A 143324-nucleotide genomic window follows, 5' to 3' on the forward strand; every position below is an offset into this window, starting at 1 on the left:
AGAATTGAATCTGATAATGGGACACATTTCAAAAATTCTCTTATAAATACTTGGGCCAAAGATCATGGCATTGAGTGGATTTATCATATTCCCTACCATGCACCAGCTTCTGGTAAAACTGAACGATATAATGGGTTGTTGAAAACTATGTTGAAAGCAATGGGTGGTGGAACATTTAAGCACTGGGAGAAGAATCTGGCAGAAGCCACTTGGTTGGTGAATACTAGAGGATCTGTCAATCGTGATGGTCCTAGTCAATCTAGCCCCCTACACACTGTAGAAGGAGATAAGGTCCCTGTTATACATGTAAAGAACATGTTGGGAAAAGCTGTTTGGGTCCTTCCAGCTTCTGGAAAGGGCAAACCTATCCGTGGAACTGTCTTTGCCCAGGGACCTGGGTGCACTTGGTGGGTAATGCAGAAGGATGGGGATGTTCAATGTGTGCCACAAGGGAATTTGATGCTGGGGGAGTGCAGTCAATAATTTTATGTATCTATATATATATATATGTTTGCATGTGTAGTGTATTTTAGTTATTATAGTTGTACATTTAGTTATGTTACATGCAATTCTACTATTTAGCTATCACAATTTTACATACGTGTATATATATGTATATATATGTATATATTAACCATGATGTAATAATGTAGAATAAGGGGTGGAATGTCATGGTTTTGTAATTTTGTAATTTTGTAATTTTGCTATCAGTATTCCACATCATAACATCATGTCAAGTATGGATACTTCTGTTGAATGTGCAGTCCACAGAAGAAGACTACATATCCCAGAGAACAACAGGAGTAACAATAAGTCACGAGACCAGGACTCTATATAATCTCGTTCCCAGGCTGGAGTGCCCTCCTTCTTCTCTCGAACTTCTCGGAGAGTGGGAAGCGTTCCAGCTGTGTCGCCTAGAGTTCACAGTCGGCCTCTCGGTTTTCGGAGACTCTCTCTCTCTCTGTTTCGTTCAATTTGTTAGCCTTAATTATATTATATTGTGTTATCTTGTATTTCGATATCATATTTAGTAAAATAAGTTTTTCCTCCTTAGATTGTCGCTGTTTTATCCCACTCCCCTTTTCCCCCTCCTTTCCGGGCCCCGGGGGGGGGGCCGTGGGGTGGCTTCCCCTGTCACGGGCATAGGTAAATCTAAGTAACCCGTGACACTATATTACAACTACCACCAAATTCTGAAGTTGATGAGCTCCTGACTGCTCTTAAGGATTGGATCTCAGACGAGCACCTGAGCAAACTCCGAAGAGGAGAAGAAAGCAAGGACGGTCAGAAGCCTCAGTCTGCTGGAAGAACCCACATCCAGGAGAAGGTAGAGGGACTGGAATTTGCTCTGCTTCATGTGTTTTCAGATTCACGTATGTATTGATTGATTTTGAGAATGGGAAAAGTCAGCCTGTTTAGTGTAGACTTTGGATAGAGCAATGAAAGCCAAACAACAGTTACTAATGCAGTACTAATCCCAGCAGTCAAATGCAATGGCTGATTTGCCACTTGTAAAATAGAGCCATCATTTTGAAGGGAAAGTGTCATGTCCAGTTTCAGCTTGCAAGTTTCAGCCTTTTATTACCTGTATGTGTAACACTGTTGTATTTTATGTGTAACACTGTGCATAACTGATTATTTTATTATTTTTTTTTCTACAGAGATGCACAAACCCAATTGAAAATACTTTAATGTCTCTGTTGGATCTTGAAGTTTCAGTGAATGACTTATGACAGATCATACTATGTGATACTGAAAGCCTTTCCTTCCATCTCTCCAGGGGCACCAAGGCATGGAAATCAATGCGGTGTTCAGGAGTTCTACTTGTACTGCTTTCCTTCATTCTCTGAAGGGTTTGTAGGCACTGGTGTTGGTCTTGGTGGTTGAGCTCACACGATGAATCTCCGCTTTGCATGCAAACCTGTGTAAAGCTTAAAAATCTGCCTAGGGTGTGATAATTCTTTGACCTCTAAAGGACCTGATGAGTGAGTGTTTGCAAATACAGTCTGACAAAGTTGCGTGTTTTGTATGTGAAGTACAAATACAAAGGGGATATTTTCAGGGTGTACATAGGATGGAAGCTCGGCTGTCTTTGCAAAATTCATAATGCAGAGATGGAAAAATACAGCAAGAAGAAACCACTTCTCATGAGCTGAACTTTCCCAAGATCATGTTTGATGTTTTTGCACTGTGTATCAAAACACACTTTTACACACACATGCGATTGCTGTTGCAGCAGTGTCTGAGCATCTCAGGAAATATGTTTACATCAGCGTGTTTAGCAGACTATGAGGTAGGGAAGGAAACAGGTTTTTGTTCACTGTATGTGTGAGGTGAGCTGAGATTGATGGCAAAGTGTGACAAAGCAGCATGGGGATTTTGGCTTTGTGCTCTGCCAAATGTCTCACAGACTCAATTGCTGTTCCTCTTGCCAGTGAGGAGCTATTTGAAATGATCACGCTGTAAAGTTTGGTTCTGAAGTAATATTTCTGTACAGTTTATGATGAAAATGAGCATTGCTGGACCTCACCTGAATGGAGATCTGAAGGTTCAAGTTGAGATCTGTAAATGCTTTTGCTGCACGTGACTTCGGGCATCTGCACAGGACAGTGTAGGCAGCACTGACTGAAATGGGGTTTCCTCTAGAACCAGAGGCAGCTCCATATACTGTCAGAGTATCATGAGCCCTCACTTCCCAGTCTCTTTGTGCAGTCAGTGTTGATAAGGCCCTGTGCTGATGTTGTTCACTCTCTTTTGTAACACAAGTAGTATCCTCTGTACAGAGTCTGCTGTGATACGCGGTCAAACCATTTGCTGCTTCACATTTAATCCTTAGGGGAACGGAGCTGACTGGAGTTCCATGTGTTTTCATGTTTACCCTCAACGTGCACGTCATTTCATACAGGACCCAACAATGGCAGAAACAATGACGAGACTTGCTGAAGGTGTTTTGGAAGGCATAAGGAGCAATGGAGAGAGATGTGCACAGTTCTTCTGGACGCTGTGCAAAGAGCAAATCAAAACCAGCGCTTGTTTTCTTGACCAGTCCCTTGATGCCTATGAGGCTTCTGTCACACATGGTTGTGCTTACAGCAGAGACACGAGGTAAGTTTTGGTTCTTATTGAATCTTTTCGTTGTGATTCTGTAATTGTTTTTTGATCTTTTCATTTTTCTTTCTCTGTTGTATTTTAATCAGAGAGATGGCCTGCGTGATAAAGGAGACCAGAGGTGATGGTAATTCTTTCCAGCCATTGCTTTAGCAGTAGCCAAGGTCTTTGCTGCATGTAATGATACAGCACTCCCTCTGGTGTCAAGTGAAAGAAGTAGCAAATTCCAGGGCTGTTCTGTGGCCACATACTGGTCAGGAATGGATTTCAAGTAAGACCCATAGTCATAACGTGGTGTTGTTGGGTGACCTGCAGTAAGCATTGTTACTGCTAGAAATGACCTGCAGGCTCAAGGAAAGGTAAAGAAACCCATGCTAGGAATTACACTGAAAAGCATCAGTGCAAAGGGCTTGATGATAGATTTATTTTGCGGCCACATCTAACAGATATTAGATGGGTCCCATGGCTCGTTTCCCACTCGGTTAGGAATTTGGAAGCACCATGGAGGAGTTACATGCAAATCACAATCAGTTGGACTAAAAAGGGGTGACAGAAGGGGTCAGAAGGGATGGTGTCACTGTGCAGGGAGCACCAGAAAGCCAGGATGAGCTGTGAAAACTCTGAACCCAACTGTGAAGTCTAACAGATCCAAGGACTGATATCAGTCACAACACACAACCACAACAAACCATTTAGATGTTCTGCTTCTGCCTTTGTAGCTCTATGGACAGACAGACCGCACAGATGTGTGGTGCTCATGGGTACGTCTCAGCAAACCAGTGGTGGAGGAGCACATTTGGCTGCAACATCCATCCTGCTTCCCTCGAGATGTCGGTCTCCAGCAGGTGACGCTGTGATTCAACTTTTGCCACCCGAGGAACTTTTTCCTGTGCGCTTTAATTTCCTCTGCTCCAGGTGATCAGTGCTATTGCAAGAGACTGAGAGAGATTTCTCATCAGGAAATTAAGGACATTAGATTGGTTCCCTTGATCTACATTCTTTGCAGTGCAGAACTAATGAATGGCTGCATGAAATAGACGCAGTGAAAGCTAAATGACAGCTTTGGATGGAGAAGAACGGGAGTGGCTGCTGTCCTGAAAGTCATGGCTCTTATTCAGGTGCATGAGCCCTTTCCTCCTCTAATAACAGAGGCTTCCCAGGTGCTGAAGCCTGCATGGTCTGAAACGACCCAGTTCGTAACTTCTTTACTTTCTGAAGGAAGATACCAGAAAGGTTTTGTATTTTCTTTGGTGTGGAAGACCTTCCTTTTGGGATGCCAGTGTGTGTCCCTCTTGTTTAGTCACCTAAATATATCCAGTAAGGGCCTGTTTTCTGGTGCTCCTGATGGATTCTATCAGATGAGCACAGAATCTGGTACACTGGGATACAGTTTTATTTTAAACAGAGATATCAAGTTGTGCTGAAAACAAGTGAGGCAAACAGAAATACCAAACACAAGGCAGTGTGATTCTTCTCTAGGAATGCCCTAATCTGTCACCAGCATTCATTTGTATTGTGTCAGCAACCCCAGCACTGAGTTACAAGATGTGAATGGCAGAAACAGTTACTTGGAGTTCTTTTCTTCCTTCCAACTTCTTTTTCTGACCATACGGTTAGCATGGTTTTACTCCTTGCAGAGTAGGCACAGTAATTAGGAAACAGACAACTCTGCACAGGAAACCTCAGCAGGACTGATGGTATCGGGCATGGCTTGGAAGAAGAATTCCACTCCCGGTGCATTGAGCAGTAGTCATTTTGAAATGCTAGATGCCTTGGTTTGAAAGTGTTGTTAAGGCAGAATTCTGGAAGTCCAAATGCACATTGTCTGTCACTCAACTGTAAATGTATTTGGCTTGAATCACCCTGTGGAACCCTCACTGGCTTGCACAAAACCGAGTGTCACCAGCCAAGCAGGACAGTGAAAAGGCACATGCACAGCTCATCAGTTTCCCTTCCCAGCAGATGCTGGTTCAGTGCAGAGCTCACAGAGTGACCTCAGCCTGCAGCTCAGCAGTTCTCACCTACATCAATGCTCTCAGTTCACTGGGCTCACCTGAGCTGAGAACTGACAACTCACCTGACAGTGCAGCTGACTTGCGGAATCAAACTCCATAACCACCAAGTAGTTATAAAGCAGGTATGTTTAATGAATGATGCGCACACACCCTGGTGCAAGGGGGAGAGCTCCACCTCACTTGCACACGGTCAGGAGAAAGCGTGCTACAGATGTAGGCTGAACTAATACATCATCAGTAGTTGGCAGGAATTGGGATACATATTCATGACATTCCTCAGACCCCATTAGCACACATTCAACCCTGCAGGAGGGCCTCCCCCCAAAACTGGTTCCACTTTGCCCTGTGGACATCCAGTCACCTCACTGTACTTGGGCTGTTGCATCCTTATCTTTATGGCCTTCATCCCCCTTGTTATTCCACACCCAGTGTCTGCACTCCCCATTCTTCTTTTACCAGACTACCCTTCCTCCCCACCCCCCCGTCCCAGTTTCTGTGAGTTTCTTTCTCTCCCTCACTGTGGGGCCCTTCTCTCATCCTTCACATCAGGTAGATCAAGCAGCAAGATTTGAGGTGATTCAAATAGATTTGGACTGGCAGAACAAGGTTGAATTGTTTCTTTCCCGATGGGCCAATGAGACCTCAGGCCATCAAGGAAGAGGCATGACATGTAAGTTTGGTGGAGACCGAGGGGTGGACTGAACTATGGACGCTATTGCACAGGTTATTCGTGACTGACACATGTGTGCCATGTTTAAGCAAGAGGATGAAACCTCTCTGGGGGGAAGGGTGATGGCAGAAGGACAAATATGGGGAGGCGTGGCAGGTTGATTATATCACCTCGCCACAATCTCACAATGGTGTTATGCGCTTGCCATGGTGGCTTGAAATACACGCAGTACCCCATGCTACCGCCCAAAACATCATAGTGGGTCTTGAGAAACAAGTCCTGTGTCGACATGGCACCCCAGAAAGAATTGAATCTCATAATGGGTCTCCTTTTAAACATTCCCTTATAAATACTTGGGCCAAAGATCATGGCATTGAGTGGGTTTATCGTATCCCCTACCATGCACCAGCCTCTGGTAAGGTTGAATGATACCATGGGTTGTTGAAAGCTATGTTGAAAGCAGTGGATGGTGGAACATTGAAGCACTGAGAGAAGCATTGGGCAGAAGCCACTTGGTTGGTCAATACTAGAGGATCTGTCAATCGTGATGGTCCTAGCCAATCCATCCCCCTGCATACTGCAGAGGGAGATGAGGTCCCTGTAGTGCATGTAAAGAACATGTTGGGAAAAGCAGTCTGGGTCTTTCCAGCCTCTGGAAAGGGCAAACCTCTCCGTGGAACTGCTTTTCCCCAGGGAGCTGGGTGCACTCGGTGGGTGCTGGAGAAACACAGGGACGTCCAGTGTGTACCACAAGGGAATTTGATGCTGGGGGAGTGCCGTCAGTGATTTCATGTATATATACGTATATAGGTGTGTGTATATGTAACACATGTTAATTATTGTTTCTTCCTATACAGCTAACCAGTTGAGGTAAAAGAAGCTCAACAACTCCTCTCTTTGGATCGTGGCATCTCCTTTAAAATAAGGGGCTTTGGAAGCTGATCTGTGACCCCAAATCCCCCCAAATGACCTCAAAAGACCCCAAATGACCCCAAATGACCCATAAATGACCCTAAAGCCATGACCATGGTGAAGCTGAGAAAACCAACACAGGAATGTGACACGCCAATGGGTTCTATTCCCTTTATTGCAGGGCTGGGTGCATGGGGATCGCTGCATCAACCCACACACCCAGACAAGCAGTGACTACCCACTGGTAGGCATAGCCTATCCGTGGTCATTCATTCCATTGATAGGCATAGCCTATCCGTGGTCATTCATTCCATTGATAGGCATAGCCTATCCGTGGTCATTCATTCCATTGATAGGCATAGCCTATCCGTGGTCATTCATTCCACTGATAGGCATAGCCTATCAATAGGCTACCATTGATACCATTGATAGGCATAGCCTATCTGTGGTCATACATTCCATTGATAGGCATAGCCTTTCTGTGGTCATTCATTCCAAGAACATGGGCAGAAATTCCAAGCATTAATTAACATTTCTGATGGTGGTGGGATGAATGCTAATAGCCATTCTTGCTGTAAATGCCCAACCCTTTAAAGGAGGCTGCCCAGGGCGGTTCCCGCTGATGTTACATCCACCTGAGGCATCTGTTCTGCCATCTTATCTTCAACACCAGCACATTTCTACTTTCTAATCTTCCCTTGACAGCAAACTCTGTGGCCACCTCCCAGTTCTGTTCCTGAGCTGACATTAATGCCAGCCCTTTGTCCTTCAGGCTGTATCTGCCCAAGTTGTGCAAGAGGCTATCCGCAAAACATAAAACAGCTGCTCTCATGATTCACAACCCTAAACCTGACCCAAACGCTATCCCAAACACTAGACCAAACCCTAACCCTAATCGAACGCCTAAGCCTAAAACAAACCCAACATAGACACAAATCCAAACCCCAAACCTAAAACCAACCCTAAAGAACCCAAACCCAACAGAGACACAAACCCAAACCCCAAACCTAAACCAACCCTCAAGAACCCAAACCCAACAGAGACACAAACCCAAACCCCAAACCTAAAAACAACCCTCAAGAACCCAAACCCAAACCCACGAAAACAAAATCCAAACCCCAAACATAAAAACCTTAAAGAACCCAAACCCAACAGAGACCTAAACCCAAACCCCAAACCTAAAACCAACCCTAAAGAACCCAAACCCAACAGAGACACAAACCTAAACCCCAAACCAAAAACCAACCCTACCCCAAACCCAACATAGACACAAACCCAAACCCCAAACCTAAAACCAACCTAAAGAACCCAAACCCAACAGAGACAAAAACCCAAACCCCAAACCTAAAACAAACCTCAAGAACCCAAACACAACAGAGACACAAACCCAAACCCCAAACCTAAACCAACCCTCAAGAACCCAAACCCAACAGAGACACAAACCCAAACCCCAAACCTAAAACAAACCTCAAGAACCCAAACACAACAGAGACACAAACCCAAACCCCAAACCTAAACCAACCCTCAAGAACCCAAACCCAACAGAGACACAAACCCAAACCCCAAACCTAAAAGTAACCCTAAATGACCCAAACCCAACAGAGACACAAACCCAAACTCCAAACCTAAAACCAACCCTCAAGAACCCAAACCCAACAGAGACACAAACCCAAACCCCAAACCTAAAAACAACCTAAAGAACCCAAACTCAACATAGACACAAACCCAAACCCCAAACCTAAAAACAACCTAAAGAACCCAAACCCAACATAGACACAAACCCAAACCCCAAACCTAAAACCAACCCTCAAGAACCCAAACCAACAGAGACACAAACACAGGCCCCAAACCTAAAAGTAACCCTAAATGACCCAAACCCAACAGAGACACAAACCCAAACTCCAAACCTAAAAACAACCCTCAAGAACCCAAACCCAACAGAGACACAAACCCAAACTCCAAACCTAAAAACAACCCTCAAGAACACTAAGAACCACTTCATGCTTCTTTGATCCTCCAGAACCCTTCCAATCCAACCTGTTCTGTATTTCCTCAGATCTCCACGGACTCTTCCAACACAAACCCTCCTTGCAGTGCTAAGATTGTCAAGGATCCTCCCCCACAAACCCTTCTATACTTCCATTTTCATTAAGGAACACCTCCATCCACACCATCCTACAGTCCTGTGACCTTCCAGGACCCTTCCAACACAAGCTGGTTCTTTGATCCTCAAGGAGCCTCCATCCCAAACACAAACCATTCTCTGGTTCTTAATGACCTTCAGGGACTCTTCCAGCACAAACCATGCTCTGTTTCTGTGACATTCAAGGTGACATCACAATGACACGCTGACCTCATAGAAGCCCCGCTGGGGTGGGGCAGGTGCAGTGGGTCAGCACCGAACCTGCCGGCCTCATTCTGCAGGCGGTGCAGGTCCTGCAAGGAGCTGTGCGAGTGGTGCAGCAATGCGGGCCCAGTTTGCCAGTGGAACATTAACAGCGCTGCAGCGCGTGGAGCTACTGCAGGAGCTGGAGCAGGTGAGCACTGAATGGACGGGCACAGAAGGGCCAAGCTGCCGGCTGGAGGGCACCCTGCCCATGGCATGGCAGCAAAGGGCCGGGGAACAACGCTGCTCCTTTCCCCTCCCACAGGCTCATGAGCGGATCATGGAGAACCGCACGGCCACAGCCAGGGAGTCTTTGTTGAAGGTGAGGAGATGCTGCTGTGTGGTGTGGGGTGGGAGAAGTCCTCTCATGTGGGTCTGCAGCTCCAGCCCTGCTTGCCCCGATGGAGGAGGCAGGAGGGGACGGAGCCCCATGGGAGCACCGGTGCCCTGACAGCCGCTGCTCTTCTCCTTTCCCACAGAATGCCCAGCAAATAAGGGCTGAAAGAACGGCTGCCCGTAAAGAGGAGCTGGAGCAGGTAGGGGGCAGTGAGGGCTCGTCCTCACAGCTCAGCATCCTCACGCCTCTGGCTGTGCAGGAGGACCTCGGTCCCAATCCCTCGGGTCCATGGGACCCAACGCAGCCACCCCTCATGGCACACGCGTTGTCTTGCAGGAGAAGCAGCTCATTGCCCAGCTGGAAGAGCAGCTGAAGGCTCAGACAATGGAGATCGAGGTAGGGTGGTGGGTTGAGGGGAGGGGTGGGGTCTGCCCACCCCCATGTTGTGGACCTGGAGCTCATGTTTTTGTCTTCCAGGTGCTGCGCAGGGAGAAACAGCGCCTGCGAGAGGAGCGGGAGGAGCTGGAGCTGGAGGGTGCCTGGTGAGTGGGATCCTGCACCCCACACCTGCACACAGGGGTCTCTGACACACCTGGGGCAGCAATGGGACTGCAGTGCTGCTGGAGATGGGGCTCTGGTTCCTGCACGGTGTGGCAGAGCAGCCCCATCCCAGCCCTGGGGGGAGGGCACACAGTGTTTGGGAGCCCCCTGTGGTGATAGACTCCAACCAAGCCTTGTTGCCCACAGGCAGCAGCATCAGATGGAGATGGAGGTGGAGCGTGAGCCTGGGGCTGTGCTGCCGGAGCTCGTGGAAGTACAGCTGGTAAGGAGCAGAACACACAGCACCCTCACCCCATCCAACAGGGGTGTCCCCATCCAACACTGGTCTCCCCATGCAATGGGGTCTCCTTGAGGACAGGGCTCCTTACAGCACTGTTGTGCTGCTGGGCTCCCGAGTCCTGCATGATCCCCCTGCTGTGCAGCAGACCCTGACCTCCATCTCTGCCCCATCTTCACCTACAGGAGAAGAAGGAGCGGGCGAGGAGACGTGGGTTCTCCTTCTGGATGCAGTGAGTATCCCGTCATTGCTCTTTGCCAACAGCAGCTGGGTTCCCATCAATGTGCTGATGGCCTGGACCCCTCTGCAGCCCCTTTGGCACCATATGGGGCTGTGCTGCCATGGGGCACAGACGCCTCATTCCCGACCCTCTTTCACCCCACAGGACCATCTGCCTCATCTTCGTCTGCCTCCAGCTGCTGCTCATCGCTGTGCTGGGCTCTGCCCTATTTTACGCCCAGCACTATGACCAGGAGCTGCTCTATCGGCTCCTGCTGCGGGTGCTGCCCCAGCCAATGTACGCTTCCGTGGCGTACTTTGCAAGCAGGACCCTGCGTGTGGTCTGTGATGGGCTGCTGCCCATCTGACCACCCAGCTCAGTAACCCCTCCCAGCTCGGGGCTGCGTGCTGGGGCACGGGACAGGGCTCTGTCCCCACGGAAGGGGCCTCTCCTGTGCTCCTGCCCCCAGGCACAGCAGTGGGGCAGTGCTGGCAGGCGGCTGAGTGCCACCACGTTGGATTTGTTGGAAATCAGTCTGGACTGTCATCGGGAGTCGCTGTCAAACAACAAATCTCTGATGGCCCATCAGACTGAAGATCCGCACCCGACAGCAGGATGTGAATGGATCTACCAGCGCTGAACCGCCTCGCTTTGCTGCCTCTCTGTCCCTCCTTCCCTTTCTTCTGTCTTTACTCTTGGTCGTCTTTCATTCTATGGCTCATCAGAGCAGCCATGGCCTATAAGAACGGCCTCTAATTGTAATTAGCCCATATTAACCCATTAGCCAATGTTACCCCCAATTGGTTGTTGTTAGTTGTTAAGAAAGCCCTCAATAAAATCCATATCTATTATTCCCCTCACTTTGGAGTTTGGGACCCTTTGCTTTGGAGATGGGGAAAGATTCCCCCCTTGAAAAGCACAGAGTGAGAGCAGACATAGATAGGAAGAGAGATGGGATGGGCAGCATCCATTCTGCACTCAGATGCTGCTTGGTCTGCATGCTTCTCTTCTCCTTTTATATGAAGTTCATACATGAAGATTATATATGAAGTTTATATATGAAGGCTGCAGCAAAGTGTCTCTGCTATGGAGCCCTGGAGGGGGATAGAGATGGAAAACGGGGGAGAAAGGGCAACTAAAAGCAGAACCCTGATGCCAAATGGGTCAGAAAAGTGTATAACCCCAAGGAATCAAAGGGTGAACCCCTCTCAAAGGCCTGAACCCAAGAACCGAAGATTGAAGCCCTTTTAGATGCACCCCAATGCCCAATGAGGCATCCCTGTCACCAAACCCTGAGCCCCAGGGCTGGTAGTTGTGGCTTTAAGGCTCCTTCCAGCAGTGTATGGGGAGAGCAGCTTCAGGGAAGCAAAGGCTGCAGTGGGTAAGGGATGTGAAGGGAAAATGGGGGACAAAAAGGCTCTTGATGGGTTCTCTGCTCTCTGACTTGGCTGTCTGGGATGGGGAGCAGAGCAAACCCCCACGATTCAAGAGGAAACAGAGTCCTGCTGTTCCACCTGGAGCACCACGAGTCCATGGGGCCGGATGGGATCCATCCATGAGTGCTGGGGGAGGTGACAGCTGAGGCTGTTGGTGTCTGTTGGTCTGCACTGACTTCAGCAAAGCCTTCCACACCATCCGCCATGGGTTTCTCCTGCGGAAGCTGCAGCCCATTTGGGGGCACTTATGGAATCATTTTACGGTCATTTTAGGGTCACTTGGGGGGATTTCGGATCATTTGGGGTCATTGGCATGCATTGGTGCACTCTGTGCTGGGTGAGGAACTGACTGGAGGATGGGCCCAGACAGTGGTGGTTGAATGGAGCAAGAGCCAGCCAGCAAACAGCCATCAGACAACACCAAGTGGGGGCATGGATTGATCTGCTATGGGGTAGTGAGGGTCTTATTGCTCCCTATAATTCACAAAGGGAGGCTGTGGTGAGCTGGGGGTCAGTCATTGGGAGGACACTGGGGTGATGTCGGGAGTGATGCTGTTGGGGTGACATTGGGGTGACGTAGGGATGACATTGGGGTGACATTGGGGTGGTATTGGGGTGACATTGGGGCTGTGTTGGGGTGACACTGGTGTGATGCTGTTGGGATAACGTTGGAGTAATGTTGGGGAGCGATGTTAGGAGCGATGTTGGGGTATCACTGGGGTTGCTATCAGGGAGGGCATTGACCGGGAGGACGGGGGGGGGGTGGGGGGGGGGAGCGAGAGGGGTGCAGGGTGAGCCTTAATTCTGCTCCCCCCGACCCCAACCGCACCGAGCGGCCCTGAGCCCCCCCCCACCTGCAGCAGCAGCGCCAGGACGTGGAGGCGATGAGGGGGGGTCGCGTCGTCGGGCTCCAAACGGAGGCAAAGCAGTAACCCCCACCCCGGGGCTCCCCATCGTGCCAAAGCCCTCCTGTAACCACTGGGATCCCGGGGGCACCGAAAGGGGGCGGAGCGGCAGGGGGGGGGGGGTCGGGGAAGTGATGGAGGCGGAAAGGAGGGGGGACAGAGCAGAGGCTGAGAGCCGACCCCCCCCTTCCGTGCTTACCCGAGGTGGGGGAAGTCGCAGCGGGGGGGCGGCCAACACGGTGCCCAGCTTGGGGGGACCCAAAGCGGTCGTTAAAGCGGCGTGAAGCGCAGCCCGGTTGCCGACGTCGATGTCGCCCCCCCCGACGCTGTGTGGGCTTCACGGAGGAGCTCCGTGGGGCAGCAGGGGGGAGGCAGCGCTCAGCACCCCCTGCCTCAAAGCGGCGCCCAGAGCCTCCCCCAACCCCCCGAACCCCCCCGCGGCCTCTAAGATCTGGGGTGCGAAATGGGGACAGCGCAGCAGCAAAGAGGTGGCGGCTGTAACCAACTCGATGGGGGGTCCCGCTGCCCCCCAAGTGTTTAGATAAGGCCACCAGAGCCCGGCAGAAAACACCGGGAGGACCCCCCCAAGCTGCCAACCCCACCACCAAAGCCCGGAGCCAACAACTGCCCCACTGCCCTTCATCCCCTCCCCCAGAACAAGCAGCGGCTGCCAGCCCTAAGGGGGACAGGAGAAGCTCGGGGGGGTTCGGAGAACATGGGGAAGAGGCTGGCGGCCAAATGGGGGGGTAAGGGGGGCGAGGGGGGGGTCCCGAGGCAGAGGAGGAAGAAGAGGCGCAGGGAGGGGGGCAGAGCTGGGTGCTGGGCTAAGAAAGCCAAGTGGTGTTGGAAGGACGCAGGAATGGGGCAAAGACCCCCCTGGGACCCCCAGAGAGCAGCATGGAGCAATGCCAACTCTGCAGAGGGCAGCAGTTGGGTTAGAATAGGGGAAGAGCTCGGGGGGGCTTCTCGGAGTCCCTCAGCACCCACAGCAGCTGGGCCTGGGCTGCGGAGTCAGGAGGAAGGAGTTAGCAAGGAGGTGGCGTGGAAGTGGGGGGAGGGGATCCACCGAGGGGCTGCTACAGGGGTCCCCCCTGGGATCCTGAGGTGCTCCATCATTGGGAGCCCTGGAAGTTGTGCCATGGGGGGGATCCTTGGGGTCTGGATCCCACAGTGCTGTGCCAAGGGGATCCTTGGGATCCAGCACTGCTTTGCCAGGGGGTCCTTTGGGATCCAGCAGTGCGATGCGGAGCGGATCCCCAGCATCCAGTGATGTGACAACACCGGGACCCCTGGGGTCTGTAAGGGCTGCATGGCAGGGAGGTGCATTAGAAGGGTAAGGGGTGCACTGGGATCCAGAGGAGCTCAGCCCCACGGTGACACGAGGCTGCCCAGGGCTGTTGGGACCCAGTGGATCACAGTGTGAGGCCGGGATCTGGCAGCAGGTTGTGGAAGGAGTCACCTGCAGACATAGGAGAAGCTCCAGGATCTGGTCCATCAGCACGGCAGGATTCAACAGGATCTGATGAGAAAGAAAAGAGATGGGGGGTGAGATCCTCCATCCATACAAAGATCCCCTGGATTCCCCCCCACCCCCATAATGGGATTCCAATGGATCCCTTGATCCCTTCCAGTACCAACGTGATGATCCCTGGGATTCCATCACCCAAATTCAGCCCCCAGACCCTCCCCAGTACCAATGCAGAGCCCTCCCCCCCCCCAAGATTCATCCCCCCCCAAAGCTTCTCACCTTCCACCAGCAGCAGCACCAGGGGCTGAATGGCAGAGGCTACAGCCAAGCGACCCAGCAGGGACCTCCGAGCCCCACAAAGCAACATCCTGGGGGGGTCCCCCGGCCCCTCAGCAGCTCCCGCAGACACTCAGCTGCTGCCTCCGGGCCCCCCCCTGCTTCACCCCCTCGGCTTCCTGCAGCAGGAGGGTCACAAAGGGGGCAACGACACCCACGGACCCCCCTGTGCCGGTGGCCAATAGGACGGTGACGGTGGCCAGAAGGAGCAGAGCCCGGGGGTGACCCGGAGGGTTGTGGGGCAGAGTCAGCAGCTCCAGTAGAGCCTCGTATACCGCCGGGACCCCCCCGGGACCCCGCATGCTTCACGGGGGTACTCGAGCAGCAGCAGCAGCAGCTCCACCTGTAGGGGGGGGGGACACAGCCCTCCGTGGAGACACAGCTGACACGTCCCCACCCCTCTCCCTCCCCGGGATCGCCTTCCTCCGGCTCTGTAGGCCGTAGGAACCAAAGCGAGGGCGGAACGCCAGTGAAGCGGATCGCGTTTCCCAGGGGGAGCGGGTTACGGCACGGACCCATTGCGGATAATGGGGGGAAGGGGGAATGGAAACCGGAGCGGCCTCAGCTGGTGGCGTGGGGCGGAGGGGGGGGAACGGCAGAGGGAGCGGAGCGAAGCGCCGGGGGAGCGGAAGAGGTTTGTGGGCTGAGGGCCGCCAACAGCCGCCCCCAAGGCCCCAACATGGCGCTGCGGGCCGCACCCGAAGTGGAGCCAAAAGCCTGGAGGCAGAGCCTGAGCCGGCCCCGGCCGTGTCGGTGTGCGTTGTTGTTCCGGGGCTGTGAATGAGGACTCCCCGCTGGAATTGGTGCCGATGGATCCGCACGCCTCGGTGCCGTGTTGGGCTGGGGCAGTGGGTGTGGATGAAGGTTTGTACGGATGGAGTGGGTCTGGATTGCAGTGAGCGGGACGAGTCCGGGCTGCGGTTTGGCGTGGTTGTGTTGGTTGCTTTGAAGGGCTGCCGTAACAGGGCGGACGGAGGGAGAGGGAGAGGGAGGGAGCTTTGAACAGTGCGGGCAGTCAGGAGCACGTCGCGTTTCTGCCTGCTGTGTTGGCGCTGCCGTAAGTCTTTGGGTTGACTTGCGGAATCAAACTCTATAATGCAGAGATGGGTTATAAAGCAGGTGTGTTTATTCCAGCGTTGCGCAGCGCCGGGTGCAAGGGGGATAGCTCCTCCAAAGCTGCACAGCGTAAGGAGAAAAGTGTGTTACAGATATAGGTTAAGCTAATACATAACCAATAGTGTCCTCCTCAGTTTGATTACATATTCATTACATTCCCTATGACCCCATTCCCCACAACCCCATTCCCTCATTCCCTCTGACCCCATTCCCCGCGACCCTTGCCGTTGTTTTGGGGTGAAATTCTTCTTCTGTTTTCTTCTTGGTGTTATCTGCTGTTATCGATCTCCCATGTCAGCATCATCTTGCCTGGGGGTATCTAATCCTTCTTCTTGTCAGAGGTCTCCGGACAATTTCTTCTTATCTTTAGTGCCCTCTTCTCTGGTTTTATTTTGACTAAGTGTCTGTAATTCCCCCTATCCCTGCACTTTTAAATGTAAACTATCTGCAGTTACCCTTTGTCTTGGTTTCTGTGAAGTTCTCCTTTCCCTTTCTATAGCAGAGTGTTACCTTGCCTCCATTCTGGGGCTTTGCTCACTCTTCAATTCCCCCCTTTTCATTAATCTAGCAGACTTTTACCTGCTAGATTCTTAATGGGTCTCAAAATAGGCTCCACTCTCTACCTTTTGTCTCAGCTCATGTCTCTTCCAAACCCCATATTCCCTTCTGGTATCCTGGCACAGACACAAAAAGCATCTTATAACAACACAAGTAAAACACACCAAGAGTAGCAAGGTGATGCAGACTAAGAAAAACTGTTTTAGTCATCCTAAATTTGGCAACTAGTAAGTTTATCCCAAGGTTCAGAGAAAACTATTCCCCAATCGGTGTTATCCCTGCCTACTCCATGTTGCCATGCAACTTTGGATAAACAGGATACCTCCTCTTGGATTGTCCATCAGGCACCTGCAGCAGCATCCTCAATTGTTTCTAAGGTTACAGAAATTTTCATACAGCGATACCCCCCCTTTTCTTGGGAGTTCTGTGAAATCAGTTTGCCACTGTTGCCCTGGAAGGCCCTTTCCCGTGAGGCCCACTTGTGCCCTGTTCCTGGCACTGGGACTGTACTTTGTAGTGTTGGTTTGCCCAATATATTCTCTTATCTTCCCTTATAACCGGTTTCCATAAAATACTAAAGGGCATAACAGTGTGTCCATTTGGGCATGCACCCATCTGTCAGCTTGCTCTCTTCCTTTCTAAATCATTAATTGGACTCCTGACCTCTTTAGAGTATTTTACAGGTTTTGACTTGGCTTCAGAGATTTTAAGTTTACCGTCTGGAATTGAAGCCCTCTTCAACTGCCTGTTCTGCCATCTGATCTATCAGCTTATTTTCTGTTTCCTGTACAGTGTTACATTTCTGATGTCCTTTACAACATATAATAGCCATCGATAGATTTACATCAGGCTGTTTTCCTTGTGTGTGAGCAATCCTTGCTCTTTTCAGATGGTACTATGAGCGTGTGGCACCCAAACGCATATTTAGCATCTGTCCGTATGATTAAAGCTCTTGTCAAGGCAGTTATTTCATGCTTCTGAGGGGAAGTCCCCACAGCTGGTGGTTGTGCTTCGGTCACCTGGTCAGTAGCAGTTACTGCATGTCCTGCCTTACAGTCTCCTTGTCTCATAAAACTGCGGCTGCTGGTAAACCAGGCGTCTTCTGCATCTTCTAAGGGTTCGTCCTTCAAGTTCGACTGACCGGCTGGAATGTGCAGCTTCAGTTGATTCAAAGCAGTCATGTAATCCTGGTTCTCCGGGAGTTCCACTAAGGAAAGATACTGGGTTGACAATATTAGTCACAATTATTTCTACATCACCCTACTCTACCAGGATGGCCTGGTATTTCAGGAATCTTTGGGGTGAGAACCAATGAACCGATGTCCCCCTTTTTGTCACCAATACGGTAAACAATGTATGAGATATTAAAACTGGTATCCTTTGGCCCAGTGTAGATTTATGGGCTTCTTGAATATTGAGCACTAGTGCAGCCACTGTCCTCAGGCACCCTGGCCATCCCTTACTCACTTCAAGCTGTTTGAGGTTTACCATCAGTCCGTAGCTGTGTATCCATGGTCAGCACCCTCCTGTCATTCCTGGGAACGTATGGAGTTCCTTGACAGTTTGCAGCTCAGGGGTTTAGCAGATGGCTTCTTTCTTGGCAGTCCTTAAGGTTCAAAGTCCAGCTGTAATTTCTGAGTTATTTCTGCTTTCTGTAAACCAAGAAACTCAGCAAACTCTCAGTCTATTATACACAGCCCTTTTGTTGCTGTGGCATCCACATGCTCCAGTAAAGTTCCACCCTAGGATGGAGGATCCCAGGTCTCACGCTCACGAGTTGACCGGTTCTCAGATATCATTAAGCTGTTCTCACAACCCTGGGTAACACTGTCCAGGTTAACTGAGTCTAAGTTTTTTTTTCAAGTGTTGGTTGCTTTGAAGGGCTGCCTTCATAGGGCGGAGGGAGGGAGAGGGAGAGGGAGGGAGCTTTGAACAGTGCGGGCAGTCAGGAGCACGTCGCGTTTCTGCCTGCTGTGTTGGCGCTGCCGTAAGTCTTTGGGTCCCCAGGAGGCTCTCCCTGGGGGTGTCCCGATTCGAAGGCAGGATTCAATCCCACCACAGCCCGTCCATGGCAGGCAAACGCTTTTCTCATCTTCTCTTGGGACTCAGCAGTGCCAGGGGTTTCATAGCGCGCGTGTTGCAGTGACTGGCAGCCTCCGTGTGTTTTTCTGTTGCATACAGGATCCCATGGTGGAGCCGCGTTAGAAGCACACGTTGGTGTCTTGTGGCAGGAGCAAGGGCAGTGGAAGCGCTGCCCAGGGCAGGGCGGTGGTGACTGCCATGAGAGCGGAGGTCTGATGCCATCTGCGAGGGATGGGATTTGCATCCGGTGGCTTTTCCATTGCAGAATGTCCAGCAGCAGAGCGTGAGTGGCCGTGAAATGAAGCTGGGCCCCAGGAGAGCAGTCTTGAGCTGCATCACGAGCTTCGTGCGTGGCCAGCGCAAGGTAGGTGTGCCTTACTGTAAGCGTGCGCTGAAGCAGTGTTGGTTAAGTACAGCTCACTCCTCTGTCTGCAACAGATGGGCTTTCTGCGCGCTTTATTGCTGTGGCCGTAGAATTCCCTCTTTCTTACCATCTGATCTGTAAAGGCTTTTGTGTGGGAAGGGTTTGAGGAATGAGGGAGTAGAAATTGCTTTAGTCACGAGTCATCTGGAAAGGTTTCACAGAAACAGCGACATTTGCAGAAGGAACGTATTGGCATTGGCTGTTGTGCAAAATACTCACTGGGATAGAGAGGAGGGAGTACCTGCAGAAGATCGTTCTCTTCTTGTTTTGAGGAAGCCGGGGAGGGCTCAGATTGCAGCTTAAGCAATGTTCTTTTGTCACACTCTGTGTCTTGTGTTGCGTTCCCCAGAGTTTCATCTCTGCTTTCGATTCCAGTTCTCCTGACAGGTTAGGCTTGAATTCAGCATAATATCTGCTTCTCCCTGGGTTCAGGTTCTTTGGGTCTCCTGCCTGCTTTTCTTCCTTTTCTTAATGGAGAGTGGAGTTTCTACCACAGAGCAAAGTTTCGTGATTAACAGAAACAAATATGGAACATATTAGATGAATACAGCTCTGCATTTTTTTCTTCCTCCGGCTAGCAAGGGACTCCTGTGCTCTCATTAATATCATCAGTGAGTAGATGCTGCCTTCTGCTGGAGCCTAAAATGCTTTCCATAGTTGAGTGGTTGGAAACATAGGGTTTTAACTTAAAATTGTTTGTGCAGGATGAAGGTTGGGAACACAATTAGAATACAGTTACACACTGCTCTATCCCCAGAACTTTCCAGCATTTTTCTTAACACAGCTTACAGTTCATTTCAAAACAAACTAACAAAGATGAACTTGGGTTAGCGTAGCCCATTTTAAATGATCCTTCTGTGTCTTTTCCAGGCTGGTAGCAGAATGGAGACTTTCCTGAGGCGCTGAGGAACAGACACAAGCTTCTTTTGAAGGCTTCAATGAAATTCTGCCGCAGCAGTATCTGCGGTCCTTTGATGCTAAGGAGCTGGAGGTAAAAGATTCTTTGACTATTGTCAGATCCAGGCTGCTACACGTAATACTTGAATTTCAGTCAGTGTCTGAAGAGCAGAGTTCATTAAGGCTGGTGGTTCTGTTTTCAGGATGTGTGAGAGAAGCCTTATGTATCAGGTAGTATTTGGTTACTGTGTTGTTCTTCACTTTCTTCTTTGCAACCAACTTAGACACATTTCTAATGTTAAGATTCTGCCAGCATAAATTTTTTGGTTGACAGTGTTTTTGTAGTCCTTGACAATGTGATTTGCGTGTGTCTAAAGAGTGAGTGACTGGAAAGCAAGGGAGATAAGAACCAAATATCAGCGGATGGTCAAATTACAGAGTGGAGCATGTTTTAGCTGCTTTTGGTCTCTCCAAGTTATGCTCTACAGCAAAACATCGTATTTCTAGCACAGAATGGTACGGTTAGGTAAAGACAAAGTACATTGTTAGTTTGAATGTCTAAATACAAAGATTTTAATGACTGGTTTTTCTCTTTTGTGGCCTCTCCACATTTTCTTTGTGAGCGGATGTTATTATTTGCTGTGAAAGTTTGAGAGTTTAATATTAACCCCATCACAGGGCCTGAGAGTAACGATGCCTCTTTTTACCCCCTTACAGCAGGCAGCCTCTGTGAGAGCAGTGGAGCAGCAGCTGTCTTCGCTATGGCTGCTGAACTGCATTTCTGGCCACCTGAGATCCCTGAGCCCATGCTAATGGAGAACATGCTGCGCCACGGACTCTTCTACGGAGCCGTTTTGCAGTTTGTGTGTGTGCTGGCCATCATGCTGCCAGTTTCCAAGTCCCCAGAGGCAGTAAGTGGTGCTCTCATGGGCTGAGAGAAAGGCACAGGCAACTGGCTTGGGGGGAGCTGTCAAATTCAAGATATGAAATACTAAAATATTGATGCTACAGATAATGCTCAGTTTGCATTTTTGTTAGAGTCTGTGACAACAAGTATAATGTCACTGAAGAAATGGCTTTTTTGGGCATTAAAAGACAAAACGCAATCTTTTGATTTGCATGAAGCAGTAAAAACAACACCGAATCGATTTTCTTTATCTTTTGACAGCGTCTCTGGGTCTTTAATGTCCCTTCCCACCCAAACCATTCCGCAATTCTATATTTCCACAATGTAAATGTGAAAATATCTGCCATGGTCTCCTGCTGCTCTACATGACTGGGAAGCCTCAGCCACAGGGACAGCGTCCATAGGAAGCCCAGGGGGAGCCTGGTCCTTGTGGTGGAACAGATCTGCCCAGCGGGACACGCTCCCAGTAATTCTTCCGCAGCAGCCTGGCACTCACCCACTAAGGGGTGCCACAAGCACCCACTCTATGCATCCCTGCTGCACAGGAGGAGCAGCCCGTGAGGAGGCCCAGCCTGCAGCCTGGGGATGTGAGGTCACTATGCCCTGCCGCATAGCTGCCTTGTCACAATGAGGTCACAATGCCCAGCTGCGTGCCTTAGGAGTTCTGTGCCCCAGTAGCAGCACTCGTCGTGGCTGTAGCGGTGGTGGTAGCAGCATGGCACGAGTTCTGGGGGCCTCGGCCCCCACCTGCCTTGCCTTCCTCCTCGTACTGATAGCCATGTGTTGTCAGGAGGCTTGTGCTGCTCCGTGGCGAGCAGCAGAAGCAGGTGGGTGGGCAGAGTTGGGTAAAAAATGAGCAGAACTGAGGGTGAGAAGCCCAGGTTCTGGTTGCAGTGGCTCTGTGCCGTGTTGCCCTAGGGCTGCCTTCGATGGGGGGTGTGTTGGAGAGGGGAGACAGGCAGCACCACAGGAGCTGGGCAAGGGCATGAGGAAGCCCTGTGCTCCCACGGCTCTGCCGCTGGATGGCTGGAGCATGCTCTTCATCCTGGGGGTGTCCTAGGGGAGAACTCGTAAGATGTGTGCTGGGAAAAGCATGAGCATTTCTGCTCCAGCTGCCTGATGCTCCCCATAGAAAAATCCCGTTTCCCAACAGAGACCCCCAGCTGTAGCCCAGATGGGTTCAGGCACCTTTTCTTTGTATGCTCTTCCACATGGTCCCAGAGGGGTGCTGCATGTGGCCAGGAGGGAGCATTTGTAAAGCTGCTGAGTGCCAGGCTCCAGGTCACCGTGGCACCTCTATAGCTTTGGCAATCACGGCCTGAGTCTCCCATCCCGTTACCTGGCCCCTTCCTTGTCACTAAGGGAGAGGAAGATCACAACATGCAATGGGAACATCCCTCTTCTGTTCTTTATTCTAGATGATGACATTGGTACTGCTCCAGACGACTGGATGGAGACTGCTTTTGTGCCTCAGAGGAAACTCCGAGGTAAGTTGTAAGTGTCTGTTTCTTCGGAGGTAGAAAAATTAGTGCTGTAATAGCTTATTTGGGTACATAAGGACCTCCAAAGGTCTTTCAAGTCTCTTTGTGCTCTGAAGGTCATACACAGATCAGTCATGAGTATTTCTTTACTTGGAGAATTGTCACATTTCAGTGGGAAGGCAGCCCTTGCCAGTCTTTGCTCCTATTCCTTTGCTGTTTGGGCCATGTCATTCCCTGACCTGCAGCCAGTCCTCACATGTCACTGCAGGAAAAAAAAACAAAGCAGACCCCTGTGCGCAGTGGAAGCTCTCCTCACCTGTGTCTGATCACTCTTGTGCCTGCAGGCCCCTTTGATGCTTTTCCAAAGCAAAGTCGTGTCCCTGAGCCTGGGGTGGATGCCAGAGGTAAGTCACCAGTCTTCATCTCATGATCTTTGCTCATATTTGGCTGTGGAAGTTCAGGGGGGGGTTCATCTTTTCACTGCCTGGTGATTTCTTCCCCATGATAAGCTTGGGTAGTCACTGTTTCTTGGGTGCTGCATGCTCCCAGCATCCCGTTGACTTTGTCTCCGTACATCAGAGATCTCCCCACTAAGAAAAACTTGAGGGGCCAAATGTTCTTCTGTGCCTTCTCTGAAGATTGTTTTACGTGGCCTGGAGAGAGTATCTGGAAAGCTGCTGAGTGCCAGCCAACTGTCCACCTGGCCTCTCTGCAGCTTTGCAACTTTTGACCCAGGTCTGGGTGCCATGTCATCACCTGAGCCCCTTCCAGTCACTGCCGGTCCCTAAGGAAGAGAGAAATCACAGCATACCATGGCACCCAAACAGCAGCACCCTGGCACATGAGTGGCAGGCCTGGCTGCCCCCAGGCATCAACACCAGGAGATGTTTCTCATCGATGCTGTGCCTATAAGCAATGCCTTGCCAAAGCCTCAGCACAACCCAGCCTGTGAGCCTCAGGGCAATCCCACAGGAAAGGGCCTTTAGATCTTGCCCTTCCTCTTCCACCCCCTTCCCTTCTCCAGGCAGTTCTGCACACGGCTCCTTTTTGGACTGTCACGGTACCACTGCAGGCACCCAACAACTATTTGCCAGATGCTTCTGTGTGTCAGGGAGAGGAGAGTGCTGTGGAGCAGTGCTGTCATTCCAGTCTAAACAGGTGTCTGACAGGAGCTGCTCTGTCTGTGTTTGTTGACAGCTCCTAGTGGAGTTGAATGGCATCCAGTTTCCCAGCTGAGCTCCAGGACAGAAGCCCCAGCGATTCGAATGGGTACGTCATGAGATTTTAGTTCCTTTGAGAGATGCCAGCTCACAGTCCTAATGTCAGCCAGGCATGTCTGCAGGTGTGAGTGAGAATGCACACCTGTGTGTGTGTGTCCTGCCCTCGCACAATGCCCTGGTCCCATTCAGTGATGCTGTTATGCGTTTATGTATGTTGTAGTGTGTGGTGAAAAGTTCTCATTCTTTGGTTGCGGAAGTGCCTCCAGGGAAGGCCGTGCTAAATCCTTAGTTGTGCTGGAACCCCACAGGCATCCCAGGGGTGGCTGTTGTCGTTACTGGCTGCACTGAAAAGACCATTCAGTTTAATACCTTGTTTGTCTGAAAGTTATCTTAATGCTTTCTGTTTAGGTCCTGAGAAACAGAAAGAGGCCCTGGAAAGAGGAAAATATTTGAAGACACTGCCCTCTCTGCTAATGAAAATCAAGAAAGACAAAGCACGTGGTAGGTGTATTTCCGTCTGTTCCCTGAAAGACTTGTGAAACTGAATTTCTAGAAATACATGTGGAGAAACTGTACCATCTTCCTGATGAGAAGCAGTTACTTACAGTCCCACTCCCTTACCTCCTTTCTAAAGAGACAGGTGGAGCACCTATGCGCTGGATTGCATTTCAAAACGGCAGAGTTCGCACACTGACTGTCCCCCTGAGAGTAAAAGAGGCCATGCAGACAACAACTGTCACTCCAGGTAAGGGCCGCTCATAGTGGCTTTGTGGTTAGAGGTTGCTCCCCTCCCACTGCAGCCAGTTCCCAGGGACTTAGGAACTTTGTCCTGTTGGGAACTAGGCCACCAGAACCACATTCAGTAGATAAGGAGAGGAAACAGGACCCTCCATAGTACCTCCTGTGCACAGACCCCGCATTCCAGAGCTTGCTGTGCTTCCCCTGAGCCACCAGGCACAACAGCAGCCCGGAGCGGGATCCTTCCTGTGGTTGTTCTTGTCCATGTCACTCAAAGCAGCAGCTGGTGAAACAGATCCACATTGTTTTTCCAGGTGCGGATGGTGAGGAACATGCAAATGCCGCAGTAGATAATTTTATCAAGAAGTACTGCCTGGGATTCGGTGCGGTTATCTTCGTTACCACGCCGATGGCAATGTTTTCATGCTATCGTCTTATCAAGCAACGGAGGCAGATAAACCAGTGAGTTCTTGTTCACCTCCAACCCCATCCTGCCCCCCTCTTTACTATAGGGCTCCTGTGAGCCAGGAGGCATTTCTAGGTAAAGCAGCATAGAGAAGCCAGTTAGTTGTTGCCTAACACTGTCTGAGATTGATGCTGTCAGATGTTTTAACTGGCTGAGCCATTCCTGCTGCATGTTCTTACTGCTGGGCCTGAGACAGGCCGGGAGCTGAGGGTGGCTCTACCATGCACTGTGAGGAAGGAGAGCAGGGGGTTCTCCTGTGCCCTCAGCATGTTTCTTTCTCTACAGGCGCCTTGCTGCAGCTGCTGCAGACGAGAATACTGCCTGCAGGAAGTGGTACTTGGAAAGATGGCTTGCTCACCTCAACGAACAGCTTCCTTGCCTCAAGGCGCTGGACAGAAAGACAGGGCACCAACAACAACCAGCCCAGCAGCCGCAGAGCACCACCAGAGCGGCCCCTGCCAGGCCTGACGGCTGTCGGGCTCAACTGCCCCCACTGCGGCCCCTGTAGCCCACCAGCCCAGGCTCCGTGGCCCCCAGGAAGTACATCAGGCCCAGCAGCCCCTATCCACCCTGGGCATCAACACCTCTTTCAGGGGACAGGAGGGACCCACCTGGTTTGGAAGCTTGCAGTCATCGGCTGGCACCCAAACAGCAGCACCCTGGCAGATGAGTGGCAGGCCCAGCTGCCCCCAGGCATCAACACCACCCTCCTGTCCCCCACCACCATCCTTCAGGGGTTGGCAGTGGCTCCCTCAGAGCATCACCTGGGGGCAGCCACCGCCTGGGGGAAGCTTGAGAGGCCCGTCAGCCCCCAGCACCATCTCTGCCCTCACCCTCCCCTCCACCATCCATTAGGGGATGGAAGAGACCACAGCAGAGTATAGACCTGGGGACATCATCCAACAGACGGACGACCATTGTCTGGGACAAGCCAACTGGCCCAGCAGTCCCCTGCACCCCCCAGGAACTGTCACCAACCTCCCACTTCCCTCCACCATCCTTCAGGAGGTTGGAGCAGCCCCCGCAGGGTGTCAGTTTGAGGGCATCATCCGACACCCAGAAAACTACAGCCAGGGGAAAGCATACCAGGCCCCACAGCTCCCAGCCCCCCACAGCACCAACTCTGCCCTCCCGCTCCTCTCCACCATCCTTCAGGATGTGGGAGTGCCCCCCCCCCCACGGGGTCAGCTTGGGGGCATCATGCAACACCTGTAAAACCTCTGCCTGGAAGAAGTATGACAGGCCCAGCAGCCCCAAGATCCCCCCAGCACCACCTCTCTCTTCATGCTCCTCTCCACCATTGGTCAGGGGGTGGGAGCATCATCACTGGTCAACACAACAGGGGGTTTTTTCTTTAACATCCTTATTCCACCTTCTGTACTGAGTATAGCTTTTCTATAAAAAATCTCAGCACCACACATGATCATATTCAAAACATCTATAACTATACGGAATATAGATATTGTAAATTAATTCAATAAAATTCAACAACAAAACAAAATAACCAAGAAGCTGCTTCCTTCAAAAGACAGAGTATTCTGACGAGGAGAAAACAGCAATACTAACATCACGTCATGGCATTGCCATCAGGGCTCAAGCTAAGGCAGCCAGCTGACCAGGGCAGAACTTGTGTTAGACGCTGCTCAGTGACAACACCCAGAACAAAGTAGCAAGGATGTGAAGTGCAGGAGACTACTTGCGCTTATCACATTCTGTCTGCTGTAACAGCACTACTCAAAGATTTCTAATCAGGCCAAGATCTTTGTGAAGCAGCAGTTTGTTCATTACTGCCATCATGGCCGCACACCCCTACTGACTGTTGGGCAGGGCTGCAGTGGGGAATGCCCTCCACACGCAGTCCTGGGCAGGCAAGGGCTGTCGGTGCACAGTGCCACACGCTCCTTGCCATCTGCACACACGTGGGCTGGCTTTGCACTGCCAGGCACATCGTGTCGCCTGGGCACTGCAGGCCCTCGCTTGGTGGTATGCAGAGACAGCGGGGCCAACAGATGAAGTAATCTGTGTTGTATGCAATACTTGTATGACTTGGGAGCTGACAATCCTTGTGGGTCTCTGTCCTGCTCCAATTTATAGGAAGGAGAGGAGGTCCATACATGTATGCCTGGGCATGGTTCAAATGTTGGAGGATGGACGCTATTACGATTTAGGGTGATTAGGAAGGGAAGGCGGGCAATAGAAAAGATAGGAAATAGAATCAAGGAGTCTTCATAGGAAGCAAGAGGGAGAGAGAGTCACCACCATGGATCTGGCGTGTTTTGTAGTTCAGTCATTGATCTTCAGTAGTGGTGGGTCATCAGGAGTTGTTGTTCCGCTAACGATGACTGTGACCACGGCAACAGTTTCCAATGATAGTATAAACTTACAAATAAGTCCAACGTGGTTCAGTCAGCTCTCCTTGGTGTGACAGCTCAAATCCAAAATGGTTGAGTCAGCTCTCCTTGGAATGGCAGCTTCTGGCTCTGGGATCTCATCTTCTGGGCCTTGCCAGCAGACAAGAGGGAGCAGGGATGCCCACCTGCTTCCTGTTCTTCACAGGACACGATGGTATCATTCCCCAGTTTTCCCATACCAAGCTGGAGCCAGATCTTCTGCCAGTAAACACTTCTGAGCACCCTCTTCTGGAGGTGAACAGCTCTGGAGGAAGGTGCTTTCAAATGTCCACAAAGTGATGTTGATTGTCACACAGTAGCACCCATCACTTGCCTCCTCCATAAATCAGTTACAGTCTTGTTGGTGAACCTGAAGACAAAAGGTCAGCGCGCTGGGACAAACAGCCACACACCAGTATCACAGAATCACAGAATGACCCGGGTTGGAAGGGACCTCAAGGATCATGAAGAACCAACCCCCCTGCCTGGCAGGGCTACCAAACATACACCTTTAGTAGATCAGGTTGCCCAGGGCCCTGTCCAGCCTGGCCCTGAACACCTCCAAGGACGGGGCACCCACAACCTCCCTGGGCAGCCTGTTCCAGGGCCTAACCACTCTCCTAGTAAACAACCTTTCCCCCTAATATCCAACCTAAATCTTCCCTCTTTCAACTTAAATCAGTTTCCCCTTGTCCTGCTATTACCAGCCCCCTCCTCATCCTATGTGGAACACCAGTGCCAGCAGTGCGGCCGCCATTTTAGAACCCTCACCACGTCACCTTGGTCACCGCTGCCGTGCGCAACGCAGTCGCCTCTGACAGTTGTGGCAGTTAACAGCCATGTCAGCTGCAAAGAGGGCGAGGGTGGAAGTTTCCCCTGTTTCATGCGGGAGGATGGAGCTGGGGGCCCTAGGACTGAGAAGGAGAAGGGGGCCCACCATGACCACCAGGCAGAGGAGGGGTAAGAGAGCCCAGTTCCATCGCGCCTGCACCAGCCTGGTGAAGAGCAGCCATGTGCAGCCCATGGAGGTGGATCCACCTCCAGAGGCATAGCTGCCTTGTCACAATGAGGTCACAATGCCCAGCTGCGTGCCTTAGGAGTTCTGTGCCCCAGTTGCAGCACTCATTGTGGCTGTAGCGGTGGTGGTAGCAGCATGGCACGAGTTCTGGGGGCCTCGGCCCCCACCTGCCTTGCCTTCCTCCTCGTACTGATAGCCATGTGTTGTCAGGAGGCTTGTGCTGCTCCGTGGCGAGCAGCAGAAGCAGGTGGGTGGGCAGAGTTGGGTAAAAAATGAGCAGAACTGAGGCTGAGAAGCCCAGGTTCTGGTTGCAGTGGCTCTCTGCCGTGTTGCCCTAGGGCTGCCTTCGATGGGGGGTGTGTTGGAGAGGGGAGACAGGCAGCACCACAGGAGCTGGGCAAGGGCATGAGGAAGCCCTGTGCTCCCACGGCTCTGCCGCTGGATGGCTGGAGCATGCTCTTCATCCTGGGGGTGTCCTAGGGGAGAACTCGTAAGATGTGTGCTGGGAAAAGCATGAGCATTTCTGCTCCAGCTGCCTGATGCTCCCCATAGAAAAATCCCGGTTCCCAACAGAGACCCCCAGCTGTAGCCCAGTGTGTTTCAGGCACCTTTTCTTTGTATGCTCTTCCACGCGGTCCCGGAGGGGTGCTGCACGTGGCCAGGAGGGAGCATTTGTAAAGCTGCTGAGTGCCAGGCTCCAGGTCACCGTGGCACCTCTATAGCTTTGGCAATCACGGCCTGAGTCTCCCATCCCGTTACCTGGCCCCTTCCTTGTCACTAAGGGAGAGGAAGATCACAACAAGATCACCTTGGTCACCGCTGCCATGCGCAACGCAGTTGCCTCTGACAGTTGTGGCAGTTAACAGCCATGTCAGCTGCAAAGAGGGCGAGGGTGGAAGTTTCCCCTGTTTCATGCGGGAGGATGGAGCTGGGGGCCCTAGGACTGAGAAGGAGGAGGGGGCCCGCCATGACCACCAGGCAGAGGAGGGGTAAGAGAGCCCAGTTCCATCGCGCCTGCACCAGCCTGGTGACGAGCAACCATGTGGAGCCCATGGAGGTGGATCCACCTCCAGAGGAGCCCATGGAGGTGGATCCACCTCCAGAGGAGCCCATGGAGGTGAATCCACCTCCAGAGGAGCCCATGGAGGTGGATGCGCCCGCAGCATAGCTGGCCTGGCACCACACCACCGTGCCAGGCCCCGCGTTGGCACCATTGCAGCTCCACCGTGGCTGGTCCAGGCACTGAGCTCCTTACCCGCTGCTCGGCCCCTGCCCCCGGCATTAGCTGGGTGGCATTTTTTGTAACATCTGCTCCTCCTTTGGGCTTCTTCTGCAGCCACGTCCTGTGGGCCCCCAGTCCCATCTTTACCCAGTTATTCTTGTTGTTTTTTTTGGTTAAGTTTAGTTTTAGAGTTAGGTGTAGGTTGTTGTCCATGTTTTCGAGTTAGGCATAAGTTTTTGTTCATGTTTTACTGTTAGGAGTAGGCTTAGGAGTAGGTTTAGTGTTAGGAGTTGTTGTTTTCCTGTTCGGAGTAGGTTCCTGTTCTTGCTGTAGTGTTAGGAGCAGATTGTTGTTCCCATAGTAGAGTTAGGCATAGGTTACTGTTGGTACTGTAGGGTTAGGCGTGGGTTCCTACCAGCAGTTGGCAGCAAACAGCGCTCGCTCGGTAAGCACACGTCTGCTTTCTCCCCCGGAGCTGTGAATGTGACTGCCATGAGAGCAGAGGTCTGATGCCATCTGCGAGGGATGGGATTTGCATCCGGTGGCTTTTCCATTGCAGAATGTCCAGCAGCAGAGTGTGAGTGGCCGTGAAATGAAGCTGGGCCTCAGGAGAGCAGTCTGGAGCTGCGTCACGAACATCCTGCATGACCAGCGCAAGGTAGGTGTGCCTTACTGTAAGCGTGCGCTGAAGCAGTTTTGGTTAAGCACGGCTCACTCCTCTGTCTGCAACAGATGGGCTTTCTGCGCGCTTTATTGCTGTGGCCATAGAATTCCCTCTTTCTTACCATCTGATCTGTGAAGGCTTTTGTGTGGGAAGGGTTTGAGGAATGAGGGAGTAGAAATTGCTTTAGTCACGAGACATCTGGAAAGGTTTCACAGAAACGGCGACATTTGCAGTTCCGTATTTGCAATATTTGCAATACGTTCCGTATTGGCATTGGCTGTTGTGCAAAATACTCATTGGGATAGAGAGGAGGGAGTACCTGCAGAAGATCGTTCTCTTCTTGTTTTGAGGAAGCCAGGGAGGGCTCAGATTGCAGCTTAAGCAGTGTTAAGCAGCAAGAAGGAAGTATTGGTTCTTTTCAGAGACAGCCTTGGCTCTTCCGCTGCTGCCAGTGGGGAACATCAGCAGAGAGCATCTCTAAAGCAGAGAGAAGCACATGCATGAGAATGAAAGAAAATTACATAGATTATTCTATGTAGTATTTGAATGAAGAGGTGAGAAAGAAGATGGCAGTGTCAAGCATGAGCTGATGAGAAGGATTAATTCTCATTCAGTAATATAAAAATGCAGCAGACACTGATGATGCTGTTGGATCAGGGAGCAATGGAAGAGCTGCATAATTTGATAGTCAGGCTTGATTTGCCATTTGAAAGTTAGGTGGAAGATACTACTTTACTCCAGAAAGGATGTAATACAGAAGACTATAAGGCTACAACTCTTCTAAAGTCTGGAAACTAGAGAAGCAACTTGGAATTAGAATTTGATCTTACAATTCAGGATCTAGGGAACTGAACCGTGCATGTTCCTCTTTTTATGTTTTAATAAAAAGAGGAAATATTTAATAAAAATAAAAGTTTTGTTAATTATCTATAAAATATATTTTTTATGCAGTCCAAGACAGTTGCGCTTCACTCAGCATGGCCCAGGCAAGCCAAAAGGTTGGACACCTACGAAAGATGCATGATGGGAATGAAACAGACCAAAAATGAACATTCAAAACAATCCAGTAGTCCAAGTAAAAGAGAAAAATAAACCAACAGTATTTGTATGGTTGGCAGTGATTCAACAAAATAGAGAAAGCTGCCTGAGCAAGAAATCAGAGCAAATAAACTCATTGGGATTACCTTATTTCTTGCATATCAAATACAGGTCACTGCGAAAGTAATTTCATCTCTTTACAAAACACAAACAGAAGGGTTGGGGAATGGTTAGAATATACTCTGAAATGTTTACTCCAGACTGGAACACTTCAAACAGTAGATAAACATTCATGGATATTAGAATTCCCCCCAAATGTATTTGGCTTATTTTTCTAAGTTTATTAATTTAAAGCTGAATTCACACAAGTGAGGGAAAGCATCTTTCTTCCACACAGAGGAATTGGCACCATCTTCTCTCCAAAGAAAATTCTTTAAAAAGATCCAAAAATTAAGTATACACAAATGTATATTCAATACGTTTGATTTAATACACAAATGTGTATTCATGCTCTTCTCTCCCCCGGATTTCTGCTAAGTACACCAGTCACGTGAAAAAAGCAAGCCAGGCCATCCTGAACAAGTACAGTTATTACTGCACAATGGGTAAATAGCAATCAGTCCCAGAGATACTGTTCCTATACAGGGGAGGCAAGACAAAAATAAATAAACTCTTAACCACAATAAAATCCAAACCCAGTTTAAGAAAGCTTGTATTTATTTCAGCCTCAATGGAGTCAGTTTGAAACTGTCAGAGAGACACTGTACACCTATATACAAATTTAAGAACACAACAGAGTAACTGTTACTGTTTATTAACAACCAGTTTTAATAATATGATAAAAGTATGTCCTGAGAAAGGGGAACAAACATGCTTCTTCAAGGTTTTTTAGCTGCTCTGGATGTCAGCCGTCGCTTGATGATCAGATGATCACTTTCCTTCTTTTGTTCCTCAGATTCCTGAAGAAAACATTTCAAAAGTTACTCATCTTTTCACACAAGACTGACAAGCTCTTCTTGACCCACGCAAACATATTTCTTCCCCTAAATGGATTTCAGAATGGCATATGCTTATTATATTTTATTCAGAAAACTATGGGATACCGAGATCATTTTAATGCAGCTTAATCACAAGGAACAAATATGGAGAATGTACAAAATCCTGTACTGTAAGCCAGCCAAACAAAGAGATCTTTGAGGACACAATAAAACAGAACAGCAGGAAGACCAACAAGAATGACTTGGTAGAATAAAGAAATACCTCAGTACTTTCAACCTCCTCCTGCAAATAGATGAAACCTCCAGTCTGTTTGGACTCCTTAGTAGTTTATTTTAAGCCAAGACTACAGTATAATCGCTTACCGAAGAAGCAGGTATTTCTAGAGGGCCAGAAACGACAGTGGAATACAGCTTCCTTTTGCATCGTTTTGGCTTGGTCTCTCCTTCTTCGAGACTTTCAGGTTCATTTGATTTAGGAGAACTTACTGCTGACATCAGCTTCTTGGCTAGAAGAAATTTGTTTTGATACATAAACCAATCAACTTACTGGTTTTGTGAGTCTTTAAATCAATGAATGCAAAAAAAGCTTCGTAACAAACTTGGTTTATAAATGACACGTAAAATTTAAGTGAAAATACTCAGAAACTGTATTTGTTCGTCGAGGTTCTTTATTGCTTCTATAGCTGAAACAGTTTATAGCTTCAGGTACGGCAGCTTAAAGCACGCATTAAAATGGAGTATGAAAGACAATCATGGCTCAGAAGTCGCTGGAAGTCAGAAACTTCAGCAGGAGTTAAACAACAGGCCTAACTTTCGTGCTGACAGAAGCACAAGACAGAACCAACTTTCTCTGTATACTTGTAGGTTTTCACAAATGTAATAATGAATCTCTGAAGAGACAAATAAATGCATCTACTTCATAAATCAAAGGACAACTTAACATGGCAGACAAGTCTAAGAACACATACATTAATAGCCTACAGCAGAAACAAGCCATTCTACAATGTCTAGAAAACATGGAATAAAACTTATTCTACACCAACCTTTAGAGTGTATAATAGAAGGAGAGCTTTGAATAAAATCTCCAACTTTTTGCAGTGTTTCATCCTTCTTTTTAGTCAGTCTTGAAGCATGTACTCGCTTTCTCAGGAAGTAGTCTTTTCTGGATTTCTGTTCAACAGAGATGTGAACATGTGAAACAAGAGCATTGTTTAAACTTCATTTTAGTTCAACGTTATTTGAAGTTGACATTTTGAGCTTTACTACTGACACCTCTGTTCATTATGCTGATGATACCACAACGGCAAGTAATGTAGACAATTTTATACCCTTTAGGGAGTTGTCAAAATCTCAGCTATTTCAAGGCATACGTTTCTTAAAGTTTCTTAATAAGGCAGTAGTTTCTTTAAAAGTAGCTCCCAAGCTGTGGAGTTGTTTCTTACATAAGCTGTTCTAATTACATAAAATAAACAAACATACAAAACAGAAGACAACAGATGGGAAAAATCTACTACTCATACTCTGACCATGCCAAGGATACTGCTATCACATGTGAACATCTGTTTTTAAAAACTGCCATGCATATTAATGATATGAACCTTAGTTTAATACAAGGGCTTCACTTACAAAAGCACACGATAATACACTAAAGCTTCTCTTCCCAACTATTCAGTGTGCAATATCCTTCCCTCCAAATCATTACACAGTACAGCCATTACACGCTCTGGGGACAGACTGACTTGCCCTTTGGTTAGCTTATGGAATTTAATAGGAAGAGCTCATAAGCATGTAAGATTCCCATTCAGGTATACACATAAGGATAAGACACTGCTTCTTTCGTGTGACCACACAATTACAGGAAGTCCCAAGCTAGCTTCAAAACTAGAACAAAAACCAACCATTTTCTCGTCACTTGCAGAGGGTGAATTAAAAGCCATGACAGATTTTGTATTTTTCGTGTTCTCACTTTTCACAAAATCCTGGGAAAATAAGACAAGTTTCAGCCATGATTCTTTTGGAAAGAACAATTGATGTCACAAAAGTGAACACTTTAAACATTTTTGCTAATAGTAGGGAAGTATCTGCTAGTGGTAACTATTCCACTGTAAATCAAATAATAAATAAGCATTCAATTATAAAAACAGGACATGAAGATATCAGTAATAGACATCTCATGATGTCTAAAAAGCTGATTTATGTCTACAGGTTTCAAAGAAAATACACAATGAAGTTAAGAGAAATTCCCTTCTCTTAAACCATTATCACTGAGCTTGGCTATTAGTTTTGTTCATTAAAGCAGTTCATTAATTAAATTCTTCAACTACTTTACTGAGGTAGAAATAGCATTTTTTAATGCTTGTTTTTAATGCTTTTTTTAATTGTAGAAAGACAAAAAGTAGTCAGAGCCACTTTATCAGGCTCTGCTAAGAATCTGAATGGAGTATCACCACCCACTGTATTTCCAAGAATTAAGTTGGTTAATAAATACTTCTTTTTAAAAATATATGTAACTGCTATTTTTTGAAAGTTAGCAATTAAAAACTTATATAGGAATGATTAACATCATCTGCTAACAAAACAATGTCCAGAAATCCTGCAGAGGAAGAAAATAAGTTCAATTTGCTGTGCCCGTTTCAGTGGCTCCATGAATTTTTTCCAAGTAACTTATCTAATCATGAGCCACTTCATAAGCATTAACATGAGGAGAGTTTTCAACAGCACCTGACAAAAATTCATCACACAATTGTTTCAACAGCTTTTATTCCTATCAAAGGCTATAAAAACAGGTGATCTGATCACCTTGAAAGGGATAAATTAAAACTTGGGAATTGTTTAGAGAACATGAGATCTTTTCCTACTCATTCCTTATCAAAAGCAATACAATCACAACATTTTCAGATCTGAAGTTTCATACTAACCTCAGATTCATTTAATGAAGTGAGGCTCCTAGTACATCGACATGACAAATAATTGTCTTCAGCTTTGCATCTTAATGGAATACTTTCTCCAGTTTTAGTTTTGCTTTGTTGTTTCCTAGGCTGTAAATATTTAAAAGGAGTAAAGATTAGGCTATGCATTAGACCTCCAAAATATCTCGAGTTTTCTAAAGTTACAGTGTAAAACCTGAAGCTCAGACGCCACATGAACACGTAAGCTGAAACACAGCACAAGTGTGGGAAGGTAGTAACATCTATTCATTGTGTGATCTTCAGATACACCCTACTGGGTCTCACTAACAGTCTCAGGCAGTATTCTGCCTCCAAAAGAGAGAAAGCGAGACATTATTTAGGGACAAAATCTGTAACGCTGGTCGTTTTGTCATCCATTCCCCCCATACTCTGCACGCTCACAGCTGCTATGTTAGAACACCAAAGGCTAAACCTCTGCCTAATCTTCAGCATCCACATACGAATACATGGAACACTGCATGGAAAAGTTCCATAATGTACACAGAGAGATGGTGTTCTAGTAAATAAAATATTTTTGAGAAGATGAGAGCTCATGTTTGAGTGGAAGACAAAAAGAACCAACAAGTACTCATCACTGAATATGTAGTTAAAGGACTGTATGCTAAGAAAAATGATTCCAGCTCCAGTATCTCCTAGGAAAACAGAAGAACAAAAAGGGGTTAACAAGATGTTAAGTACTGACTTTCTATAAATATAATCATACCTTTTCATTTACAGAGTCATTCCTTCTACTTTGTCTTTCTTCAAGTAAAGGTATTTCTGGCAAACACTGAGGGCTACTGTGGTTAATGCGTTGTTTTAATTCCTTTATAAAGTCATCTTTGTCAGCCAGTTCTTTTCTTAACTCTTCTATCACAGTTGCATTATCCTAATAAACAGTAAAAACTGCTGAGTTGTGGGATTGGCAAAAGGAATTAACACACACAAGCAGTATTGCAATTACTTAGTAGCATCAGTTTTAGAATTGCAGGCTAGAACACTTAACTATTCAAGAACAGTAACATTTCACGGATTTGTACGGTCACTGTTACAAGTGCAGTAGTCACAGAATTGCCTGGGAAGTTGTAATACAATATATTTTGATTCTTCTATTTTACTTATGTGCTCCAGCCTTCATCTCTCTTAAGGTATAATAACCCGAGCTTTTATTTGTTCCCAAATCCTCGGTACTGTGAGAAAGTCGGCAGTTGTAGGGGAAGTTTTGCTATGAGAACATCTTTCTTCTCAGAGAAAGTGAATCCAAACATTCTCAAAAGAGCACAACTCATTTAGTCTTCTGTTTAGCTTCTGAAATTCTATGCTACGGCTTAGGTTGGCTATCCTGATTAAAAGCTGGATGTTGAAATAAGAAATGCAACTTCCAGAGATCATCCCCCCTCTGCTTTTTGATGCTTCCCTTAATCTCTCTCCACGTCCCCTTCTGTCTTTTCATGCCATTGTAGATACTACCTCAGAGAAAGCAAAGAAAGTAAGAAACCTGAGACAGAACTACTGTCTGAGTATTGAGCCTAGCTTGGGATCCGGAAATGCTGTGAATTATCAGAAAAAGCTACAGATGTCCAGTATGATTGTAGGATCATAAGCATCAAACTGACATCTGCTTATCTGAACTACTGAAAAAATTGAAATTTTAGTAATTAACAGAAATTCTGTTTCTGAAGAACAAAAATAAAAGCTGGTGCTTTTTTTGGTTAGTTGCACATGATGTCAATATGACAGTGTTCAAGAACAGAACCACACCCAGAATACAAAGAGCAGGTACAGGAGTTTTACAGAATTTATGGTAGCTAATCAGGTAGGAGGAAAGGAGAGCTGACCTTGCTTGAATCCTTTAAGGCAGATTGTCTCAGTTCTGCTATTTCTGTCTCTTTTTGTATGGCATTAGAAGCCAAAGTTTTGAGCTGTTTTTCCAAAGTTTCTACTAACTGATCTCTCTCCTCACGCCACTTTTGAAGATTATGGTCCTTTTCCTCCAGCTCCTATATTTCATGATGGAAGAAAAGCATACACAGTAGAAACAAGCAGAATTTTTAAGACAGCCTAGAATTAATAAGTTTTTCATATAGCATAAATAAGGACTCAAGCTGATAAAAAGAGTTTATGGTAAGACATTTCAATTAACATATTGTGATGTCACTCAACAAGATCAGGTTATATGCATGTATTACATATGTATTTACTATGCAGATTATTGTATTTAAAGCAATCTGCCAGTGCTCTGTAGTGACTAATTATTTGAATATCTTTCATGGTCTACCACTAATTTCAGTTGGCCACTTTCATTTTGCTCCAATTTTTGTTTTTTTTTACCTTTTTCCTGTTGCTTGGAAAACCTGCATCATTCATTTAATAAAAGTTAAGAGCAAGAAAAATACCTGTTTAAGTTGTTGGATAGTATAGTCTTTATAATCCAGCTCATCCTTAAACTGGTTATTAATCCTTTCAAGTTCTTCCATCTTGTTCCTGAGGGATTCCTCCACAGAACGCATCGTGGACACCTGTAATGTAAGCACAGCTCACGGTTCATTAAAAGACTTCTGTAATCCAACCTGGCCAAATACTTCTTTGTTAAATAAAGAGGAATTCACAAACAAGTGCTGAGTAGGAAAACGACAGCAAGTGCAAGGTTACCAAGGAAGACATGAATTCATTTTTAAGCTTCAATTTTCCACCCCAAGCACACCCAATAAACTTTCAGACTAAGATCCTGCAAAATGGGTTTTAAGATATCTTCTTGTTTAATAATTAAATTTTAACTATTAACATCACTGAAGCTGAAATTGAAGAAAAAAAATATACATGCTTATATTAAAGAGCCTCTGGAAATTAGTCTATTTCTCTTCAAGTAAATAGCATTCTTCTTCCCAGTTATCAGCGTTTTTTCACAAGACTTAGGTTTTAAGCTTTGGAGTTACCACGGATACCAATGGCAAGTCACCAGTAACGTAGAGATAATAACAAGTCCCCTCCAGAGGCAATTAGCTATTCTTTTCACAAACCTTATTCCAGACTACCAACCAACTTTACTTTCCTCTGTTCATTATCTATGTGAAACCATGTTTTAACTTCTGGTCCCCTCTAGAGCTTCAATGGCAACTTTACCTAAGATTTGCTGCTAGCCACACTAGTGTGAAATTTCCAGCTTCATAGTTAAAGTTTGAGAAGTTTTAACAGCAGAACGCCAAGCATAATCTTACAGAAAAAAATAGCTCAGTTGACTACAAACCTCACTTTGTAGTTGCTGAATTTGTTTCTCGGCATCAGAATGTTTGTCTTTTCGATCTGCATACTCTTCTTCTTTCCTCTGCAAATCTTTTTTCAAATTCAGTACAAGGGCAGAACTCTCAGAAAGAATATTTTCTAGCCTTATGTTAAAAATAAAGACACAAAGAACATTACTGTTACACATCTCATGGAAACAGCAATTACAGCTTAATCCATGCCCTGCTTGTTGGTTTCTCTTTGTAAATAGACTCTTAAATCTATCTAGACCAGTGACAAGATTTAAACAATTACTTTTGAATTTCAGCTTGCTTCTCATAATCAGATGCTGAAGCAATAAATTATTCAGATGCTATTCTGAGGGATGTACAACAAAACCACCTGAAATCCCCATATTATTCTTCATTTCCTTGCACACTCCTGTTTTCCCTTGGAACTCAAGTAGCATACCAAAGCATCCTAAAGTAGTAGTTTGGCCATTGATAAGCATGCAAATGCATTAAGTCGAAGGGATGTTCCCATTAACTATTTTTAACTCTAGTTCATTCTCAAAGGGCTCTAAGTTAACTCAGTGGTTACTTACGATTCTATACGTTGCACTTTCTCCATTTCACTCTTTTCCTTTTCCCGAAGAGAATGTTTCATCTGCTCCAAGCTGTTTTTCAGCTGCATAACTTCTTGAATCAGATTTGCTTCTTTGCTACTTAAGTCTTCAAACTTTTTGTCTGCATTTGCAGACTTCTCCTGCAGAGTTGCTGTAACTGTCTCCAGATTCACAATAATAGATTCTTTTTCTTTAAGTAATTCATTGAGTTTTGACACATTGTCTTCCATTGTCTTGTAAGCCTCCAGGCGATATTCAAGCTCTTTTATTTTTACCTCACAGTTGGCAACTTCCTCCTGAAATTGTGCAATCACTCTCTGATCTTCTGCAGTCTTTTCTTCAAAGTCCTGAGTTTTCTTTTCTATTTGCTCATGTAACTGATTCACAAGATCATCTTCCTGACTAGTCTGAGTTGTAATCTCACATAGCTTCATTACAAGTTGACAATTATGATTTTCAGTATTATTCAGTCCCGCCTTTAGGTTTTCATTGTCTTGAAGCAGTGCTTTGATGTGCTGACTTTTTTGTGAGGAAACATCAACAATACTTCTGCATACTTCCCAAATCCTTTCAAGACTATAGTTAAAGGAGAGGTCCTGCACAAGATCTGAGATGGAAGAAGTCTGTGACTGAATGCATGCAGAACTAATTTGAGATGTCCCTGTCTCATCCTTTTCAGAGTCTGAGGAATCCTTTACACTGACAAAGTCAGTACCGATGGCGTGAAACTCTGACATTTGTATAATTCATCTAATTTGGTCCGCATTTCTTTTACTTGTGACACTTTATCAATTATATATTCTTTGGCAACTTCTATGTTGTTAGTTAGTTGGGCATTTTTGTCTTCTAGTGTCATATTTATAGATTTCTGTTCATCCAGTTCAGAAGCAATTTCCCGATAGTCAGCTTGACCCTGCAGAATTTGTTCACGGAGGACATTAGCTGTTTCTTCAGAAAAAGAAAGCTCAATATGCAGGCTTGTACCCTGCTTACTGAAATCTTCTTTTTTATTTTTTTCTCTTCTGCATTGTTCTTCAAGCACAGTTAAATGATGTTCCAAGATTTCAGTTCTTTCCCTCAGTGCTAGTACTTCCTTTCGGTACGCGGAGCACTTTTGTTTCATGTGTTCAATTGTCCTTTGCTCTACAGTGTTCTTTTTCTTTCTCTCATTTACAACTACTGTAAAACAAACAAACAAACAAACGGGAAAAGGAATGTAGCTCAGATTGATTAAAATCATTATTACATAGCAGTTCACAACACCAAGTAGCAATTTCTAATTGAAAAACTGTCGTAATATGCAAGCCATGCCCTCACATCACATAGTATTTGACACTAGTGAAGGAATTAAAGTCCTCTGAACACGTAATCAGGTGCCTCAGATTTCTATACAGAATTAACAGCAAAAGGTTTTCAGTCTGGAAGAACACTTTTACCATGGCACTACTCAAACCTTCCACTCCACACCAGTAGAAAATCTTATTAGATCTAAGAAACATGGGAACGAGATAATTCACAGCTATATTCTTTCTATCTTCCGTGCTTCAGCAATCCCTATAAGGCAGCCAGGAATCACTCCATCTACATCTAAATGGTAGATAAACAGTTCTCTAAGAAATTTCATTCCAACTCACAGTCCTCTTACTTTCAAAAGAAAGATAAAACCCTGGACAAGTTGATCACTTAAGTGTTGATATCTGTCTCTCTTATTCAGTTGATCTCTAAACAAAATATGAGGATTCCTACTTCTGTCCACACTTACTCTTTTGCATATAAAGTTCACTCATAAAGTTGTACAAATTTGCAGATTCAAGTTTCCATAAATATTCCATTAGCTTGGGGCTGTTTTTTTCTTTAACTGGTGAGCAATTAGCTAAAATCACATGCATTTTCTTTCTATCAAAAGCGACTTCTCCTGTATTTCATCATTGCTTTAGAATCCAGTTATGTCCATTCCATAATATGCATACTTTAAGTATTAGAAAAATAAATATAAGTCAAGACTTACTAGGGATTGGGTCACCACAACAATATATTCCATGGTGATTCTTGTACAGTCCTTTTATTACTACAACTACAGAAATGCAGAATTTTATAGCGCCTACGTGCAGCCTGCATTACATACAGATTCACATGTACTGCATGGAAACAGCCTCTTAACTCATCTAAGGAGTTTTATATACAGCCCTCAACTGATTTAGAAGTCATACTGAAGAAACAGCAGTGGCATATTCCACCCCAAACCAGGTTTTGGTTTTGATTGCTGCTCCCAGCAACACTAGTGAGGGGAATATGATTTATAAGTAATCTAAACACTTTATGCTGAAAACAACAAGCAAGCACTAAGCAAGATAAATAAGACTAGGGAGAAGATGTGTAATGTTCAGTCTAGAAGCTCCTTACACAGGAAGTAGGGAAAAAGCATTATTACAGAGCATAGGAAACAAGACCTAAAAGCTCAGAGAATGGTGTAAATACACTGAACTTGAAGCTCAGATAACCTAGCATCTCCTAAAACACTTTTGCTCGTGCTACTTATATAACTAATTCTACAAAAGAACCAGCACAACATACCTGTGCTCATTGTTCTACTGTGTATATTTAACATAGCTAAAGAATATATATTAAGCAGTTTTTGAAATTGGACGCTATTAATACTCACAAATAGAAGAAAATTTTAACATGATTGAATACTCAGTACTTCTTAACAGAAAACTTCATGCTGACATTGTGACTATCAGCTACCCATTTTAATTCCTATGTGGAGCATTGCTGTCATTAATTGTTAAATGAGAGCTTTGGTCATATGATTAGAACAAACCCACTACTATTTGGAGTATGGAGGAGTCCACATCCCTCCCTCAGTCTCTGGTAAGATGCTTATATGTGATGCCATTCAGTGGTCACATTAGGATTCAATATTTATGCCAAATAAAGGCAGCAGGGACAAATCATCCAAGAACAGCATCTCATCCAAAGAAGGCCTTGACTTTCTCCCTTGCACATATTTTCCAAGAGGATTACAAGAAAGGAAGGGACTACAGCTAAGTTTTAGATTTTCCCTTCTACATTGTATATGCTTTCCATAATTCTAGGAACACTGATGCTCAGCTGTGCCCAGAAGTGAAGTTAAATGCATCAGAGCTTATCCAAACCATTTTGCTCAAATATTGCCCATGAGTGAGCAATTAGCAGGTCGTCAACAATTTTGATAGTTGCTTCAGGAAAAACAAAACAAACAAAAAAAAAAGCACTTGAGCAGCTGATGCTACTCAGAAGATCAGCAACAGCAGTTGAAACAATCCTAAAGAAACTGCTTTAAAACTATTACCAAATCTGCAAGTGCATCAACAGATGAGGAAAAAGCAGCAAAAAGGAAAAAAATAGTGCAAAAAACTTTTATTCTTAAGCATTCAAAAATGAACAGCATAGGACCTTCTGAAAAAGGGATATTTACATAACAGTTACTTCTATTTACAGTTTAACACAGTGGCTTTTCTCCTTATACCATAAGGTACGCGCTTCACAGCCTTTTGCTTCCTATCCGGAATAGGAAGCAATTTATTGTTTTGGAAGACACCCTGTTCAAGGATGGAAGAAACTGTACCTTTCTTTGGAGGTGGCTCTTCCACAGTAGGCTTATCTTCATCAGTACTGCGCTTTCTTCCCACTTCCAACTCAGTTTTCTCTTGTTTCAGTGCTTTAACTGAAAGCACTGAAAATTGGCTGCTTTCAGTTCCTTTATTAGTGTTCTCTTCTGCCGGTTCTGCTTTAATGGTAGTTAAATGGTAGGTAGTCTTTTCCTGTATTGATATAAGATCAGTTACATTGAAGCTTAACAAAAGGAGCATTTAAGTCTCAGTAATCTTCTGTAGGCAAATATTTACACAAAACCATACAGCTAAAATATTTACCCGGTGACTCAATAGACATCAGTTACAAATCTCAATAGCAGACAGAACAAGTACACCTTCAGATAATGACAAGTGCAATACTTGGTAGAGTATACAAGGGAAAGCAAGAGCCTAGCAGGTTACAAAGTAAAAGACTTGCACACAATCAAGAGTTTACCAGTTTATCAAAGAATTTCCTGTTTCCAAGAAGTCAACAAAATTACAAACATGGTCAAAGAGCAAATGGTCAGCTCTCATACAAGTTCATCACATCACACTTCTGCTAAGCTGCTAAAATCACTTTCATCGTGACAGATATAATCCAACCTTAAAGCTTAGTCAGCTCTGTCACAAATATTTTAGATTGTGTCCTTGACCACAAGTGAAGCTTCCTTACTTACAAGATGACGATTGTTAAGCCATGCTGGCACTGCCAAGGACTGATTATTCATCTTTAGTAACTTATGAAAAGAAAAGCCTCAGAAGTGTTCAGGCCACACAATCTCACAGATAGAGTTGGAGCCTTGTTCTTGGAAGAAGTAATAGGTGAGGACATGACTACTCATCACAGTCAGCTTTAACACCATGGAAATACTAAGTTGCAGTGATACAGACAGTCAAAGACTAAGAAGGGTCAAGTTGCTAAGCTTACAAGGTTAGAGATCTGAGTGACAGAATTAACTATAAATGTTTTCAGAGCTACTTCAGGCTACCAAACATCAAAAAATGAACAAAAACCACCAGAAGTGGTATGCACACATACTTAATCAAGCTAGTCTTCACATATTCAGTAGCTCGCAGTACATTAGTCAGGATAAAGTTTTACGGACTGCATAGAACGTGGAGATATCCTGACCATTCATACTCGTACTTCCAACTCTACTCAACATACTTTTACTGTTGCTCTTCCTCTGATGTAGGAGTGTGAGGCAGGAGTTAGTGGAACACGCTGATATTTTTGTTGTTTGTGTTAACAACAACTACCTTCAGATAAATTTGAATTGTTTACAATTTAAAGGGAGTACCAGCTACATACAGAAAATCAGTTTTCCAAAAATGTGTTGATTACAAGCATAGAATTAGTGTTTTCCTTTTTTTGTATAAGGATATGGAGATGTGTAAAACTCACATAATCTTTTACTTTTTCCTCTAAATGAGATTTTAAGTCTCGTAGCTCTGTAATAATGTCATCTTTCTGCACCACGATGTCCATTAGCTCTCGAATCCTTTCATTTTGTGCATTCATTTTCTTAGAAATAAAAAATAAAAAAAATTCAGTCATCAGTTTCTAATGTAGTGTTAAGTAGCTGAATTGCACAATGCATTAAAGGCAAATTCAGTTAAGCTAAGCTCGGTAAGAAATCTATTAATTGAGCCTACTGGAATAGCATTTTAAGCTACCACAAGTTGGTATTAAAACAATTTTACACAACATCTTCTTGATAAAGTTACCTCAGTTGCTTCTTTAAGTTGCTCATCAGACTCATCCAATTTAATCATCTGCATTTCAAAGTCTGTAACACACAGAAAAGGTTGTATTACATAAGTAGCCAATAGATAGTTTATTAAGTAATCAATTTTTCCAGATATTCTAATGTTTAGGTAGCTTTTGAACAGATTAATTAATTTGCATGTGGTCTTCACTTATTGGGAGTGATTCAAAAGTTTTCTATATTTCTTGGAACGAAAACATTGCATCAACAAGACATAAAGAAGAGTAGAGATTACAATATAAAAGTAAAAATCAAGATATAGATATATAAGATATATTTAACCCCATACTTATGAAAGCGTAAAGCTGCTAGTTGCAGTTTAAAGGAGAGGGGGGAAAAAAGAAAAGAAATAACCAAAAACCGTGGAATTGCTGAACCTGAATATACACAAGGAACAAACTATCACTTATCTACAGGCTATGGTTCCAAAGGTAGAACATCTCCTCTAATTCCTACTCAAACTGGTTATTTCTCTTTTAGATTAATGAACTATTTCTGTCTTCTACCTTTCACATCGCATAACTCACCTTTGTTCTTCTGCATCAGCTCTTCTTCAGTTTTAAGTAGTTTGGTGTTTTTCTCTGTTAGCTCTTCTTTGGTCTCCATCAGTTCAAAGTTAGTTTTCTCCAGCTGCTTTTCAAACCAGCCAGTATCTTCCTTCAGGTCCCCCAGGGATACAATGGAACTATGTGCTGCCTCAGCTTGCTCTTTAATATCCATGACATCATAATGCATAGAATCAAGAATGCCCTCAGGATCAACACAGGTGTCAGGCACTATGCTATGTTCTCCACCCTGAAACGTAATTTATAATCAGTTAAAACTGGTGAATAGCTGACTACATAATAGCTGTTATTTCTACAGATAGTCTGGATAGCCACTATGAAGACAGCCATACAAGAAGTTTTTAATTTCAGCTTCAAAACCCACCTCACAAATTCACATACAACACGACAGTGATTCGTATGGGGGGAAGATAAGTGGCATTCTAGTAACAGCTAATATATTTTATAGTATTTGATGACCACGCTCCCTTTTTTTTTTTTTTTTTTTTTTAAATATTACCCCAGATTGATCTCCTTCAAATTTAACGTACAAGTTCGGACTCCCCTTTTCTTTGTATACAGCGTAAATTTTCATTTTGTGTTGCAGAAACAAGGAAAATGCCAAAATTCCCAAAGCTTTCTGAAACTGTTCTTAAGGCTCAGCAACTATTCCTGCTAGATGAAGAATAGATGTATCTTGCTCATCATACAGCAACACAGCATGCACTTCTTTGTAAACAGCCTTGTGTTTCTACAAGATGTGCCCATAACATTTAAATAGTAAAAAGGAAAATATTTAAGAAAAAAAAAAAGAAAAATACCAGGGTGTCATGGTTTAATAATTTTGTAATTTTGCTATCAGTATTCCACATCATAACGTCATATAAAGCATGAATAATTTTACTGCTCCCGAACACTTGCAGTATATTGATGATATTGTCGTGTGGGGCCATACAGCAGCAGAGATTTTCAAGAAAAGAAAACAGATAATCCAAATTCTTTTGCAAGCTGGTTTTGCCATTAAGCGCAGCAAGGTGAAGGGGTCTGCCCAGGAAATCCAGTTCTTAAGTGTAAAATGGCAAGATGGGCATCGACACATCCCAGCAGATGTGATTGAAAAAATCACTGCTATGTCTCCTCCCACAAATAAAACAGAGACCCAATCTTTTCTGGGAGTAGTGGGCTTTTGGAGAATGCATGTCCCAAACTACAGCCACATAGTGAGCCCCCTCTATCAGGTAACACGGAAGAAGAATAATTTCTCATGGGGTCCTGAGCAGCAGCAGGCTTTTGAGCAGAGAAAACAAGAGATAGCCCGTGCCGTGGCCTTGGGGCCAGTACGGACAGGACAGGATGTAAAGAACATCCTCTACACTGCTGCTGGAGAGAAAGGTCCCACTTGGAGTTTGTGGCAAAGAGCTTTAGGAGAAACCCAAGGCCAACCCCCAGGACTTTGGAGTCGAGCATATAAAGGGTCTGAGGAGTGCTGAGGGGGTTTGGGCTGCTTCTGAAGTAGCTGGGACAGAGGTTAAGCTCCTTCTAGCACCTCACTTGCCTGTGGCCCCCCTGTCACGGACACAGGTAGATTTTTGTTTAAACCGTGACAACTACCCAGAATGCAGCATAAGGGAATTTTTGCCTAGAACTCTGGAGGACTATTTTTAACTCAGAAAGGTCAGAGATAGAAAGTTCACACTGATTTCTGGGTCACCAGCCTCACCGTACATCAGCATTTTTGGTTTTTAAATGATACATAAAGTTCTCGATGGCACTGCTCTAGTCGGTAGTTCTTTCCCTTTCCGTGCAGCTTGCTCTGTGCATGGCTTGTGAACCGCTATTCAGGCCAGACAGCTGCAGCCCCAAAGACCTGCCATAAATGTACAAATTCTACCAGGATAATGTCTTGGGAGTGGAGAAACAGGATGCACAGTCATATGGCTCTCACACATACCTTGTACAACCAGCTTGGCTCTGGACTGGGCATCACCAATGTCACAGGTGTACACGTCACTGTCACTTTTCTCCAGATTTTTTATGCTCAGCTGCAGGTCTCGTCCTTTCTGTGCCATCTCGTATTTCCTGCCAGGCCTGAGCTCAGCAATGCCTTTCCTCCATATGACGAAGGATGCGGCTTTCTCGCTCTGACATGTAAAAAGTGCACTTCCACTTCCTTCAATTTTCACATCTGAAAGTTTCTTGATAAAGTAATTAGGTTTTTCTGGAAGGAAAAAAAAAAAAAGGATGAGGGTGTAGGACAAAGGGATTTGTTACCCCAACAAATCCCAAGCATACAGAGGTGTCCTGAATCTCCTTTGCCCTCATTTCAGAATAGCACATAGAGATGCAAAGAGTCTAAGACCACCACAGAGTCCACCCATTTACATAGGTTTGATAATTCCAGTAGATATCTGGAAAGTTCAATACCATTATACATGCGCTGGGAGGATCTCATCTGATAAACTGCATATAGTTCGGATTACACATATTCAATATAGACTAATTCAGATTGCCATCTTTTCTTGGCTCACTAACAACCAAGATCATAGAACCATAGAATGATCACAGAATCATAGAGTGGCCTGAGTAGGAAAGGACCTCAAAGAGCATCTAGTTTTAAACCCCCTGTCAAGGGGCCACCAACCACCAGACCAGGCTGCCCAGATCCACATCACACTGGAGAATCATTCGGTTTCCAGATTATTTTAAGGAAAAGATTTTAATCCATCGTATTTTCTGAAAACTAAGAATTGATCCCGCTCAAGGAAACAGAAGAGAAAAACATCACCCACAGGCTGCAGATATTTACCTCGACTTCTCTACATGCCATCCCCAGTGTGCTTTTCAACTCACCTTGCACAGTGACCCTGGCTTTTGTTATGGAGTCCTCTGTCTCACAGGGGTACTCCCCACTGTCCTTGGCAGTAGAGTCATGGATGATCAGAATGGCCCCACTTCCCTCCTGCTGCAAGTCGTACTTCTGGCTTTTTCTGATTGCTTTGCCATCCTTGTACCACCTGATGTTCAAATCCGGTTTTGACAGCTCACAGCTCAGGCTGATGTCCTGCCCTGCTGCTGCTGCTGTCTTATCTTCCAGCTGTTTTGAAACCTCAGTAGGTTTTCCTGGAAGAAAACATGCTTTTTGAGTAACATACACTTAGGGTAGGATGCCTCTCTCAAAATACATGCATCTACATGCTGGAGATAAGTTAGAGAGGCACTTGCAACAGACGCCATCCTACAGCCAGCAGTAATCTGCAAAGTACAGACAATAGAATTCCAGGCAGCATTTATTCTCTCTTAAATCTACCCCACTGAGGATGATGAACCATGTCTGAAAACTGCCTCTTTCTTCTCTCCACTCATCACACTGGGAGCCTCGGATGATGCTCTCAGATGCACATGCTCTAGATAGGAATTTGTTGTACAGCTAGATGATGTGAAGGCCATCCCTTCAGCTTATACTTAGAGGATATTTGCTCCCACAGTTCCCTCAAAAGAGCATTCCTGATTTACTGGTAATGGAACAAGCTGTAGTGAGATGCCCATTTCCAACACTACCCCAGTGCTTTGGGTAGTTCTCACATTTGTGTAAAATGTTTTGTCCTTTTACTTATTTTTAAGAGAAATTCTCAGTGCTTCGATGTTCAAGTAGAAGGTTGCTATTCACTTTAACCATATTATGAGTTAGCTCTCACGACAATCTTATCAGAAGACAGTTGAAGGAATCAGACCCCAGAATCTCTCCCATCTCATTACCTTTCACAGACAGAGAGGCTTTGGAGGTTAGACCACGGGCAGTAAAAACGACTTACCCAGCGTCAGTAGGAGTCACACTTTTGATAAGGAGAGTATATTTCCAACTCACGTTAGAAGCTTTAAATCGCCCACCACTTTCCACTCTGCTTCCATTCAGTGTCCAGTTGAACTCATCAATGCTTTCATGGGACAGAATGCATTCAAAAATACAATCTTCTCCCTCCTGGATTTCAGTGGTTTTCAGCCGTTTGCTAATGCCAATATTCAGCTCTGGAAGGTAAGAGATAGGTTAGTATGAGGTTTATATGGAGAAAAGGCATTTGTGACTGACATGAGTAGCAGTACTGGTGTTTGAACTCAGGATTTGCAGATCATGGCTGCGTTCCTCACTGATGTATTCTCTAAGACATTCTCCTCTCAGAATTACCAGAAAGCTATAAAAAAAAAGAGACGTGAATCTCTTGGCTTTGCTCTGGAAGAACTACAAGGAGAGCAGCTCAGTCCATGGAGCACAATGAAGATTCAATGAGCTACAGAGGGAACAACCTAACAGAGAGGACAACTCTAGGATGCTGCGTGAGAAAAAGGGTTTTGCCTATGACAAGAAATTAAATGTTTCTATTAGCTAATTTGTTACCATCCTATCCCTACTGGTATTCAAACCATTTCTCCATTTTAGGGATGTTTAGAAAGGAAATATTTCCAGGACATTCTTGATGTGTTTGGTGATTTTCATGGCAAAATGAGATACATTTACATCAAAAGCAATGGGAATTTTCCAGACATCACTGTGCTAAATTGCAGTAATACACTTCTATTGTAGAAACTATTAAGGCTCGTGCGGGAATAGGTGTAAGACATAGTGACCACACTGAATGTGCTTTCAGCACTCCTTTACTTTCCACAGTACTTACCCTGAATGCCGACCTTTGATTTGGCAACATCACTGCCAATATCACAGGTATAGAAACCTGCATCTGACATCTCGAGGTCATGGATAAGGGGACATAGGGTCTTCCCAGACTGTACCAGCTCATACTTGTTGCCAGAAGGGAGCACAACACCGTCCTTCTTCCACACTGGTTTGACCTTCTCTTTAGAGACTTCGCATTCCAATTTAATCACACCCCGCTCCTCACCATAAACATCATCCAAGGACTTCACGAAGACAGCAGGCTTCTCTGCAATTAAAAGGGCAAAACAGAACAATGTGATACAGAAGTTGAGACATTTCCAGTTGCTTTCAGATTTTTAAAGAGGGATAAATAAATCTTTACCAGCACTGACGACACCAATATAGAACATAAAGCGGTTTCATGTGTGTTGACTGATTGCACTTTATGGAATTCTGAACTAATCAGTAGGAGAATACAGGGAACAGGAGGGACAGCCTGCATTGCCTTGGGTGGGACTGATATCATATGAAGTAATTGGGATGCAGCTCTTCTAAAGCTGGAGAGCTGGCATTGCCCTCACATGGAGCAGAGCTCATACAGCAGGCCACAGGATTAAGAGGATAAGCTGCTGAACACTTTTGATTTTCCTGTTTTATTGACTCCTTTTATCTATCTTCTATTTCACACATCAGATGTTTATACTGGGGAAAAAACTTCCACCAAATGCAAAAGAAAGGAGAAAGAGGAAATCCTTCAAACTCTGAGCGCATAGAGTAAAAGAGCTTAATTGCTGGGGAGAGCAGATTAGAATCACAGTACCCTTAGAATTGGAAGAGACCCTTAAAGGCCATCTAGCCCAGCTCCCCTGCAATAAAAAGGGACATTCACAGCTAGATCAGGTTGCTCACAGCCTGGTCATTAGTCATCCCAGAGGCAAAACACACACTGAATGATCTCTCCCTGCAGTCATAAATCCTTGGAGACAACAGCATTGACACTGCATGTTACTGAAGCAGTAAAAGAAACTGCTCTTGTAACTCTCCTTGTGCTAAATAAAATGATGATAAAAAGCAATGGAATGCTTTGGCAGGACACCAAAACCATCCTCCTTCATTGATATCGGCTGCAATGGAACCTTCCACTGGAAGAAAGCCTCTGATGACTTTTCACCCCAGAGAGGTCAGCTTTAGAAGCAGGATTGCTGCACAATAGAATGAACTGGGGCTCCTTAGCATCTCTTACATCCAGGAGGGGTGTGATCAGACCCACCTATCACCTTCAGGTGCGCTTTCTGACACCTTGTCTGACTTCACTGTCACTGTGCCAGCATCCTCAGGCTTAACCTGCTTCATTGTCAGTGTGCAGCAATTGCCAACGTTCTTGATGTCATTGTAATTGTTGGTGTAAAGGAGGTTGCCATTCAGGAACCATTCCACGTCCTCGTCATTATGGGACAGCTCGCAGGAGAAGACAGCAGAGCTCTCTTCTTCAATTTCCACATCCTGCAGGTGCTTCGTTACTTCTACATTGCGGGCTGTGGGGAAACAAGGTGAACTGTTACCACTGTTACTATAAATCATACTGGGATGTGGTAGAATGGTTGGACTAGATGATCTTTGTGTAATCTTCTCAGTGAAGATTATACATTTATAAAGTTAGCAGGAGAGAACGGCAGAAATCAACCCCAAGAAGAGAAATCTGAGGTGAAATAGGACATGGAAGAGGCCACCCTCCATGCTCATACCTTCAGCTGTCAGCGTGGCCTCAGTCTCTGCAATTCCTGCCTTGCACTTGTACACACCAGCATCATCGGGCTTCAGCTTCAGAATCTTGAGCTCTGCTGAATGCTTATCCCTCTTGATCTTGTACTTCTCAGAGGGCTTGATGAGTGTGTGGCCTTTGAACCATTTCACAACCTTTGGAGAAGGCCTGAAGTCACAGGACAGGATGACAGAATGATGTTCCAAAGCTGTCTTGTCCTCCAACTTCCTGGTGATTTGTAAATGGTAATCTGCAAAGCAGGGGTGGAAGAGAAGAAAGGATGAGGACAATTGGAAGAAGAGGAAAGTCTCTTGCGTGTATTCCATTCCAATTAATTCCATGTTCACAATTGTTCTTTGAACCACTCTAAAGATAAAACAAACGATTGCCTATAGGGAATGCCATTGACTACATTTCTATGAAGTAATACTGTATATTATCTACCAAATGCAAGGTCCAGCTCTTGTTCTATGCTTATTAAATTGCTCCCAATTGTTGAGGCTTTTATTCAAATAAGAGTGAGTTGAAAATATAACAAGTACTTTAGGGTGTGAATGGAGACTCTTATGCTGGGGACAACAGCAGATAAAAAGCCTGCAAGTTTCTTTCAGATGAAATCAATGACAAACTGCATCAAATTTAGGTGCTACCAAACTTAAACTTGTCTAGTTCAGAAATACAATTAATTTCACCTGATTTGACTTCTTTGCTATAGCCAAGGACAAAACCTCAGCTCTGTAGATCTGAATAGTAAGCACATCACAGCTATTCAAACAGATCTTTTACTGAGATGCAGCTGTCTCATTTAGTGTCCAACGACTTTGAACTGGAAATGGAGCAGACCCTCCAGACACACACACAATATTTCAAAGACCCCAGTGAAGGAAGGCTGTACGTTAATTAATTCTTCATCTTCATGATGTAAACCAAGCCTGGATATGTTACCTCTGACAAGCAGATTGGCTGTGGATTTGGATTTGCCAATTGAGAACTGAATGGTGCTTGTCATATCAGTGGTGGTTTTCGCTATGGTCAGCTGGTGGATGGTGCCTTCTTGCTGCATAATCAAGTTTCTGCCAGCCTGTAAGACTTCCCCACGTAGGAATACCACTTGGGAGGTTTCACAGAAGGAATGAATATCTCGCATTCAAATTTGGCTTTTTCAGGCTCAGTCACATAGTCATCACACAGCTCCTTTACTAGATTAATGGATTGCTCTTTAAGAAGGATGGAACAAGAGAAAGCAGAGATTTAGAAGGAATGTAAAAAACCCTTACATTATCACCCCACTTACTCACGTCAGCATTACTGCACATGAACACTACACCTATCAGCTCAGAATGCCTTGAAACATCATTAAAAAATAATAGAAAGAAAAGAATGTTGTTAAGAAGTCAGACAATAAGACTGACAATCTGAAAAGAGCCCAGATCTTCTGATTCCCAGTCCAACATCTAAATCAAACCATGACCTTCCCATCCCAATATCAAACTCCTCGCATTACGAAATGGAAAAGAGGTTCATTGAAACACGGACATTGATAATTACTTTGGTTAAATACAGCAACTTAGCTCAGAACAACAAGTTTTCACCTAGTAAAGGTCTCTGTAGGTCCAATGTAATGACTCTACTTAGGAGAAATTCATTTTCCAGGAAGTTCTTGCCCTTATAATTGTAACAGTGGCAAAGCTGGGGACTGAACTCTTGAGTAGTGTGCTAACTCAAATGTCTCCCTTTTCTTTATCACGCTTAACATCATATATATACCCTAACATTGTATATATTAAAAAGAACAAAATCCCTGTGTTCTTTTCAAATAGACAGAGAAAATGAAGAAAAAGTCAAGCTATGTTTTTTATCCCTCAACATTCAAACACAAATCTGAAGTCTAAACGTAGAAAATCAACCTCCTAAGAAAATAATCCATCTTACTTTGCAAAAGTAAATTCCAAAAGAGAAGCTGGATATTTTGTGGGCAGAAAGGTAGGTAGGTAGGAGTTTTTATTTCTGTGAAAGGCCCTGGTGGTGTTTAACTTCCTTGACATTAAAGCAAAGGATGTTAGCTCGTTTATAACATAAGATAATTTAATCAAAATCGTCATCAGAAGCATAATTACCTTTAACTGTAAGATGGGCACGAGATTCTGCCTTTTCTGCTACAGATTTGATTTCTGCTGCATCCTTGACTTGGACACGTGTGTAAGTCAGCGAGGAGCTCTTTCCTGAAGCAGAGAACCACAGAGTCACTAAGGCTGGAAAAGACCACTAAGGTCATCTAGTCCAGCCACCAACTCATCCCTACCAAACTGTGCTCTTGAGAGCAAACCCACAACTACACTTGGCTTCCTTGAGCAAAGAGCTCTGAGGCACATGGCCAGGCTGAGCATCATCCATCTGGTTTCACAGCATCACTGCCTGTTCTCTCAAGTCAATGAAACCACCCATTCCCCCATGTCCAAATCCCACCAAAGCGTAATCTAAACATGGCTTCTACAAGGACTGACTGAAAGTGGCTCTCGTCACCTTCAAAGTACCTGATACAGAAGGATCACACTCACTGTCAGACAAAACCTCTTTGGAGAGGTGAACTGACTGCCCTGTTCACCCCCACTTTGGAAATAACTGCACTGATTTCCTACCTGCTCCCAGCAGTGTGGGATGGTGGGATAGCATCACATTTCCCACACTAAGCATCCCACCATGTCACTTGTTCCACCTAAACCTCAGTCCCAAAACAAAAGGGGAACTCGCTTCTGAACCCTCTTCATTTCAGATGTCTTATATGCTTGATCTCCAACCCACCCCCCACTCAGGAGAAAGATCCCCCTCTTACACCCTACCATCTTGCTGCATTCTAATGTTGTCATTAGCCTTCAGCTTGTTGTCCTCTTTGTACCACTGGGTCTGAACCTCATCGTGTGAAATCTCACAGACAAAAGATGCACTCCCATATTCATTCACTTCCACATCTTCCAGTGCTTTAACAATCTTGATATCTCCAGCTGTGAAGCACTAGAGATATATTTGTCAGGGTATTTCCAGAACTGAGTGCAGCATCTTTTCCTTACACATATTTGCATAGAAAATAAGTAGGATTATGTTTTATTCTAAACCATCATCCATTCCTGAGTCATTTCCCTTTTCAACACAGTCAATGCATTACTGCCCTTGAACTTAAAGATAGACTTACTAGCTACAATGGAGCTCCCTGCAAACAGTTTTCATGGAAACCAGAATCTCATTTATTCTAAAACCTTTCAAGCAAAATTAAGGGTAGAAAAACAATAGAACTGACTGAATCTTTAAGGTCATTTAGTTCCAGTCCCCCTGCTATAGGCAGGGACACCTCCCTCCACACCAACTCTTCTCCTCAGGGTCAAGGCTTCTCTCAAATCATTCTCCTCTAAGCCTGTGCTTGGGATTGCCCTGACCCAGGTGCAGGGCCTTGTACTTGACCACACTCAAGTTCATGAGGCTGCCAAGGGCCCACCTCTCCAGCCTGTACAGGTCCCTCTGAGTAGTATCCCTTCCCTCTAGCACATCAACAGCACCGCTCAGCTTGGTGTCATCTGCAAACTTGCTGAGGGTTCATTTGATTCCACTGTCCATGTTGCCTACAAAAATGTTAAATAACACTGGTCCCAACACCACCCTCCATCTGGACACTGAGCTATTGACTGCAGCTCTCTGAGTGTGACCATCCAGACAGTTCCCTATCCTGCAACTGGTCCATCCATCAAAACCATTTTTCTCCAGTTTGGTGACCAGGATGTCATGCAGGACAGGATCAAATGCTCTGCACAGGTCCATGTAGATGATGTCAGTTGCTCTCCCATTATCCACTGATGCTGTTACTCCATCATGAAAGGCCACCAAGTTTGTCAGGCATGGCTTGACCTTGATGAAGCCATATTGGTTACCACCATCACCTCATCTTTATTTTCCAAACTATGCCAAGGAGAACTAGACAGAACTCTACAATGTCGTGTCACTACAAACCTGTCTGAATCATTGGCTTCTCTGCATGCTCATCACTAGTCTCTCCTTAGCTTGTGTGCCCACAATGTATGGGGAATGTCAGCCACAAATCTTACCTAGGGGACATCTTTGCTTCAAAGTCCCTTGAACATCACACAATCCCTTTTAACTCTCCAGGTCTGCACTTATTTATGTCAGAATCAGACCATATTTCTATATGGTCTTGGATATTTCATATCCTAGAAGGGAAAATATCAAGTCAAATCTACATTAGTCCTTCCATCTCTGCACTGGGCAAAGGCAGCCTTCAGATCTATGCTTAATTCACCCAATTCCCTAGAATTAATGGAACTGTACTTAATGAAACATATGCTGAAGCTTAAGCACAGTGCAGTGTTTTCAACATGTAGGAATGACTATAGAACATGCATAAATTCAGGCTGACATATGACAGCTTAAAGCACTGCGGAGGACTGTTAACAAGCCCGTTTGGACATCACCTTGAATAAATGACGTTATCCCCAAGTAAGGGAAGGAACAGCTGAGCACCGGGGAGGTACACAAAGGGCCAGAGCAAATTCTCACACTGTCAGGTGCAAAGAAAACTGAGATTTCACCCTAAAACCCAGTTCACAACAAGGCTACAAAATCCTGGCTGAGAATTTCTGAATGCTCACCAGTTGTTTCCAGCTCGAAGGTCATCTTCTGGCCAGCAGCCTCGCAGATGTATTCTCCAGCATCTTTCTTCTCCAGCTGCTCCACAACCAGATGCCGTGTTTTGCCCACAGATTCCAGTTTGAACTTTCTGGAGGAGGCAAGCAGTCTTCCATCCTTGAACCATTTTACTCCAGTTGGATCCTGTGCTACTTCACAGCTGAGGGAGGTACTTGCTGCTAGGGCAGCACTCAGCTCTTTCTGCACCTGCTCCTGGTTTATAAACACAGGTTTTGGCTCTGAGGGAAGAAGAGAAAAACAGAAGGACTGAAATGAGACCATCTTGCAGGTTTGTATGTACAGGTTGGAACAGGTTTAGGTTACCACTTGTGCCCAAACTAATAGCCTTCATAGAGAATATCAGCTCTTCTGTCGAAACAAAGTGTCAAAACTAGGCAAGAAAGAACCTGGGAACTGAAGGAACCAAAAGGGTCGTTGAACACCAGTCCCATGGTTGCAAGTCACTATGCAAACATATTGAACCCAAAAGAACATCTGTCCTGCAGGCAACCAAAACCTGAGTTCCTTTTGCTTAAGACCCACTGTGAAACATCAAAACACATAAACATGTGATAGTCAAACCACTGGCTGCCTTTTCATGACCCAGAACAGTACTCCTGGCTTCCTGAACAGACTCCTCATGGCCTCTACCATTGCCACAACTGTGACTGTCAAAGGCACAAAGGAAATATGCTCACCAACGCAGTCCTTTGTTCTTTGTGTGTGATTTCCAGATATCTATTTTACTTTGAGCTCTGGGAATTGTCAGCTCTACCAGGTCTCTTACTGGGAGTAGCAGACTCACCTATCCAGATGCAGCCTCCAACATAAAGGCATAGTAAAAAGGCAGTGTACTACTAGGAGAAGTTCCTGCTTCTCCTGCCATGAAAGGCTGCACGTACAACATGCACTCCAGCCTCACTGCACATACTTAGCTTAGTCAAATGTTTCGGTGAACAGGAATTACAGTTTGGGACCTCAGGCACAGGAGAGATTTGAATAATATCTTGAATATTGCTTCCATTGTACATATATCAGTAATTATTATTCTACAGACAGACTGAAACAGCACTTTGTGCGAGACTAAAACCAAATACTTTCTACAAACCCAGGCAATCAAGTCTAGGGAAAAAAACTCAGCACAGACTACTGCAACTGGATCACTGTATAATAGAAACTAGATTTTACTTTACTGATCTCTGCTGCATTTCAGACAACACCTGTCTTACCTGTGACATGAATCTTGAAGGTGAGTTTCTGGCCAGCAGCCTCGCAGCTGTACTCCCCTGCATCTTTCTTCTCCACCTGGCTCACCACCAGCCGACGCTGTTCGCCCTCTGACTCCACCCTGAACTTCTTGCTCGAGGTGATCAGTTTCCCCTCCTTGTACCACTTCACCTCCGTCTTCTCCTGGGCCACCTCGCAGCTCAGCGTGGCATTTTCTGTTGGTGCAGCCTTCACCTCCTTCTGCACCTTCTCCTTGTTGATAAAAGCATCTTCTGCTTCTGGAATTGAAGGCAAATGGGCACATTTAAGACATGAATCTTTTCTACACAGCCTTCCCCAAATGCCCAAATTAGTCTTTGGACTGTACCGTTGAGGACAGCTTTCCCACTCACATTTCCTGACAGTGCTATGAACTTGTATTGGCAGTAACTATGCTGGTACTAACAAGGATAGCAATTACAAGCAAAATGGTAGAAATACAGAAGATATAAGGAAAAGGGAACTCACCAGAGCTGAGGCAATCCTCCCTGGCGAGTGATCTCCAAGAGATGCTGCCTCAGTGAGGGTCAGCCCTTAAATGAGGTCTCAGAGGAGGTGGAGTTGAACTCCACCCCTCCAGGGAGCACAGCTACATAACTTTCACCTGTGCTCCCACAGCTGACCCCACACTTGCCTCAGCTGATCAATCAGTGGTTCACATTGTGATCTCCCATACAGAACTGAATGCCAACATCTGAACTATATCAATTGCCAGTGAAGAACTTCCTCCCTGCCAGACCAAAACAGCTTAGATAGCCCGAAACTTGTTTTCATTTCCACCAGTATCATGTTCCAAAATCTTCAAAAATTAAAAAACACCCCTTTCCCCACTGTCCAGCAGCACACCAGCATACGCAGTCATTGAAAAGTCTGTTTCATACAAGGGGACAGGCATTAAATTGTCCAAACAAGCTGACAGCTGTAAGTTGCTTTGCCAGCAAAAGCCAGGTGAGGGTCAAGGTTAAATTCTGTTTGTGATTAAGTCATAGTGAGGAAATGTATTTTTCTCACCTACTTATTTCTGAAAACAATTCTAATATCTCCTGAGTTTTCAGAGGCAGTAATAAAATGGTTTCCCCTATGGAATCATAGAACGGTTTGGGTATAGAAGGAAGCTTTAAAGATCATCCAGTCCAACCTCTTGCCGTGGTCAGGGACATCATTCACTAAATGAGGCTGCCCAGGGTCCCCATCCAGCCTGGCCTTGGACACTCCAATGATGAGTCACCCACAACCTTCACTGGACAATCTGTTCCAGTGTATCACCACCCTCATCATAAAGAACTTTTCTCATGTCCAAACTGAGTCTACCCTCTTCACTTTTGAAACCATTGCCCCTTCTTATGTTGCTACAGACCCTGGTAAAAAGCCTTTTTCCACTTTCTTATCAGACTCTCTTCATAAATAGAACGCCTGTCTTCCTCCATTTTGGAATGAAAAGCACCAGCTTGAAGCCTTTCTATTTTTAAGCATTTCTTTTGTACCTGCTATAGAGAAGAAAACAAAAGAAAATACTGGAAAACCTTTTTAGTTGCAGGTTTCTTTAATTTAATAGAAACCACCAATGCCGCCGTCTAGCATTGTGACCAAATGCTGTCTCTGAGACTATTTAGGAAGAAGCATTTGCAGGGGTGTGCTTGTGCCCTGAAGATATCTTTAATATTCTTTAATTTCCCCTGAAATTATTGACTTCTCATTTTGCTATCATTGCATCTACTTGAGATCCCCAGGGAAATTCCCAAATTATTTCCAGCCTGTCTTAAGCTGAGGCTACCCAAGTCCTCTGCGTTCATAGCTTCAGAAGGCAAACAGAAAACTATATGAATTAAACAGAATTTAAGCACCGTCTACATCACTGAATGCTGGGGTTAAATGTGTCAAACCACTTAACTTTCCCCTCCTTCTTTGTTGGGGGGTTCAATACAGTCGAAACAATTTCTCTCATCTGTGACATGAATCTTGAAGGTGAGTTTCTGGCCAGCAGCCTCGCAGCTGTACTCCCCTGCATCTTTCTTCTCCACCTGGCTCACCACCAGCCGACGCTGTTTGCCCTCTGACTCCACCCTGAACTTCTTGCACCAGGTGATCAGTTTCCCCTCCTTGTACCACTTCACCTCCGTCTTCTCCTGGGCCACCTCGCAGCTCAGCGTGGCATTTTCTGTTGGTGCAGCCTTCACCTCCTTCTGCACCTTCTGCTTGTTGATAAAAGCATCCTCTGCTTCTGGAACTGGAAAACATTGGGTAAAATATACATTAGATATGAGCAACTTGTGACTGGAAGACATTAAAAGTTGCTTCTATGTTGTATTGGACCATTTCCTGGAGCAACTCTGCTTCACAGTGTTTATCACACATTATAATGCATCCTCAGCACAGTCCCTATGGTCATCCCATCCCTCTGGGTAGTCATTACTATCAGCTTGGACTCCTAATTTTCAGATTTCTTCTAATGAAGACAATGACAGATCTTCTTCTGTCTGTCTTTTTGATATTGCTCCACTCTGCACTGGATATCAGCCAAGTACAGCTCAATTATGAAGACCTCAAAATCAGGAAACCATAGAAATTTAAGAGCAGAAAACCATCTTTTGACTCTACCCTTTGGTAATGATATAGCCCTTAATATGGTGAATATTTGGCCTACATTAGATTTTGTAGCTCAGTTTTATGCATAAATCATGGTTTTCTACTCACAGCAACCCCTGATTCTTCAGAGAACTGACTGAGGTCATCTCCTCTTAATACCTAACACATATAGAAGAAAGTGTTTAAAGCCCACCTTACCCTTTGTGTCAACAAATGGAGTTAGCATCAGAAAGATATCAAGTTAGGCATACACACTTCAGTTAAGGTGATTCAGTTAATCACTTTGCTAAGTGGGATCGATTGATACATTGAATCTGTTATTGATTACTTTAATGACTGTTTTATCTGATTCTCCTTTTACCAACAACTGGTTGCTGAGAGCGTTCATGCTAGTTCCTATTTGAGGCGTGGGAGAACAGATAAACCCTAAATAAATGGGCTTCCATTTCTATTCCATGGTTTGCCCTACAAAAGGCTGTAGAGTGCAGAATATTTCTGAAGTACTTACATCATGGACTTCTCTAGTGCTAGCCAGCTTCTAACAGCAGAGCAATTTTGAATAAGCTTCCTATGCTTGTTTGGGTCCCAGGAAAGATCCCAGGGTCCTGATGCTGATACCAAGACAGAGGCTCCAAGCATGAATGCAGGACTAGCAGGTGTGAGGGGGATTGACATTGCCGTTTATTTGCAGTGGAGACATGGAAGACCACTCATTCAGATCATTCATGCAAGCATATTCAGGCATACCCAGCTCAGGTGACCAGGAAGGCTCCTGCTCCCCAGCAGTCATGGCAAACCCTTCCATGACCTGTCCCCTATCTCCTTCCTCCCCGCTGTCACTCTGTGAAGCCTTCTGCTGCCATCCCTTTCCCTTCCTTCATGGCTTTCTCCTCTGCATGCTGTCTGAATTCTGAGTGGCAGCAGCTGCCCAGGAGGGTAAGTTCAGGTCAAGTTCCTGTGCTGCTGACCATTGCAGTACGTGCAATCCCAGGATTCACACCACAGCTCTACCACCAGCACTGCAGTCCACTGAAGGCGAGGGAGCAGGGCAGCAAGCCAATGCAAGAATGCAGTTGATACACTCTACATTTGATCTCCCTGCTTGTATTGACTGCAGAAGCATCATTCTCTCCGCACATCTTCAACAGCCCCTGTTCTGACTGATGATTTTCAGGGGAGGTTCAAGTTGGATGTTAAGAAAAACTTCTTCTGAAGAGGAATGGTGATGTGGTGGCACAGCTTTGCAGGGAGGTGGTGGGGTCACCATCCCTGGGAGTGTTCAATAACCGTGGAGATGTGGCACTGAGGGACGTGGGCAGTGTGCATGGTGGGATGGGGTGAGGCTGGATGTGGGGATCTTTGTGGTCTTTTCCAACCGCAATGATTTGATGAAGATCAGAAGGCTTGCTTATTAGCAAGACAACAAACATGTCCTAGACCAACCAGGTGATACAAAACTTCTCACAAATGCAATGGAGCTTTGGCCCACTTCAAATAAGGATTTCAGCATGCACCACAAATACTGAGATAATGAGATGGCAGAATCAGCCCTCTTTTTACTCTAGTTTTCTATAGGTTTCCAAGGTGTGCAGCACTTGTTTCTTTTAAGCAAGAAGGTCTAATCTGCATCCCGTAATGCTCAACACTCAGCACCTAACATTCAACATGTCCTTAAAATGGGATTGTTCTGTGCTACCAGTGGAACCCTGGGGTAGAGGAACCCTGAAAAGCTTTCTGAGTGCAATGGTAAGAGGAGAAATTAAGACTCAGAAAGCCATTGCACTTTGGGAGAAGCTAGTAAGATGAGGATTTCTGTAGTGAAAGAGCCAACCACTCCAAGAGTACTCATAATCCCTCCTGACTTTCACACCACATCATTTTGCAGTGAGGGCTGGACTTGCACGTCATGTTACAGTGGTACACATGAGAAATACAGCAACAGTAGCTAGGCAAGCACTCTCCACGTATGGCAGAGGAGGAGGTATTACATTACCCTGTGCAGCCATAAGCTCATCCGGTCTGAAAGAGAACAGAAAACCTTTGGTTTCTGAGGCAAACAGCTAATAATAGCCCTCAGCTAGCAAAATTCAAGTGTAAAAGCACTACATTGCTGTGTTTTCTCCCTACACCTCTGCAATAAGACATGGGCTGGCTTTGGCTGCTGAGGATTAACTTGGTTGATTCCAGCTGTTGCCATAGTCTTTCTGTCATTGTTCATATTTCATTTTCTCTGACAGATACCTCCCAAATCTACCCTTTCTGTAATCCACTATTTGCTGAAACTGCCAGTTTCCTGAGCCAAAAGCATGAGCTACACAACTCACGGAACAGATCCAAAGGCCCCAGAATCACATCCACGTGGTGTGGGAACAGTAAGAGCTGATAGTTTAGAGTCTACACCGCAGGCAGCAGCAAAACTGTCTACTACAGGAGCAGAGATATATTGCACACCAGGGACTGAAGGAGCAGAATGCCCCAAGATGGAGAGAGCAAAGACTGCAACCTTTACAAGGGAACAGAACGCAAGCTATGCCCTGCAAGGACACCAGGTCTGTGTGAGCAGAAAGGCAGTAGACTCCCAGTACAGTTGCTCCTCCACATAGCTGACCAAATGCCAAACCTTGACCAGGATTAAGCTCCAATGTGTTCACTGTCATAAGAAAGAAGAGGAGAAAACAGATTCCCTGTCCTGATCCGCTCAGAATACAAGACAAGAACTGTAAAGTTAACAGAGAACAAGCTGACTTACGAGCAAAAACCAGCAGAGTGCAGCTACAAATAAAACAGAAGACAAACCCTCGTCATCAGCCAGCTCACTAATGGTCACTCAGAATGCAGCTGATGTGCCCATGGCTATCTGGAGTCTAAGTTAAAATTTACCAGATCTTGTGCAAAATATACTGACACCAGAGCAATCTCTACTGCAGCTGGAGTGAGAGATCTGCCTCCATGCTAAACTCTGAGACTAATGAGAAACGTACAATTAGAAAGGTATCAATGGATTCATGACTGGTCATTACATTTACAGAACATGGAACGAATGGTCGTCAACGTGGGATTCAACAAGCCAAAGGCAAGTGCAATGCCTCTGACTAAAAGTTCTTAGGACACCAACAACCAAACCTCAGTGCAGCCACAGTAGAGATCTGTAACTACTACTGTTGAAATATCAACTGGTAGAGCAGTGTTGCACATTGTACAAATCACAGTTGGACATCCATGGACAGCTCATTATAAAAGTAGTCGTAGGGGAAGAGCTGGATGAAACACTGTTAAAAACAAATAATCATTCTAGCTGCACGTTTGTAAGCATTTCTTTTCATCCTTCTCAAAACAGTTTCATGGCAGAATAAAGAGGACACGTTCACACAGACATTTCCACAGCCAGACTAGGGAATAATCAAAGAATATCAACCAAAACGTGTTTCCTACCAGTTACATGAATCTTGAAGGTGAGTTTCTAGCCAGCAGCCTCGCAGCTGTACTCCCCTTTGTTGCAGTAATTCATTCCTGGATGTAAATCACATGTAGAAAAGTGTTGCTATGATACTAGATGACCAAGAAAGTCCTATAGCCAAAATGTTTTGCACCAGAGAGGCTGTCAGTTGATCCTCCAAATGCAAGACACACCAAATGAAGCGTTCCTTTATCTCTGGGATTCCAAGCATTTTCTCACCTCTGACTTTCACTTGGAATGTTGCTTTGTCATCTTTTGTTTCACAGCTGTAGCTCCCTTGGTCTTTCAGGGTCACATTTTTGACCATGAGCTTGCGGTGCGTCCCCTTGGAGATGATGGTTGTCCTCTGGTCCTGCTTCACCTCTGTTTGATCTTTCTTCCATACGACAGCTCCGCTTGCAGCTGACACCTCACACACCAGCTCCAGGTCTTCAGAAGGACTGACTGATATTTCTGGAGTTGTTTTGGGCTTGTTGACAAAATTAATGGTTTCATCTGAAGAAAAAAAGAGAAAGTGGTTTACATCCTGACTCAGGCTTATTCAGCACAGCATGAAGATACAGTTAGAACTGATTGTAATGTCTCTGCTCATTACATTTGGGTGATTGAGTTTCACCTCTGGAGGTACTCACATACAAACGTGTGCTTGATTCTCCTGTGTAAGGAAAGAGTAAGTTCTATGCAGACAGTTCTTATTTCTTTTAATCATTTCTGTATTCTGCACACGTTCTTCTGAAGCTAAAATGAAGGCAGATAAGTAACGTGTTTGCAATGCATGAACAAACCTATTCAACACTTTGTCTCTAAGCTAACAAGCAGCGTTTGAAGAGCACATAAGTATTTCATGCCCTTCATTCCATCCAGACAGAACCTGCCTGAGGAGCAAGCTGATGGCTGTCAGCTACAGGCAGACCTAGCTTAGCATTGCATTTCTTAGAGCAACAACTGTTGCTTTCAGTCACTGAATATACCAAGGCCAATTGCTATGCCAGGCACATTTATGGCATCAGTGAACAAATAATGAGTTAAAAATTGTAATAGACAGGAGTCATCTATTCTTGTAAAACTAGGTGACCAAAGAAGGACAGTCCCTCTAGAGTCAAATTGTTTAGAACTAATAGCATCAATCAGTATCACATAGATAGATTACTTCCCTGCCCTAAGACCATCTTGTGACCATTTGGTGCTCCTAATTAAGCCCTCTTGATGGCATTTTGTCTGAGCCATGTGACATTTTGTGATAGGAGTTACTGCTAGTGTTCCCTTCACCCTACACCAAAGTAGGAGATATCCATTCTCAGGGAATCATGCAGGCTTCCTCTGTATTTGATGCTCAGAGACAGCCCCAGAACTTTTTAAATCTTAGCTTAGCTCTCATCCAATAATGTTCATCAAACAGTGCAACTTGTCCTTTGGGGATGCCTTTGTTCTGCATCAACCAGTTCCAACGGAGTCTTCTCGGCTTGTTTTAGATCAGTTTTTTAACAGATAAAGAAAGGGGCTTTGAATTACAAAGTGAAATTGCAGAATGCATGATTCTCAACCAAACAGAACGGGAGGTGGGATGCAGGGTGAATACCTGAGCCAACACCACCTGCAAGCAATCCTTCAATATCTTAGGAATCTCTAGCCATCCCAAATCCAGTGTTGTGCTTGATCTATCATCTCTGCTGAGTTTTTAGCTAGCTGATGGTGAGCATCATGGTGGTGATGGGTGAGCAGTCGGACTAGAGGGTCTTAATCAACCTTAAGGATCCTGTGATCAGAGGAACGTGAATGTGCTGTTAAGAGGTCACAAGCGCTGCACTGCAGCATGAGCATACACAGCGAAAGGCTTTCAGTAGAGCTTCAGTTCATAAATGAGGACTGGGTTATGGAAAAGAGGTTCAAGATATAAACCAGAAAACAGATCTTAATGCCAGGTTCCGTGAATGCAGCCAGCTGAATTTCACAGATATTGAATATCAATGACAATTTCTTGTGTTATTTTACCCTCCAGCTCCACCCTGAACAGGAACATGTCAGTGACAAGCATTACTCCTCCAGGCTTGACCTGACAGTGCTTTACTTGTACTATGAGCTAATGCCAGGAAGAGAAGGAAAACAGTTACATCCACGTGCCTTCTCCTTCCTTAGTAAAACCAGTGTGAAACTGCAGCCACATCAGGCTGAAGGAGACGTCTCAGATGTCCTGCCTGGATGCAGGAGGTCACGTGTCAGAGGATGTCTGGCACGTCAAGTCTCATGGCAGTGCAGTGCATGACAAACTGCAACAACACTTTCCTGTGGGCTCCTTTGGGCACGAGGCCCAGCGGGTGACACACCTCTGGCTGCAGCTCTTCAGAGCCTCCCAGCAGCCACGTGATGCCCATGGGAGAGACACAGCTGACCCGCACAGCAGATGATTTACCAGCTAGCTCTGGTTTACAGCAAGAGAAGATACAAGTGGCGATGCTGAATGGTGAAATACTGCGAGTGTGTGGCATGGGTATAAGATTGGTGAGCCTGAGGATGTTCAAAGTCAGGCTGGACAGGGCTCAGAGCACCTGATGGAGCTGCGGTGCCCCTGTTCATTGCGGGGGGAGTCCAACTAGCTGACCCTTAAAGGTCTCTTCCCTATCTATGAGATACACGAAAGCTGATTCTGCAGTAACCAAGCTACCAACAGCAGTTGTTTGTCTTACAGTTTGCCAGCACAGATTTTAAAATAACAGCATTGATTACTCATTTGATAGTCACATTACAGTGCAAAGCACATGGAAACATCCATCAGCGAATTCAATTAATTCTGGGGGCAGACCTGCCAGTATGAAATATTACGCTAACATGACAAAGAGAGAGAAGAAAAGCAAAATTAAGACTAGCTGACAAGCCTTGGCAGGAAGTTCTGCTCTCCATCGATTTAGTCCCATTATTCAATTCTGTTGAGAGCTGTCTCCATGTCTCTCTGGAGTTTGTTCTTTGAGAAGAAGCAATTAAGTAAGCTCTCCAATGCCAAAGTGCATACACTACTCTAGGGCTTTGTTGTTTCTCCATGGACCAACAAGGGTGACAAGACAGCAGAATATGATGAAGAGCCTCATGCATACTCAGTGTAAAAAAAAAAAAGGCAATTGTTGCTGGGAAGAAGGTGCATTTGCATTTGTGTCATCTGCAGAGGGTACTGCAGAAATGGAAAGTCTTCCACTGGAGCAAACAAAGGGTTCTCATTTATTGCAATCAAGGCCCAGCGTGTGGATCTCAGAGATCAGACCTACACCCTGCAGCAAAACAGAGACCTGCGTGGGAAAGTTAACTTTCTCTCTACATCTGTGTAAGAAAAAGTCCACCATGGAATGACAGCTAAGTAAACATCCCTGTGACTCTTCACAGGTCTCTTCCACATTTTGGATCACTGCTACAAAAAGAGCTGTTGACATCATCTCTCGTGGCCACCCTGACAGAAGAGCAGGAAGGCTGGGATGCTCTTTTTCCTATCTTTCCCTTGATTTCCTCTATATCTTAGGGACGAATCACAGCACAGAACACAGAAATCAAATGGCTCTACAAAGCAGATTGGCCAGTTCAAGTCAAAACAGCCACTGAAAACACCCCAGATGCTGTCTGACAACAGCTGGACTGTCGGGGAGTCAGGTGAATGCAGTCTGCTGGCCCTGGGCAGGAAGAGGACAGCCCAGACTGTCACATACCTTTCACTGAAAGCTGATAGAGCATTTTATCCCCCTCACAGATGCACTGACAACTTCCAGCATCATCCATTGAGACACTGTGAATTTTCAGGGTGTGTTTCTTCCCCACAATGTGCAGTTCATATTTTTCACTGGCCTTGAGCTCCTTCCCATCCTTCATCCACTCCACAGTAGTGCCTGTGTCTGAAAGCTCAGCCTGCAGTTTGGCTTCCTCACGCAGCCGAGCGGAGATCTTTTCTACATCTTTGCTCTTATTGGCAAATCTCACTGCAGCACCTGTCAGGAGCAAAGGCCTCATTATTTCAATTTATATCAGGCTAACGTGGTCAATGTTTGCTGCAACATCTCTGAAAAAGTATCACCTTCTGTTCCTGCACTCATTACTGTGTCAGTGCTGAGCAATTCAAGATATTTAATTTGGTATTCTTGCCGGATTTACTAAGTAAAAATCAACCAAACATCTCCTTCTACTGATTAATAATGCTCTAAACATGCTTCTGCAGAGGTTTCCACCCAATGACAAACAGCTCCTCCCATAATGAATGTTTATTTGTTCTATTTTGTCATGCAACGCTGATTGATAGAGATATTATTGGAATGATTGCTCCCCTACTTCTAAACTATTCCAGTGCAATCAGAAAGGCTGTCTGAACCTGGAGCTGAAAGTACTGCTCTATGGTGATGCAGTGTTAAACATGGTGAATGAATGCACTGGCCAATAGCTGTGAACTGCTATTCACAGACATTCATCAGCTGGCATGAAGCAATCTGGTTCAGATACCAAGCAGCTGGGTAGATTGGCTTACCCTACACTCAGTGCTATCATGTTTAGGTCATTACCAGGACTCACGTCAGTCCATGGGATGCAGTTTCAGGTATTTGGTACAGTCAGTGAATGCCTGCAGCCCCAGTTCTAATCATCAGATCACAGCAACTCTGCCTTGACTGTAAGAGGAAAGGAGAAGGATCAAAGCAAATACCTCTCACTCTCATCTTGCTGCTGACATCAACATTTTTGGCAACAAATTTCCCTTCTGCTCCATCATCATTCTTGGTGACGTTCTTTATGATTAGGCTGTGAGTAGTTTGGGTTCTCTTGATGATGCAGGTCTCGCTTTCCTGTAAGACTTTACCACTGAGGTACCAAGTGCCGCAACACGTTTTTGTAAGGTCAATAGTAAACATGGCATCCCCTCCAGGTACAGCTTCACCAGTTGTTAGGGGGGATTTCACAGCCAGGGCTGGGTCTGAGGAAGAACATGTATGTCTTAATGCTCTTTAGATGCAAGTCTGGTATCTCATTTAGAGATGGAAGATTACATCATAGGTACATTTCTACTTCTCCCTTTGCATGAGTGCTGGAAGAAGCACTTCTGTGCTTAAGATCTGTTACAGAAAGTTCTGCCTCTTGCACATGTGAGATATCAAAAGATAAGGATATTCATGTCTCTGTCACAGAAACATAACTCGTATCACTTTAGTGGTAGCTGGAGGTTGATAGGAGATAGGAGAACTAGGAATAAAGGAAAGCCTTTGGTGTGTTAATGAACTACTATCCTTAAAGTCAAAAGAAACATCTTTAGGGAACCAACACAGCTGCTCAGCACACACTGACCCATTTCCATTGGGGTTTTTGTGCTTACCAAGGTGCACGCTCCCTGGGAATTCCAGAGACGGGCTCTGTCCATGCGCATTGACTGCAGACACTCGGAACTGATCATCAGCCTCTTCAGACAGATTGCTCACCGTGAACTCTGGGACGGGGACATGAGACTTGTGGCACCTCACCCACGTGAAGCCAGTTAGTTTCTTGCGTTCCACAATGTAGCCATCGATTGGAATGGGGCAGTGCATCTTCGGAGGGGACCATGCCAGCGTCACTGAGGTTTCTGTTTTATTTTTCACCACGGGGTCAGCTGGGGGCTGGGTGGGAGGTTTTCTGGGAGCTGAACAGAAATAAATTTCAGAAATATTAGCATAAGGTCATGTAGGCTGGAAAAGACCTTCAAGATCAGCAGACTCAACTTTCAGCATGACCTACTGAGTCCCACCATTAACTACTGTGGTACCTGAGGACATACATGGCAAGCTTATTCCTGCAGGTATTTGCACAGTGAATATATTCACCCTCTGGTTGCTTTGGAACATTTTAGAGGTTAAAATCCCATTGGACTTTTTCACTGTGTGCAGCCACTGATACAGGCAGGAGGCTGGGAATTACCTGATGGGCTCTAGTTACAGACTACTGACACAGTAAAGGATTGATTTCATTTAATTTTGGCCATTAGAAAGTTTGGTGTCTGGTTTCAGTCACCCATCTAGACTCCAATTATAATCATATGGAGAACAGCGCATTTAGGAGAACTCATCTCAATAAACCTGAATGAAATCACAGAATCAGAGGATCACGGGAGGGCTTGGGTTGGAAGAAACCTTCAAGATCATTAAGTTCTAAACACCTTGCCATGGGCTGGCTGCCCACTAACCAGCTCAGGCTGCCCATAACCCATCCAACCTCGCCTTCAACACCAAGGACAGGCACCCACAGCTTCTCTGGGCAGCCTGAAATGGAAGCAATGAGACACATGTTGAAGATACTCAAACATTCATGACTGTAGAGAGAGCCAAATACTCTATACATATTGCCTGCCTGGTAAATGGTATTAAAATGCCAACAACAGACTCATCCAGCTGATTGAAAATGGTGTGAACATGGCGTACAGGATTCTTCCAGCAGCTAGTTAGATCTGCAAAGAGTAAAAATAGGAAATCTCAATGCAATACAATTTTCCCTCATAACATAAATAGACACATAACTGTTTTGGGGTGCACTATTACCAGCCTGTCAGTTGCTGCTGGTCAGTGCTAGATGCCAAAGGTCCCACTAACATAGCATGAAGCTGAAAGCTAGACGCTGGAATCAGATCTCCTGACCTTACCATCAGAAATTGAGATGTCATATTTTGCTCAGAGGTGCCTGCTTGTAGGAGGGACAGCTTCCGAGCTTTTTCTGCTCCAGGAACCAGCTCCAGCTTCAGAATTTAAACAGCGGTCAGAAATTAAACTGAGCTTTGTCACCTCCATCAAACAGAAGGAGTAGTTGGGTGGTACAGCTTTCCAAATAACTTAGAAACTGTCACAACAATCAGATGCCTACCTTTTCTTTTTGAACTTGTTAATACATAGAGCTTAATAGCATCAGAATGCTGCAAGCACTTCAGATAACACAACAGCTGTAAACCCTTCTTTAAGGATTTCTTTGTTTAACCACTGAGTAACTGTAATTCAGTGGTGCTGGTGGGAGAAGGGAAGTCCTAATCTTCCCAGATGGTGAATGGAGTTGATGTTCACATGCAGACTGGTGCTGCAGCAGAGCCAGAAACCACTCATTTGGGAAACACAGCACCAAGAAAATCATGTGAATAGCTTCATAAAATCAGGCAGCTTCACCCAAATTTCATGGCAGGTCCATTATTCTTCCTATTTTCAGGAAGAAATGTTTTCCCTTATTCTTGTAGTTTTATTTTCTTTTCCTTTCCAGCAAGCAGCTTTGTAGCTTACAAATTGTTTTCTAATCACCTCCTGGTGTGGACAAATCACACAGGTTTGACTCCATGTTTTACATAGTTAGCATTTTATATTTGTTCCAGTATGGAACTGTACAGTCATAGAATGGCCAGGGTTGAAAAGGATCTCAAAGATCACAGAATCACACAGAATCACAGAATCCTTCTGCAAAAGAAAACACAAAAGCTACAGGGACTTGGAACTACTTTGTATATCGAGATCAGAAGGAACTGAGAAGTTATCAAGTACAAAGAACTTACTTTTCCAGATTGCCTTTTCCAGACTGCTGTTCCAGCAGTGACAACAAGCGCAGGCAGCCCGGAGGACATCGCAGACATTGATGATCAGCTGGCATGGATCAGCGAGGATGAGTTTGGGCACAGCACAGCTGGCAAGGGATGCTGGGGTGGCTGCAGCAAGACAAGAGCTCCTCCAGCCTGAAGATATCCATCACCAGAAGAGAAAGGACAGGGTGAAAGTAAGGAAGATGCGCAGACGAGAAGAGCAGAAAGGGAGATGAGGAGGGAACTTGGTGGGGTGGCAATTCTGGGGGAGAAATTGTACTCTGATAATGTTACACTCTGAAATTCAGTGCTGCAATTTGGAGGAAGGAATTATTGGGGTGGGAATCTGGGGGGCCGTTGTAATACCAGAAGTATTTTACAGAGCAGCAGCCATGCATCAAGAGAAGGGCTTCACAGAGCAGCAGCTGTGGAGGGAGAAACAGCATGAGAACCAAGGACACCTCTAGGAAAAGAATGAATGAGTAGCTCGCGGGTTTCAAGGGGGGTCTTTGACCAGGGGTTGTTATTGTGGTAGCTTTCCTCCAATTGGTGTCTGTGGTTTTTAAACGCCCTCGTCTGTCTGCTATAAAAGCATGGCTTTTCGGGCAGTCGATGGACGCAGCCATATTTAACCATACTGCTGTCTGGCTGTTTGTCCTAGCGCGCTGACCTTTTGCCTTCAGGTTTGCCAACTACTGTCTCAGGAATGAGAGTTATTAGGCATTATCCAGGTTATCTTGTGCTTCTACTATGTTAATAGATTGGATGTGAATCCAATGGGGTCTGATATTACCAATGGTGCTGGAATCTGCGGGAATAATCATTGAATGTATTAGTAATGCTCGGTTATGATGCTATTACCTCTCTTATATCCAACTAATTTGGATTTTTCAAATATGACCACGCATCACTTGAGAGGAAGGCACACGCTCATAGAACTGAATGGGAGAGTTGATTTCATTTTCCAAGCAGGTGTTCCACTTGGGCTCTGTATCACGCACTGGCCATGCGGATATGGAGTACAACTGGAAGAAATCCCTCAGACCCTGAATGCAGGAGAGAATGTGTGGTGGGTGAGAGAGGAAAGGTGCACTTTGAAGCAGGGGACGCCCTGCTGGCACTGCCTGTCGCATCCACCACCAACACGGTTTGCTGTTTATCCTGCTCCACAGCTGCTGCTCTGTCAAGTCCTTCTCTTGATCCATGGCTGCTGCCATTCTTCTTGGATTACAACAGGGGGCTGGGAGGTTTTTGGCAGAGGGAGGGAAGTCGACTGGGGGTGGGAGTTTGAGGGGGTGGGATCAGAACGGATTGATAGGGTGGGAAATGGTTGGGAATACTGTCATTTCTTGACTGTTTGCTACGTTCAATAATTAATTGTCTTTGCCATATTTCTGCCTGCCTGCGGCCGTTCCTTCAGTTACAAAGCCCACCTCCCCAGGCCCCCGGGCCCACCTTCAGGGCAATGTGAAAGGGCAGCAGAAAGGGCAGTGTCCCAGATCTGCCACCACCATTGGACCCATCCCTCCCCTCCTCAGTCAGTTCTGCGTGGGAATGGAGGGATGAGAAAGGGGGATGGACGGGAATTCTGGGAGAGCTGAGTGGCTCAGCCTGGAGTGGAGGAGGCTCACTGCCATCCCAGACACAGCCATCAGTCCCCAGGTGCAGAGAGGACTGAGCCAGGCTGCACCCTGCAGCACCCAGCAGCAGGATCCGAGTCTGAGGCCTGCCTAGGTCGTGTGGCTGCGCTGCAGGCTGAGCTATGGAGAAAGCCCCACTTGGAGATTTCTTCGCTCCCTGAATGTTCCCCCCTTTCTCCATCTTGCTCTGCTCCATCCCCAGCCGCAGCCCGGCGTCCCCGACATGTTGCTGTGCTTGCAGAGCTGGACTTGGCCCTTGACCTGTACAGGCCCCTGTCCCCACCTGTCGGATATCCACCTTGCCATCTCACCCCTCTCTCTAGATCCAGTTCATGCCCCATCTATCTCACCTCCATGTCCCACCTACGTCCTCTCTACGTCTTTTGGTCTCCCCCAAACCACCCTCACGGTGCCTTACCTCCTGGCAGGCTCAGGGAAGGAGCACCCGGTGCCCTGAGCCCACAGGCCCAGCCCTGCACAGCACTGCACACAGCACTGTCATGGCGGCGCCCGGTGCTGCCGCACAGCATCCTGGGAGTGGTAGTTCCTGCGGGGCCTGCAGCTCCCAGCAGGCCCTGCAGCTCCCAGCAGGCCCGGGCGAGGGCAGAGGGGAGCAGTGCTGTCAGCCGGGAGCTCGCCCAGAGAGCCCGATGTTCGGAGCACTTCACACCAGGAACTTTGGACTCGGCTGCTTCTGTCCACAACGTCCCTGAGCTGCTCAGGAAGCACAACTGTCTCACCCTCTGAGAGCTGGGCTGTGCAAAGGAGGCTGCAGTTGCAGGCTCAGCTCTGCCCTGTTCCAGCAATGCACTTCCTTACAACTGGAGCACTGTCACGCTTGCTCCTTGCTTCAACGGAGCAATCGCCCACCACTTTGCACAACTCTGTGCTCGTGCAAATGGCCACCACCCCATCCCTGCACACACACACACACACACACACACACACACACGTACCACCCCATCCCTGCACACACACACACACACACACACACACGTACCACCCCATCCCTGCACACACACACACACACACACACACACACACACGCACACACACGTACCACCTCGTCCTTGCACACCCTCCCACATGCGTGCACAAATCTCTGCAGTGCATGGACACACCTGTGCACACCCACGTGTGTGCAGCCCCAGCACTGCCCACAGCTCCGTGCACGCTCATTTGTGCATGAAGAGGAACATCTCAGTGGAAGCGTGGCTGTTCCTCCCCTCTGACGGGGCTGGTGTGGGACAGAAGAGGAAAGCAGAATGCGGCCATATTTTCCTCGTGGCTCCTAGTTCCTGTCTTACCATGGGAAACAAGATGAGCAACTCTCCCTCTCTGTGATGCTTAGCTCTGTACCTCTGCCATCATCTCTATACTCAGATGCTCCTGCATGTATTGCTGCACACAGTGAATCTGCAGGTCCCAAAGGAATCCTTGGCTGCTCTCCCTCACCTGGAGGTTGCAGGGTGCTGGGCCTCCTGCCTGTACCTCCTTCCAGGTGTCATTTGCCAGACCCTGTATGTCCAGCTGGTTGGAACTGCAGTCAACTAACACAAACAAGGTGTATGAAAGTAGTCTTTCCCTTTCCCAGGCATTCATCTTTATAAAAACACATTGTGCTGTGAAGCACAGCAGGAAGCAACTCAACTGTGCAACAAATACTTGGAGCCTTGTTTCATCCCTCCCTAACCTCATTGAAAGGTTGACTGACACCTGCTTGCCAGCGGTGACTGTAGGTCTTTCCTCAGAGTCCAGAGCACATTAATCTCTTTTGAAACTCACACTCATTCGTGTTTCTTTTGTAGTTGCTGTTGCATTCATCAGGAAGGAAATGCACTGCACTTATTCTGCTGCATGTGCAGGCTCACTCTGCAGTGCCCAAGATGCCTTCATGAGGAGGAAAGGCAGCAAAGCCCTCTGCGAGCAGGGCCATGGAATCGTATGTCTACAGCATCATATCTCGGCAGAGCACTCACTGCGCCTGCTCCTCCCTGCTGAAATACATGGCCATCTCCACAAAGCTTGAGTCTCCTGCAAGCAAGCAAGAAACTCCAGTGCCAGTGGCTTTTCTGTCCCCGGCACACAAATGATGGCTGAGAGTATCTCGCTGTCACCCTGCGCTCCCGTCTCTTGCCCCTTGCCTTCTCCAAAACCTTCCCTGGAGAACCAGGTTGATCAAGTCCATGCTCATCAGCAGCTCCCACAGGTACTGTTCCAGCTCTTGCTGTCTTTTTGGCCTTCTCATCCACCGGCATCCCTCTGTCTGAGCCTCACCAGCTTTGTCACCAGAAGAGATTTCAACACTCGAGAATGAAGAACGCACATCTGGCTCCACGGAATGTAACTGTCCTATCTCCCAGAGATCCACGCCCTATGTGTGCCATCTCACCTGGTCGTGAGCGTCCCTAACAGCCAGCCAGAAAAGCAAGCAGAGGCTGAGACCAAGGAACCCCTCCCTGATGTGCAGCTCTCTGACAGCTTCTCTTTACACAGAGTGCTGGCCGCAGCCGTGTGCATTATCAAACACACTTGTATGGGCAGTTGGTGTCTAGATGTGAAGGAGACTTGCTAAGTGCTCTGCTGAGATGTAGGGACAGAAAGAAAATTTGAATGGGGAGCTGGAGCATGTATATAAAGGATGTACGGACCTACAGTTAAGGATGTGGATTTGCATCTGAGTCCGTGCCTGCAGACGATGCAAGCGCTATGCATTGTCACACAATGGAAATGATCAAACAGCTGCTTTGGGACAGACTGTCTGTAGGGCTCAGGAAGTGTGGCCTTCCAAGGTACTTCAGGTGTCCCAAAGAACAGAGGCAAGCAGTGATGATTCCTTTCTCTCTTGATTCTAATACTTGTAGGTAGAGCACTTGAGAAAGACTTTGGAGGCTTTCCTCAGCCTCTACCTTTCCTTGTACCTTTACAAGAGCAGACTGTCTAAAAACAAGAAGACTGGACACAGATTTTGGGTTTGGTTATTTTTATTAGTTTTTTTTAAAATATTATAATATATATAATATAATATTATTTATTATTTTATTTATTATATTATATATATTATGTATATAATGTATATAATGTATATTATAATATATATTATATAATCATATATTATAATATATATAATATATAAATAATATATAAATTTTTTTAAGTTGTTTTGGTGTTTTTGGTGGTTTTTGTTCTTTTAGTCCAGTCCAATGTAATAAATTTTCAGTCTTACAAGGGATGAATTTTTAAGGCCTTCCTGCTGATGGACCACACTCCACTTGAACGTCAAGTGGAGCATGAGGTAGCCTTCATCCAGAAAGGTGGAATCTTGATGGGATGTTGCTGTCTTATGGAGAGGAATCTCGGCGTCCCCCAGGCTGAGCCAACACACGGACACAGATTTCTGGATGGTGACCATCACTTTCTGCCCCTGCTCCTGCTGCCTGGTCTCTCTTCCTCATCGGTATCCAGCAGGAGATCACGAAGCCCTGGAGGCACGGTGGTATCCAGGTCATCATCTGAAACTTCTTCCACCAGATTGGAAGGGACCAGTCCTCTTGTGCCGTCCGTCAGCTCTCCCAGAAACCAGCCATCCTCATCCATGTCTCCACAGATGTAAACGTATTGTCCAGCTGTCAGTGGAAGCTCGTTTTCTGGGTCCTCATTAGGGCCCTCATAAGGATTTTGTAGCTGTGACGAGCTAAGAATCTTCGTTTTGGTGGTGATGGTCTGCGAAAATGTAGATGCAGACTGCCACTGGCCACTCTTTTGACTCCCCCGGCTTTTCCTGGGGATTGGGGCATTCCTGTTTGGGATTTCTGTGCGGCCTCAGCTTTTTCCCCATCTCCTGGAGCTGTGTGCATTTTTCCTCCAGACGCTTGCTGAGCGCTCCAAGCTTGATGTCAGCCTGCTGGAGGTCTCTCAGCAGGTGGTTCTGGGCCTTCAGGGCCTGGCAGTGACTCTCCAGGTTGCTCAGGGCTTGTTGGAGGTAGCTGCACTGCTCCAGCAGCTTGCTGCTTGTGCTGCCTCGGAACCCCGGGTCTTCCTTGGCCGTCTCATTCTCCTTTTCCAGTTGCTGTCCCTGCAGCTGGTTGATGTCCTCTGCCTTCTCTGTGGCCTCTTTGGATGTGGAAGAGGCCTCCTTGAGCTGCCGGACTCTTTCCAACAGCTGCTGGGTACGGAGGCAGAGCGTACGCATCTTGTCCTTGAGCCGCTCTACCTTCTCCCACATCTGCTGAGAGCTTCTGCTCCTCAGCTGGCAGCACTTCTCTCCAAGGAGGCTGCACTGTCTATGCAGCTCCTTCAGCGTACTCAGCAGGTGGGTGTTCTGCTCCTGCTGCTCTCTGTGCTCAGGTGGGGAGGCCTCTTGTTGCTCTGCAGCCTCCTTTTCCAAATGCTGTCCCTGCAGATGGTTGACCTCCTCTGCCTTCTCTGTGGTGTCTTTGGATGCGGAAGAGGCCTCCTTGAGCTGCCAGACTATTTCCAGCAGCTGCTGGGTACGGAGGCAGAGCGTACGCATCTTGTCCTTGAGCCACTCCACCTCCTCCCACATCTGCTGAGAGCTTCTGCTCTTCTCTTCAAGGAGGCTGCACCGTCTCTGCAGCTCCTTCAACTTACTCAGCAGATGGGTGTTCTGCTCCTGCTGCTCCCTGCGCTCAGGTGGGCAGGCCTCTTGTTGCTCTGTAGCCTGAACACCCACCTCTGCTACAGCCCGATGGCAGGCCCTGGCCCTGTTGAAGAAGACGCGTGGCTGTCCCTCCACGTGCTCCAGGATGTACTGCAGGAAGCGTCTTCTCTGCTCCTGCAGCTCACACTGGAGGCGCTTGCTCTCCACGGCCTGTTCTGCACGGGACTTCCAGCAGAGCTGCCGCTGGACTTCCTGCTGCATTCTGCGGTCCGCTCTGCTGCTGTCGCACCTCAGCAGCGCCTCCACCAGTTGCCGCTGCAGTTGCCATGCCTGGCGGATGGTGTCATTGCGCTGCTTCTGCAGCAGCTCCTGCATCTGGTGCAGCTGGGCCTCCTTCTCCTGCAGCAGTTGGCAGATCTCTGCTTGCCACTGCCTCAGGCTCTGCTCCCGCAGGCACTGCAGCTTTGACACCCGCACCCGCTCCCACTTGGAGCGCAGTTTGTCGGCCAGCAGCTGCCGCTCCCGCTCTGCCGCCTCCTGCCGCTCACGTCTCTCAGCAGCGCAGCGGCGCTGCAGCTCCTGGGAGCGGAGCCGCTCGACCTCCAGCTGGGCCTGCAGTGCCTTCAGCTCCTGCCTCTTCTCCTCCCGCTGTGCAGGGCAGGTGGGGGGCTGTGCCGGGCCCCAGCGGGGAGAGGGCCGGCTGCCCGGGAGCCCCAGGTCTTCCTTGGCTGTCTCTGGCACCTAGAACCAGAAAATCATAGAATAACAGAATGGTTTGTGTAGGAAGGGGTCTTCAAGACTCTCCCGTTCCAAGCCCATGCCAAGGGCAGGGACAACTTCCACTAGGTCAGGTTGCCCAAAGGTGTATCCAGCCTGGCCTGGGGCACTGCCAGGCGTGTGGCAACCACAGCCTCTCTGGGCAGCCTGTGGCAGCACCTCTGCCCCCTCATGGTGTCCCGTCTTCTTATATTTCATCCAGATCTCCCCTCTTCTACTTTCAGGGTGTTGTCCTTTTTTGTATCACTACCCTCCCTTACAACCAGTACATCTCCAGCTTTCCCCAGTTCTCCTTCAGGCACTGGAGGGCCGCACTGTGGTGTCCCCAGAGCCCCCCCTCCCCAGGCTGAACAATCCCCACTCTCTCAGTGTGTCATCTTACCTGGACCTGAGCGTCCTTCATGGCCGGTTGACTGGAGCCCTGCTCTGCACGGTGGCGGCGCAGAGCTCCCATTCCGTCCTGGGAGCAGGACATTGCGTTACGGAGCACGTCTGCCCAGCTCCCCACGATGTAAAAGGTGAAGAGCCTCCTCTCCAGCTCCAGCTGACGCTGGAGGTGGCGGATGCAGGCGGGCTGCTCCCCATCCATCTCCCAGCGCAGCTTGCTGAGGACGTCCTGCAGCTGGACATGGGCCGCCTCGCTGCTGGGGGGGTTCCTCAGCACCTTGGCCAGCTGCTGCTGCAGCTCCTGAGCCTGGCGCAGGGCTGCATCGCAATCACGCTGCAGCTGCTCCTTTGTCGCGCACAGCTCGGCCTCCTTCCAGAGCAGCAGCTGCCGGGTCCCCGTCACCCGCTGCCGCTGCACCCACTCCTTCAGCTGCTGCTCTTCCTGGGCCTGCTGCTTCTCCCAGGCACAGCGCAGTTGGTCGGTCAGCAGCTGCTGCTCCCGCTCTGCCGCCTTCTGCAGTTCACATCTCTCGGCAGCCCAGCGGCGCTGCAGCTCCTGGCAATGGAGCCGCTCGCCCTCCAGCTGGGCCTGCAGCACCTCCAGCTCCCAGCTGTTCTCCTGCTGCACAGCGCAGGCTGGGGGCTGTGCCGGGCCCCGGCGGGGAGAGGGCCGGCTGCACTTGGCTTGTCCCCGTCCCGCAATGCCTCGCAGCACAGCCATGGGAATCTGAATAGACCTTCGGCTTCCAAAAGCTGTAGCCAAAGGCCACCAACAATCACTCTCACTCGTGGGATCTGCAAGGACAGATGCCCCTGACCCCGTAGCGCCCACTGCCTCTCGTCCCTGTCGCAAGGGTGTGCAGACAGTGAATGCCTTGGGGGTGCTGCGCCAGCACCTTCTGTGCTGTGTGCTGGCCCAGCTCATAATGGAGGGCGGGGCAGTGACCTTCAGTGCTATTGGACAGTGGGGCCTTCTGGCCCAGCTCATAATGGAGGGTGGGGCAGTGGCCTTGAACGCTATGGGGCAGTGAGACCCTGTGCCCCCAGCACGTCATGGAGGGTGGGGCAGTGGCCTTCTGCGCTGTGGGGCAGTGCGGCCTTCTGGCCCCAGCACAAAATGGAGGCTGGGCAAAGTGGATTGAAGCGGTGTTGGGAGGAACCGCCTCCCACAGTGCTGGGCTACGTGGATTTCTCTGGCACTGGAGAAGAACAGCAGCAAGCCACCCGTCTCATTGTGATTTCCATTTAGATGGCAATAAAGGAAACATCTCACCATACCTACGAGCTAGTTAAGTTAAAAGAACCTGGTTGCCGGTGTACCCTGCTCAAGGAGCTGCTCGAGCAGATGGCCAGGCTGCTGCAAGAAATCAGCAGCCTGAGGAGCTTTTGGGAATCTGTGAAGGAGACAGGTAGGGGGAGGTGTGAGCCTACTTCCACCGCAGACAAACAGCCTCATCCTAAGTCCCCGCGAGTGGGAGGAGCCAATCCAGCTGCTCAGCTGCAGGTCAGAGACCTAGACAGCCCACGAAAGGAAGGGGGCTGGGCCCTCATATCTGCTCAGAACAGAAGGAAGCGTCTGCCCCCAAGCTCCACACAATACTGCCAACCTGTGCAGCGTCCCCTACAGCGTCCCTGAGTAATAGATTCCAGGTGTGAGAGGTAGGTTGTGTTTTTGCAGCATAAATTGTCAGTATTTCTGTATGTAGCATAGGAAAAGTTGCCTTTCACAAAGAAAGCTTCCGAACAGAGTAAACTTGAGACTAGGGCATTCTGACCACAGTAAAATTGGCATAGGCACCAGGTGAGGTAATTATGTAGGGCAGGGACAAAAAGACAAAAAATGGACACAAAATGTACACAAATCGGACAAAGGATTAGACAAAAAATAGAGAAAATAATTGTATTAAGAAAGTAAAAAGGAAAAGAATTGGACAAAAAAATTGGAATAAGAAACTTAAAAGGACAAAGAATTGGACAAAAATGGGAGAAAGAACTTGAAAGGAAGAGAACTGGACCTGCAGCTTCATCACAGAATCACAGAATCGTAGGGGTTGGAAGGGACCTCTAGAGATCATCGAGTCCAACCCCCCTGCCAAAGCAGGCTCCCTACACCATGTTGCACAGCTCGGCGTCCAGGCGGGTCTTGAATAGCTCCAGAGAAGGAGACTCCACCACCTCCCTGGCAGCCTGTTCCAGTGCTCCGTCACCCTCACCGTAAAGAAGTTCTTGCACACATTAATGCGGAACTTCCTCTGCTGAAGTTTCAGCCCGTTACTCCTAGTCCTGTCCCCACGCACTACTGAAAAGAGACCAGACTCACCACTATGGCTCCCACACTTCAGGTATTTATAAACCTGGATCAAGTCCCTCTCAGCCTTCTATTTTCAAGGCTAAACAGACCCAGTTCACTTAGTCTCTCCTCATAGGGGAGATGCTCCAGGCCCTTCACCATCTTTGTGGCCCTCTGCTGGACTCTTTCCAAGAGATCCCTGTCTTTTTTGTACTGGGGAGCCCAGAACTGGACACAGTATTCCAGATGAGGCCTCACCAGGGCAGAGTAGAGGGGGAGGATCACCTCTCTTGACCTGCTGGACATGCTGTTTTTAATACACTCCAGTATGCCATTGGCCTTTTTGGCTACAAGGGCACACTGCTGGCTCATGGTCAATCTGTCGTCCACCAGGACGCCCAGGTCCCTCTCAGCAGAGCTCCTCTCCAGCAGCAACTCCCCCAGCCTGTACTGGTGCATGCAATTATTTCTACCCAGGTGCAAGACTATACACTTGCTTTTGTTAAACCTCATCCGGTTTCTTACTGCCCAGCTCTCCAGCCTGTCCAGGTCTCGCTGAATGGCATCACAGCCTTCAGGTGTGTCAGCCAATCCTCCCAACTTCGTGTCATCAGCAAACTTGCTGAGGGTGGTCATTGATGAAGATGTTGAACAAGACCGGACCCAGCACAGACCCCTGGGGGACGCCGCTAGTTACAGCCCTGCAGCCAGACACTGCACCACCAACGACAACCCTCTGCACTCTGCCAGTCAGCCAATTCTCGACCCACTTCACTGTCCACTCACCTATCCCATACTTCCTCAGCTTTGGTATAAGTATGTCATGGGAGACTATATCAGTTATAGAGGTTATAGAGTTCAATTCCTGCAGTCAATTTGGCGGCCCAGGTGGGACCAGCTCTGTTCGCTGCAGGACCAGCTGAGAGGGAGATACTTTTGGCGCACCCTGAGATTTCTCTGAAGGACTCCCTTCCTCACCTGATCACTGCAGGGACAGACAAGGACCACCCATAGGTGGACCAGGTATGTGTATGGTAAGTGGAGCCCATATGTCTTGAGGAGACATCCTACACAGTTTACAGCCATACGTGCTGCTCCCAGGGAGGTGAGCTCATGGCTTTGGTTGCCAGCTGGGGTAGGAAGACTCCTTGGGTGAGTTCCTATGAAAGGGAACTGTATGTCATATGAATGGAAACAAGAACAAATACTCTCTCCCAGGTGGTTGGCAATAGGAGGGACCTAGGTTGGTGTCTCCTACGGGTATGGGATATAGTGGATAGCCTGTCAAATGGTAGCTAATGGAGTATGAGTGTTATTAAGATTCCAGCTAGAAAACGTTGTCAGCATTGTGTAGTATGAATAAACCATGGTTTTTGATCTAAATGTCAGAGTGAGTGTGGTGTGAGTGAGACACAGAACAGCTGCAGGGTGAGTGCCGAGTCCCGACCCGTGTTTCCTTCCTCCTGTGAGGGAAATGGCCAGACACGGACAAAGTGAAAGACTGTGTTGTCTGTCCACTCATATGCAGTTTCTGCTTGTATGTAAGAAGACGGAAGTTTGTACTCTGTAGATTAGTAAGATTGTCCTGAGGAGAGGTGTACATTCCACCCGACCAATGAGTGTCAACCCATTTATGTAATACTATGTACTGCTTGTGAGGAAGTGTGTGAGGGAGGTGGTTCAATCAGTGCTGGTTCTGTGGCACAGTGTTTATAAATGAAGAATACAGACTATATTAAGGGAGTTTATGTGAACTGAAGAACTGTACTGTTTGACAAACTGTTTTGATGGTATAAGAAAGTGTAATTGTTAATGATATATGGAAGTGTACTTGAGGGAATGTGGAAGTGTATCTGAGCATAGAAATAGAGGGAGCATTTACGGAGGTAAAAGGGATAAAGCGAGTTTACCTGCACTGACATGAGAGCAACACCCTGCACCGCTGCCCTGTGAGCTGAGCAGAGAATAGTGGAGACACAGTCCCCATGTATCAGGTAGTGGTATTCTGCTTACCAAATGAATGAGTTCACTACAGAAGAGGCAAATCTTCCCCTCTGCTGCATTTGTGGCATACTCTGGAGTTCAAGGCATTGCAATGCTATGGCACATCTGCTTTCTTTCAATGATGACACCTTAGTATGCTCTGGACTCTCATTTCAATTGCATCTAAAGAAGTCTAGGGTCATGCCAGCTGACAGCAAGCTGGCAAACGTTGTCTCATTGTAAGGAAGAGCAAGAAAGATGACATGGGCAATTATGGACCTGTCAGTCCAGAGCCTGGTAAAATTATGGAGAAAATGATGGTGGGAGTTATGGAAAAACAGCTGAAGGACAATTCTGTCATTGGTCGCAGCCAACCCAAGTTTGTGAGGCAAAGGTCCTGTTTAATTTAAGCTCATTTTGTGACACAGTTATCTGTTTAGTTGACCAAGGGAAGCCAGTTGATGTAATCCTTGAGGATTTCAGTGGAGATTTTGACACTGTTTCTCACAACAACCTTCTGGACAGAATGTTCTGCATATGGCTAGACAGAAACACAATGTGGTGGGTGAGCAGTTGGCCAGTAGGTCAGTCCCAAAGGATTATAGTCAGTTTTTTTCATCAGGCTGGTAGATGGTCACTGTCGGGGTCCCCAGGGTTCCATTTTGGGGCCACTTTCCTTTCATGTTTATGCAGATGACTTGCATGAAGACTAGAAGACGTTCTGAGCAAGTTTGATGATAAGACCAGATGAGGAGGTGCTGTTGCCTCCACTGAGGGTGGAGAGGACTTGCAGAGAGATGTGGACAAGTCAGAGAAGTGGGTACCAATTGGTACTAAGCACCAAGTGCATAAAGTATAACAAGAACAAGTGCCTGATTGTGCACCTGGGTAGGGGCAATGCTGGACATACACACTGACTGGATATGGGACACTGGAGAGGAGTCTGACTGGAAAGGGTTGGGGTGCTGGTCAGCATCACATTGAATGTGAGTCAGCAGTGTGCCAAGGCAGCCAGGAAAGCCAACAGTCCCCTGGAGTGCATGAAGCAACTTATTGCCAGCTGGGTGAGGGAAAGGATCGTCCCTCTGCTCTACATTGCTACTGCCTCACTAGCAGCACTAGGTGCACTTCTGGGCACTGCAGAACATAAAGTACATCAAACTCTGGGAGAATGTGCAAAGGAGGGCACTGGAACTGAGAGATATGAAGTTCAGAGTTTCACAGGGATTGACTGCTTGTTCAGACTGGGCCCTTCTCACATCCCACATCCTGCAATGAAACATAGGTCTCATATGGGACATGAACCTCACAGCGTCCTTGCACCACATGTAGAGCCTGGGATCTTCTGTCCCCACGTCTTTCATTTAACATCATACACACTTCCAACTCACTGCCCCAGGAAGGATCCTTAGTCAGCATGAGGTCCTCCCTGCCAAGGGTCTGGGGATCAGGGCTTGTCCTGTTTGCTTCATAAAACAAAGGAGAGGTTTCTTAGCATCAGAGCCACCATGCCAGTACCTCTTCCTGCCTGTAGTCTTGGCTTCCAATTATCTGCTCTAACAAGTCCCTTGGGAAGCTTACTTGATAATGGTCCTCAGTGGGCCCATTAATGCTCCAAGAAACTTCACTGTTACTTCTGACTTTGTCTTGTTGAGCACTCTGTGCAAACTTCTCTCTGCACTGGAGGTTGATCGACTCAGCATCAAATGTGCCCTGTGGCCCATTATAACCTAAAGAATCTCCTGTGCCTTATGCCATCTTGTTATCTTCTTCAGGTTATCAGAACTTGTTCAGCAAAAAGGAGGGATATCTGGAGAGAGATTAAAGAGGTAGAATCCATTATAAATTTATTTTCTATTTATTTATAGTTGGGTTTAAAGAAAACATTAAAGCAGCACTGTGCAACTGATACCAATCCAGGATGTCCCAATGAGTTCTGTACTGTTACTGTGTTGACAAAGGTCCTTCTCAACCTCCCCACCCAATTTCTGCTCACAATGGACCTATGGGACTTGCATCACTTTTCTTCACATCACTCTTCTCCTCTGCATTCATCCACTCAGTGTTAAAACTGCTTTGCACCAACTCCCACTGGCTTTCCTCAGAGAACCAGCTGCACATGGACAAGGAAAGATTTCTCTTTTTTATCTGGTCAGCAAACAGAAGGAAAGGTGATGCAATTGAATGAACAGTAAAACACAGAGATCAACGGCATGCCATGTTCAAGCTGCATCTATTGAAGTTTGTCTTTCATATGGAATATTTTTAAAAGAAGTGATTTAGGCTGAGGTAGCATAGGATAGATTGAATCACAGTGAAGGAGCTGACAACAGAGGCCATCAGACTCTGGGATATGGAGTAAATTCCTGTAATCTCCTTGGGATAGATAAGCCAGGTAGTTGAGAGGTATCAACTTAAAACTGAACAGGACTTGTGAGTATTTCACACATTGAGAATGCTTAACACATTCTCATTGATTTATATCTTTGTCTTCAACTCTTTTTTTCACTTTTACTGACATTAATGAACATCTTTTAGACATTGTGCTTTAAAAAAAAAGAAAAACAATAAGAAAAAGAAAAAAGAAGAAAAAGAAAAAGGAAAAGAAAAAGAAAGAGAAAAAGAAATGAAAAAGGAAAAGAAAAAGAAAAAGGAAAAGAAAAAGAAAAAGAAAAAGAAAAAGAAAAAGAAAAAGAAAAAGAAAAAGAAAAAGAAAAAGAAAAAGAAAAAGAAAAAGAAAAAGAAAAAGAAAGAGAAAGAGAAAGAGAAAGAGAAAGAGAAAAAGAAAAAGAAAAAGAAAAAGAAAAAGAAAAAGAAAAAGAAAAAGAAAAAGAAAAAGAAAAAGAAAAAGAAAAAGAGAAAGAGAAAGAGAAAAAGAAAAGATAGGAAGGGATAGATAGAATTATGGTGAAGGATCTGACAACGCAGTCAATCAGACTTTGGAGGGATGGAGCAAATTCAAGTAATCTCCTTGAAAGTCAGAAATCAGACAGATAATTGGGAGGTATCTGGCTGAACAAAGATGGGGAAATATGGCAGGCAGTGGGAGGCGTGTGTCCAAATGGTCTGCTGAAAACATGCCCTTAACCACGGCCATTTAATTAGGACAGCTGGAGACATCTGAAAAATGAGGGACATCAAATAGGCAGCAGGGAAGAGCAGCGGCAGACACCAGGCTTTAGTCGCAGGGCAACGGCAATGGCACCACTGTCTGTGTCTCTGTACCTGAAGGCATTTAAATGGAACAAGACTCATGAGAATTTCTCATGATGTGAAGGGTTAACACATTTTCACTGATTTCTATCTTTGTCTTCAATTCTTTGTTTCAGTTTTATTGACATATATGTTCTTCTTTTAAGCTTATATCCTCAAAACAAACAAACAAACAAACAAATAAATAAAATTAGATCCATTTGTCTTTTGTACGTGGCCTGATGCCCCTCTCACCTTCATAATTCCCACCAGACCTTCATTGATGGAGAGTATGAGATCCAGCAGAGCACCTCTCCTCTTTGGTTCCTCCATGGCTTGGTCAAGAAGCTGCCATCTGTGCTCTCCATGGATCTGCTGGATGGCACATGCCCTGCTGTGCTGTCCCTGCCGCAGATAATGGAGTGACAAAGGCTCCAAAAGGGGACAATGGCCAGACAACATGAGACTCCCATCTGTCTGCAGAGGGCACCTTCCACTTGCTCTCCATGATCAAGAAACCAGGAACAGACACTGATGGTCTCCTCTGTTGGCCATTTCCATTAGCTCTGACCTGGCTACTCTTCTATCCCCAGGCAGAGCTCAGTGCACTCTCACAGAGGGCAGTCGCCCTTCCTTGTCCCCTCGCCCATCCATCCTAAAGACTCAGTATCCCCCTTACGCTACAATGAAGTTGTGGAAGCCATTCAACTGTGCCACTGTGGTCCAAACAAGAGCTCAGGCCTGCAGCTCTACAAAGATTTCTATCTCCTCAAGTCTTGTTCTCATTAGTGCAAAAATATAGAAGTAAACATCCTCATTGGAAAGCATCACTGGACATAGCCTGACTGGATAGCTCATCTATGGTATTACTGTGAAGAAGGTGGCACACAGACATTAGATCCATTGTGGGTCTTGGAGTTGACACAGCAGCACAGACACACCATGGGCATGGCTTTCCTAAAGGCCCTGTGCTGCATTTGCAGCTGCATGTGAGTGTGTGGGAGAGCCCAGAGACACTAGGCTGCTTCTGAAGCCATTCACTTGAGAGCGCACCGAAAACTGAGGTTATATCTGTTGAAGAATAAAGATGTATGTTTTCTTTGTATTGCCTTGAGCTCCAGAATATGCCGCAGATAAAGAACAGAGAAAGATCTGGCTCTTCTTTTGTGAGCTCATCCATTTAGTCAGCTGTGTAACTCTGCATTCTCAGTGGAGTTGGAGACAAAGGCACCATGAAGTGCCCTAAACGCTGGGGTCTGTTGTCATTCAGGATGGTCGATAATACCTCTGTTCCCTCTCTGCCCCGCAGCTGATGTTCAGGAAAGAGGTTTCTGTCCCAGGGATTTCCCACACATTTTATAAGCACTGGCACACATCAGGAGCAGCCCAGGTACCTTGGGCATCACCCAGTGTCTGTGTGTGAGCAGCTGCCTCCCTGCTGAAGGACCGAGGACTCAGAGCAGGAGCTCACATGCAGGCAACTCCTTGTGTACATCGGAGCTGAACCTGAGTAATCCCAATGATACTGTGTGTCCATGGGGAGTTTAATCCCATTTCAGCCCCAGGGTTTCCCATTAGGGATGAGACTCCTACACTGCCTCAACTAAATCATTGCCCTGCACAGGGGAAGTCCACCTCTCTCTGTCCTTGCCTGTATGCCCATTTTGTTTCATCACAGGATCTCAGTTATCAGGTCTGGAATCAGTCACTGACCACAGTACATTTGGTATTTAATTCATCAGATTTCAAAGTACAATCATGATGCTGTTGTTTTTCAAGATCTGATGGCCAAGAGGATGCAGGGACATCTCAGGGGAGACGAGTGGGAAGGATAAAAATGACATCCTCTGCTGCTGAGCTGGGTCAGGCTCCTGGGACACAGGGAGCTCATAAAGGTGGGCAGTGCTACAGAGAGACAGCTGTGCGCAGGAGCAGCTCTTGTACACAGCACAGCCTGCAGGTGACAGAAGGAGAGGAGAGAAAGGGGAGAGAGTTTCCAGGATGTGTACAGTGTGAGCAGGCTGTGAGCACACAGCAGGAGCATTACACACAAACCGTGACAAGGTAAGTCTCACTGCAGACCATGCAGCTGCTTTTCATAGAGGGTTAACCAAACCAGGGACATCCCATAGCAGATCTGGCTGCAGGCACTGTGGAAAAAGCCTTCTATTCCAGCTGAGGGCTTCCATACTGCAGTGTCAGAGCACAGCCCTGAGTGTCAGCACTCAGCCTGCCTGCAGAGCTGCCCAGGGCGCTGTGGGGAGTTGTGTGGGGGGAAGGATCCCACCGGCAGGGCTTGTGCTGCCACAGCTGCTGCCTGGGGCAGGGGATCACAGCTCCACAGCACAACTGAATGTTTGTGAAGGCCCTTTGCAAGAGGAGAGCCAAGGAAGGGTTTTTCCATATCTTGTTCTTAGGGAAAGAAACAGGATTGGAGGCGGAAATCTAATAGGGGCTGTAAAATTTAAAACACAGCTATGTTACTCCCAAATATTTCTTCAATCAATTGCTTGTTTTGTGAACAGCCACACAGGTTGTGCTTTCAGCCTCTCGTTTCTAAAAGGAAAGAATCAGTTTTAGTTTTTGTTGTTTTCTGCAGATTTTAATAGTGCACTTATCCTGCAAACAGGCATATTTGACTAAAACATATTGAAGTGCAAAGAGGCTGGGGTTGGGGGCACTAAGAACAGTTGGAGTGAAGATACAAGACATGTAAACAGTTACCAAGAGGAAAATATTCAGGAGTCTGGGATATGATTATGAAATGAGAAAAAAGTAAGAGCTCCTTAATCTTCTATTTCTTTAGGGATGGTGAAGCTCATGAATATAAATTCAAGTTATGGAGTTAAATGAAAATTACCCAAAGGTAAATGAAAACATTTCACAGTACAGCAGGAGGAGTGTGTCTGAGAATGGTCTGGACTTGTCATTATCTTCTGCACTCTGAGCAGGACTCCAAGCCCAACAACAGCAGATGCCCAACAGCAGCTCCATCAGCGAGTTCCTCCTGCTGCCGTTGGCAGACACGCGGCAGCTGCAGCTCCTGCACTTCTGGCTCTTCCTGGGCATCTACCTGGCTGCCCTCCTGGGCAACGGTCTCATCAGCACAGCCGTAGCCTGCGACCACCGCCTGCACACCCCCATGTACTTCTTCCTCCTCAACCTGGCCCTCCTCGACCTGGGCTGCATCTCCACCACTCTCCCCAAAGCCATGGCCAACGCCCTCTGGGACACCAGGGCCATCTCCTACACAGGATGTGCTGCACAGCTCTTTTTCTTTTCCTTCTTCCTCTCAGCAGAGTATTCCCTTCTCACCATCATGTCCTCTGACCGCTACGTTGCCATCTGCAAGCCCCTGCACTACGGGACCTTGATGGACAGCAGAGCTTGTGCCACCATGGCAGCAGCTGCCTGGGGCACTGGGGTTCTCTTTTCCCTGCTGCACACTGTCAATACGTTTTCACTGCCTCTCTGCCAAGGCAATGTAGTGAACCAGTTTTTCTGTGAAATCCCCCAAATCCTCAAACTCTCCTGCTCAGAATCAAATCTCAGGGAAGTTGTGTTTCTCTTTTTTGGTGCCAGTTTAGTCTTTGGGTGCTTTGTTTTCATATTTGTGTCCTATGTGCAAATCTTCATGGCCGTGCTGCGGATGCCCTCTGAGCAGGGAAGGCACAAAGCCTTCTCCACGTGCCTCCCTCACCTGGCTGTGGTCTCCCTACTTACCATCACTGGGTTTTATGCCTACCTGAAGCCACCCTCTGTCTCCTCTCCATCCATGGACCTGATGGTGGCAGTTCTGTACTCAGCTGTGCCACCAGCAGTAAACCCCCTCATCTACAGCATGAGGAACAGGGAGGTCAAGGATGCTGTGAGGAAAGTGATTACCAGATGTTTTTCAAATGCAGTGAATTGCCTGTCTTTTGGAATTTATGACTTGTAATGCAGCTTTTTACAGAATCACTCTCTCTCTCATTGTTTGTTTGTTTCATGCCACTTAGTATGTGTAATTTATTCTGCTTATTATTATGTTTTAAATACTGTAATGTTTTTCACTAAAACTTCATTATTAAAACCAATTCTTATTCAGCGTTTACCTTTGTATTGTAGCCCAAATACACTGTGCATAATGAACCAGGCTCTCTGTGAACCTTAAAAGAATAAAGGACGTGCAGTTACTCTGTCTGTCTTCCTTCTTGTGAGACATTTCTGGAGCTGTTGGGGTCGGATGTTCTCAGAAACCCACAATCCAGCAGGAAGCGCACAGCTGTTCATCAAATTGTGTGGTGACTTCAGCCTGCAACAGTTTCCAGCTGGTCCCTTGCCCAGTGTTCCCCATAACGCTGACAATGGAGTTTCAAAATATTCTTTTCTTATCTGATCTGACATCCTGCTTACCCAAGCCCCTCTGCAATAGTTGAGCCTTAGATTGTCCCCTTGTTCAAACTCAATCCCCCTTTTCTTAGACTTTGCAAATACTTTTGCTAGATTGCTACATTCCGGGAAAGGGAAGTTTTCAAATAACTTCCGCTCTCCACTTTCTGTCTTAGCTTGTGCTTTTTCTATTCTTCACAGCTATTCCCACTGGTTTTACACTGCCGTAATGCACACCTCATTTCAACGTACATTAAAACAAGCAAGATGACTGCAGTAATACAAAGCAACAAAGAGCTGCTTCAGCCATGCAAACTGTGGTAGCCAAGCAGTAAGTTTTTCACACAATTTGGTAAATCCAAATAAAGTATCATCTATCGATACTTGATGAAGTAGTTTAGTATGTTCCCATATTGCCTGGAGACCAGATTCTCTCTTTTGTTGTTTTAAGAGATGTAGTTAATCCAGTCCACATTGTTGTTAATTGTCACCCACCAGAACAGTGATTCAAACCCTGCAGCAATTGGATTTCTTGCCTTAAATTTATCACAGAAACCTCTGAGCATTCCCATCAAATCTATATCTATATACAGCATTATCAAATGAGAACCCTAAGCTCCTTTTGTTCCTTCTGGGGGTGTGTGACATCCCCTTCGTGAATGCCAGGGTGAATGGTAGAGCTCATTGAGCAAGCACACAGGTACCTCCCCAGTAAGATGGGAGAGTGGACTGTAAGATCTTCCCACAGGCCGCAACAGCACCAGAGATCTGCTCTACAGATTCCCAATCTCAAATAGTTTCCTGCTGAATCTTCCATGACATTCAAGGTCTCACTGCATAGGGAGAAATTCCCTGTAGTCCTGGTAGCTCTTACACCCTGTCTTGAGAGGCAGACTGTATGGTTACCCGAGGCCATGGGGAATGCAGGAGGGGTTTTGGCATCCACCTCAGGCATTGGAGAGAGCAGTAAAGATAGCGATTTACAGGCTCTGTTTCCCTAAGTGGCTTTCTCCTGATACAGGAGACAAATGGTGGCAGATGAGCAGAAGGTGGATTGCCAAATGGTTTAAGACCCCATCACTTGTGCATGGAACCCACTCTATATTGTAGTGGTCAGGACAACAGGGGGAGATGTCTGGGGGAGATGAGCTGTGCAAAAGGAGGTGAGCTTGAACATAGAGCTGCATCTCCCATGGGAATGGTTCCATGGCAGGCTGGGAGCAGGGTGCGGTGGGCGGCACATTGCTGAGTGGCTGCTGACAGAGTACTGCACTGAGATGGGGGCACCTGATGTCTCCTTTCTTGTCAGGAAGAACTAAAAACTCATTGGGGAATGCATTCTGTCCATCTGGCGTAATAGGAAAGTGCAGCATTGTCACATCCACAGGCAGCAGGACACCAGCATCCACAGTTTCTTTCTGACTGACAGCTGAGAATTTGACAGCCTCTACGACCTCATCACCCACCACCGGGAGACGCTGCTGTCATACAACAAACTTGAGATGAGGCTGACAGAGCTGGTGCCTCAGTCCAACCCTTGCAGCAACACAGTCTGGGTGCCATGGGATGGCACAAGAGGGACCATGCCAATTCCCCTGATGATTTTGTAAGCGGTGTATAGGGATATGCTACCAATGGATATAAATCCTCCACAATTCTGTTGATAACCCTTGAATCTTGTAGTATCTGGTAGTTCCTGTACATTTTTCTAATCATGAGGATGGGTGAGTTGTATTTTTGACTCACTCCACCAACATCCAGAGTTTCTGAAAATGATCAATTATTGGCTGGATTTCTTTCCTGTCTTTGAATATGAGGAAGAACTGTTTAATCCAAACTGGCTGAGCTCCCTGCTTTATTCTGAATGCCATTGGTGCTGCAGCCTTAGCCCATCCTTGAGTTTGCACAACAAACACCCCAGGGTGAACATGATCACTTACTTCATCTGAAATCCCAGTCCCTGCAGGGGTAGTGATCAGTGCAAAACTAAGCAGTTCTATTAACTGTTCTTCTTTTACTTCAGACTCCAGTTTTCCTTTAGACTTTATTTCAACTTCCATTTTTCCTAGTAATTCTTGCCCTAGCAAAGGTTTTGGTGAATGTGGCATCTACAAACCTTTGTGTATTCCTACCTGTTTACCTAGAATAAATTGTGAAGTCTTAAGAAAGCAAGACTTTTCACTTTGGGGCAATAGTTTCTGCTGCTGTTACAAAGCCATTTATGCATAGTAAGAAGCACCCATATCCACCAGGAAATAAACCACCTTATCCTGCTTCCCTAGCTACAATTTCACCAGTGGATCTGCTAGGGTAAACTTTGAAATCAGAGAAGGTTCCTTCTCACTTAGCTCGGTAGGATTTCTCCACCAGTGTCCCACTGCAGTTTGCACACTGCTTTCGTTCCAGTTGGGCAGAGAAATCTTGGGGTGAGCTGAAAATGTTCCCCCTCTCAGCTGCTCCAGCAGCTGAACAGAGCAGGTCCCATCTGGGTCACCAAACTGACTTGTGGAATCAAACTCTGAAACCCAGAGTTAGGTTATAAAGCAGGGATGTGTTTATTCAGAGCAGGGTACAAAGGGGAATCACTCCTCCTGTCTTGCACACAAGCATGCAGAATCATTATATATTTCAAAACCAAGCTCATACATATTCAACAAATCTACAGGAACTCATCTACATATTCATAGGCAGTAGATGCATGTTTTTGCTACATGTTCTGCAGTTGCTCCATGCTCTGGACAGCTCCCGCTGTCACTCCACCCCTCATAATGAGCTCTGCAGTCACTCCTGCTACAGGTCCTGTAGCTGTTCCAGGTATTGTGATAAGGAAATGAAACAAATTCCTCCAAAGGGAGGTGAACTGTGCCAGGAGGTTCAGCCCTGTGGTCACTCCAACCCCTCCAAAGAGCCCAATGGCTGCTCCAATTCAGTCACAGGTCCTGTGGTGATTGCAGCTTTGGCAATGAGCTCTGCACTTGTTCCAGTTCCTGCAATACCCCGACAGCTGCTTCAGCTCCTACAGTGAACCCTGTGGCTGTTAAAACCCCTGCAACAAGTCCTGGACTTGCAAACAGCTTTGCATATGTATTATTATCTGTGCATATATGTTTGCTAATTCATATGTTGTATATATGAGAAAATATTCTAAATATATTATGTATATATAAATACATTTGTCATAATTATTATCATTTTCTTTTTCTCTTTATCTCAACCCATAAACTTTAAACCACAGCACTGCCCTGAGTCCCTTACAGATCTCCTTGGGACTCTTCAATCTGACCTAGTCACGCAGTAAAGAGCACCAAAACATCTCGAAGCATTCTCAGGGAGCAGCTCCTGAGGTATATTCCTTACACCAGCATTGGAAGAGGCCTCCAGTTCTCTGGTCCTTCTCTGAAGGGGCCCTGTTGTTATGGCAGTACCAGGAAGGAGACCAGCTCTGACACAGCCGTTCGTATTGCTGGCTACTGACTGCTGTGCCAGAGTGCTGCTTTACAGACAACTGGACTGTTTTGAGATACATAGGACCTTCAGGCCTGCACAAATGAGAGGACTTCAGAGCATTGTGGTAGTGTAAATAGAGCAGGATTTAAAAGAGCACTTTGTTCTGCTGTCTCTGGCTGTACCTCCCTAAGACCCAAACAAGGTAGCAAGAGAGAAGGGCTAAGGAATAGTCAATTTTGAAAGCTTTTTAGGTATCTTTTAACCTATTCAGGAGATCTGTTTACATGAGCTCTTGGAGTGAGAAAAAAGAAAGTGGGTAGGAAAGAAGTGAAATAATTTGCAAATTTTTTTTCCTACAGATTGCTGTACCATTCACAATCAAACAATGATGTATCAATAAAACATAAAGAACCATCACTGGGAACTATGTGAGGAAGATGTGCACATTATTGAAGCTGGAATAGTGCTTATTGCAACACCTCCCAGAGAGCCTGCTTGATCTCTCTGTTCCTCATGCTGTAGATAATAGGGTTCAGTGTTGAAGGCACTACTGAGTACAAAAGTGCCACCACCAGGTCCATGGATGGGGAGGAGATGGAGGGGGGCTTCAGGTAGGAAAAAATGCCAGTGCTGACAAATAAGGAGACCACAGCCAGGTGAGGGAGGCACGTGGAGAAGGCTTTGTGCCGTCCCTGCTCAGAGGGCATCCTCAGCACAGTAATGAAGATCTGCACATAGGACACAACTATGAAAACAAAGCATCCAAAGACTAAACTGGCACTAAAAATGAGAAACACAACTTCCCTGAGATTTGATTCTGAGCAGGAGAGCTTGAGGATCTGGGGGATTTCACAGAAAAACTGGTTCACAACATTCCCATGGCAGAGAGGCAGTGAAAACGTACTGGCAGTGTGCAGCAGGGAATTGAGAACCCCAGTGCCCCAGGCAGCTGCTGCCATGGTGGCACAAGCTCTGCTGTCCATCAAGGTCCCATAGTGCAGGGGCTTGCAGATGGCAACGTAACGGTCATAGGACATGATGGTGAGAAGGGACAACTCTGCTGAGATGAAGAAGAGAAAGAAAAAGAGCTGTGCAGCACATCCTGTGTAGGAGATGGCCCTGGTGTCCCAGAGGGCGTTGGCCAAGGCTTTGGGGAGAGTGGTGGAGATGCAGCCCAGGTCGAGGAGGGCCAGGTTGAGGAGGAAGAAGTACATGGGGGTGTGCAGGCGGCGGTCGCAGGCTACGGCTGTGCTGATGAGGCCGTTGCCCAGGAGGGCAGCCAGGTAGATGCCCAGGAAGAGCCAGAAGTGCAGGAGCTGCAGCTGCCGCGTGTCTGCCAACGGCAGCAGGAGGAACTCGCTGATGGAGCTGCTGTTGGGCATCTGCTGTTGTTGGGCTTGGAGTCCTGCTCAGAGTGCAGAAGATAATGACAAGTCCAGACCATTCTCAGAGACACTCCTCCTGCTATAATATGAAATGTTTTTATTCTCTTACAACAGTGTTCATTTAGCACCATTACTTGCATTTAATTTGATGTAGATCAGCATTCCTTAAGTAGAAGCAGCATATGGAGCTCTAACCTTCCTCTTATTTTCTTATCCCTTCTCCCTGTATATTTTCATCTGTTTCATGTCTCATATCTTTACCCCAAGTGCCCCCCATAGTGCCCCCCTACCCCAGCATCTGTGACTTTCAGTTTCAGTTAGAAAATGCTGCCTGTTTGTAGGATAAGTGAATAATTCATGTCTACAGAAAATGATGTTAATTACAACTGGTTCCATCTTCTGAGAAAGGGGGGACTGAATGCACATCATGTCTGTCTGTTCAGGCCACAAGCAATTTATTGAAGAAAAATTCACAGATCTCTGATAACTCCTTTTAGATTTCTGTTTCCAATCCTCTTTTCCTCAGAACAGGAAATGGAAACCTCCTGCTGTGGCACTCCTCTTGCAAAGTACCTTAAAAACCAATGCGTTGTGAAGTGAAGCTGTGATCCCCCCGCCCCAGGCACCAGCTGTGGCAGCACAAGCACTGCCAGGGGGCTCCTTCCCCCCACCCGTCTCCCCGCAGTGCCCTGGGCAGCTCCCCGGGCAGGCTGAGTGCTGAGCCTGGCAGGCGGCAGAGTCCCATACCCGGCACACAGCCCCTGGGGCACAGCAGGGACCCTGCTCTGCAGGACAGCCCTGGGCACCCGCCTGCAACCCCGGCTGCACAGCCTGCAGCCGTGCTGGGACACGCAGCCTTCAGGGCTTTGCTCTGGTGCTGCAGCACGGTAGCCCTCAGCTGGAGCAGAAGGCTTTTAACACAGTAAAGAAACATGCAGTGCCTGCAGCCAGATCTGCTACGGGATGTCCCCGATTTGGTGATCCCTCCAGGAAAATCAGCTGCATTGCCTACTGCAAGACACTTACCATTCTGTTGGTCTGTTATCAGTGCTCCTGCAGTCCGTTTACAGCAGGTTCACGCTGTACAAACACTGTAAGCTCTCTCTCCCTTTCTTCTATCCTCATGTGAATTGCTGCTCAAGCCCCAGCCCTGCTGTGCTGTGCACAAGAGCTGCTCCTGGGCACAGCATTCTCTCTACAACACTTCCCACATTTATGAGCTCCCTGTGTCCCAGAAGCCCAGCCCAACTCAGTAACAGATTATGTCATTTTTTATCCTTCCCACTGATCTCCCCTGAGGTGTCCCGGGGTCCTCACGGCCAACAGCTCCTGAAAGACAACAGCATCATGACAGTACATTAAAATCTGTTGAATTAAACACCAGATGACCAGTGGTCAGTGACTAATTCCAGACATGTTCTGAGTCATCCCAGAGAGTGTTTGCTCAATAAGGGCACTCATACAAGGACAGGATATCAGAGAATAATAGAATCACCAAAGTTAGAAAAGACATAAATGATCATCCAGTCCAGCTGTTCACCTATCAGCCCCCACTAAACCATGTCCCTCAACACAACATGAGAGATGTGGACAAGTCAGAGAAGTGGGTACCAGTTGGTACTAAGCACCAAGTGAATAACGTCTAACAAGAACAAGTGCCTGATTGTGCAACTGGGTAGGGGCAACCCTGGACATAAACACAGAATGTATACGGGACACTGGAGAGAGTTCTGACTGAAAAGTACTGGGGGTTCTGGTCAAAATCAAATTGGAAGTGAGTCAGCAATGTGCCCAGGCAGCCAGGAAAGCTAACGGTCCCCTGGAGTGCATCAGGGAATTTATTGCCAACTGGGTGAGGGAAAGGGTTGTCCCTCTTTGCTCTGCACAACTACAGCCTCACCTGGAGCACTAGGTTCACTTCTGACCAATGCAGAACATAAAGGACATCAAGCGATGGGAGGGTGTGCACAGGAGGGCACTGGAACTGAGAGATCTGAAGTTCAGAGTTTCACTGTGATTGACTGCTTGTTTAGACGGGGCCCTTCTCACATCCCACATCCTGTGATGAGACAAAGGGCACATGTGGGATATGAACTTGACATTATCATTGTACCCAATGCAGAGCCTGGGATCTCTGTCCCCATGTCTTTCATTTAACATCATACAGACCTCCGTCCCACTGCCCCAGGAAGGGCCCTGAGCCAACATGAGAGACAGGACCTCCCTGCCAAGGGTCTGAATATCAGGGCTTGTCCTGTTTGCTTCTTAAGACAAAGGAGGATTTTCTTAGCATCAGAGCCACCATGCCAGTGCCTTTACCTGACTGGAGTCATGGTTTACAATTATCTGCTCTAATTAGTGCCTTGGGAAGCTTGCTTGCTAATGGCCCTCAGTGGTCCCATTAATACTCCAAGAAACGTCACTGTTACTTCTGACTTTGTCTTGCTGAGCACTTTGTTCAAACTTCTCTCTGCACTGGAAGTTGATGGATGCAGCACCAAATGCTCCCTGGGGCCCATTATAACCTAAAGAGCCTCTTCTGCCTTGTGCCTTCCTGTTATCTTCTTCAGGTTTTCAGAACTTGTTCAGCAAAATGGAGACAGCTTAAAGAGCAATAATCCAAAATGCATTTATTGTCTATTTATTTATATTTGTTTTATACAAGAAGTAAAAGAAGCACTTTGCAACTGATGTCAATCCAGGATGCCCCCAATGAGTTCTATTCTGTTTCTGTGTGGGCAAAGTTCCTCCTCAACCTCCCCACTTCACTTCTATTCACATTGGCCCAATGGGATTTGCATCACTTTTCCTCACATCACTCTTCTCCTCTGCTGTCACCAGCTCAGTGTTAAACCTCCTTTGTACCAAATCCCACTGGCTTTCCACAGAGAACCAGCTGCACACAGAAAAAGAAAGAATTCTCTTTATTTATGGCCAATATACACATCCTGTAAGCTCTCTCCAATTTCTCTCCTCTCCTTCTGTCACCTGCAGGCTGTGCTGTGCACAAGAGCTGCTCCTGGGCACAGCTGTCTCTCTACATCTCTGCCCACTTTTATGAGCTCCCTGTGTCCCAGGTGCCAGGACAAGCAAGCAGCAGATGATGTCATTTTTATGCTTCCCACTCATCTCCCCTGACATGTCCCTGGGTCCTCATGGCCAACAGCTCCTGAAAGACAACAGCATCATGACTGTGCTTTGAAATTCTCTCAATTAACCACCACATGTCCAGTGGTCAGTGACTGATTGGAGACATATGGGGAGTGCTCCCAGAGTTAGTTTGATGGAACAATAAGGGCAACCAGACAAGGAAGGCAAGGTTTGGACTTTCCCTGTGCAGGGCAGTGATCCAGCTGAGGCAGTGCAGGAGTCTCATCCCTTGACAGAAATCCTGGAGCTGAAATGGGATTCAGCTCCCTACACACCCACAGGAGCTGGGATTCCTCTGGTTCAGCTCAGAAGTGCACAAGGAGTTGCCTGCATGTGAGCTCCTGCTCTGAGTCCTCGGACCTTCAGCTGGGAGGCAGTTGCTCACACACAGACACTGGGTGATGCCCAAGGTGCCTGGGCTGCTCCTGATGTGTGCCAGTGCTTGTAAACTGTGTGGGAAATCCCTGAGATAGACACCTCCTTCCTGGGCATCAGCCGAGGGCCAGAGAGGGGATAGCACTGGCTGTCTGGTGAATTCACATGCAGCTACAAGAGCAGTACAGGGCCTTCAGCAAAGCCATGCCCATGGTGTGTCCGTGCTGCTACGTCACCTCCAAGACCCACAATAGGTCTAATGTTTGTGTGCCACCTTCTGCACACTGATACCATAGATGAGCTATCCAGTCCAGCTATGTCCAGTGATGCTTTTCAATTAGGATGTTTACTTCTGTGGTTTTGCACTAATGCAAACACCAACACACAAGAAGCTAGAAATCTTGGTAGAGCTGCTGGCCTGAGCTCCTGTTTGGACCATGGGGACACAGTTTAATGGCTTCCACAACTGCATTGTAGCACAAGGGGGTACTGAGTCTTTAGGATGGATGGGCGAGGAGATAAAGAAGGGTGACTGCCCTCTGTGAGAGTGCACTGAGCTCTTCCTGGGGATGGAAGAGCAGCCATGTCAGAGCTAATGGAAATGGCCAACAGAGGAGACCATCAGTGTCTTTTCCTGTCTTCCTGATCAGGGAGAGTAAATGGAAGGAGCCCTCTGCAGACAGATGGGAATCTGATGTTGTCTGTCCCTTGTCCCATTTGGGGGCCTTTGTCACTCCATTATCTGCTGCAGGGACAGCACAGCAGGGCATGTGGCATCCAGCAGATCCATGGAGAGCACAGATGGCAGCTTCTTGACCAAGCCATGGAGGAACCAAAGAGGAGAGGTGCTCTGCTGGATCTCATACTCTCCGGCATGGAAGGACTTGTGGGAACTGTGAATGTCAAAGGGGCATCAGTCCATGTGCAAGATGCAAATGTATCTCTTTTTATTTATTTATTTATTTTGAGGCTGTAAGCTTAATAGTTGATCATAAATGTCAATAAAACTGAAACAAATAATTGAAAACAAAGATGGAAATCAATGAAAATGTGTTAACCCTTCTCAACATGAAAAATTCTCATGAGTCTTGTTCCATTTTAAGTTGTAAATATGAATCTTTGAGGTGATTTGATGTCTTTTTTTTTTCTTTTACTGAAACTACAATGTTTTCCAGAACTGTGTTCGCTGGACACAAATGTCTTCAGGTTCAGAGACACAGACAGCGGTGCCAGTGCCAATGCCCTGTGACTATAGCCCGGTGCCCAGCACTACTCTTCCCTGCTGCCTATTTGATGTGTCTCATCCTCCAAGTGTTTTCAGCTCTCCTAAATAAATGGCCATGGTTAAGGGCATGTTTTCAGCAGGCCATTTGGGCACACACTACTCCCACTGCCCTCCAGATTTCTCCATCCCTTGCTCTTTGTTCAGTCAGATACCTCCCAATTATCTGTCTGATTTCTGACTTTCAGGGGGATTACTGGAATTTGTTCCATCTCCCCCAAGTCTGATGGAATGTGTTGTCAACTCCTTCACTGTGATTTGATCTATCCCTTCCTATCTATTCTTTTTCTTTTTCTTCTTATACTTTTTCTTTTTCTCAATCACTGTCTCTTTTTTATTAAGGCACGAAGTCTGAAAGATGTTCATTAATGTCAGTAAAAGTGAAAAACAGAGTTGGAGACAAAGATAGAAATCAATGAGAATGTGTTAACCCATCTCAATGTGTGAAATACTCACAAGTCCTGATCAGTTTTAAGTTGATACCTCTCAACTACCTGGCTGATCTATCCCAGGGAGATTACTGGAATTTGCTCCATCTCCCAGAGTCTGATGGCCTCTGTTGTCAACTACTTCACTGTGATTCAATCTATCCTATCCTATCTCAGTCTAAATCATTTCTTTTAAAAATATTCCATATGAAAATCAAACTTCAGTAGATGCAGCTTGAACATGGCATGCAGTTGATCACTGTGTTTTACTGTTCATTCAATTGCATCACCTTTCCTTCCATTTGCTGGCCAGATAAAAAAGAGAAATCTTTCCTTGTCCATGTGCAGCTGGTTCTCTGAGGAAAGCCAGTGGGAGTTGGTGCAAAGCAGTTTTAACACTGAGCGGATGAATGCAGAGGAGAAGAGTGATGTGAAGAAAAGTGATGCAAGTCCCATAGGTCCATTGTGAGCAGAAATTGGGTGGGGAGGTTGAGAAGGACCTTTGTCAACACAGTAACAGTACAGAACTCAATGGGACATCCTGGATTGGTATCAGTTGCACAGTGCTGATTTAAACCCAGATATAAATAAAGAGAAAATAAATTTATAATGGATTCTATCTCTTTAATCTCTCTCCAGATATCCCTCCTTTTTGCTGAACAAGTTCTGATAACCTGAAGAAGATAACAAGATGGCATAAGGCACAGGAGATTATTTAGGTTATAATGGTCCCAGGGTGCATTTGATGCTGAGTTCATCAGCCTCCAGTGCAGAGAGAAGTTTGCACAAAGTGCTCAACAAGACAAAGTCAGAAGTAACAGTGAAGTTTCTTGGAGTATTAATGGGCCCGCTGAGGAACATTACCAAGTAAGCTTCCCAAGGGACTTGTTAGAGAAGATAACTGGAAGCCATGACTAAAGGCAGGCAAAGGCACTGGCATGCTAAGAAACCTCTCCTTTGCCTTACAAAGCAGACAGGTCAAGCCCTGATTGCAAGACCAGTGGTAGAGAGGTCCTGTATGTCATGTTGGCTCCGGGCATTTCCTGGGGCAATGGGTTGGAGGTCTGTATGATGTTAAATGAAAGACATGGGGACAGAAGATCCCAGGCTCTACATGTGGTGCAAGGACGCTGTGAGGTTCATGTCCCATATGAGACCTATGTTTCATTGCAGGATGTGAGCAGGGATGTGAGAAGGGCCCAGTCTGAACAAGCAGCCAATCCCTGTGAAACTCTGAACTTCAGATCTCTCGGTTTCAGTGCCCTCCTTTGCACATTATCCCAGAGTTTGAAGTCCTTTATGTTCTGTGGTGCCCAGAACATAGTGAGGCAGTAGCAATGCAGAGCAGAGGGATGATCCTTTCCCTCACCCAGCTGGCAATAAGTTGCTTCATGCACTCCAGGGGACTGTTGTCTTTCCTGGCTGCCTTGGCACACTGCTGACTCACATTCAGTGTGATGCTGACCAGCACCCCAACCCTTTCCAGTCAGACTCCTCTCCAGTGTCCCATATCCAGTCAGTGTGTATGTCCAGCATTGCCCCTACCCAGGTGCACAATCAGGCACTTGTTATACTTTATGCACTTGGTGCTTAGTACCAACTGGTACCCACTTCTCTGACTTGTCCACATCTCTCTGCAAGTCCTCTCCACCCTCAGTGGAGGCAACAGCACCTCCTCATCTGGTCTCATCAGCAAACTTGCTCAGAACGTCTTCTAGTCCTGCATTCAAGTCATCTGCATAAACATGAAAGGAAAGTGGCCCCAAAATGGAACCCTGGGGACCCCGACAGTGACCATCTACCAGCCTGATGAAAAAAACTGACTATAATCCTTTGGGACTGACCTACTGGCCAACTGCTCACCCACCACATTGTGTTTCTGTCTAGCCATATGCAGAACATTCTGTCCAGAAGGTTGTTGTGAGAAACAGTATCAAAATCTCCACTGAAATCCTCAAGGATTACATCAACTGGCTTCCCTTGGTCAACTAAACGGATAACTGTGTCACAAAATGAGCTTAAATTAAACAGGACCTTCGCCTCACAAACTTGGGTTGGCTTCGACCAATGACAGAATTGTCCTTCAGCTGTTTTTCCATAACTCCCACCATCATTTTCTCCATAATTTTACCAGGCTCTGGACTGACAGGTCCATAATTGCCCATGTCATCTTTCTTGCTCTTCCTTACAACGAGACAACATTTGCCAGCTTCCTGTCAGCTGACATGACCCTAGACTTCTTTAGATGCAATTGAAATGAGAGCCCAGAGCACACTAAGGTGTCATCATTGAAAGAAAGTAGATGTGCCATAGCTTTGCAATGCCTTGAACTCCAGAGTATGCCACAAATGCAGCAGAGGGGAAGATTTGCCTCTTCTGTAGTGAAGTCATTCATTTGGTAAGCAGAATAACACTACCTGATACACGGGGACTGTGTCTCCACTATTCTCTGCTCAGCTCACAGGGCAGCGGTGCAGGGTGTTGCTCTCATGTCAGTGCAGGTAAACTTGCTTTAACCCTTTCTCCTCTGTAAATTCTTCCTCTGTTTCTATGCTCAGATACACTTCCACATTCCCTCAAGTACACTTTCATGTATAATTAACAATTACACTTTCTTATACCATCAAAACAGTTTGTCAAACAGTACAGTTCTTCAGTTCACATAAACTCCCTTAATACAGTCTGTATTCTTCAGTTATAAACACTGTGCCACAGAACCAGCACTGACTGAACCACCTCCCTCACATACTTCCTCGCAAGCAGTACATAGTATTACATAAATGGGTTGACACTCATTGGTCGGGTGGAATGTACATCTCTCCTCAGGACCATCTTATTAATCTACAGAGTACAAACTCCCGTCTTCTTACATACAAGCAGAAAGTACTTATGAGTGGACAGACAACACAGTCTTTCACTTTGTCCGTGTCTGGCCATTTCCCTCACAGGAGGAAGGAAACATGGATCGGGACTCGGCACTCACCCTGCAGCTGTTCTGTGTCTCACTCACACCACACTCACTCTGACATTTAGATCAAAAACCATGGTTTATTCATACTACACAATGCTGACAACGTTTTCTAGCTGGAATCTTAATAACACTCATACTCTGGTCGACCAGTTGCAAATGTTAATATTTTTCCCAGAGTCCGCTTGACACACGGTACCAAACACTTAAAGCAGATGATAATATTGAACATACAACCTATAAGCCCCATGATTACACCTTGGAGAACCAAGGCTACCATTTGACAGGCTATCCCCTATATCCCATACCTGTAGGAGAGACCAACCTAGGTCCCTCCTATTGTCAATTACCTGGGAGAGAGTATTTGTTCTTGTTTCCATTCATATGACATACAGTTCCCTTTCATAGGAACTCACCCAAGGAGTCTTCCTACCCCAGCTGGCAACCAAAGCCATGAGCTCACCTCCCTGGGAGCAGCACGTATGGCTGTAAACTGTGTAGGATGTCTCCTCAAGACATATGGGCTCCACTTACCATACACATACCTGGTCCACCTATGGGTGGTCCTTGTCTGTCCCTGCAGTGATCAGGTGAGGAAGGGAGTCCTTCAGAGAAATCTCAGGGTGCGCCAAAAGTGTCTCCCTCTCAGCTGGTCCTGCAGCGAACAGAGCTGGTCCCACCTGGGCCGCCAAATTGACTACAGGAATTGAACTCTATAACCTCTATAACTGATACAGTCTCCCATGACATCCTTATACCAAAGTTGAGGAAGTATGGGATAGGTGAGTGGACAGTGAAGTGGGTCGAGAATTGGCTGACTGGCAGAGTGCAGAGGGTTGTCGTTGGCGGTGCAGTGTCTGGCTGCAGGGCTGTAACTAGCGGCGTCCCCCAGGGGTCTGTGCTGGGTCCGGTCTTGTTCAACATCTTCATCAATGACCACTCTCAGCAAGTTTGCTGATGACACGAAGTTGGGAGGATTGGCTGACACACCTGAAGGCTGTGCTGCCATTCAGCGAGACCTGGACAGGCTGGAGAGCTGGGCAGTAAGAAACCGGATGAGGTTTAACAAAAGCAAGTGTAGAGTCTTGCACCTAGGGAGGAATAATTGCATGCACCAGTACAGGCTGGGGGATGAGCTGCTGGAGAGGAGCTCTGCTGAGGGGGACCTGGGCGTCCTGGTGGACGACAGATTAACCATGAGCCAGCAGTGTGCCCTTGTAGCCAAAAAAGCCAATGGCATCCTGGGGTGCATTAAAAAGAGCGTGTCCAGCAGGTCGAAGGAGGTGATCCTCCCCCTCTACTCTGCCCTGGTGAGGCCTCATCTAGAATATTGTATCCAGTTCTGGGCTCCCCAGTACAAAAAAGACAGGGATCTCTTAGAAAGAGTCCAGCAGAGGGCCACAAAGATGGTGAAGGGCCTGGAGCATCTCCCCTATGAGGAGAGACTTAGGGAACAGAGCACTGGAACAGGCTGCCCAGGGTGGTTGTGGAATCTCCTTCTCTGGAGATATTCAAGACCTGCCTGGATGCCGAGCTGTGCGACGTGGTGTAGGGAACCTGCTTTGGCAGGGGGGTTGGACTCAATGGTCTCTGGAGGTCCCTTCCAACCCCTACAATTCTGTGATTCTGTGAATATCAGTGGGGTGGTTTGGATGGGGAAAGACTACCGCTTTGAATGACCTTCTGTCAGGGCATGTCCTGGGTTTCCTAGGATCCTCAAAATGCAGCACTGCTTCTGTCACTGAAAAATGGGGCCCTGTGTGGGACGGAGGGAGGTTCCATGAGTCCCTGGCCCACCTGACTGAGTATTTCCATGGTCTTAGCAAAGACATACTTACAACTTGAGAATGACAGTTAGCTGCGTTCATGGTGGCATGGCCACTGCTGATGGCCTTGAACTGTCTGAACATAACTGAAGAGGCTCAGGCTGATGCAAATCAGCTATTGAATGATAGTGTTGAAAAACTGGAAAGACAGGTGGCAGTTTTGATGGGGAAAAAACCTAATTCAATCATTCTCCTATGGAAGATCAGGAACATCTCTCTGGAAGACCATGGGGACCCTGTACAAGGGAATCTGTATAAAATGGACTCTGTAAATGAAGGCACTAAAAGGTCAGATTTTGAGGTTCCATTTGGACTAGATCTATTTGAGATCTGACTGATTGTAACCCAAAAATGAAAAAAAAAAATGCAGGATAGGCTGGTGGGAGTGCCCTGACCAGTGTCCAACCCCCCAAACCCTGCTGCCCATAATACAGCAGCTGAAATGTTGGATATAGTACATTGGTTTAGACAGAAACCAAGAGAGCATGCCAGCATAGCTGCTCTGGTTATGGGACATGGAGGCAGAAAGCGCTGTGGTGAACGGACTGGAAATTTCAAAACTGACATCCATTACTACTCACCCTGCCCTCAGGCAAAGACTGTATGCTCTGTCCAACATAATGTGGATAGCCATTTGATCAGTGAATGATTTATGGCTGTGTGTCATATAACATGGCCAAATAAGAATGACATACCATTAAATATGATCCTGTGGTCCTCTATGGAGGGCTAACAAAATTATATTAGAGAATTAGGCATGAAAGAGGCAATCTATGAAGATGATTTTGAGAGCCCAGTCAATAAATTTTTCATCAGGAATGAGGGATCTCATCCTACAGCCATCACCTTTACATCAGGATGGGTCTATGTTATCCATACTGAACCCCCCAGTGGCCCTCAGGTGCTGTAATCCAACAGGCTGCCCAACTGATGGGGAGACAAGAGTGCCTGCGGCCAGATGCAGGCTCTGAATGGTGGTGGAAAGGTCGGAGAACCATCTGCTGCCATGACTTAGGCGTCCAGCCCCTAAGGTAATCCAGTCTGGACCCATTAGGGTCTTGAGACAACAAATGTTTAAAGACCAGATTAGAGCAGGAGTTCAGTTTAAAAAGATCAATGGACAGCATAATCAGGAAATATCTGTTAAACAGGCCCAAGCACTGAGTATTTATAGTCCAACCTTTTCAGCCAAACTAGATGTGAATGTAACTCAAGAAGGGTCTGGATGGGGGCTCTGGCAGAGCCAGAGTTCTTTGTGAACCCCTATGAGGTTTCGGTCACAGGTTTGGCATGGAGCAGAATAAAGATACATCACAGTTGAAAAGCATTTATTGGCTATCTATTATACACTACAGGTGGTAGATCCAGTAACTCAGATTTCAGAGGTTATCGTTAAACAACAAGGCCAGTCCAGGGGTGGGTAAAAGATCTAACACACATCTCTATGATGGGGGTGGCCCAATCACAAGCAGTGGTGCGCTCAGTTGTTCTGCTTGCCTGCTCCTCAAGGAGTTAGGAGAAATCTATGCCTGTTGCGTGTTCGAGTGCATGCGCAATGCCATGTGGAGGGCTTATCGCAATAAAGATTGGCGGATTTGCTGCGTAGACCGGTCAGAACTCAGATCTGCGTTGTGCTTCCTGCGGCACCAAACGCCCAACAGTGGCAGTTCCGAGTATTGGCCAGCAGGTGGCAGCAGAGACCACGGAAAGAACGTCTGCGGGACAGACCCTGGGGATCCGTTCTCTTTTGATTATAGGGGAAGAACACAAAGATGGAAGAGGAGGGAAGGGGGGAAAAAAAAAGAAAAAAAGAAAAAACCAAACCACAGCAAACAAATAAAAACTTCTCCAAACGTAGCAAACTTGAATGTCTGTCAATAAATAAATGAGTAATTGAATTGATGTCCGTTCCCCCCCCCACCCCCCCCAAACTTCTGAGATGAAAAAACACCTGGTATCAATTGGACAGATGCACACAGTGAAGCCAGGGATGGTCTGAAACGCAAAGCAGCTGAGCAGCTTTTAGAAGAAAACAGAGTAGTAACAACTTCTGTACCTACATTCACCACTCTGAGATCCTGTCTGGGTCACCCAAGGCTTGTAAATAACCACTGGGTCGGTTCTGATGTCGAGTGATTTGTTGTCAGTTCTCTCATGGTTCTCCGGTCAGTTCTCCGGTGCCAGGATCTGCCACAGGGCATTCTGACCACGGGCATCATGTTTCTACGCTGCCGCCTGCATTTAACAGGCAATGGGACTGCCCAGCATGTGCAAGGCAGCACCTCTTTCACACCACCAGAATGTTTAAGGCTGTTGGGATTGTTGTTAGCGTCCCATTAACACTGAGGCTAGAGATACCCTTAGGATTGACATTACTATTAGCATTACTTTGATGGTGCCCTATCTGGGTCATTTCCAGGGGATGTCAGGAGTAAGGCACAGTGTCAGGAGAAAAAGAACAGACTCTGTTACTTTATAAAAGTGATAATAGAGAGAGTTCATTGGAAAAAATACAACTCTTAAATAATACAAAACATGCTTCTGATTGGATGCAGGCATCATCTGGGCTCTGATTAATATTACTCTTAAGGTAAAGATTATTGTTACCATAATGATTTTTTTTTTTGGATTATGATCAGGGTTAAGGTTCCTTTTGCTACAAACTTCTAGCATCATTTTTGTTGTTACATTTGGAGTTAGGGACGATTTTAGAATCAGGGTAAGGGTTAGGATTAGAGTTACATTGCGGGTTAATGCTGTTATCTTTACAGCTCCTGTGAGGGTTGGGGTCTGGGTCAGGTGATTAAAAATGAAATGAAAAAAGAATTAAAAAAATATATTGAAAGCTTCAGATTTCATTAATCTTTGTGGAAATCATATAATGCGCAACTCAGATCTACCTCTTTGTGCCGTGACTGCCTGTAAATTTGCTAGAGCCTAATATAATATGGCCTTGTGCTTTCCGCTAACTCACCTTCATTTCATTTTCATTAAATTTGCTTGGTAGTCAGATTTTGGTGTGTGGATATTTTAAAACAATCTAACTGACATTGGCAAAAAATTAAAAATAAATAAATAAATGCACGACAGCATCAATTGTATCAATTTTTATAGATAAGATACAGAAGAGCAGTTTCCCTTAGTTTTCTGTGCCTCTTTACTTTCTTACCCTCTCCCCTTGTGTGAGAAACTCTCAAAGTCAAAGATTTCTAATTAGGCAAAGCTGGCAGCGATAGCAGCAGTGCTTATTCATTATTGCAATACTGCGCGCACATCCCCTATTGGCAAGGGAGAAACTGCACACCAGTCAGTGAAATCAATTCTGTTCTATGCCCTAAACCCAATGCAGGTGATGCTCTCATGGCTCTCATTGGTTGAGCATCTCAGGCTCACAGACTCCTCAAGACTGTTGCTAGGATTCATTTCCCCTGGAGAAATGCTGTGGCACACAGAACACCTTTGTATTGCACTGACTGCTGCCATGCAGCATGGATTTAACACACCAAATCCAGAGGAGCATGACTGCATCTGAGACTGCAACTGCCCTGAGAAAAACTACTGTAGCTGAAGAGATGAGGAGGCAGCTGCTCATCTGCAGAACAAGCAGTACTGCCAGACACTGGGCCAGGTGAGCACCTCCTGCTGCAGCGTGATGATGACAGGGCTGGAGATGATCTGCAAAGCCAGCTTCAAAGTGGGAGACATGAGTCAACATGGCAGGAGGACAGAGGTGTTAGGGAGCAGCCAAGGCATCAAAGAGTATCAAAAGGCTTTGAAAGGTATCACAAAGCGACAGCCAGGAAGACTGGGATTATCATGAGCAGCAACCTGGATGCTAGAGATTATTTGCTCCCATAAAAAATGGTAGAGATCTTGCTGCAGACATCCCAAAGCCAGGCAAAATGGGAACCCAGAGCTCTGCCTGCACAAACCCCACAGCTGAGCTACCTTGCTGTTTGTTGCATTCATCCCAATCCCTGTGAATGAAGACTCGGAATGCAGTCGAGGTGATGACTGAGCATGTAAGTGACTTAATTCAATAAAAGACAGAAGGGCTTGAGAGGTCAAGGGTGAAGATGGAACTCCTCTTGTCAAGATGAGAGTGGCTCAGAGCTGGTGCTGCTGCCTGGTGCCTGGGACTGGCAGCCTGACTCTAAGTCCCCATCTAAGATGCTCAGCTTCACCTCACTGATGCTGACCTGCTCCTGCATGGTGGTGCTGCTGCTGGGACACTCGGGCTGTGCTTGGGATGGGCAGCACTGCAAAGGCGCTGGGTCACAATCCAGGCAGGTGACTGCTGTGTCTGGCAGGCTCAGGTCAGGAGCTTCAGCAGAGCCAGGAGATATGAGAGCATGAACGTGGATGAGCCCCTTGTGTCCATCACTGATACCATGTGGAAGGCTGTCATCCGAATTGCAGCGATTCGTGCTTAATAAGAACTCTCCATTGATGGAAACACACTGCACATCACTACTTGGTTTGGATCATTGGGGTTGACAAGGGCTCGAATCACCTAGGAAGGCATAGAAACACAAGGGTTAGTGTCAAACGTTTGCAAGTTGAATCATGAAAGAGGTTGTTGATACTTGGTAATAGAGTGGCGTCAGGAAGAAGCAAATAGGCTTCAAGCAACAGAGCCACTGTCTTGCAAGTGATCCTCGTGCAGGTCCAGCTCGTGTGTTGTTTCACTGTAATCCGCTTCTTTGGGTCTACCTAGTGGGCAGCAGCTGTTACTGATATCATTGAAAAGAACTGGAGACAATTGCTCTATTCCTAAGAGCTTCAAGGTGCCTAGAAGCACAAATAGAAACCAGCAGTATTTCATCACTTCACCAAAAGGAAGGTCAAACACCTGAGCTGTGAAGAGCAGTTACAGAACCTATGCATAAGATCACACCAGGCATAGTTTGTTCTAACAACAGTTATGGCACATAGTCCATTTCCTTCAATATTCCCAAAATGAAATGATGTGGAGCATTACAGGGAAAGAAAAACTGCACACAGACACTATGACCCTGATTATACTCAAGCAGCAGACTTAAAACAAGTCAGAGTTTTAGATTCCAGGATATTTCAGGACCTATCATGTGTGAAATTCAGTTACACAACAGTGCCTAGGTGCCTGCGTTTCAAGCAACTTTCAGATCACAGCCATGTAAAATAAAAACAAATTCAGTGCAGAAATAGCAAGCCTGTACCTTAATACTCATGAGATTATCCATTTTTTACAGCACTCTGACTAAGTTCTAAAACTTGCTCATCCCAGTTCACTTCAACAAGTTCCACCAGTTCAAGCAACGCAGTTCTGAGATCCTCTGTATGTTAGGCAGATAGAATTGAGCAGTGCAGGAATAATCTCTGACAGCTTTAAGAGCTCCGTTCTGCTTACAAACTCTCAGTCCAAAACTATTCACAGTTTTAAGGCAATGAACACCTGAAGCAGTTGGATCATCTGCCATTTGCCGCATTCTGCTTCTTGGCATCATGATTAGGACAAAGGGTTTTCTGCTGTCCTGCAGAGATGGACAAAGTCCTGCTTACAAATGGACCAAGTTTCAGTGTACAGCAGAGTTTGTACCAGACTGAAAAGCCACGTCATTCAATTCATGTGCTCAGGTTGTTATGCACTCCGAAAGGAAACAGAACTAACTGTTGGATTCTGAAGGCAATCTGTGGGGTCCTACATTACCTCCTGATTCTGGAAGAGGAAATGCTAATAGCAAATGCAGAACTTTGATCTTTGTAGTCATGAGAAGAGCTGGCATTTAGGAACATTCATTTCAGGGAAATCAAATGATGTGTCTATATTTTTACTACAGATAGTATAGGGAGCAGCCAGTTGAAGAACCAGATACAAAAAATCCAGCCCATTGGCAGGAAAATACTTCTCCTTAAATTCTGTATGCTATCATGGTATAGAATCAGGCTACAGTGCCACATAGGCCAACCAAGCGTAGAACCAAATCCACAAAATACTGGTAGACAAAGCAGCAAAAACAGGGACAATATTCAGCAGACAGGCCTTTCTACCCACAGCTCAGCATGTTCTGCCATCCGAAAAGCAAGGCCTCTTGTCAAGCTCAGCTATTTCCCTTCTCAGTGTATTCTAGCACAACTGATACCCACTGGTATCCTCCTGTAGAGTGCCATCATATTGTCATCATCCAAAGGAAAAACCCACACAGCAGAGCATACAGCAGTACACCCATGCTCCAAATATCCGCCTGAAAAACAAAAAGACAAGCTTACAAACCTGAAGCACCTCAAATGGCTTCCTGACAGACTGGATTGTCTGTCCTTGCCAAAGCCCACATATAGCCCATGAAAAGCTGGCTCTTTCCCTCAGGAAAAAAAAACCTTATCGTCCCAGAGAAAGCATATAACCCTCATTCAATTGTTCTTCCACTCAGCTTAGAGCACTACTAAAACCAGCATCTTCACCTTAGCTCATCACACTGCTGCAGTTCCTTTTACAAGGATTTCACTGGCAAAAATTAAATCAAAGCCGTCACAAGGGATTTAGCACAGTTACGTGTTACTGGCTACGAGAGCTGTCAGCACAGTCACCTGTCTGGCTTTGCTGCTGTTCTCTTTATGTAGAGGCACAACAAGGTTCAGACACCTCACAGTGCAGTTCTCACTTTGACTGTAAAGAAAAAGGAGGCTTGAAAAGCAGTGTGTGGAAAACAAAGAAATAAGAATTAGAACAACAGTGGGGCCATGGCACTTGTAGGAATTGCTCCGCCTTTAACAGCAGAGCGATTCAAGAAGGATGAGGGCATCCCAAACCAGACCAGATTGGACAGATTAACAACTGCAAGTAGTGGGTTCCAAAATTCCAGACATGAAATCAAAGCTGGAAAAACTCTTCACATTTTCATCTCTCAATTTTTAGTACATTGTGCATTACAGTGCAAGCAAGTCTTCACATACAACTTGGAAGCTAAAGACAAGTCTGACAAAACAGACTGTACAGAAATGATGGATAATTAACAGAGCAAATTGCTCTTTCAAACACTTAGTAATAGAAAGAGATCTCTGAAGCTGCTGTTCTGTAGAGCACCAAAGCAGTCACTTGAGGCAGTTCAGGATTAGCCTGAGACAAACCAGCCAGCTGTGTGAACTGAGACCAATTGCACTTCTTCTATTTTACTTTCATTCTATGTGACCTCACTAAGCAAATATTGTCTAACACCATGAATATCACATAAATGTGCAGATCTCAAGCTGCTCACTTATCTAGTACCCTTGGCATGATGCTTTATTTTCCTCAGCTATTCATCTAGATTGTGTCTGTTGATTGTGCAACAACAGCCTGTTGGTCTCGATTACCTGTGAGAGGCTCTAAATTTGGCCAGGAAAAATCATTTGAGGATAAGTAATTATCTGGGACTCAGTAAGGCAGTCTTCCCATGCTTTCATAACAGCAGAGATACACGCACACACAAACTCGTGGAACCCCACTGCTTTGCACAATGCTGTGCACACTCACATGTGTCATGCACTGATTTCCCAGCCAGTCCTCATGGGGTCTATTACTTAGGACAGGAGTGCAGGGGAGCAGCCAGAAGCTGTTTGCATTCCCTGCTGTCTGCTGGGCAGCTTTGCTGGAGATGCTTGGGTTGCTTTGCTTTTCCTTGGGAGGTGGGAAGGAGCTTTGGGTTGGAGGCACATCCCGTGCCAGAGCATCTCGATGGCACGTGTGGGGCACTGATGTGCAGCAGAGGAAGGGGATGAGGTCCCAGCACAGCCCTGCACCATGCTCTGCCACACTGGGCAGCTTGTTCCTGGCTCAGCAGCGCCATCAGACAAGGAGCAGGGAAGGAAATCAAGGATGGGGGGTAACATCAAACGCAGTTAGTGCATGCCTTTGCAAGACAAACAGACCCAGAGCTTGCGGGTTGTTCCTGCTTTTGTAGCATTTGTGTGCTGTAGCTGAGCAAAAGGTTCTGCTGCTTGAATCTTCTTCTGCAAGAGCCACCTACCAGTAAATGTCTGCAGGGATGGAGGATGTGACAGAAAGCATTTGTCTCCACGACAGCGTAGTTACACTTGGTCTAGAGAGTGTGAGAGGCAGGCAGCAATGCCTGATGTTGGTCAGGGCGAGCTCCTCCTGCCACAGCGCGATGATGGCAGGGCTAGAGATGATCTGCAGGGACAGCTCACAGGTGAGAGCCAGGAATGGACACGGCGGGAGGACAGAGGTGTTAGGGAGCAGCCACGGCATCAAAGAGCATCAAAAGGCCCTGAAAAGCATCACAGCCACAGCCAGGAAGCTTGGGGTTTTCATGAGCAGCATCCAGGATGCTAGAGACTATTTGCTGCCATACACAACGGCAGCAGAGCTCTCGCTGCAGGCATCCCAAAGTCAGGCAAAATGGGAACACACCCAGAGCTCGGCAGCACAAACCCTACAGCCAGAGTGTTGTAAGCTGAGCTGCCTTGCAGTTTCTTGCACTCATCCCAATCTCTGCGAATGATAACTCGGAATTCAGTCAAGGCGTTGATTGAGCATGAGCGTGCCTTTATTCAATAGGAGAAAGGAGGGGGTGTGAGGTCTGGAGGAAAGATGGGACTCATCCTCTCTTGTAATCATGAGAGCTGCTCAGAGACCGTGCTGTTGCCCGGAGCCTGGGACTCGTGTCCTGATTCTGTGCCCCCCTGCGAGATGCTCAGCTTCTCCTCGGTGATGCTGACCTGAGCCTGCATGGTGGTGCTGCTGTTGGGGCACTCAGGCTGTGCTTGGGCTGGGCTGCACTGCAGAGACATTGGGTCCAGGCTGGTGCCTGAGGTGTCTGGCAGGCTCAGGTCAGCAGCTTCAGTAGGGATTGGATGAATGAAGGCTTCAACGATGATGACCTTCTTCTCTTGATAGCTGATGTTATACGGAAGGCTTTCATCTGAACTGCAGCATCCTGTGCTTAGTAACAACTCTTCATTGATGGAAGATGCGTCATCGTAACATGCCCTGCGTCTTGGGGATATACAAGGGCTCGGGTCACCTAGGAAGGAGCAGATGTACAGCAGTTAGTGTCGAACGTTCGCAAGATGAACCATGGAGATTCTTGACATTTGGCTATGTAGTGGTGGTGGGCAGAAGCAAATAGGCTTCTAGCAACAGTGTCACTGTCTTGAAAGTGATCCACGTGCAGGTCCAGCTCTTGTGTTGACAAGAGACTCATTTGGGAAAGACAGGTGTCAACTGAAGATGTCAGGCACGGACTTGAACGCCAGAAGGAGGTACAAGCCCACTGAAAGCATGAATTCTACCTGTGTTGCTGACAAGCAGTGTTTTGTAAGCTGGACTTGCACCCTTACCTGCCAGGACCAAGACTTCAGCTTCAGAGGGCTCCCTGGCACTGCTCTGCAGTTGGTGTTTGGCCACAGGGGATGGTTTGCCCAGGCAGAAGCAGGAACACCAACTGCCAGCTGCTGACTCTGCCCTCTTACTGGGAGAACTCAGTCTGCAGAGAAAACAGAGCATGCTGTCAGACGTGGTGCAGGGTGAGGGAAGAGCTGCACCGAGCCCTGGCCAAAAGTTGCCTGTTCCGGGCACTGCCTCCTTTCTGCTGAAACACAGCTTAGAAACGCCCTCTGTTTCAAACAGCAGAGGATGCTTCCATTCCTACAGCTCAGCCCTCAAGTCCTGAAGGCTAAATACCTCTCAACGATGTCAAGCAAGGACATGGATCCGGAGAATGTTGGAGGCTCAGGCTGCTTTGCTCTCCCGGGGCTGGCCTTCACCAGGGAACGAAGGCCGTTGATGAGCTTGCCCCATTTCTTTGGCTCTGCGCAACAAAACAAAGAAACCAGTTCATTTCAGGCCTGGCTCGGTTGGACGAAGCTGAGCGCAACGCATTCGACAGAGCATGTAACAACGGGAAGAACATTCCCAACAAGGACACGCAAGAATGGATTTTCCCCATCCCTGGAGGTGCCCAAGGAGATTACTGTAGTTCTCTTTCTAAGCTTGCTGAACTTGGGCATAAACAAACCCCCTGAAAGTAACGTTCTGACCCTATTTGACTAACTCGCGTTGTCAAATGTAAATTACGCACCTGGCTTTGGCAATGAATTGAGGAGGGAATCGGGAACTTTTCCGCTGATGAATTCCATGCACTCACCAGGGAAAAGCCCAACCTGTAATTAGAACAAAAAGACAGGTGAGCATTAGCCTGAGCCCAGAGCCAAAGGGAAGGTCCACTGACAGTGACACAGGACAACTGTTTGCATCCAGCAGCCATCCTGTGCAGGCAGAGCACCTCCAAGCTGAGATTCCCAACTCTACTGAAGTTGTGCTCTCTAGTCAAAAACGTGTGCCTACCTCAAAGCCACGCTTGCCTCTCCACCAGGGGCTCAGCCTGTTGATATGTCCTCATATCAACAATGCTCACCAGATCTCCGACCTGAAAGAGATTGAAACATCAATCCCAGATTCAGCAAATCTGGTAGGAAAACAAAGCAGAAAGGACTGCCCTCTTCTATGCACGACAACACGGAACGCCTGGAACTGCTTACCTCCAGAGAGAGCTCATCTGGCCCCTGGGTGACGTGGCTCTTAATAACATGGGCTGCCGCAAACGCTGGTACGTTTAAAGATGACATAGCATGCACCAGCTGTGGCTTCTGCATGTTATCAGCCTGCAAAACAGAGCACAGGCCGTGGTCAGGAGCTGAGGACAAACCAGGAGGATTTCAAGGTGAGGAGCACATCTGCAGAGAAAGCTGCAGCAAATGCGCTCCGTCCTTATCAGGAGCACTTCAGAAGGAGCTGCACGTCTCATAGCTCTGGAGCAGCACTTCTTCCCCACCCTTCACTACTCCAAGCAGCTCCAACAAACTTCTCAGAAGAAATCCAGGCCAGCACAGACCTGGCAGACCAGAACCAAGTGCAGCTGGTGGGACGGCAGTGCCCACTCCTTGCTTCCACCCTGCTCCAGCAGGTTAAGGAGTCTGAGCCTCACTGGCCTTTGACAACTCAAGACTTCCAGCACCTCATGCCAACATTTCTCACTAAGATACACCTAAGGCATTGAATTCTCTTCTCACTACCTCCTCCCAGTCCTCCCCTAGGAACAGAAACCATTTAGATTCTACAGCAAACTACAGCATCTACCCTGCAAGAGCACACTGAACCACCTGCAACAATGAAACATCGTTTTGGAGAGTGGGTCTGAAAACACACCTTTAGACAGCTGTCTCCCTGTAGCCAAAAGGAAACCAAGTAGCAAAAGTAGAGTCCAGCCTGAAACATGCCCATGCTACTAGCCCAGGTTTCTCACAGTCAGTGCAGAATCCATCCTGTTCTTGAGGTAACAAATAACCAGTGGGTCTCCTCTTGCTCCACCCCTTCTCCTTCAAAGCCAGAAAAAGAAAAACAGGTAGAAGAAAACCCAGACGTACCTTTCCACACAAAGAGCAGAAAGTGGAACAGCAGTTGTCTCCTTCCTGAGACATGGTGGGGAGCATCCCAGAGGAAGCCCAAGTTCTTTGCTTCTCTCCACAGGGACTTCAAGCACTTTTGGCAAGAGCTGCTTTGGTTCTTTCTTCAACTGCTTCCATCACCAGAATCTCCTTTGGAAAAGGAACCCGAATGAAAGAATCAGCAAATGAAAAAGAATGACCAATAACCACTTTCCCAGCTTTCTCCTGACATGCAATTTAGACCCCCAATTCGGGCAAGGTCTTAAAATCAGCTGGTTACAAGAACTGTCCCAAAATATATCCAGCTTCTGTACAGCTGCCGTTATTTCTGACAGCGAGTGTAATCACAGAATCATAGAATGGCCCGGGCTGGAAGGGACCTCAAGGATCATGAAGATCAATCGCCTCCCTGTCCCTGCTGGCCATCCCTTCTTCTGATGGAGCCCAGGGGACCATTTGCTCTCTGAGCTGCAAGAGCACGCTGATGGCTCACGTTCTGTTTTTCATCCACCAGGACCCCCAGGTCCTTCTCTGCGGGGCTTCTCTTAAGGACTGCTCCTCCCAGTCTGTAGAAATGCCTGGGATTCCTCCAGCCCAAGTGCAAAACCTTGCACTTTGCTGTGTTGAACCTCATTAGATTCACCTAAGCCAACCTCTCGGTTGAGCTCCCTCTGAATGGCATCCCTTCCTTCCACTGCATCAGCCGCACCACTCAGCAAACAGCAGAGGGTGCACTCCATTGCATCATTGGTGTCTCTGATAACCATGTAAAAAAGCACTGGTCCCAAGACAGACTCCTGGATGACACCACTTGTTATCGGCCTCCACCTGGACATCAAACCATGAATCACCACCCTCTGTCCTCTACAAAACCTCTTTGTCTTCTACTCCTGCTGCAGCTGCAATGGCTGCACCAGCATGACTCATGTGTTTGACAATCCTCCAGCTCTGGCCTAGCCATGCACAGCAGCAGTCCGTCTCCCTCCCAGCTCACTCACCAGTGTGCTGCTGTGCCCCAAATTCAGTGCAGCAGCATTGAGAGCAGGCAGCACCCATCACCCTCCTCTAACTCTCTCTGCCAGCTGCGATGAGGACTGACACAGCACGCCCACCCCAGCCCAGCTTTTCTGCTGAGACACCTCCCAGCAACCACCCAGCACCAATCCCAGTTGCTGCAAGCTGTCTGAGAGCCTGCTGGAGTGCACTGACAATAACTTTGTGGGCCAAGCATTAAGCACACCAAGCAGAAGGGAAGCATTACTGGACATGCTGAACAGCAGGGGTTAAGACTGGAGGTGGTCAGGGCTGTAGTGACCATGCCCTCCTAGAGTTCCTCATCTCAAGGAATGCAGGCCTGGCAAAAAGCAAAGTCAGGACCCTGAGCTTCAGGAGAGTCAGCTGCAGGCTGTTCAAAGAATTCTTGCATGAGAGACACTAGAAAACTGTTTTTAGGGGTAAAGGAATGGAAAAGGGATGGTAACTTTCTCAGAAAACCTTTCTCAGAGCTGGAGCTCTGAGCTCCATCCCGACCACACGAAACACAGCAGAGGAGGCAGGAAAGCAGCATGGCTGAACCTGCTGGTTACAGGGAGCAACAAGAAGGAAATGGAGAAACAGCAGAAACGGAGACATGCAGCCTGGTCGCTTTGGTGGCCTTCTACAGTGGAGTGACAGCATCAGTAGGGAAAGGAAAAGCAACTGACATCACTCAGCCAGACTTTTGCAAGGCCTTCGATGTTGAGCAAGTTTCCTGTTAGAGCTCAGTGTGAACAAATCTACCACTGAGCAACACCCTGAGCCCCCACTCACCTCAGCAGAGGTCAGCCTGCACCCCAGCCTTCCGCCTATTCTGCTCCATTGATGGAAGCACACCGGGCATCATTGCTACTCACCCGACCAATGATGATAGGGGCAGAAAAGGGAATTCCTCTTTACCTTTCAGATGAAAAATTGATGAGTGTGTGGAATCTTCCCAGTACAGCTGCGGGGCCTTCCTTTACTTGTATCCTGCTGCTCCGTGTCACAGTGGGAGAGCTGCTCTGGCCTCTCTTCTCAGCCTGTGCCTCCTGCAGTGTGAGCAGCTTTGTGGACAGAGGAGACACCCACACAGACTTGGGCCTGGATAGAGAACTGTGCCCTACAACATAGGTACATTTACATCATGCTCTTTTCCTTGTGTGTGAGCAATCCTTGCTCTTTTCAGATGGTACTATGAGCGTGTGACACCCCAAACACATAGTTAGCATCTGTCCATATCATTAAGGCTCTCGTCAAGGCAGTTATTTCAGCCTTCTGAGGGGTAGTCCCCACGGCTGATGGTTGTGCTTCCATTCCCTGCTCAGTAGCAGTTACTGCATGTCCTGCCTTACAGCCTCCTTGTCTCACAAAACTGCAGCTGCTGGTAAACCAGGCGTCTTCTGCATCTTCTAAGGGTTCGTCCTTCAGCTCCGACCGACTGGATGTAATGTGCAGCATCAGTTGTTTCAAAGCAGTGATGTCATCCTGGTTCTCCACCAGGGGAGTTCCGCTAAGGAAAGATACTGGGTTGGCAATAGTAGTTACAATTATTTCTATATCACCCTGCTCTACCAGGATGGCCTGGTATTTTGGGAATCTTTGGGGTGAAAGCCAATGTCCCCCTTTTGCCTCCAATACAGTAAACACTGCATGAGATATTAAAACTGGTATCCTTTGGCCCAGTGTAGATTGATGGGCTTCTTGAATATTGAGCACCAGTGCACCCTGGATATCCCTTACTCACTTCAAGCTGTTTGAAGTTTACCATCAGTCCGTAGCTGTGTATCCATGGTCGGCACCCTCCTGTCATTCCTGGCAACGTATGGAGTTCCTTGGCAGTTTGCAGCTCAGGGGTTGAGCAGATGGCTTCTTTCTTGGCAGTCCTTAAGGTTCAAAGTCCAGCTGTCATCTCCTATCCCAAATACGTCACTTGCTGCTGAGTTAGTTGTGCTTTCTGTCAACCAAGAAACTCAGCAAACTCTCAGTCTATTGTACACAGTCCTTTTGTTGCTGTGGCACCCACGTGCTCCAGTAAAGTTCCACCCTAGGATGGAGGATTCCAGGTCTCAGGCTCACGAGTTGACCAGTTCTCAACAATCATTTAGCTGTTCTCACAACCCTGGGTAACACTGTCCAGGTTCACTGAGTCTCTTCTCCCTCTATTAGGGAGAACAGATACACGCAAGTACTCGTATGCTATCATGAGGAATCCAGTAGGTTACATTTAATTTAGAAGCATGATGCAATCAAAAGCTCGCTTAAATAAAAGCATACCCTTTTCTTTCACTCAAAATAATAGCCCAGAAAAGAATAAAAACAAAACAAAACCCTCATCATAATTGTTAAAGAAATTATCTACTAGATCTCGATGGAGAGTGGAGACACATGCTAGTTTTAGGAACACAGTGCTTATCTCATTATCTGAATGCATCTCAAGGCATGCTCCTTGTGAAACTGTGAGAACCGCTTGCAGTGCACTGTCAGATGTACAGGATGGCAGCTGTATGTGCTGTGACCAAATAAACCCCACACTGAAACCTTTCAGAATTTTAGGACCTACAAGTATTGCATTCATATTAAAAGTAAAAAATTCCAAAGCTACACATGTTCTAGGTTTCCATTTGTTAGATACAACATACCTTTGGAAGTAGGCGCCTGAAAGGATATGCCTTCTACTTGCTTCTCTGTCTGGCTCTTCGAAAAGAAGGCCTTTGGAGCAGGAAATGCAAAGGGCAGCTCATTTCTTAACGCTGACTCTGCATCAACATTCTCTGTGTTTGCACGCTTCTTAGATGCCACTTTTCTTGTCACTGGAGTTGACAGTGTGAATTCCATATCACCCAGTTGAGTATCATGCCTCGAATGGAGCCAGAGACGGAACAAAAGGTTTTCCAGTGCTGCAAATATGGCCTCACAAGAGCTGAGCAGGAGGGGACAATCACCTCCCTCTCCTGCTGGCCACCCCTTTTTCAGTGCAGCCCAGAACACACATGGATCTATCTTTTCCATACGGATATTCCCATCTGTGTACATATATATACCACACCTACACCCCCACAATCTGCTACAACTCCATAGAATTTTCAAGGTTGGAAAAGACCTGGATGATCTTATGATCTTATGATCTCAGATCTTATGATCTGGATGATCTTATGATCATCCAGTCCAACCATCACCAATACTTCCCAGTTAAATCACATCCCTCAACACAACACCCAAACTTTTTGTGAACTTCCCAGGGTTGGTGACTCTACATGAGAGAAAAGGGCACTCAGATAAGGGATTCTGCATTTGCTATTAGCAGAGGTGGGATGAGACCGAGCACTGCCCCAGCTCCTGGGATAATGCAGAAGGGCTGAGACCTTCCAGCTGCTTCCACCCAGGGTCACACAGCAAAGCCGACCCTGCAGGAGTCTGCATCATTCTTTGCATGGCATTGCTAAGAGGAAGATCCCCCCCCTACCCTTGGCTCTACACTCCAGCTGCTGTCTGCCATCTGTAAAGCCACCACAGCTCTCCTACTGGAGTTCCCATCTGCACAGTGACAGCTTGGTTTCTTCTTACTGTCAAAGCAGCCACAGCCTCAGTGCTTCTAAAATCTCCCCTTTTCAGCTGATTTCCTCTTTCTAGTGGCTGGGCAATTCCTCCCTCTCACAGTCATCCCTCTGCCCCACTCTGTGCCCACAGACCCACAGAGGGCACACAGAGCCAGCCCTGTCCCAGCTGCTGCTGCTTCACATCTGACAGTCTCAGGAGCTGAGATCCAGGCCGAGACAGCAATGCCCAGACATGGTTTGTAGGACGACTGTGAGAGGAAATAGGGAGGTTTGTGATTAAACCTGCCCCCTAAGGAGGAAGGCAATGCTGCCTGCAGCCCCAGCAGGCATTACAAAACATCCCCATTTACAGGAGGGTTTTAAATAGCACAGTTCAGGAACTACAACTGCACAAATTCCCGCATGCCCTGCAATAAGTTTGGGAATGGACAAGGTTCTACCACCTGTGCAATGCCATAGAAATAACAACCATCCACCTGTAAACCTCCATCCTCTCCCCTGCTGCACAAAGGGAAGCTCAACAGCAGTGCACAAATGTCCCAGCAATGTCTGAGCACTGCTCTGTGCATCCCAACCTGCTCATCCCATCCACTCCTGGCTGGGCAGCAGGATTGGGGTGGCACACTGCAATGGGCACAGAGGAACATGGAAGCCCCACACATGTGAGGAAGGGGCTGGCTGTGCTCCACACTCACGTTATCAGACGTGATTTGCCCTTCTGTGGGGAGCCTCTGCTCTTTCCCAGCTCATCCTCCAGCGTCTGGGACTCCAGGATCTCATTCAGGCTGTTGTTGGCTGCGGGGCAGCTCCATGAAGAGCCGCCCCTCCACCGACCGGCACACAACAGCCGCTCCCGCGCACTGCGGCTCAGCCAATCGGAGCCGGCGGAGCTGCCGCAGCCCGATGGGAGCCCCCCCCACATATTGACCCCCCAGACGAGGAAGAGGAGGAGGAGAGCGACGAGGAGCTGCCGCAGGAGCTGACGTTGGGGCGGGGGGGCAACGCGGGGGGGGGTCGGCAGTGGGGGGTGGGGGAGGGGGTGGGGCAGCATTACCCCCGGACCCCGTGGAGCCCCCCCCCCAGCAAAAGTGCTGCTCTCCGACCCCCGCGGGCTCTTTGTGCAGCCGCTGCCCTCCAGTTATAGGACACCCCCCCCCCCCCCCCTATATTGCGCTTTGCTCACCCCCACCCCCCAACTCCGGAACCCCCCCCCCACTCACCACATCGCCCCCTACCCCCCCGGGTGGGGTTATGGGGGATGCGGGTGGGGTCGACGATTTGCCGTAAGCCGCGCCGGGATCGTGTGACAAACCCCCCCCCCATCAAGCTGTCGGGGGGGGGGCTCAGCCGTAAGGATAAAGCGGGGGGGTTAATGACGGGGGGGGGGCAGCACTATAGGGAACGCAACTAATCTAAGCCCCCCCCCCCCCCATTAACACACCATTGTGTGTGGGGGTGGTGGGGGTGGGGCACACAATAACCCCCCCAAAGGCCAAACAGCCCCAACCCCCCCCCTCAAAGCCGCTGCCTTACGCTGTGCCCCCCCTGCATGAAGGGGCCCCCCCATCGATTGAGCCCCCCCCAATCCCATCTATAGTTGAGAGCTATGCTTTTTGTAACCCCCCCCTTTTAAAGCCCCCCCCCCCAATGTTGTGCACGTTGTGCTGCCCCCCATGAGCCCCTGACCCCCCCCCTTAAAAGATGGGGTGTGAGGGGGTGGTCTCGGACCCCCCCTCCTTTAAACGATGGGGTGGGGGGGGATTGTCACTGCCCCCCCCCCACTAAAAATGGACACCCCCCTTTTAAGGGATGGGGGGGGGTGAAGGTGGTCTCGCCCCCCCCCCATTAAAACGGACCCCCCACCCCTTTAAAGGATGGGTGGGGGTCGGTTACGGGCCCCCCCTGGCGCTGTGTGTGTATGTGGCCCCCTCCCTGTTTTGCCCCCTCCCGTGTCGGAGTGTGCTGGGAAAGGATCTCTGTGTGGAGATTGCTTCTACTAGAGGTAGTTCTATAAGACTGTTATATAGAGCTGTGCAGGGGCTGTAAATCTGTCTGCAGAGGCTGATGATCAGTTCCAAGTGTCTGCAGTCAATGCGCATGGACAGAGCCCGTCTCTGGAATTCCCAGGGAGCGTGGACCTTGGTAAGCACAAAAACCCCATGAGCAGCTGTGTTAGTTCCCTAAAGATGTTTCCTTTGACTTTAAGGATAGTAGTGCATTAACACACCAAAGGCTTTCCTTTATTCCTAGTTCTCCTATCTCCTATCAACCTCCAGCTACCACTGAAGTGATACAAGTTCTGTTTCTGTGACAGAGACATGAATATCCTTATCTTTTGATATCTCACATGTGCAAGAGGCAGAACTTTCTGTAACAGATCTTAAGCATAGAAGTGCTTCTTCCAGCACTCATGCAAAGGGAGAAGTAGAAATGTCCCTATGATTTAATCTTCCATCTCTAAATGAGATACCAGACTTGCATCTCAAGAGCATTAAGACATCCGTGTTGTTCTTCCTCAGACCCAGTCCTGGCTGTGAAATCCCCACTAACAACTGGTGAAGCTGTACCTGGAGGGGATGCCATGTTTACTATTGACCTTACAACAATGTGTTGCGGCACTTGGTACCTCAGTGGTAAAGTCTTACAGGAAAGCGAGACCTGGATCATCAAGAGAACCCAAACTACTCACAGCCTAATCATAAAGAACGTCACCAAGAACGATGATGGAGCAGAAGTGAAATTTGTTGCCAAAAATGTTGATGTCAGCAGCAAGATGAGAGTGAGAGGTATTTGCTTTGATCCTTCTCCTTTCCTCTTACAGTCAAGGCATAGTTGCTGTGATCTGATGATTAGAACTGGGGCTGCAGGCATTCACTGCCTGTACCAAATACATGAAATTGCATCCCATGGACTGACGTGAGTCCTGGTAATGACCTAAACATGATAGCACTGAGTGTAGGGTAAGCCAATCTACCCAGCTGCTTGGTATCTGAGCCAGATTGCTCCATGCCAGCTGATGAATGTCTGCAGTTCACAGCTATTGGCCAGTGCATTCAGTCAGCAGGTTTACCACTGCATGACCATAGAGCAGTACTTTCAGCTCCAGGTTCAGACAGCCTTTCTGATTGCACTGGAGTAGTTTAGAAGTAGGGGAGCAATCATTCCAATAATATCTCTATCAATCAGCTTTGCATGACAAAATAGAACAAATAAACATTCATTATGGGAAGAGCTTTTTGTCATTGGGTGGAAACCTCTGCAGAAGCATGTTTAGAGCATTATTAATCAGTAGAAGGAAATGTTTGGTTGATTTTTACTTAGTAAATCTGGCAAGAAGACCAAATGAAATATCTTGAATTGCTCAGCAGTGACACAATGATGAGTGCAGGAACAGAAGGTGATACTTTTTCAGAGATGTTGCAGCAAACATTGACCACGTTAGCCTGATATCAATTGAACTAACGAGGCCTTTGCTCCTGACAGGTGCTGCAGTGAGATTTACCAATAAGAGCAAAGATGTAGAAAAGATCTGCGCTTGGCTGCGTGAGGAAGCCAAACTGCAGGCTGAGCTTTCAGACACAGGTGCTACTGTGGAGTGGATGAAGGATGGGAAGGAGCTCAAGGCCAGTGAAAAATAGGAACTGCACATTGTGGGGAAAAAACACACCCTGAAAATTCACAGCGTCTCTATGGATGATGCTGTAAGTTGTCAGTGCATCTGTGAGGGGGATAAAATGCTCTATCAGCTTTCAGTGAAAGGTATGTGACAGTCTGGGCTGTGCTCTTCCAGCCCAGGGCCAGCAGACTGCATTCACCTGACTCCCCGACAGTCCAGCTGTTGTCAGACAGCATGTGGGGTGTTTTCAGTGGCTGTTTTGACTTGAACTGGCCAATCTGCTTTGTAGAGCCATTTGATTTCTGTGTTCTGTCCTGTGATTCGTCCCTAAGATATAGAGGAAATCAAGGGAAAGATAGGAAAAAGAGCATCCCAGCCTTCCTGCTCTTCTCTCAGGTTGGCCACGAGAGATGATGTCAACAGCTCTTTTTGTAGCAGTGATCCAAAATGTAGAAGAGACCTGTGAAGAGTCACAGGGATGTTTCCTTAGCTGTCATTCCATGGTGGGCTTTTTCTTACACTGATGTAGAGAGAAACTGAACTTTCCCACGCAGGTCTCTGTTTTGCTGCAGGGTGTAGGTCTGATCTCTGAGATCCACACGCTGGGCCTTGATTGCAATAAATGAGAGCCCTTTGTTTGCTCCAGTGGAAGACTTTCCATTTCTGCAGTACCCTCTGCAGATGACACAAATGCAAATGCACCTTCTTCCCAGCAACAATTGCCTTTTTTTTTTTTTTACACTGAGTATGCATGAGGCTCTTCATCATATTCTGCTGGCTTGTCACCCTTGTTGATCCATGGAGAGACGAGAAAGCCCTAGAGTAGTGTATGCATTTTGGCATTGGAGAGCTTACTTAATTGCTTCTTCTCAAAGAACAAACTCCAGAGAGGCATGGAGACAGCTCCAAAGAGAATTGAATAATTGGTATAAATTTAAGGAGAGCAGAACACCCTGCCAAGGCTTGTCAGCTAGTCTTAATTTTGCTTTTCTTCTCTTTCTTTGTCACGATAGCATAATATTTCATACTGGTAGTTCTGCCCACAGAATTAACTGGCACAGGCTGCCCGGGGAGGTGGTGGGATCCCTGGAGGTGTTCAGGACCAGTTCTTGGGACCAGTGCTTTTTTACATGGTTATCAGAGACACCAATGATGCAATGGAGTGCACCCTCTGCTGTTTGCTGAGTGGTGCGGCTGATGCAGTGGAAGGAAGGGATGCCATTCAGAGGGAGCTCAACCGAGAGGTTGGCTTAGGTGAATCTAATGAGGTTCAACACAGCAAAGTGCAAGGTTTTGCACTTGGGCTGGAGGAATCCCAGGCATTTCTACAGCCTGGGAGGAGCAGTCCTTAAGAGAAGCCCCGCAGAGAAGGACCTGGGGGTCCTGGTGGATGAAAAACAGAACGTGAGCCATCAGCGTGCTCTTGCAGCTCAGAGAGCAAATGGTCCCCTGGGCTCCATCAGAAGAGGGGATGGCCAGCAGGGACAGGGAGGTGATTGATCTTCATGATCCTTGAGGTCCCTTCCAACCCGGGCCATTCTATGATTCTGTGATTACACTTGCTGTCAGAAATAACGGCAGCTGTACAGAAGCTGGATATATTTTGGGACAGTTCTTGTAACCAGCTGATTTTAAGACCCTGCCAGAGTTGAGAGTCTAAATTGCATGTCAGAAAAAACTGGGAAAGTGGTTATTGCTCATTCTTTTTCATTTGCTGATTCTTTCTTTAGGGATCCTTTTCCAATGGAGATTCTGGTGCTGGAAGCAGTTGAAGAAAGAACCAAAGCAGCTCTTGCCAAGAGTGCTTGAAGTCCCTGTGGAGAGAAGCAAAGAACTTGGGCTTCCTCTGGGATGCTCCCCACCATGTCTCAGGAAGGAGACAACTGCTGTTCCACTTTCTGCTCTGTGTGTGGAAAGGTACGTCTGGGTTTCTTCTGCTTGTTTTTTCTTTCTTTTTCTGGCTTTGAAGGAGAAGGGGTGGAGCAAGGGGAGACCCACTGGTCATTTGTCACCTCATGAACAGGATGGATTCTGCATTGACTGTGAAAAACCTGGGCTAGTAGCATGGGCATGTTTCAGGCTGGACTCTTCTTTTGCTGCTTGGTTTCCTTTTGGCTACAGGGAGACAGCTGTCTAAAGGTGTGTTTTCAAACCCACTCTCCAAAACCGTGTTTCATTGTTGCAGGTGGTTCAGTGAGCTCTTGCAGTGCAGATGCTGTAGTTTGCTGTAGAATCTGAATGGTTTCTGTTCCTAGGGAAGGAATGGGAGGAGGTAGTGAGAAGATAATTCAATGCCTAAGGGGAGGGGAGATCGGGGATTGCTGGGAGAGGGAGCCAATAGGAGGGAGAGAGAAGTTGGGCGCAGGGTGATGGTAACATCCCTTTGTGACGTCATAATGCTCCTTTGTGACATCATAATGCTCCTTTGTGACGTCATAATGCCCCTTTGTGACATCCTAATGCCCCTTTGTGACATCATAACGCTCCTTTGTGGCGTCACAATGCCCCTTTGTGACATCACAATGCCCCTTTGTGACATCATAATGCTTCTTTGTGACATCACAATGCTTCTTTGTGATGTCATAATGCTCCTTTGTGATATCACAATGCCCCTTTGTGATGACATAATGTCTCCCCTTTGTGACGTCACAATGCCCCTTTGTGACATCATAATGCTTCTTTGTGATGTCATAATGCCCTTTGTGATGTCATAATGCTCCTTTGTGATATCACAATGCCCCTTTATGACGTCACAATACCCCTTTGTGATGTCATAATGCCTCTTTGTGACATCATAACGATCCTTTGTGACGTCATAATACCCCTTTGTGACGTCATAATGCTTATTTGTGATGTCATAATGCCCCTTTTGACATCATAATTCCCCTTTGTGACATCATAATGCTTATTTGTGACATCATAATGCCCCTTTGTGACATCATATCACCCCTTTGTGATGTCATACTACCCCATATGAAGTCCAGGCAGAGTCAAAACTTATGGACCTGCACGAGGATCACTTTCAAGACAGTGGCTCTGTTGCTTCAAGCTTATTTGCTTTGTCCTGCCGCCACTCTATTACCAAGTATCAGCAACCTCTTGCATGATTCAACTTGCAAACGTTTGACACTAACCCTTGTGTTTCTGTGCCTTCCTAGATAATTCGAGCCCTTGTCAACCCCAAAGATCCAAACCAAGTAGTGATGTGCAGTGTGTTTCCATCAATGGAGAGTTCTTATTAATCACAAATCGCTGCAATTCGGATGACAGCCTTCCACATGGTAACAGTGATGGACACAAGGGGCTCATCCACGTTCATGCTCTCATATCTCCTGGCTCTGCTGAAGCTCCTGACCTGAGCCTGCCAGACACCACAGTCACCTGCCTGGATTGTGACCCAGCGCCTTTGCAGTGCTGCCCATCCCAAGCACAGCCCGAGTGCCCCAACAGCAGCACCACCATGCAGGAGCAGGGCAGCATCAGTGAGGTGAAGCTGAGCATCTTAGATGGGGACTTAGAGTCAGGCTGCCAGTCCCAGGCACCAGGCAGCAGCACCAGCTCTGAGCCACTCTCATCTTGACAAGAGGAGTCCTATCTTGACCTCTCAAGCCCTCCTGTCTTTTATTGAATAAAGTCACTCTCATGCTCAATCATCGCCTTGGCTGCATTCCGAGTCTTCATTCACAGGGATTGGGATGAATGCAACAAACAGCAAGGCAGCTCAGCTTGCAATGCTATGGCTGTGGGGTTCGTGCAGGCAGAGCTCTGGGTTCCCATTTTGCCTGGCTTTGGGATGTCTGCAGCAAGATCTCTACCATTTTGTATGGGAGCAAATAATCTCTAGCATCCAGGTTGCTGCTCATGATAATCCCAGTCTTCCTGGCTGTCGCTTTGTGATACCTTTCAAAGCCTTTTGATACTCTTTGATGCCTTGGCTGCTCCCTAACACCTCTGTCCTCCTGCCATGTTGACTCATGTCTCCCACTTTGAAGCTGGCTTTGCAGATCATCTCCAGCCCTGTCATCATCACGCTGCAGCAGGAGGTGCTCACCTGGCCCAATGTCTGGCAGTACAGCTTGTTCTGCAGATGAGCAGCTGCCTCCTCATCTCTTCAGCTACAGTAGTTTTTCTCAGGGCAGTTAGATGCAGTCATGCTCCTCTGGATTTGGTGTGTTAAATCCATGCTGCATGGCAGCAGTCAGTGCAATACAAAGGTGTTCTGTGTGCCACAGCATTTCTCCAGGGGCTGCCAAAGGTAGAAGCACAACACAGCACCATCCTTCTGACAGTAATGTCTGTGAGTGTTAGACATGTGAGCACTGCATCATCCCCAGCGTGTCAGTGCTTTTCCACACCAACCTGACTCTCACACTCTGCACTGAATGTAACTCTGCTCTTGTGGAGACAAATGCTTTCTGTCACATCCTCCATCCCGGCAACCATTTGCCGGTAGGCAGCTCTTGCAGAAGAATCAAGCAGCAGAACCTTTTGCTCACCCTACAGCATGCAAATGCTATGAAAGCAGAAATAACCTGGCATGCTCTGGGTCTGCAAGGCTGCACAGATGGGAGAGGTAGATTGTGTTTTTGCAGTGGAAGTTTCCAGTATTTTCAGTACATAGTGTAGGCCCTAACTGAATGTATAACCCTCTTGTAAAACAGCTGTATAAGTAGTTTTTGCACCAAGAAAGTTGCTGAACAGAGTTAAGTTCAGACTGGGGGCATTCTGACATGGGTAGAATTGAGACAAGCACAAGATAAATACGCAGGGTGGGTAGAGCCCAGCACAGCACAGAATGAATGTACTGACTGTTGGAAACATTGCCCTTCTCTGTCCGCAGAAAAGTACAAGGCAGACCTAAAAACAAGAGGTTGGTAATTGACCTTCTATGGAAATGAATCCTAGCAACAGTCTGGAGGATTGTGTGAGCCTGAGATGCTAAACCAATGAGAGCCATGAGAGCATCACCTGCATTGGGTTTAGGGCATAGAACAGAATTAATGTCACTGACTGGTGTGCAGTTTCTCCCTTGCCAATAGGGGATGTGCGCGCAGTATTGCAATAATGAATAAGCACTGCTGCTATCGCTGCCAGCTTTGCCTAACTAGAAATCTTTGACTTTGAGAGTTTCTCACACAAGGGGAGAGGGTAAGAAATTAAAGAGGCACAGAAAATTAAGGGAAACTGCTCTTCTTTATCTTACCTATAAAAATTGATACAATTGATGCTGTCGTGCATTTTTTTTTAAATTTTTTTTTTTTTTTTTTGCCAATGTCAGTTAGATTGTTTTAAAATATCCACACACCAAAATCTGACTACCAAGCAAATGTAATGAAAATGAAATGAAGGTGAGTTAGCGGAAAGCACAAGGCCATATTATATTGGGCTCTAGCAAATTTACAGGCAGTCACTGCACGAAGAGGTAGATCTGAGTTGCACATTATATGATTCCCACAAAGATTAATGAAATCTGAAGCTTTCAATATATTTCCCCTATAATCAAAAGAGAACGGATCCCCAGGGTCTGTCCCGCAGACGTTCTTTCCGTGGTCTCTGCTGCCACCTGCTGGCCAATACACGGAACTGCCATTGTTGGGCGTTTGGTGCCGCAGGAAGCACAACGCAGATCTGAGTTCTGACCGGTCTACGCAGCAAATCCGCCAATCTTTATTGCGATAAGCCCTCCACATGGCATTGCACACGCACTCGAACACGCAACAGGCATAGATTTCTCCTAACTCCTTGAGGAGCAGGCAAGCAGAACAACTGAGCGCAGCACTGCTTGTGATTGGGCCACCCCCATCATAGAGATGTGTGTTAGATCTTTTACCCACCCCTGGCTTTTTTGGCTACAAGGGCACACTGCTGGCTCATGGTCAATCTGTCGTCCACCAGGACGCCCAGGTCCCTCTCAGCAGAGCTCCTCTCCAGCAGCTCTTCTTTCTGCTTACACAAGGAAGATAGTCTTGTCAATGCAGAGAAATGAATCACAGAATCACAGAATGACCCGGGTTGGAAGGGACCCCAAGGATCATGAAGCTCCAGCCCCCCTGCCTGGAAGGGCCACCAAACTTCCATGTTTAGTAATGAAATAAATGAAATAAATGACAAAATTTCCTTTCAGAGAGTTGCATTCACACCTTGACTTAGGTTTGTACAGCTTGGGCATTTGGTCAGACGTGTACTGAAGTCAGGTTTTTCTTTGATTGAGAAAGCATTGAACTAGTTCCTCATTGATGTACAGTTCCTTAGAAATGGAGTAGTCCCCACTTCAGACCAGCTCCTACTGGATCCCATTTCCTGAGAGTCCCCCAAGAAATTCTGGAGGAATCAGTTTGCTTTCTAATCTACCAACTGTCTGATACTTTCAACACCTTGAATAAATTGCCAGTTGCTGACTTGTTTCTTTTTGTAAATCTGTTGATTCACGCACAAAAAATGGATCAGAGCACGGGGTCTTATCTGGAGATGGGAAAACAATTGGATAAACAGAAAATTGTTTTTTGCAAGTTTTGCAGATCTGTAAGTGGCTTTTCAAGAGATTGTACCACTTCTGCACATTGATTGTCTGACAGTTTCCCTATGATTTTACTTAAAAATGAAGAAGCAATGAAAAGCTCTGTGCTCTGTGGGTGTGCATGGCTGGCTCTGCCCTTCTCATAGAGGAGAAAATCAACATTTTCACCCCTGGTTCCTACACTTAGATAAAATCCCCTCCACTTACCTGCAATTTTCCTATGTGTGGAAACAGCCTGACCTCAGATGGGGTGAAGCAGCTTCTATTTGTCCTTTCTCATTATTGAGGAAATAATCTGTATTCTTGGTATCACATCATTCACATGAATAATGTGTCTGAACTCCACTTGTACCTGCCAAAGATCCTGCTACCTTCTCAGCTCAGGGAAGATTTGGCCTGCTATCTGCCCTGAATTGTAATGCCAAGTATTGGCTTTTATTTAGTTTTTCCAGCAACGTTTTGTTACATTGAAACCTGCTTTTCTATTTTAACTATCACCACCACTTTGCTGTGATCAGTGGAGATGAAAGCTTATCCTGTGGATATATTATGCCTTGAGGAAACAAATGACTCCCTGACACTCAACCATCTCTCATTTTCAATATCCTTAAACAATTCTCTCACTGACTTCCTGCTGTTCATCTTCATGGCATCTCGCTCAAGCTGAAACCCATCAGAAATTCAAAAAGGTGCCACTTATCCTAAAGACCGGGAGGTGGGAGCTGATTTTACAGTTCAGTGTGAAAGAACATGAATGAGAGGAAGCAAGTCTTGAGAAACAACTTCACCAGCTGGAGTCAAACAGGCACATCTGGAAAGGACTGTCAGATGCAGCTTTTTCACTTATCAATTCAGATCCAAGCATGACATTCAGAAGACAAACGCAAAGTGATGCTGAGGGAAATAGAGAACTGTGGTAGAGGTCATGAAATACTGAGACAAACACAGGGTTTAAAAAGAGATTTTCAATAAAAGAACTACATAATTTCAAGTTGTATATTTTTCTCAGGTTGTATTACATGTCTAATGTCTGGACTGTGGCAGCAAAGAGGCTGCAGTGTTGTTCTCTGTAGGAAGAGGCCAGTAGTTGCCCCATGTCAGACAGAACCATTTCAAGTGCTGGCCAAAGCTGAGTCAAGGAGTGATGCTGCTGGCACTTCTGTGATAACTTTGTTAAGGAAGGTTCAAACCACTGCATAGCATATGTGAGAGCTATGAGCAAGAATGGTGTGAGACAAACAGCCCTGCAGTCACCAAGGTCAGTGAAGAAGGAGGAGAGGAGGCTTAGTGGACATGGTGGTGATGGACTGATGATTGGGCTGGATGATCTAAGTGGTCTTTTCCAGCTCTCATGATTCTATCATTCTGTGACAGGTGATGTTAGTTTTGTTGACAGGTTCAGCAAGGTGAACTGGGACCAGAGGTACATCCCAAAACCTTTGAGTTGCTGGACTGGAGATAATCTTCCCAAAATAACTAATGAAAATAGTAGAACCATAAAAGGAATTTCTTTATCACTACGAGAAAAAGGGAGGGATCCTTTGGCTAATGAAGGCCTGATTTGGCAAAGCCAGAGACAGTTTGCTTTGCACCACATTTATTTGACTTTCCAGAATGGTGTACTTACTTTCCAGGTATTTCTAAACAGTGATTTTTTATTTACAAACATGGCTAACAGCAGGTTAAAAATTCTTTCTTTTCTTTGTTTTCATTTCTGCTAAGAATGAATGAATTTAATGTAGTCTTTTTCTTGCTTCCTTCTTTACGAAGGAGACAGCTGCTGCATCATGGCAAACAAACATTCAGATGGTTTGGAGAACAAGTCCTTACACAGACTACAGTGTACAGCAATAAAGGGCACACACAGCAACATGCAAGTGTGTAGTCCAACCACTGACTCATCCCCACCACACCCACTAAATCATGTCCCTCAGTGCTATATCAGGGACTGCACCACTTCCCTGGGCAGCCTGTTCCAAAGCATTGCAACCCCATCTGGGAATCATTTTTTCCTAATACTGAACCTCTCCTGGCACAACTTAAGGACATTACCTCTGGTTCTACGACTATCAAAAAGAGAATTCAGTAGATATAAACAGAAACTTATCCACCTGATATCTGATAACAGACACTGGGGTCCTGTTTCCTTTCTGTTAACCTAATCCATGGCAATGAAAATTGGCACTAAAAATCTTCAGCTACAGGACAATGGCCTCAAGTTGCACTAGGGGAGTTTCAGGTTGGATAGTAGAATAAATTTCTTCTCATCAAGAGTAGCAGTGCACTGGAACAGGTTGCCCAGTGTGATAAAGTGTTTGCTCATTAAGACCAGGATGTGGTCTTAGGAAAATTGATGATCATTATGGTCCTTTTCAACCCAGGCCATTCTGTGATTCTATGATATGCCTTGAATAGCTGAGACAATGCATCCTTTCTTGTTTCCCTCTCTGTGTTACACAGAGACAAGACTGATGGTGAACTGCCAGCACTGCTGAGCAGAGATGCAGCTTTAGTCTTCATTTGTGTGCATGCTTTTCTACAGGCCCACGCACTGCTAACATCACAGAAGATGAAAGTGGTTTTAATCAGAGCAGAAAACGTGGAGAAAAATATCACACTGTAGCCAATAAAGAAAAACTTTCAGTGATACTCAGTTCAGAAGGCATTCATTCTGGCCTCCTTTGTAGTTTGTTTCGTTTAGGCTCTTTTTGTTGTTATTACTGTTGTTCAGTTTTCTGCTAGAAAGAGACTAAATGAATGGAAATTGATTGGTGTATCTAAAGTTATGTACAGGGATAATAATAATAATAATTCTATAATCAGTGATTCCCATCTCACAGTAACCTTGAAGATAGAAATGTCAACATGGATGCATGGATACACCACTGTATAAACGAGCATTGCAGTCATTTCAACTTTTACCTGTTGAAATTCTTTTGTGGAGTATAATTCAGAAGGCAAAATCAGCCCAGTCAAAGACATGTCCCTGTAAGGTAGTCTCGTAGAGAGAAGCATGCCGTACTTGTTATGAGAGAAGAGTTGACGTCTACACTTGAAATGCCTGCCAATTTAAGCAGGCAAATCGATACTCATGGTATTGTCTTGCTGCTCAGCTTTTTCTGACTCCCTATGTAGACCAGCCCTAGGCAGAGAGGTAGGGTACATTCTTATGTGCATCCCATAGTTTTAGATATAGTCTCAGTACAGCTTTTTGACAGAGCAAAGTAACTCCTTAAACAACTACCTCCCATTCTTTCAGTAGACTGCTGAAATCCCATTGAGCACATTGTCTTTCGCTGGCCCTGCACAAGGGATTCTCTGAGAAATTTCAGGCAAAAATGTTAATTCCCAACAATCTCTAGCTAAATTTAATATAAGGGTAAGACTTGTACGGCATATCTACAGAATCACAGAAGCGTTAAGGTTGGAAAAGAGCACTAAGATCATCTAATCCAACCATCCAACCATCACCACCATGCCTGCTAAATCTTGTCTGTTAGTGTCACAGGGAGCATGAGTTGAGATGGAGAAGACAGAAAGGGAGTAGACGTGTTCAGGGTATTCCTGCCACCCTTTCTAATGACACAGCTGTGCCATTGGCAGTCCCAACTTCATATATGCAAACCAAACAACTTAGCCAGTGTTTTCCTAGCCATACTGAAAAGAAGTCTTCAGTATTCACAGAATTAAAGAATCATTAAGGTTGGAAAAGACCTCAAAAGATCAAGTCCAACCATCAATCATATTGCCAAGGAATACTGTGTTAGTAAGACAGTTCAATACCTACCATCTGTCTGTGGATTGCATCACAGGTGTCTGGATACAAAACCTACTGTGCCCTTACCCCATACCTTTCTGTTCCATTGCCTCCAGCAGTGGGTTCCTAAAATTTGCATTAGATATAATGTGAAAGCAGTATGATACTCAGCAAGTTGAACTTTGTAAAGCACCACAAGCATTAAAGGCATTCAGTAACCAGTAACTGCTGCTCCTGAGCATGGGCTCAGGTCCATTTTGATACTTAGGCTGGCTTTCGCAAAGGCTGAGGAAATTCTTTCCTTTACAAACAATTAGAGAAATCATGTGTGTATCCATGCACAGCCTGTTCTCCACCAAGGCAAAACGTAAGTCAATTGCTAGTACCACAAATCTTAGAAATGGCAGGCTTCCTCATCCTACAGTTTAATTCTTGGCAGTTTTGATAGATTTCTAAGGCAGAGGTAAATAATCTTGAAGAGTCTTTTAAGGTGATTGTGCCAGCATCAAACCACCCTCATTCAAATATACAAAGAAATCTAAGGTAGTATCACAGACCATGTCTGAAAGTACTTTAAAAGGAGGTGAATAAATTAGAAATGTTTTATTTTTACACTCTTTCAACACTCAGAATAATTTCTTCCCATAGATTTAAAATAGGATGAATAGGCCCAGTGCTTTCCAGCTAGGGATCTCTGAGGACCATTTTCAAAACGGTTACTACAGCTACAGAAATTTAATCTCATCCAAATTTCTTACTGCTGATGCTCTAAGAACTGCATAGATTCAATATGAAAAATATACCATTTGTTGCCTCCACTTTGTATTGGTTTCCAACCTGGATTATCCCCATCTGAACTTTGCTGTTTTTTATTCTAGTTGGCTACAGTACTGAATGGGAAAGAAAGGAATTCAGCAATGACATTCAGCACAAGTTTGGAACTCATTCAGTCATGACCCCAGTGGAAGAGTTCAGACTAAATATCTCAATGAATTTCACTGTTTCTTGTTTAAGTAGTGATTAAATGAGGGCAATAGGATTCTATGTCCCAACTGTTGGCTGAGTGATGCACTTGACTATTAATCTAGAGTTACAATGCAGGTTAATGCTGTTATCTTTACAGCTCCTGCGAGAGTTGGGGTCTGGGTCAGGTGTTTAAAAAATGAAATGAAAAAAGAATTAAAAAAATATATTGAAAGCTTCAGATTTCCTTAATCTTTGTGGGAATCATATAATGTGCAACTCAAATCTACCTCTTTGTGCAGTGACTGCCTGTAAATTTGCTAGAGCCTAATATAATATGGCCTTGTGCTTTCCGCTAACTCACCTTCATTTCATTTTCATTACATTTGCTTGGTAGTCAGATTTTGGTGTGTGGATATTTTAAAACAATCTAACTGACATTGGCAAAAAAAAAATAAAAATAATTAAAAAAAATGCACGACAGCATCAATTGTATCAATTTTTATAGGTAAGATAAAGAAGAGCAGTTTCCCTTAGTTTTCTGTGCCTCTTTACTTTCTTACCCTCTCCCCTTGTGTGAGAAACTCTCAAAGTCAAAGATTTCTAGTTAGGCAAAGATGGCAGCGATAGCAGCAGTGCTTATTCATTATTGCAATACTGCGCGCAGATCCCCTGTTGGCAAGGGAGAAATTGCACACCAGTCAGTGAGATTAATTCTGTTCTATGCCCTAAACCCAATGCAGGTGATGCTCTCATGGCTCTCATTGGTTGAGCATCTCAGGCTCACAGACTCCTCGAGACTGTTGCTAGGATTCATTTCCCCTGGAGAAATGCTGTGGCACACAGAACACCTTTGTATTGCACTGACTGCTGCCATGCAGCATGGATTTAACACACCAAATCCAGAGGAGCATGACTGCATCTAACTTCCCTGAGAAAAACTACTGTAGCTGAAGAGATGAGGAGGCAGCTGCTCATCTGCAGAACAAGCTGTACTGCCAGACATTGGGCCAGGTGAGCACCTCCTGCTGCAGCGTGATGATGACAGGGCTGGAGATGATCTGCAAAGCCAGCTTAAAAGTGGGAGACATGAGTCAACATGGCAGGAGGACAGAGGTGTTAGGGAGCAGCCAAGGCATCAAAGAGTATCAAAAGGCTTTGAAAGGTATCACAAAGCGACAGCCAGGAAGACTGGGATTATCATGAGCAGCAACCTGGATGCTAGAGATTATTTGCTCCCATACAAAATGCTGCAGACATCCTAAAGCCAGGCAAAATGGGAACCCAGAGCTCTGCCTGCACGAACCCCACAGCCATAGCATTGCAAGCTGAGCTGCCTTGCTGTTTGTTGCATTCATCCCAATCCCTGTGAATGAAGACTCGGAATGCAGCCAAGGCGATGACTGAGCATGAGAGTGACTTTATTCAATAAAAGACAGGAGGGCTTGAGAGGTCAAGGGTGAAGATAGGACTCCTCTTGTCAAGATGAGAGTGGCTCAGAGCTGGTGCTGCTGCCTGGTGCCTGGGACTGGCAGCCTGACTCTAAGTCCCCATCTAAGATGCTCAGCTTCACCTCACTGATGCTGCCCTGCTCCTGCATGGTGGTGCTGCTGTTGGGGCACTCGGGCTGTGCTTGGGATGGGCAGCACTGCAAAGGCGCTGGGTCACAATCCAGGCAGGTGACTGTGGTGTCTGGCAGGCTCAGGTCAGGAGCTTCAGCAGAGCCAGGAGATATGAGAGCATGAACGTGGATGAGCCCCTTGTGTCCATCACTGTTACCATGTGGAAGGCTGTCATCCGAATTGCAGCGATTTGTGCTTAATAAGAACTCTCCATTGATGGAAACACACTGCACATCACTACTTGGTTTGGATCATTGGGGTTGACAAGGGCTCAAATCACCTAGGAAGGCATAGAAACACAAGGGTTAGTGTGAAATGTTTGGAAGTTCAATCATGAAAGAGGTTGTTGATATTTGGTAGTAGAGTGGCGGCAGGACGAAGCAAATAGGCTTGAAGCAACAGAGCCACTGTCTTGAAAGCGATCCTCGTGCAGGTCCTTAAGTTTTGACTCTGTCTGGACTTCATATGGGGCAGTATGACATCACAAAGGGGTGATATGATGTCACAAAGGGGCATTATGACGTCACAAATAAGCATTATGACGTCACAAAGGGGCATTATGACTTTAAAAAGGGGCATTATGATATCAGAAAAGGACATTATGATGTCACAAAGGGGCATTATGATGTAACAAAGAAGCATTATGACATCACAAAGGGGCATTATAACATCACAAAAAAACATTATGATGTCACAAAGGGGCATTATGACATCACAAAGGAGCTTTATGACATCACAAAGGAGCTTTGTGACGTCACAAAGAGCATTATGACGTCACAAAGGGGTATTATGACATCACAAAGGGGCATTATGATATCAGAAAAGGACATTATGATGTCACAAAGGGGCATTATGACGTCACAAAGGAGCTTTATGATGTCACAAAAGGCATTATGATGTCACAAAGGGGCATTATGATGTCACAAAGGAGCTTTATGACATCACAAAAGAGCTTTATGACGTCACAAAGGGGCTTTACGACGTCACAAAGGGGCTTTATGACGTCACAAAGGAGCACTGCGACGTCACAAAGGGGTATTATGACATCACAAAGGGGCATTATGACATCCGAAACTGACATTATGACGTCACAAAGGGGCATTATGATGTCACAAAGGAGCTTCATGATGTCACAAAGGGCATCATGACGTCAAAAGGCGCATTATGACGTCACAAAGGGACATTATGACGTCACGAAGAAGCATTATGACATCACAAAGGAGCTTCATGACGTCACAAAAGGACATTATGATGTCACAAAGGGGCATTATGACGTCACAAAGGAGCTTTATGACATCACAAAGGAGCTATATGATGTCACAAAGGGGCATTACGACGCCACAAAGGAGCTTTATGACGTCACAAAGGAGCATTATGACATCACAAAGCGGCATTATGACATCAGAAAAGGACATTATGACGTCACAAAGGGGCATTATGACGTCACAAAGGGACATTATGAAGTCACAAAGGGGGCATTATGATGTCACAAAGGGGCATTATGATGTAACAAAGAAGCATTATGACATCACAAAGGGGCATTATGACGTCACAAAGGTTAACATCACCCTGTGCCCAACTCCTATCTACCTCCTATTGGCTCCCTCTCCCACCAATCCCTGCTCTTCCCTCCCCTTAGCCCCGCCCCCCGCCCCCGTTAGGCCCCGCCCTGCCCCTCACACCCCACTCCCTGCCGCCATCTTGCCCCGCTCCGCTCACCCACCTGCCCGGTGTCGCCCGGCCCGAACCGGGAACAGCTGAAGGGACGGGGAGGGCAGCAGAGATGGGGACGGGGTCTAGGGCGGCCATTCTGAGAGACAGCCCTTCTGAGGGCTGAGCTGCAGGGCAGTGGAGAAACCCACCCGTGACCAGGGTCACATCAAAGCTGCATGAGGCTGTGTTACTAAACACGGTGCCACACGGCCTGCAAAACCATGCGGGGGGGACAAAACATGGCACGTACCTGGCAGTGAGATCACCTCAAGCTATCTGCAGCAGTTCCTTGTCGCTTTGCTCGGATGAAATGAGAGCAAAAGCTGCACCGAGGCAGTGGGTGGAGGGCGAGGAGAGGAGAGAGAAAGAGCAGGTCAGTGAGCAGGGCTAAGACAGTCATGGAATAACACACACAGCACAACCGTCCCATCCACTTGCTGCAAGTCATGCTGAGTCTCAGGCTACGTGATGCCTGTCCGCCCAGCAACTTTACAATGCTTCCACAACTGAGCAAAGAAGAGCTGCACCAAGCCCTTGGATGATGGATTCCCTGCTCCTGCTGGCTTCAGCCTTCTGCATTCCAATTCCAATCTAAACCATTCCTGCGGTGGTAGTACTTGAATCCTCATTTGGGGCTGGACCTCAACAGGTCAACACATCAGAAATAACACAACGTGCATCTGGAAGACGTGTCTCAAAGCCCAGAAAATCCAACTCTCTGACCTTGGCACAATTCACCAACCAAGAGCCAGGCCTTGACAACTTGGCTGATCTGGGCATGCGGGAGGGGGGCAGACAGTGGACCACAAGTGTCCATTTCCACTGCAGCTCCCTGTAGAGAACAGCACCAATCAGCAGGCGTGAATCAATTCATTCACAAGCTGCACAATGACTCTGTTCTTTACATGATAAAAAAACACACAGAGATTCCTGACCAAAAAGTTGGGAGTTAATAACGACCAAAGAGGTTCCTGTTCCTACGCCTCATCCTCTCACCCCAACTCCTGGGTGATGCCCACAGGCTTCAAGTCAGCTCTCAAATCCACTGAACTCCCGTCACGGAACTCCATCAAAAAGGATGTCACACATGTGACACTTACATACATGAGAATGTATGTATCAGAAACACTGATGCCAGCAGGAGCAGAGAGGCGATTGTCCCCCTGTACTCAGCACTGGTGATGCCACAACTCGAATTCTGTTTCCAGTTTGTGGCCCCTCACTGCAAAAAAGACACTGAGGCATTGGAACGTGTTCAAAGAAGGGCAACAAAGCTGGTGAGTGGTCTGGAGCACAATGGAGCCATATGAGAAGAGGCTGCGGGAGCTGGGAATGTCCAGCCTGGAGAAGAGGTGGCTCAGGGGAGACCTCATTGCTCTCTAAAACTTCCTGAAGGGAGGTTGCAGTGAGCTGGGGGTCGGCCTCTTCTCTCATGTCATTACTGATAGAACTAGAGGGAATGGTTTCAAGCTGCGGCAGGAGAGGTTCAGGCTGGACATTAGGAAATATTACTTCTCAGAAAGGGTGGCCAGGCACTGGAATGGACTGCCCAGGGAGGTGGTGGAGCCATCCCACCTGGGGGTGTTCAAGGAATGACTGGATGTTGTGTTGAAGGACGTGGTTTATTGGGAGCTATTGGTAATAAGAGAACGGTTGGACTGTTCTTTTAGGTCTTTCCCAACCCTGGTGATTCTATGATTCTGTGATTCATACACTAAGAAGCAAGGAGAGGCTCTTTTGTTAAATCTTTCAATAGAGAGAAGAGTTGATATCTGCTTCTCCCAACAACAGAAACACGGAAACAACTTTCCAAGCCCACCTGCCATACAGTAGGCAGAAAACGCACATTGTAAAGGAGCACGCACATCCCCTCTGGCATAAGTCGAGCCCAAAACCCACCCTCAGATCTCTGTGCATTTCCCTTGTTTTACACCAATGCAGCCTCGCTGCAGCTCCGTGGGTGTCACACAAGGCCTGCATGTCCTCTTTCTCCGCAAACCCCACCCTCAGGCCTTGCTCTGTGAGGATTGACACCTGAGCAAAAACAAGCACTAAGAACGAGAGTAAAGCACACTGGATTCGCCCTGGCCTGGCCCAAGCCACAGTCCTACCAGACAGACCCTGGAATGAAAACTGCTCCACAAACCACAGATGGACACCAGCACACAAGAAGTTGATCGGATACAATCCCATGCAAGCACCAAGCCTCCTAAGGAAGCTCTTTGCCATCAGCTCCTTCATCGCCTTTCCTTCTCACCTCAATCTTAAAGTGGCTTCAACATCTGCCAGCACGTCTTACCACGCACCTGCTCATCACACAGTGCTTCAACAGCAACAAATTTGCTTCCGGGGCCCTCCTTCAACTCACTGTGCTAACCCTCATGATTCAAATTACACAGAAATCCTAGCAGAAGTTCTCAGTGAGAACTGCACCTAACATTCCTCCTTCTACAAGCAACAGCCACAACAAGTGGTCATGAAAATGCTTTCATCAAAAAGAAGCAGAGACGGCACGGCAGGACAGATGTACTCTGTGTGCACGTCTGAAGCCTTTTGAGAACCTAGTCGTTCTTCCTGCAGGACCCCTGTCTTCTGTTAAAAGCTGAACGGTCCCCAGAGCACCTGTTTCCATCAGCTGCCACCATCCAAAGCAGCCAGCCTTCTTACAGTCACCTGGCCCAAACATCCCTTTTGCTCTACACTTGATTCACAGAATCACAGAATTGTAGGGCTTGGAAGTGATGGGAGCTCGGCATGCACACCATCCTTCCAACAGCACATCCCAGCAGCAAGGGATCACAGCGCTGGCACAGCTGAAACAAAAAGGGTGTGCGAGTTTCCTGTTAGCACTCAGTGTAAACAAATCTACCACTGAGCAACACCGTGAGCCCCCACTCACCTCAGCACAGGTCAACCTGTAACCCCAGCCTTCCCCTATCCATGTGCACATGCACACCCGTGTGCCACCCTGCCTGCTTTGCACACCTCCATGCACACACCGCATCGTGTGCCCTCCTTTGTATTCACAGACGTGTGCAAACCACCCCTGGGAACACGTACGTGCCTACACCTTCCACAAACACCCCTTTGTGTGCACCTGTGTGCAACCCAACTCCTCAGCACACGCACACGTTTGTGCCACCCTGTCCACGCACTCACCACGTGCCCTCCAGCATCACTGCTGCCTCCTCTGGTACCAGACCCGCAGATGCTCCAGAGCTCATTAGCATGGACTTCCTTCCTCCCCTCAGCAGCTGCTCCTGCACTCACCTTCATTCCTACTCAGATACCGGCTGCTTCCAGCACCAGCTGACCTGCAAGACACAGAAAGGAAAGGTGGGAGTCATGCAAATCCCCAAGAAGCCCAAGGCTGCATCACCACCACGTATGGCAGCCTCAGGAAGTCAGCTGCAACTACAGCCTTTGTCAGAATGGAAACAGGAATCGTCAGTTAATTGTGACCTCTGAACTCATTGCCACCATCAGAAACAGGCACTGAAATCGCTCACTTCACTGCAGCTGGTTACCTCCTGATTTTGGGAAAATGCAGACACGGAATTGAAGGACACCAGCAAAGTGACATCTACTTCATTGTAGGTGGTTAAGCTTGGAAGCAGGACTTGAGCAAGAAAAGCTTCTCAGCTCCTTGTAAGGCACTAAGTGATGGGATGATTTCCCATCCCTGCAGAAATCCTGACCTCTGCCACAGGTGGCTGAGTGACACAAAAGCTGTGTCCTTGGTTCCCAGCCTTACCTTCTCATGTCGTTCATCTTGCTCTGCAGCTCCTGCTCTGAATAGTCTTCTTATATTCCCATGTGATGTACCCTGAAATACATCATTTAGTGAGTCTGAACAAAACATAAGACATTAATTGGAACTATGAAGAAATGTCTTTTGCACTTTACTTGGAGAATGTTCCATCCTATAACTTCTGCTCTCAATTGTAACACATGATTTTTTATAAAAAGAAAGATAACAAGTCAGCTCTTCAGTGTGCACATTGATGAAACTTGGTGAAATACAACTTTAAGAAAAGGTAATTTGAAAACTTCAATATTCTTATCAGAATCTCTGCTATTAGTTACCGTTCCAATGTTCTGATCTGATGATGTGTCTCTCAGAGCTGTTTTGTCACTCCCCCCCTCAAATGCACTTCAAGTGCTTTAGGAGCATCACTGGAATTTTGAATAAACTCGATATATCTTAGCAAAGCTGCTACAGCTGCACAACTGAAGTACTTTGGAAAAAAAAGAAATCTTTAATGAACGCTGAACAGTGTTATTTAATTATAATCCAGGTAATTAAATTAATTAAACCAAGGAAATCACCTTCCAGTCACTCAGCTCTCACCAGGGAAATCACTTCCCTGCCAAGCAGATGCAACCAACACAAGCTGCTACATCACTCTAGGGCCCCACTGAGTCTTCCCAAGGGGTCTCCAAAGGCTTCCCTGTTGACTTCTGGGAACCTGGGAACACTCACATG

General features: G+C 46.6%; 4 protein-coding genes and 1 long non-coding RNA gene across 7 annotated transcripts; 2 read left to right on the top strand and 3 right to left on the bottom strand.

The window, feature by feature from the left end:
- Positions 1 to 18135: 18135 nt before the first annotated feature.
- On the top strand, positions 18136 to 30274 carry LOC146757591 (uncharacterized). Of its 2 annotated transcripts, none has more exons than XR_014936117.1 (3): positions 18136 to 18751; positions 19682 to 19802; positions 20426 to 20537. It is a non-coding gene; the product is annotated as an uncharacterized LOC146757591 (long non-coding RNA). The 2 variants fall into 2 exon arrangements; XR_014936116.1 differs by lacking the exon at positions 20426 to 20537 and adding an exon at positions 29710 to 30274 and having other exon boundaries at positions 18137 to 18751.
- Positions 21899 to 26329, top strand: LOC146757592 (uncharacterized). Its single transcript, XM_085520734.1, has 7 exons — positions 21899 to 22102; positions 22441 to 22500; positions 23294 to 23365; positions 23725 to 23817; positions 23951 to 24061; positions 24369 to 24516; positions 24806 to 26329. The coding sequence occupies exons 1-7, from the start codon at positions 22066 to 22068 to the stop codon at positions 25026 to 25028; spliced, it is 744 nt and encodes a 247-aa protein (XP_085376860.1). The 5' UTR covers positions 21899 to 22065; the 3' UTR covers positions 25029 to 26329.
- A 1376-nt stretch (positions 30275 to 31650) lies between the features above and the next one.
- On the bottom strand, positions 31651 to 39079 carry LOC146757593 (uncharacterized). 2 transcript variants are annotated; one of them, XM_085520718.1, is made up of 10 exons: positions 38625 to 39079; positions 38046 to 38184; positions 37195 to 37317; positions 36637 to 36798; positions 35523 to 35687; positions 34769 to 34888; positions 33749 to 33829; positions 32894 to 33020; positions 32214 to 32356; positions 31651 to 31811 (listed from the first exon to the last, which is right to left on the bottom strand). In XM_085520718.1, the coding sequence occupies exons 1-10, from the start codon at positions 39077 to 39079 to the stop codon at positions 31731 to 31733; spliced, it is 1596 nt and encodes a 531-aa protein (XP_085376844.1). In that variant the 3' UTR covers positions 31651 to 31730. The 2 variants fall into 2 exon arrangements, with proteins under 2 accessions (XP_085376844.1, XP_085376845.1); XM_085520719.1 differs by lacking the exon at positions 35523 to 35687.
- Positions 39080 to 39323: 244 nt separating this feature from the next.
- LOC146757594 (uncharacterized) lies at positions 39324 to 48601 on the bottom strand. Its single transcript, XM_085520725.1, has 8 exons — positions 48442 to 48601; positions 47427 to 47696; positions 46528 to 46794; positions 44559 to 44826; positions 43991 to 44052; positions 43668 to 43787; positions 42253 to 42448; positions 39324 to 39824 (listed from the first exon to the last, which is right to left on the bottom strand). The coding sequence occupies exons 3-8, from the start codon at positions 46558 to 46560 to the stop codon at positions 39340 to 39342; spliced, it is 1164 nt and encodes a 387-aa protein (XP_085376851.1). The 5' UTR covers positions 46561 to 46794; positions 47427 to 47696; positions 48442 to 48601; the 3' UTR covers positions 39324 to 39339.
- A 6132-nt stretch (positions 48602 to 54733) lies between these two features.
- Positions 54734 to 56133, bottom strand: LOC146757595 (obscurin-like protein 1). Its single transcript, XM_085520692.1, has 3 exons — positions 56106 to 56133; positions 55645 to 55920; positions 54734 to 55206 (listed from the first exon to the last, which is right to left on the bottom strand). Exons 1-3 carry the CDS (start codon positions 56131 to 56133, stop codon positions 55181 to 55183), a joined length of 330 nt encoding a protein of 109 aa, XP_085376818.1. The 3' UTR covers positions 54734 to 55180.
- Between the last annotated feature and the right edge of the window lie 87191 nt (positions 56134 to 143324).

This window comes from Coturnix japonica, chromosome 20, assembly GCF_054131305.1.
Source record: "Coturnix japonica strain WE chromosome 20, WE-NBRP24, whole genome shotgun sequence".
NCBI classification, from domain to species: Eukaryota; Metazoa; Chordata; class Aves; order Galliformes; family Phasianidae; genus Coturnix; species Coturnix japonica.

Excerpts from the sequence above, each read along its gene's own strand:
- LOC146757594 (XM_085520725.1), bottom strand. The coding sequence starts at position 46,560 with ATGCCCAGTCCAGAGCCAAGCTGGTTGTACAAG. Across the intron at positions 44,827-46,527 it reads AGCCAAGCTGGTTGTACAAG|GGTGGAGAACATAGCATAGT; the intron begins GTATGTGTGAGA and ends ATTACGTTTCAG. Across the intron at positions 43,788-43,990 it reads AACTTAAAGAAGCAACTGAG|AAAATGAATGCACAAAATGA; the intron begins GTAACTTTATCA and ends TTTATTTCTAAG.
- LOC146757593 (XM_085520718.1), bottom strand. The coding sequence starts at position 39,079 with ATGAAGCTATGTGAGATTACAACTCAGACTAGTCAGGAAGATGATCTT. Across the intron at positions 37,318-38,045 it reads TTCAGCAACTACAAAGTGAG|GTGTCCACGATGCGTTCTGT; the intron begins GTTTGTAGTCAA and ends CTTACATTACAG. Across the intron at positions 32,357-32,893 it reads TTCTATTATACACTCTAAAG|CCAAGAAGCTGATGTCAGCA; the intron begins GTTGGTGTAGAA and ends AATTTCTTCTAG.
- LOC146757595 (XM_085520692.1), bottom strand. The coding sequence starts at position 56,133 with ATGGGACTGGTGTTCAACGACCCTTTTG. Across the intron at positions 55,921-56,105 it reads GGTGTTCAACGACCCTTTTG|AGCCAAAACCTGTGTTTATA; the intron begins GTTCCTTCAGTT and ends TTCTTCCCTCAG. Across the intron at positions 55,207-55,644 it reads CTTCGAGCTGGAAACAACTG|GATATGAAATATCCAAGACC; the intron begins GTGAGCATTCAG and ends TTTCCCTTCTAG.
- LOC146757592 (XM_085520734.1), top strand. The coding sequence starts at position 22,066 with ATGGAGACTGCTTTTGTGCCTCAGAGGAAACTCCGAG. Across the intron at positions 22,501-23,293 it reads GCCTGGGGTGGATGCCAGAG|CTCCTAGTGGAGTTGAATGG; the intron begins GTAAGTCACCAG and ends GTTTGTTGACAG. Across the intron at positions 23,366-23,724 it reads AGCCCCAGCGATTCGAATGG|GTCCTGAGAAACAGAAAGAG; the intron begins GTACGTCATGAG and ends CTTTCTGTTTAG.